Source organism: Eumetopias jubatus, unplaced genomic scaffold (genome assembly GCF_037043125.1).
Source record: "Eumetopias jubatus isolate StellerSeaLion01/CBP00866 unplaced genomic scaffold, mEumJub1_p1.0 scaffold_11, whole genome shotgun sequence".
NCBI classification, from domain to species: Eukaryota; Metazoa; Chordata; class Mammalia; order Carnivora; family Otariidae; genus Eumetopias; species Eumetopias jubatus.
In genome coordinates this window covers 86178930-86323108 of record NW_028274817.1, presented here as the reverse complement: position 1 = coordinate 86323108, position 144179 = coordinate 86178930, and the positions used below count along the sequence as shown (strand labels likewise).

The window sequence follows — 144179 nt, the reverse complement described above, 5'->3', positions numbered from 1 at the left end:
GTCTCTGCTCCTATGCTTAAGGGGCAGAGGAATGCAATGGCACCTGTTGGCTCTTTTGTCCCCTGAGAGGCCAATGCCACTTCTCCCAAATGCACTCCAAGAAGGGGGAACCGTCTTTCTCAGTGTGTTCTTGGGAATCCTTAGATCTCGCATCCACTCCTAGGCCTCTGCCCAGGAACACTGCAGCACCTGCCAGGTTCAATACCAGCTAAAGTGCAGACTTCTAAAAACTCTAGGCGTTGAGCTCTGCTGGTTGTAAAAACTCAAGATAATCAGCCCCTCTTGTTTTCCTAGTCAATGGCTTGGGGAAGTGCTTTCCTTTGTGCGATCCCCTGTGTGATCCTCTCTGTCTCTCCCTTTGTCTCTTTCTCTCTGCTTTGCCTCTCTCCATGAGCCGGGCTCCTTCCCTTCTGCAGCACCTGCAATCATCTCCTCCCCCAAATCGTACACCTCCTACCTTCCATGATGTGGCCTCTTCTCTCTCTCTAGTTGTGCAGTTTGTTTTGTCAGCCCTCAGATCAATTTCTTGGGTGTTCAGAATGATTTGATATTTATGTAGCTGTTCAAGACTGAGGGAAGCATAGGGTCCTCCTACTACTCCACCATTTTAATTCCAATCTCATTACACAAAAATTACTTTCAGCTTCAGCACTAAGCTGCAACTCCACTCATTGGTCAATGATATGAGCGATTTCTTTGATGAATTAGGTAATAGCCATAGACAATATGTAACAAATGTGCATAGCTGTGTTTCTTTTTTTTTAAAGATTTTATTTACTTATTTATTTGACAGAGAGAGACACAGTGAGAGAGGGAACATGAGCAGGGGGAGTGGGAAAGGGAGAAGCAGGCTTCCCACAGAGCAGGAAGCCCATTGTGGAGCTCAATCCCAGGACCCTGGGATCATGACCTTAGCCAAAGGCAGACACTTAACAACTGAGCCATCCAGGCATCCCATATAGCTGTATTTCAATAAAACTTTACTTAAGAAGCAGGTAGTAGGTCAAATTGGCCTGTGAGCTATAGTTTTGACCCATGGTTTAAACAATCAACACTAGAATAAATAGGCTCTGATTTATAGTATTTGCTGATTTCCATTGTGTAAATATTGCCACCGTGCCTGATTTCAAAGCTGCCAACATGACTCCATTAAACACAGAGTTGGGGAGAAATGCACAATAATAGCACTCCATTATATAGTATTTCCACTATACACATGCAATACATGTAAGTAATCTGGAGATGAAAATAACAGTAAGGTGTACAAAAATAATTAGGAATGATGAATTCTGAGTATGTATAACCTTTAAAAAAAAAAACAAAAAACGATTTGGTGCCCAGATCTGTTTCCCAGTAACATTTTCCACCAACTAGAGCTCCCTGGAGAAATGGCTTATCACCGGGCTGAGACAGGGAAAATATAATATGAAACTGGAACATCTTGTGATGCCAAAAAGTAAGGAGATGCTAAGAAAAATGATGGGAACTGTGGCGGCCTAGAGGACCCTAACGGGATATGATAATTAAATGTAATGTGATACAAACTGAGGGTTGCTGGAGAGGAAAGGGGTGGAGGGATGGGGTGGGTGGGGTGGGGTGGGTGATGGGCATTGGGAAGGTATGTGTTACAGTGAGCACTGTGTGTGGTGTAAGACTGATGAATCACAGACCTTTACCCCTGAAACAAATAATACATTATATGTTAATAATAAAATAAATAAGTAATAAAAATAAATAAATGTAATGTGATATCATAAAACATGAAAAGAATGTTAGGTAAAAACTAAAGAAAGAAAAGGGAAATTTTTTCATTTTTTTTGAATTGAATACAACACTGATATCAACTTTACCAAAAGGAGAAAAAACATCGGATGGTAACTACAGCCATATTTCAGTTATGTCTATCAATACATAAATCATATATGAAAAACTGTGAAACACACTACCCCCCAAAAAATAATACAGCATGAACAAGTGGGTTTTTTTTTTTCCTGGGAATGCCAGGAGGGTCAGATGGAAGGAAATCTATTACTATAAATCATATTATATTGATTGATGTTAGGAGAAAACCTGGATTATCTCCCAGATGTCAAAAACATATGTGATAAAAACCATTGATCATTCCGAATAAAAACAATATACTAGGAACAGTTGGATATTTCTTTAATGTGATAAAATATTTTTATCTCAAACCAATAACCAGCATCATATTAACTATGGAACCACAAAAGCCATTGTATTCAAGTCAGGAAAAAGATGAGATTGGTCCCTGTCAGGACTCGACATGTTCTAGAAGAACTAACCAATGTTAGTTAAGAAATTAGAGATAGGGGCGCCTGGGTGGCTCAGATGGTTAAGCGTCTGCCTTCAGCTCAGGTCATGATCCCGGGGTCATGGGATTGAGCCCCACGTCCGGCTCCTGGCTCAGCGAGGAGCCTGCTTCTCCCTCTGCCTCTCTCCCTGCTCATGCTTTCTCTCTCTGTATCTCTGTGTCTCAAATGAATAAATAAAATCTTTAAAAAAGAAAAGAAATTAGAGACAGAGGGGCACCTGGGTGGCTCAGTTGGTTAAGTGTCTGCCTTCAACTCAGGTCATGATCCCAGGGTCCTGGGATCAAACCCTACATTGGGATCTCTGCTCACCAGGGAGTCTGCTTCTTTCTCCCTCTCACTCTCCCTCTGTGCTTTCTCTCTCTCAAATAAATAAATAAATAAAATCTTAAAAAAAGAAATTAGAGACAGAAAGTAGAGGAGCAAATATTGGACAGACAAAAATTAATATAACTTTTTCAAAAAGATAAGTGTTCCGGCACATACCAAAACACAGAATAAACTGCAGCTGCTATAAAGATGGAAAATGTGAAAAGCAATAAATGTCAAACATTAAAAGAAAATTTAGAATGTTAGTTATATAAATTTGAGGGCAGGCCTTCTTGCCACGCCATTCTCTATAAAAGGAAAGACAGCTGTATCTCAACTAGAAGTACTTTGTAATGTAATATGGTAAAGGAAGCCAAGGAAATAATAAAACTTCATAATTAAATTGACAGACATCCAATCATTCATTCCACAGACCTCTCATCACTCACCCCACAGACTCTTTACTCCTGACTCCACAGATCTTCATAACTTGTCTTACCCACCCCTGCCCCCTGGTCACTCACCAAAGTCACCATTCCTGACAAAAACCAGTGTATAGATGAGTTGTTGTAACAAAGACCCCTTCTGCTTTTTTATCTGTTCCCTTTTCTCGATCCTTGCCTATTTGTCACCAATATGCATCCTTGTTAGCAGCTGTGAAGTGACAGTTTGCCCAGGCCACCTGTCCTCCGGGATTGTGCTCCTGGGTTTGGTTCTTCAGGGGTTGTGGTCCTAGTGCTCTGGGATGGGGGGCAGGAAAGGGACCAGACTTTAGGGGTTTAGGAACTACACCCCAAAGTGTAAATTTGAGGAAATCTCTCTTCTTGCTTATATAGGTAAATATATACATCTAATATATTAAAAATATATCTAAATCATATATATACTTATTTTATATATTATAAATATATACTATATATTGTATAAATATGTATAAATATATATTATATAAATAATATAATTATATATGAAGTATGTATTATATATAAAAACAAAACTACACAGATTAATCACACAGATATAAAGATGTTAAATTTTTAAATGTGAAGATGTTATGTCTATGTGATTTATTTAGGATTTAAAAATGATTTTGTGGGGGGTGCTTCAGTTGGTTGAGCATGGGACTCTTTTTTTTTTTTTTAAAGATTTTATTTATTTATTTGACAGAGAGAGAGAGTACAAGCAGGGGGAGCCGCAGGCAGAGGGAGAGAGAGAAGCAGGCTCACCAAGCAGGGGGCCTGATATGGGACTCGATCGCAGGACCCTGGGATCATGACCTGAGCTAAAGGCAGATGCTTAACGACTGAGCCACCTAGGCGCCCCGAGCATGGGACTCTTGATTTCAGCTCAGGTCATGATCTCGAGGTCCTGGGATCAAGCCCCACGTTGGGTTCTGCACTTGGTGGGGAGTCGGCTTCTCTCTCTCTCTCTCTCTCTCTCTCCCTCTTGCCCTCTCCTTACTAGCACACTCTCTCTAAAATAGATGAATAAATCTAGGGGTGCCTGGGTGGCTCAGTCGTTAAGCATCCGCCTTCGGCTCAGGTCATGATCCCAGGGTCCTGGGATCGAGCCCCGCATCGGGCTCCCTGCTCGGCGGGAAGCCTGCTTCTCCCTCTCCCACTCCCCCTGCTTGTGTTCCCTCTCTCGCTGTGTCTCTCTCTGTGTCAAATAAATAAAATATTTTAAAAAATCTTTAAATAAAAAAATAAAATAGATGAATAAATCTTTAAAAAGAAAAGATTTTCGGAGGCATCTGGGTGGCTCAGTCAATTAAGTGTTTGACTCTTGATTTCAGCTCAGGAGATGATCTCAGAGTTGTGAGATTGAGCCCGGCATCTGGCTCCATGCCTAGGATTCTCTCTCTCTGTCTGCCCCTCCTCTCTCTCCCTCTTAAATAAATAAATGAATAAATAAATAAATTTCATGAAAATTGTTGAAACTTTTGATGGTTAAGGGTACCTGGCTGGCTCAGTGTGTGACTCTTGGTCTCGGAGTTGTGAGTTAAACCCCATGTTGGGGGGTGCCTGGGTGGCTCAGATGGTTAAGCATCTGCCTTCGGCTCAGGTCATGATCCCGGGGTCCTGGGATCAAGCCCCACGTCGGGCTCCTGGCACAGCGAGGAGCCTGCTTCTCCCTCTGCCTCTCTCCCTGCTCATGCTTTCTCTCTCTCTCTCTGTATCTCTGTGTCTCAAATGAATAAATAAAATCTTTTTTTAATAAGTTTTTTTTTAAGATTTTATTTATTTATTTGAGAGAGAGAGAATGAGAGATAGAGAGCACGAGAGGGAAGAGGGTCAGAGGGAGAAGCGGACTCCCTGCTGAGCAGGGAGCCCGATGTGGGACTCGATCCCGGGACTCCAGGATCATGACCTGAGCCAAAGGCAGTCACTTAACCAACTGAGCCACCCAGGCGCCCTGAATAAATAAAATCTTAAAAAAAAAAACCCATGTTGGGTGCAGAGATAACTTAAAATCTTAAAGAAAGAAAGAAAGAAAGAAACTTGTGATGGTTATATGCCAGGTCATTATACTTTTTTTATCCTTTGTCCATGTGCTTAAGTTTCCATAATAAAAACATTTAAAGGGGCTCCTGGGGGGTGCCTGAGGGGCTCCTGGGGCACGCCTGTGTGACTTAGTCAGTTAAGCATATACCTTTGGGGCGCCTGGGTAGCTCAGTTGGTTAAGCGACTGCCTTCAGCTCAGGTCATGATCCTGGAGTCCCGGAATCGAGTCCCACATCGGGCTCCCTGCTCAGCAGGGAGTCTGCTTCTCCCTCTGACCCTCTTCCCTCTCGTGCTCTCTATCTCTCAAATAAATAAATAAAATCTTTAAAAAAAAAAAAGCATATACCTTTGGCTCAGGTCATGATCCCAGGGTCCTGGGATCAGAGTCCCACATCGGGCTCCTTGCTCAGTGCGGAGCCTGCTTCTCCCTCTCTCTCTGCTGCTCCCCCTGCTCATGCTCTCTCTTGCCGTCTCTCTCAAATAAAATCTTAAAAAAAAAAAATTAAAACATTTTAAAAATCATGATTTTGAAAACTGTAATGATAATAAACATGCTTCTTCTTACTTTTTAAATTTTATTTTTTATGTGTATTTTTCCCTTTACCTCTTCACCTTTACTTCATCTCCAGGCACACACCTTAAAGCATCATGTCCATTATGTCTAGAGATGTACAGAAGTGTATGTATCTCCAGCAGTTAATATTTGTATGAATCAGCCACTATATTTCACCGTTATGCAGCTAATGACCACTAAATGTCTTCATTTTAAGATTTAAAAAGATGTCCATATATCTAAATATAAAATACTGGTTCTATATATTTTGATACGTGCATATACATATCTATTTAATTTATAACAAATATATTTATGTTACACATACACATATAGTTATAAACATCATCATGGTAGACAACACAAGGTTTACAATGAACTGTGTGATATCCACAATCCATGTGTATGAACACCATGAAAAAAAACAAAGAGCAGTGTGTAGACCCATTCTATGATTACTGTGAAGACTGACCAGAGTCCCAGAGGAACTTGGTGTCACTCCTGGATAGCTGGTCTTATGAAACTCTGGTAGATTTTGATAACCATCTGGATAACATTTGGAATGACTGGACACATCCAGAAATCAATAAACCTGTTCTGTACCTGTGTTAGGGAGGGATTTCTGTTACCAGTTTCTGGGCATTTCTACTACACTGAAGAAGAAAAGCTATTTTGAAGTGTAAATAAAATATCTCATAGCCTGTGTAAAAAGTTGACAATTTTCAGAAGCGGCGGGTGCCTGGGTGGCTCAGCTGGTTGGGCGACTGCCTTCGGCTTGGGTCGTGATCCTGGAGTCCCGGGATCGAGTCCCACGTCGGGCTCCCTGCTCGGCGGGGAGTCTGCTTCTCCCTCTGACCCAACCCCCTCTCATGCGCGCTCGCTCTCTCTCTCTCTCTCTCTCTCTCTCTCTCTCATTCTTTCTCTCAAATAAATAAATAAAATCTTTAAAAAAAAGAAAAAAAATTTTCAGAAGCGGCATGTGTCATGAAAGGGGACAGAATGTACCATCAGTTGTCTTTTTAATGCAGTCTCTGGAAGAGGTACAAACTGTGTAATCGGACTCTCCTTGAGGAGTCCCTCCCAGTTCTATGTTGTGATAATCCTCCAAAGCAAAGTTATCTCTCTTTGTGCAAGATTGTTCCTATTAATCAGTTTTAACCAAACTTTTATAATCTGGTGACAATACTTTTTGAGGCTTATGAATGAGCTATCTTTTTTTAAAGCCCACATCTTATTAAAAAATCATATTACATATATATTCTCTGGGATAAATGCCCAAGAATGCAATTTTTGTAGTGTGTTTAGTTTTATGAGAAACTGCCAAGCTATTTTCCAGAGTGGCTGTGCCATTCTACATTACCACCAGGGTATATGAATGAACAATTTCTTTGTATCCTACTAGCATTGGTGTTGTCAGTATATTTTACTTCAACCATTCTGGTATGTGCATCCTGATTTCTCATTGTGGCCTACATTTGTATTTCCCTGATGGCTCAAGATGTCAAACATCATTCCATGTACTTATTTACCATTTGTACATCCTCTTTGGTGAAATGTCTGTTCATGTCTTTTTCCTATTTTGTAACTGGATTGTTTGTTTTATACTCTTGAGTTTTGAAACTTCTTTATATGTTCTAGAAGCTACTCTTCTGTTGGATATGCAGTATGCCAAAATTTCCTCCCAGTCTCTAACTTGTCTTTTTATCTTCCATTTTCACAAATGATTTTGCAGAAAAAAGGTTTTTAGTTTTGATGAGGTGCAATTGATAAATTTTTTCCTTTTATGAATCATGCTTTTGGTGTCCAGTTTTCGAGCTCTTTGCCTATCCTTAGATCCTAAAGATTTTCTCCTATGCTTTTTTCTAAAAGTTTTACATTTCACATTTTGCATTAATTTTTATGTAAGGTCTGAGGCTTAATTTTTTAATTTATGATGTCCTCTTCCTCCAGCACCATTTGTTGAAAAGCCTATCCTTCTCCATTGAATTGCTTTTGCAACTTGGTCAAAAATAAATTGGCCAGGGGCGCCTGGGTGGCTCAGTCGTTAAGCATCTGCCTTCCGCTCGGGTCATGATCCCAGGGTCCTGGGATCGAGCCCCACATCGGGCTCCCTGCTCAGCGGGGAGCATGCTTCTCCCTCTCCCACTCCCCCTGCTTCTGTTCCCTCTCTCGCTGTGTCTCTCTGTGTCAAATAAATAAATAAAATCTTAAAAAAAAAATAAATTGGCCATGCTTGTGTGGGGCTTGTTTCTGGGTTCTCTACTCTGTTCTACTCATTTATGTGTCTACGCTTCCTCCAATACCACACTCTTATTAATGTAGCTATATAATTAATTTGGAGTAGCATGATTCCTCCCACTTTCTTATTCTTTCTCAAAATTGTTTTAGCTATTCTAGTTCCTTTGTCTTTCCATAGAAATTTCAGAAACTGTCTACAAAAACTTTGTTGGGATTTTGATGGGAATTATATGAGACCTATATTTTGACATGGGGCAAATTGACATCTTTACTGTGTTGAGCCTCCGTATCCATGAACACAGTGTGCCTCTTCGTTTAATTAAGTCTTCTCTTATTTCATCAGCATTTTGTAATCTCTAGATCGTGCAGATCTTTTACATGTTGTGTTAAGTGTATACCCAAGTATTTCATTTTCTTAGGACCGTTTGTAAATCATACTCTATTTAAAATTACAGTTTCCAGAGCGCCTGGGTGGCTCAGTCATTGGGCGTCTCCCTTTGGCTTGGGCCCTGATCCCAGAGTCCTGGGATTAAGCCCCGCATCAGGCTCCCTGCTCCTTGGGAAGCCTGCTTCTCCCTCTCCCACTCTCCCTGCTTGTGTTCCTTCTCTCGCTGTGTCTCCCTCTGTCAAAATAAAATAAAATCTTTAAAAAAAAATTTCAGTTTCTGGACATCCAAATGGCCAAAAAACACATGAAAAAGTGTTCAACATCACTCAGCATCAGGGAACTACAAATCAAGACCTCAATGAGATACATACCACCTCACACCAGTCAGAATGACTAAAATTAACAAGTCAGGAAACAACATATGTTGGCGAGGATGCGGAGAAAGGGGAACCCTCCTACACTGTTGGTGGGAATGCAAGCTCGTGCAGCCACTCTGGAAAACAGTATGGAGGTTCCTCATAAGGGTTGAAAATAGAGCTACCGTATGACCCAGCAATTGCCCTACTGGGTATTTACCCCAAAGATACAAATGTAGTGATCTGAAGGGGCACATGCACTGCAATGTTTATAGCAGCAATGTCCACAAAGCCAAACTATGGAAAGAGCCTTGATGTCCAACAACAGATGAATGGATAAAGAAGATGTGGTATATATACACAGTGGAATATTATGCAACCATCAAAAAATGAAATCTTGCCATTTGCAACAACGTGGATGGAACTAGAAGGTATTACGCTAAGCGAAATAAGTCAACCAGAGAAAGACAAGTATCATATGATCTCACTGATATGAGGAATTTGAGAAACAAGACAGAAGATCATAGGGGAAGGGAGGGGAAAATGAAACAAGATGAAACCAGGGAGGGAGACAAACCATAAGAGACTCTTTTATTTTTTTAAGATTTTATTCATTTATTTGACAGAGAGAGACACAGCGAGAGAGGGAACACAAGCAGGGGGAGTGGGAGAGGAAGAAGCAGGCTTCCCGCAGAGCGGGGAGCCCAAAGCGGGACTCGATCCCAGGACCCTGGGATCAAGACCTGAGCCGAAGGCAGATGCTTAATGACTGAGCCACCCAGGCACCCCACCATAAGAGACTCTTAATCTCAGGAAACAAACTGAGGGTTGCTCTAGTGGAGTGGGGTGGGAGGGATGGGGTGGCTGGGTGATGGACATTGGGGAGGGTATGTGCTATGGTGAGCACTGTGAATTGTGTAAGACTCACGAATCACAGACCTGTACCCCTGAAACAAATAATACATTATATGTTAATTTAAAAAAATAAGAAAAAAAAGAAAATTTCAGTTTCTGTGTGTTCATTGTTAGTGTATAGAAATGTGATTGATTTGCATGTTGATCTTTTATTTAGCAAACTTGCTGAATTCCCTGATTAATTCTAGAAGGTTTGGGGCGTAAATTTCTTTTTTTTTTTTAAGATTTTATTTATTTATTTGAGAGAAAGAATGAGTGGGGGTAGAAGCAGAAGGAGAGGGAGAGAGAATCTGAAGCAGACTCTACCCTGAGCACAGAACCCAACACAGGCCTCGATCTCATGACCATGAGATCATGACCTGAGCTGAAACCAGATGCTTAACTGACTAAACCACCCAGGCACCCCTAGGGGTAGATTTCCTGGGATATTTTACATAGGCAATCATGTCACTTGCAAATAAGGACAGTTTTTGCTTTCTTTTTTATAATCTGGAGGCTTGTATTCTTTCTCTTGTGTTATTGGAGTGATTAGAACTTTTCATACTATGTTGAATAAGAATGGTAAGATCAGTTATTCTTGCCCTGTTCCCTATTTTATTTTATTTATTTTTTTCCTCAGACCATGCTGTCCCCTCCGGGGTGCCTTGTTCCATATTTTAGGGGGAAATGATTCAGCCCTTCACCAATAATATGATGTTAGCTGTAGGATTTTTGTAGATGCTCTTTATCAAGTTGAGCTAATTCTCCTCTATTCCTAGCTCGCTGAGAGTTTTTTTTTTTTAATCAAAAGTGGGTGTTGGATCTTGTCAAATACTTTTTCTGCATCGATCAATATGATTGTGTGATTTGTCTTCTTTAGGTTGTATGGTATAATATATATATTTGGTCGTTGTCCCTGTTTTCTGGCATAGAGTTCCTAAAATCCTTGGGATTTCCTGAGCTACAGGAATGTCTTTTGTTGTTCATAATGCATACCATGATGCAAACCAACCAATCCAGAGCCCACACCCTTAACCACTGCCTCTATCAAGTTGTCACAGTCCAGGCCATTATCCACCTGCCCTGCTCACCCCAAGGCCAGGTACCAGACAACTAGGGACAGCCCCTTGTATCCAGAGCCCTCTGAAAGTATTCAAACTAAACAATCTTAAACCTGCTTACCCTGCCTTGCATGTTTCTTTCTGTGGCCACAATAAATCTCTTACCAATGTATGATTCTACTAGAGTCACCATAACAAAATACAATGGACTGGGTGCCTTAAACTAGAGAAATGTATTTTATCACAGGTCTGGAAACTAGAAGTCTAAAATCAAGATGCCAAGGGCGCCTGGGTGGCTCAGTTGGTTAAGCAACTGCCTTCGGCTCAGGTCATGATCCTGGAGTCCCGGGATCGAGTCCCACATCGGGCTCCCTGCTCAGCAGTGAGTCTGCTTCTCCCTCGGACCCTCCCCCTTCTCATGCTCTCTCTCTCTATCTCATTCTCTCTCTCAAATAAACAAATAAAAATTAAAAAAAAAAAAAAAAAGATGCCAGCAGGGTTGCTGTCTGGTGAGGGCCCTCCTCTGGGGCTGCAGATGGCTGCTTTCTCCCTGTACTCATGCATGTGACCTCATCTTTTTGTATAAACATGGAGAGAGAGAGAGAGAGAGAACATGAGAACTCTGGTGTCTGTTTATTTAATATGGAAAAATATATGCTCTTTTTTTTTTAAAGATTTTATTTATTTATTTATTTAAGAGAGAGAATGAGAGAGAGAGAGCACATGAGAGGGGGGAGGGTCAGAGGGAGAAGCAGACTCCCTGCTGAGCAGGGAGCCCGATGTGGGACTCCATCCCCGGACTCCAGGATCATGACCTGAGCCGAAGGCAGTCGCTTAACCAACTGAGCCACCCAGGCGCCCATTAGGTTTTTATATAACATATTCTGCGTATAGCAGTCTATATTTAGTTGACGGTTGCTTAAGTTTGAGCTCTATATTTTGAAACCAGTTTAGTAAGTCCTTTACTAAGGAGCCCCTGAAGGGCTGCCCTGGCCTGGGAACCTCGAATCTTCAATCTCTCAGGGACATCAGCTGGGGTTATAAGCTTGTAGTTGGGAACTTTCTTACGGAGTTTGTCATATGTTGTTTTGTCAAACAAGATTAGGTTACTGAGCTTGCTCCGAACTTTGCCTTTGGACCACTTTTTTGGGCCCAGATTTGTTCACTGGGTCTTTGTCTTTCTTGGCCTACTTTCTGACATTAAGATCATTTTATGTCCTTCAGTCATAGAGATTGCTTCAATTAATAATGTCCAATAGCAGGGTATTAAGTATCATTCCGGTGGAAATTCTCTAGTTCAAGGTCCTAGTAGTAGTCACTGGGTTTTTGCCATAAGGCCCAATCTAAGTTCCATGTGGGCTATTGCTTAATTTGTCCCTCTCAGCACTTGTCAAATAAAGAATTCACTGAAAATTTAAACAAACAGGCATTTATTTGAGCAATTAGAATTGTAATTTGGGAGACACAGGTTCAGGTAGAAATCTAAATTATGTTCTGAGGAAAACAAAGAGAGGGCAGATTTATATAAGCAAAAGCCTACAGTGTAGTTTTCTTTCAAGTCCTCTAGGCAAAACAGGGACTGAAACTAGGTTAACTGGGATTCTTTGGGTTCATATGCACATGAGGGATTGAAACTTGTTGAATTACATTGGCTCCTTTCAAAGGGAAGTTGGGGATGATTGGGGTGTACATGGTGAGGAGAAGTTAAGTCCAGGCTGAGGGCTTGCAGCTGGCTGAAAAGTTCAAACAAAGTTCATGGTTTCTTCAATGAGTATGTGCATAAATTCCTCCTCCCCATGGCCTCCTGACCCGATTTTTTAAAAGAGAGTCTTATCTAGGCTGGCTTGCTCTGTTTTAGGAATCTTTTACACGCTCCAGCAACTGTTCTGCACTGTGGGCTCAGGCAATCTTACTGATTCTCGTTGAGCATGTCCAATTAACATTGCTTTGAAGGGCAGACTTAAGATGCCTTCTGGGTTACAGTGTTGGGCAGGGGAAACATTCCCCAGTCAGATACAGTGTCCATCCCCATAATACAATTAGATAAAAAAAGATGCAACCACTTCACATAAAGCCTCTTCAAACATACCAATTCCCCTACAAACTTTGACCTTAATTCTATCAACCCTTAGGTAGGGGTGGAAAAGCTTTCCCTTCTTCCCTTCTAGCTTCTTTGGCTGGTCTAATAAATAAATCAATAGAAGACCAATCAAGAGGAGAAAAACATGAGTTTAATCACATGTATACCTCCCTTCTACATGGAAAAGACACCGGAAAACTGAGTAACTCCCCCCAAAAGGTCAAAGCCATCCCCTTAAATAACTACCTTCAGCTAAAGACAAAAGAAGCAAAGCACAGTATACCAGGGTAGGGTTCTTATGCAGATTTAAGTCATACCATCTTCACTGATAAGAGTTTCTAGGGATTGAGTCATACCCTCCCGGTATAGCAAAGGAAGACGCTTTTGCATATGGAGATTTCCCTTATACATGCAAATGTGTCTCACCAAATGTAACTTATATTCAATTTTCAGAGCTTCACCTGTGTCTGCTGTTTCTTGAAAATAAGCAGCTTAAAATAATCCCCATGCCAAAGAAGCACATTTTGGGGCGGCAAAGTGTGCTCCCTTTCACTTACATTTCTAGCTGTAGCCTGCATTAGGACTTCATCAACAGGTTTTGGTATTACAGTTCATGGGGCTTCTGTATCAAGGAGTCCTGGAAACTTCTCCACCCCCTGACCATTTTATCTACTCTGGTGCAAAGACTTTTGGCTCCTCGGAGAGGGATCGAGCCAAGGGACTCTGGCCCTTTTGTCAACTTTTTTTTTTAAGATGTTATTTTTAAGTAATCTCTATGCCCACCGTGGGGTTTGAACCCCAGATCAAGAGTCGCCGGCTCCAATGACTGAGCCAGCCAGACATTTCCCCCTGGCCCCCAGGGCTTTTGTCAACTTTTAACTTGATTAATCTGCCTAACCATTGATCCGTGGGATTGCTGGTCAGGTTTCTTATAGTAATCTCTACCTCCTGACTTTTAAAATTGCTTCCAACTGGGGTAAATAAAGCAGAATTGTTTGGGGCCCTTTAATATCGGGGCACCTGAAGGGGGGGGTCCCTTCGACCCACCTAACCTTTGGTAGTGCTGTATTAAAACCTTTGTTTTAACCCCCTCAATGTCTGTTTTATTCATCCCATTTCTTAATAACCATCTAAAGATATCCACCCTGCTGGGTCAAGTCCCGTGACTCTCCCCTGTTTTGCTCCTAAATTATTTGCTTTATTCACCTTACTTGTAAACAACTGTTAAAAAATTTTCCACCTGGTCGGGGAAGAGTCCTTCGATTTTGCCCTCAGAATCTCCCCATTCACTTGTTAATGAACCTAATGTTTGCATTAGCATCCGTAAGACCCAGGAGGGGAAGCTGAGACTGCAAATTCAATAAGGCTTCCGGAGGTGTTTTTCAGTTTTGCAACAATAAGGTAGGTTGTCTGGGGTGCCCTGTGAAAGGGGGCCCCTTAATCACAGCATTTATCTTGACCTGGGTAGTGAGCCACGAATCCTGTATCAACCCAAACATGCTCTTCCACTCAGCAACCCTCACAAACCACGGACACAGCTCCTAATTAAATTAATTCTCCTAATCCATTTTGGTAAAGGCTTTTCAGGAAACTGATGAGACGGTCTACAAAATGAAACAACCCCCTCCCCCCAGTTTCAATTGTTTCCTGGCTTTGCCCTTCCCCCACCCTTGACTTTTACCTTGGGGGGTGCTTTGAGGCCAGTGGCTGAAGCTTAGACTCTGAAATCTGAGCTTGGACTAGCATCAAAGTCCGACCTGGCGTTCTCTTTTACTTTTTGTTTAGCTATTACAGATTACAATAACCAAAGGATTGAGTATTTTGCCTTTTTAAATTCGCTTTCTTAGTTTCTCATTCTTTCCTTAATGCATTCAGTGAACCAACTGCCCAGGAGTTGGATGCATTTCTAAATTTCATTGGTAATTTTTATCTTTAGTAACTGAGCGCCACAGAGGGGCTGCTCCAAACGTTAGGTGACCACGTGGCCACCCAGGAATCAAAGGTTCCTTGTCCCCTGCCCTTTTATCCTTCCCTTTCCAAAGGGAGCCAAGGGCCATTCTTAGCAAATCTCACTTATCTGACATCAACTATGTTGGGTTCCTGGACCCAGGTCCAATGTGTGTGCGGGGAGGGGGGGGCTTCTGACACAACAACAAGCAATTCTGATTCTATTTACCCAGAGACGGGCCCCAGACTCTACTGATTAAGGGTTCAGTCCTACAAGATTCCACCCCCCTACACCCCCCCCCCCCACCTCACACACACTTCAGAAGGCAGTCACAAGCTCAGATTACCTGTACTTATGACCACCTGGCTATAAACCAGAGATTCCCACGACCCCTCCTTAGGCTCCATTAATTTGCTAGAGCAGGTCACATAACTCAGAGGAACATTTTCCTTACTACCGGTGTTAAGAAAACCACCAGCCCAAAATTGTATCCCATACGGTTAAGGCCCCAAGTCAGTAAACCAGGACTTAATACCTAACCTAACTGCAGTTTCAACCCCCTAGTAATGTAACCTTTAACCAGTCAACATGGGAATTTCCTGGTCAGTAATAGGAAATTTACTGATAGACCCCTTCCATTCCCCTAAGGAGGGTGACCTTGCTTAAAACAATGGATTCCTTGCTACTAATTTCCTTCTTCCCACTCCCTCTCTACCTTTAAAGACTTTTCCCCTTTCTGTAGCCCCTTGGAGATCCCCTCTACTTGCTAGATCAGATGCTGCCCAATTCATGAACGAACACATAAAGCCAATCAGATCTTTAAAATGTACTCGGTTGAAATTTTTTTTATTTTTGTTATGTTTTTTAAAGATTTTATTTATTTGAGAGAGAGAACGAGCTGGGAGAGGGTAGAGGGAGAGGGAGAAGCAGGCTCCCCGCTGGGCAGGTGATCTCAGGACCCTGGGATCATGACCTGAGCTGAAGGCAGACGCTTAAACCACGGAGCCACCCAGGCGTCCCCATGCTGTCATTTTTTACTGAACGTTGTTTTTTTTTTTCATTTAAAATATTGGGATATAGTTGACATATAACACTGTATAAGTTTAAGGTGTATAATGTGTTGACTTGATACATTTATATATTACAGTGTGATTACCACCATAGCATTAGCTAATACCTCCATCCTGTCACACAGTTACCATTTCTTTTTTGTGGTGAGAACATTTAAGATTTACTCTCTTAGCAGTATTTGAGGATATTGATGTGGGGAACAAAGGCAAAAGGAAAAAAAATAAATTTCCTTACTACTTACAGCCCACTGACAAGTCCTTAAGACAGGTAGAGTGACCTTCCTCTAGGAACTCGGCTGCCTCCATGTTAATACTTTAATGAGGGCAAAAGCAGCCTTAGCTTAACATTATCCCGACCCCCCAGGATCCTGTAAGTCTCCTTTAACATAAAAATTCCTTTGGAAACTTCCTTTATCTCTACCCCTTAAGATCTATGTTAGCAATCATCCTCCAAGCAGATGGCCCACTGATATACATCTGAAGGGTCTCATGACTAAGGTTTTACTAGACAGTAGCAAATGACCTTTTCCTAACAACAGCTAGCCCCTCAAGGTCCCGGTAACCTTGCTTCCAAATTCCTTGGAGACTTATGCTCTCCCTAATGCCCTCCCAACCTGAAAGTATATAATCAGCCACTCCTCACAACCCCAGTGCTGTTCTTTCTGCCCACGGGTCCCTGTGCTTTAATAAAACCACCTTTTTGCACCGAAGACATTTCAAGAATTCTTTCTTGACCATTCACTCCTGAACCCGCAAATTTTCACATCAGATACGAGACAGTATCCTTAGCTATATTCATCATGCTGTGCATTAGATCTCCAGAACTTATTTATCTACTAGTTGCAAGTTTGTACCCTTAAACAAAATTTCCCCAATTTCCTCACCCAATCTGCTGTCATTTGAATTGGTGTTCCCCTAGAGGTAATGCTTTGTTTCTCTCTGGTTGCTTTCAAGGTATTTTCATTGTCTTTAGTTTTCAAAAGCTTAATTATGATATATCTTGATGTGCATTTTGGGGGGTTTATCCTGTTGGGATTACCTCAGCTGCTTGGGAACACAAGCAGGGGGAGTGGGAGAGGGAGAAGCAGGCTTCCTGCCGAGCAGGGAGCCCGCTGCGGGGCTCGATCCCAGGACTCTGGGATCATTACCTGAGCCAAAGGCCGACACTTAATGACTGAGCCAAGCAGGCTCCCGGTCAGTTCAATATTCAATCCGTTTTCCTTTTGTTGTTCAGATTGGGTTAATGCTATTGATCGGTTTTCAGATTTATTGATTCTATCTTCTGTCATCTCCACTCTACTATTGAGCCTATGGAGGGGGGAAGACAACAGGCCCCAAAATGGAGTCATTTGTCCTAACCTCATATCACCAAATAGAGACTTAATACCTAACCTAATTGCAGTTTCAGTCTCTCCCAGGAACATAATATAGACCGGTCAGTCTGGAATTTCCTGGTCAGCACTAATGAGGTAATTACTTGTAGACCTCCACCACCCCGCAAAGGAAGGTGACCTTGCCTGAAACAATTCACTCGTTGCTAGTAACTTCCTTGTCCTGCCTCCACGTACCTATAAAAATCTTCTGTTTTGTACAGCTTCTTGGAGCTGCTTTGTATTTGGTAGATGGGATACTGCTAGATTCGTTAATGATTGAATAAAGCCAATTAGAGCTTTAAATGTACTCAGTTGAATTTTGTTTTTAAAAAGCCCATCCAGTGAGGTTTTTATTTCCTTTATTGTATTTTTGAGTTCTATAATTTCCATTGGGTTTAAAACAATAGCTTCTATTTCTTTGCTGAGATTTTTCTTGTTTTTCATTTGTTCCACGAGAATTTGCAGAATTTATAACTGTTGAAACATTTTGATGATGGCCGCTTTAAAATCCTCGTGAGATAATTTGAACATTTGAGTCATCTCCGTGTTGGCATCAGGTTTTCTTTTCTCCTTCAAGTTGTGATTTTCTTGAGTCTTGGAATGATGGATAATTTTCTATTGTATCCCAGGCATTTGTCTATGATGTTAGGAGACTCGGGGTCCTATTAAAATCTTTTATTTCAGTGGCCCATTACCCTGTTTAGGTTTAGCATGTGGGCTTTGACCTAGTTTTTGTGCTGTAGTTCCAATGGAAGGTTTTTTTTTTTAAGGTTTTTATTTATTTATTTGTCAAAGAGAGAGAGAGAGAGAGCACAACCAGGGCGAGGGGCATGCAGAGGTAGAGGGAGAAGCAGGCTTCCCGCTGAGCACGGAGCCTGATGCGAGGCTCGATCCCAGGACCCTGGGATCATGACCTGAGCGGAAGGCAGACGCTTAACTACTGAGCCACCCAGGTGCCCCCCAATGGAAGTTTAATTTTCAGAAACCTTGCGGTGTTATTTTCATCTGCTTGGTCTATCTGGTGTCTCTGGGGCTCCCCTTTGTCTCTGCTGGTTCTGCCTGAGGGGGTGGAAAAGATTTCTACAAGGCAGACCTCTGGGTGTCCCTCAGTGGTAGAGGGATGTGATGGGGCTCCCCTGACCAGTGCCTCATGGCGGCCCAGGTGTCTCTGTGCAGGGAAGGGGAATCTTAGGCCTGCAAGTTCAAAGTGGCATCCTGGGGGCATGATGCTTGTTGTGGCTGAGCCCCTTTTGCTGCTTCTGCCTGCCTGCCCCAGTACCTCTGGTCACGTGAAAGGGTTTTCCAAGTCTGGGGGCCTGGTTGGGTTCTTCCTGCTGATTTCACCCACTCGCCTTGTGCCTCCTGTTGGGAGAAGGGAATCTCAGGTCTTGGGGGCTTTCAAGGGAAGGGAAGTTTTCCAGGCCCGGTCTCTTGCTGTGGCTGCATCCCTCTTACAGGTTCCCCCCTGCCTGGGGCAGTGCTGGTGGGGGAGGGCGGGATCAGGCCCAATGGAGGAAGGGAGAACTTGCCATGGCCACTTATTGCAAGCAGGCTCCCAATCCATCCCCTTGTGGTTATTGGGCTTGCATCATGTTGTCAGAGGGACTTCCATTTGATCCAGGGGAGAAATGAACCTATTTAAGCTGCCTCATGTTCCTAGGTTGGGTGTCAGGAAATGCTGGGCCTGAGTTGCCTTCTGTTGGGTTGGGGGGGGTAGGCAGAATATAAGATGTCCTGCAGTTGCACTGTTCCTCCAGTCCTGGGATCCTAAATGAATTCACCTTCTTGGGACGCCTGGGTGGCTCAGTCGGTTAAGTGTCTGCCTTCAGCTCAGGTCATGATCCCAGGGTCCTGGGATGGAGCCCGCATCGGACTTCCTGCTCAGTGGGGAGCCTGCTTCTCCCTCTGCCTCTCTCTCTCTCTGACAAATAAATAAAATTTTTTTAAAAAATGAATCCACCTTCTTTTTACCACCCTTCATAGTTTTCTCTTGATGCTCTCTTGTTTTATTTCTAGGGTTGATAGTTGTGCTTAGCAGGAGGGAACAGGGAGAATTGTTGGGACTCGAAAACTCTGTTTTATTTTATTTTTTTTTTAAGATTTTATTTATTTATTTGAGAGAGAGAATGAGAGAGAGCACGAGAGGGAAGAGGGTCAGAGGGAGAAGCAGACTCCCCGCTGAGCAGGGAGCCCGATGCAGGACTCGATCCCGGGACTCCAGGATCATGACCTGAGCCGAAGGCAGTTGCTTAACCAACTGAGCCACCCAGGCGCCCTTTATTTATTTTTTTAAAGAATTTTTTTTTAATTTATTCATTTGAGACAGAGATACAGAGTGAGAGAGAGAGCAGGAGCAGTGGGGAGAGTCAGAGGAAGAGAGAGAAGCAGATTCCCTGCTGAGCAGGGAGCCTGATATGGGACTCGATCCCAGGACCCTGGGATCATGACCTGAGCCGAAGGCAGATGCTTAACCATCTGAGTCATCCAAGCGCTCCTCTGGTGGACATTTAGTATTCAAACCCAGACATATTGTAAGTGTAAAATACACAACTGATTTCGCAGACTTTTATATAACAAAAAGAATGCCAAATATCTCATTGGTAATTTAAAAACTGATTATAAGTCGAAATGATAATGTTTTGGATACGTAGTTTAAACAAAATACATTATGACATTTGTTTCTTTTTTTCTTCCGAATGTGTCACCTGTCTGCAGCCCCTCATGCTAAGTTTCCTCCTCTTCTTCCACTTGAGTTGGACATAGAAGCTGCTATTTTGCATCAAAGTGATTTAGATTCTCCAGGCAACAGTGAGAGGCTTCATTCTTATCGCTATAATTTGGAACAGCAAAGTTTTTTCTGCATAGTAACAGGGATGTTCACATTTCATTGGCCATGGAAACTAAAGCCTGCCTCCCACTCGGAGCCATTGGCCAGTTGCATCCTCCGTCCAAAGCAACCTCAGGCCTTGCCCCCACCCACTTCCACTTCCCTCACACAGCATCCGGTACCGATACCCCCTCCGATGATGCCCTACCCCCTTCCCTGCATTGGACAATAGGGACTTCTGCTGGTTTACAGACCTAGCAGCCTTATTTGAGTGGGGAGGCCAGAGCCTGATTCTTATGCTCAGCCATTCGATAACTGCACTTTCTGTCTACAGCTTCTCAGGTGCCACTTTGGCGGGCTCATTTCACATGGCATTGGGGGTTACTACATAGTAACGGTTCACCATAAGCTGAAGAGGCTAAAGTCCAACTGCTCCTGCAGTCATTGGCTAACTATTTGTCTGTAGCTACGCAGGTTAGACCCTGCCTCTCCTACTCAGCACAGAGCAACGGGGGTTTCGCCTTAGTAACAGGCTGCTGCCTCATCTCATTGGCCACCAGGAACTAGACCCCACCTCTCTTACATAGCCATTGGCCCGCTGTACCATTTATCTACAACCCACAGACTTGGTCTAGACTCAAATTGCTGGCTTCTGTTAACTCTTCCACCACCAGTGCTCATCGAACTGGCCCTTGAACTTGGTCATTTGTTATCCAATCCACCATCAATGACTCTCTTGTCAAAATCTAAACTCCGGGCCCCTTTTAACATTTCCACCACCTCTGGACCAATCTAACCCCGTCGAATATTGTTCTAGTCGCTTAGAGCTCTGATCACTCTTCTACCAACAGTGTGCTTTTCTGGCATGGTTTAGTATTCAACCTTCAATTAATTATTCCTCCATCAATGCCCCTTTGATCTGGAGCTTCAACCCAGGTCTGTTAAATTTTCCACCATCAGTGTATATTAGAACTGATCCCAAACGTGACCTCTGTGAACCCTTCCAACATTAATGACCTTGATAAAGTCTACCTGATAAAGACCACCAGGGTCACATCCATAGTCTGACATTAATGGGCTTATTAACTTGCTGCAGCAAGGGAGACCATACACCATGACTGTGGGGGATCTCACCTAGGGTGGTCAACTTCCTCAAGTCTGTCTGTGACTTTCCTGGTTTCAGCAATGATTGTCCCTTGTCCCAGTAAATCCCTCAGTCTTGGGCAAGCAGGGAAGGTCGATCACCTCAGTCTTGGCAAACAAAGGAGGAAATGGGATTACTATAGGGTTTGGGGGAAGAGTTGAGTTTAGTTAAATTTAAATGAGGGCAGGGCACCTGGGTGGCTCAGTCAGTTAAGCGACTGCTTTTGGCTCAGGTCATTATCCCAGGGTTCTGGTATGCCCTGCGTCAGGTTCCCTGCTGGGCCGGGGTCTTGCTTCTCCCTCTCCCTCTGCCACTCCCACTGCTTGCGCTCTCCTGCTCTCTGTCAAATAAATAAATAAAATCTTTTAGGGCGCCTGGGTGGCTCAGTTGGTTAAGCGACTGCCTTCGGCTCAGGTCATGATCCTGGAGTCCGGGATCGAGTCCCGCATCAGGCTCCCTGCTCGGCGAGGAGCCTGCTTCTCCCTCTGATCCTCTCCCCTCTCATGTACTCTCTCTCTCTCATTCTCGCTCTCTCAAAAAAATAAATCTTAAAAAAAAAATAAATAAAATATTTTAAAAAGAAAAGAAATTTAAATGAGGGACACCTGGGTGCCTCAGTCGGTCAAGTATCTGCCTTCGGCTCAGGTCATGATCCCACGGTCCTGGGACCAAGCCCCACGTCAGGCTCTCTGCTCAGCAGGGAGCCTGCTTCTCCTTCTGCCGCCACTCCCCCTGCTTGTGCGCGTGCGCTCTCTCTCTCTCTCTCTCTCTCTCACTGACAAATAAATAAATAAAACCTTAAAAAAATAAAATTTAAATGAAGCAGGATTTTGATTAGCCCAAAGCAAAGCAAGTTGGTATATAAAAGAGTCAATGTTAAGTCTGGACTGTAAAGTGGATTCAGGGGCCTTTTTATTTAGAAACACTAAAGTAAAAATGGTTGGGATACGTTCACTCCAGATGCCCCTTATCTGAGCCTCTGAACCTGGGCTGGAAATTGAGGCTGCTCCTCTATGTCAAAGTGACTTGGATCCTCCAGGCAGAGTAAGATGTTTTATTCTATTGATATAATTTCGAATAGCAAAGTTTCTGATAGTCTATGATTTTAGAGAAGAAGTTTTCTTAGCAGGGCTGGGACTAGGGTGAGGCACTCGAAGTGTAAAATTTAAGGGGGCACCAAAAACACTCAGTAATCAAGATAAATAATATTTAGTGTAATGTTTTCTTTTTGAAAACATTTTATTTTATTTTTAAAAACACTTTATTTATTTGACAGAAGAGAGAGAGAGAGAGCACACAAGCAGGGGGAGTGGCAGGCAGAGGGAGAGGAAGAAGCAGGTTCCCCTCTGAGTAGGACTCAATCCCAGACCCTGGGATCATGACCTGAGTCAAAGGCAGACACTTAAACCAACTGAGCCACCCAGGTGCCCCAGGGCAATGTTTTCAAAAGTCAAAATTAATGCAAAAATCCATGATGAACAAAATACCGAAACTTTAAATGCTTGTATTGTTATCTATTGCCGCACAACCGATTACTCTTTTTTTTTAAAGATTTTATTTATTTATTCATGAGCAACAGAGAGAAAGAGAGAGAGAGAGGCAGAGGGAGAAGCAGGCTCCCAAGGAGCAGGGAGCCCGATGCGGGACTCGATCCCAGGAGCCTGGGATCATGACCTGAGCCGAAGGCAGACGCTTAAACCATCGGACCCACCCAGGCGCCCTCAACCAATTACTCTTAAACGTAAAGGTTAAAACAACAAACATTTATTATCTCACAGTGTCTGTGGAGTTAAGGACTTGGGAGAGGCTTGGCTTAAAGATTCTGTTTCAGGGTCTCTAACTGATGCTATAGTTAAATTGTTGCCTGGGGCTGTTAGTCAGCTGAGGCTGGAGGTTGGCTCATTCATATGGCTACAGGCTAGAGGCCTCAGTTCCTCACTGGCTATTGGCCGGTGTGCTTGGCAGATGGGTCTCTCCAAAGGCTGCCTGCCTGAGTGTCATTATGACATAGCACCTGGCTTCTCCCAGAGTGAGTGATATGAGGGATGGAGAGAGAGAGAGAGAGAGAATAAGCTAGAAGCCTCTGTCTTTTTTTTTTTTTTTTTAAGATTTTATTTATTTATTTGACAGAGAGAGACACAGTGAGAGAGGGAACATAAGCAGGGGGAGTGAGAGGAGAAGCAGGCTTCCCGCAGAGCAGGGAGCCCGATGCGGGGCTCGATCCCAGGACCCCAGGATCATGACCTGAGCCGAAGGCAGACGCTTAACGACTGAGCCACCCAGGCGCCCCAAGCCCCTCTGTCTTTTATAAGCTGTTCTTTGAAGTGACAGACCATCACTTCTGACCTGGAACCCTGGGCCTCCATTAACTATTCCATGTCTATATCTTAAGAAAATATGAACTTTTCAACATCATCAATCTCCCTGGTTTGATCTAAAAACATCTGTTAATGATTTTGCCAGAAATCACCATCTTGTTTTACTGACCATAAGCCAAGCCTTGTGAGCAATCTTCTACCATGAATGAACTTGTACCTTTGATGGTCCTCAGGTCCAGTTCTTGAACTTGGGCCTCTGTTATTCTTCAGACATCATTTCCCCTCTGGTTTGAACTGGAACCCAGTCATCTGCAACATATGTCTGTTTTGGAAGTCTAATCCAAAGGACATTGATGGTAGAAAAGTTAACCATGGTCCAATAGCTGAGATCTAGACCAGAGAGGCATTGATAGTGGAAAATCAACAAATGCTTACTCTCTCAGTCTATAAAAAAAAGGGTACATATGGTAAAAGAGTTAGCAGCATCTTGGATTCATGGTTAAAATACAGAGGCACTGATGATGAAATCATTAATAGAGCACATGAATTCAGATCAGAAGAGTGCAACAAGGGCGCCTGGGTGGCTCAGTTGGTTAAGCCACTGCCTTCGGCTCAGGTCATGATCCCAGGATCCTGGGATCGAGTCCCGCATCGGGCTCCCTGCTCAGCGGGGAGCCTGCTTCTCCCTCTGCCTCTGCCTGCCACTTCCCCCTGCTTGTGCTCTTTCTGTCAAATAAAGAAATAAAATCTTAAAAAAAAAAAAAGAAGAGTGCAACAAAGTGTTGGTAGAGTTAAGAAAGACCCAGGTTTGAGATCAGCCTAGGAAGCACTGATGGTAGAAGTTAGCACAGTCCAGGATTTGAGATGTTGCCCAAAAGTCATGACAAGAATGTTTTGGAAATTTCTGTAGAAGTGTGTGTGCTACACTAGTGTTCTCACATTTGCCACTCTTTCTTCCACTCAATTCACAAATACTGAGATGTTGACACTCTAACTCTCCAGACTGTTGTGCTGAGACCCAGAGAGAGGGTCTGAATGTTCTTAGGGGACACAGCAATCTATGCCCAAGCTTAGCTAGGGTCTACCTGTTGTGTTTGAAATGCCTTCAGCAGGGAAAAAAGCCCTCTACCTCTTGTCAGAGAAGACCTGCAGGAGGGGTACATGTAGGAGTAGGTTTTGAAGAATGTTTAGGTTAGGGGTTCAGAGGTGAAGACCACCTAGAATTCTCTCTTCTCTCCCAAGAGTACGCAGTAGCTCCTAAATTCCCATAAAAGAGAGGTCAAGTGGCTGCAAACTGGTTGACAGGAAGAGTTAGGGGCGTGTCTCGGAGATGTATTTTCCGCGAAAGTATGTTTACAATGTTTTCTAAATATTTTTCTCTTGGCAGTTTGCTTAAAAATATTAGTTGTCCATATCAGGGGTTATTATTATTACTGTTTCTAGCCACTATCATTTTAGTGGGGTAATGGAGATTGAGGGGGTCTCAATTCCCCTCTCTACCAATTCCAGCACATCGAAACAATGTATCACTATGACTCCTCCCCACTCCTCTCTAGTGGTATCACCCAGGAGGGGATCAACAATAACCTGACTTTCCCCACCTCTTCCCAATGGTATCTCCAAAGAGGACTGTACCACACTGACTCCTTCCCCCTCTTGCCCAGTGGTATCGGCCAGGAGGAGACTGTACCATTCTAATTTCTCCTTTCCTCCGAGTGACATCTTCTCGAGGAAACTAATCCTGGTTTTTCTTCTTCTCCCCAGTGGTATCTCCTTTAAAGATCTGGACACATCTACCCTGCCCCCGGCACCTCTGATTCTGTAAACTTTGCACAGACCTATAGAACCCAGTTCCAAAGACCAACTTCTCCCGGAATGCTTGCTCTCAGGTTTCTACCCCTGAGCAACGTCCCCCGCCCCCCCCTTCGGTGGAACAGCCCACTGTACGGAACGGGCGCTAAGATGGCGGCCTCCATGGAGGAAAGCCTCGGCACAGCCATGCTCTTCGCCCAACAACGCCACTCCTGGACAAAATCTCTGCAGATCCATAACTGCACCTTGCTCAGAGTGAGTAGACCACAGCATCACAGCCCTTACGATGTGTGCGAGACCAACACCCCCCGAAGGGGCACTGTCGGGGTGAGGACAGGAAACGGAAGTGGTCCTCCCAGGACGTTTAAGTCTTGTTGGCGCGCGGCGCTAAAGCGAGTGCACGAGGTTTTGTGGCGTGACAGTCATCAGTGATTTTGAGGTGACGGCTTTGTTGGCTTTGGGGAATGACGAATTGTCAGTTTGTAAGGTCCATTGGTGGGGAGTTGAAGAATCTGGTGAATGGGAATCTGTGAAGGTCAGGGATGGGGGCTTCTGGGGTAGTCAGTTTTTAGATTCCTTGCTGCGTCTTGTTTTCAAATCTTAATAGAGTGTGTTTAGATTTTTTCCTTATCAGTCTCCCCAGGGGTATGCTAATCTTACTAGTCTTTCCGAAGAACCAACTTTTGGCCTTGTTGATCCTCTCTGATGTACCTTTGTTTTCTATTTCCTTGATTTCTGCTCTTACCTGTACCATTTTCTCTTTAACTTTTTAAATTGGATGTTAATTCATTAATGTTCAGCCTTTCTTCTTTGTTAAAAACCATTTAGAACATAAATTTCTCTTTAAGAATCTCTTCAGCTGCATTCCACAAAATTTTACATACACCATCTTATTATTATCGAGCTTTGTGTTTCTTATTATTTATATTACTATAATGTAATGCTTTTTGGGAGAGTTGACATTTTTAGCACATCTTATCCAAGGATATGGTATATCTGTGTGACTATTTTATATTTGTCAATTTTTTAAATTGTAGAAGTCCAACTCCTTAAATATATTTTATGTATTTCTTGCCATCATTAGTGATGGGTTTTTCCCCGTTTTCATATGATCATTGCTATTATAGAGGAAAAACTATCTGCTCTTATAATTTTATCTGGTATCCAGCCCCTTTCAAATTGCCCTATGAATGCTAGTAGTGTCTGTTTTTTCTATGTATAAAATCATATCATTGGCAAAGAAAGCCACATTGCCATTTCCTTGCAATATCCATTCTGATTGTTTCATCTTCCATAGTGTGAGCTAGAGCCAGCAAAACAATTTTGAGTTATATTAGACATCCCTATCTTGTTGGTAATTTTAATGGCAATAGCTTCATCGTTTTACTTTTTAGCATAGTAGTTCAGGGCTGTGTTTTGTGAATGATTTTTGTGATATTTAAGTGATTTACATCTTCCCTAATTTTAGTTGGAGTTGTATTCGTAATGTCTCCTGAATTGTGTCAAATGCTTTTCTGGTGTAAGTTAATAGCAGCATCCGCCCCCATTTGTTGATTAATAAATATTATTAATGTTGAACCATCTTCTGGAAAGAAGACGCTAAGAACTTCTTGTAGAAGAATTCAAGAGGGATTTTTCACCCTAAAATGGCAAAATAATTAAAGAGGGCAGAAGAGATACCTTTCGTTCAGATTACCAGGTTTCCAGGTTTCTTGCCTCCACAGTCACCCAGCAGGTCCCCATGGACAAGTCCTTCCTCTGTCCACCCCATAGGGCTTTAGCACCATTCGTTGCCCCAATTCTGCCCTCCCTGCAAACCGAGATCCACCTTGAACCTATAATTGAGGACTAGTCTGGCTAGGTAAGGTGTGAAGCTCCCTGTGGAGCCACCCTGGAGTAAAAGACTCTGAGGTCATTAATTTGACTTCAGATATCGTGATTGTTTCCATAATCCACCCTAACACTCAGAGTGGGGTTGCTGAACTTTGTGGTGTAAATGCGGAATGACGCTGATGACATGGATACTGTCCTTTTAGGATTTCTTGGTGTCTCTGTGGAGCTGTTGAGGTTTCTCCTTACTGGAGGCTGTGGGATCTTCCATTCATTCTGACCGCAGCCCACATACCGACTCCCCTCCAGCTTTGGAAGGTGGGCTGAGACCCAGGGTGAACATGCCAGCTAATAGGAAATCACCCCAGAGGTTCCCTGCCCTGGTTCCAGGACAGTCTGGCAGATCATTTGAGGTAAGAAAGGAGGACCCTACTTTAAAAGTTTTTTCTCTTATTTTTTTAAGATAAATTTTAATTTGGAGATAATTGTAGATTCAAATGCAATGTACCATTTACCCAGTTTCCTCCAACGGAACATGCAAAACCTTGGTACAGTATCACAACCAGGATATTGACATAGGGAGCATTTCCAACACGACAAGTACCCCTCATCTTGCCTTTTAATGTACGCAACCACTTCCCTCCTCCCCTGCTCCCTCCATAACTCCTGGCCATCACTAATCTATAATTTTGTCATTTCAAGCATGACATATAAACGGAATAATATGGTGTGTAACCTTTTGGGACTGGCTTTTTTTACGCAGCAGAATTCTCTGGAGATTCATGCAGATTGTTGAGTATATGACTAGCTTGTTCCTTTTTATTGCTGAACAGTATTCCGTGGTATCAATGTACCACAGTTTGCTTAACCCTCCTCTTGTTGAAGGACATCTTGGCTGTTTCCGGTTTTTGGCTATTATGAATAAAGATGCTATGATTGTGTAAGGATTTTGTATGAGATGAATGCACATGAATACAATTGCTGGTTTGTCTGTTAAGTGCATTTCAAACATTAATTGACTTAGTTTTTTTAGTACAGCTTTAGATTTATAGAATAATTGAGAAAAATGGTACATATAGTGCCATATACCACTCTAAACCCCCCCATAGTTTCCCCATGATTAATGTCTTGCATTAGTGTAGTACATTTGTTACAATTAACCAATATGGATACCCTATTATTAATTATAGTCTACAGTTTATAGTAAGATTCATTCTTTGTGTTGCACCTTCTTTAGGTTTTGACAAATGCCTAATGACATATATCCACCATTACGGTTTCATACAGAACAGTTTCATCTGTGCCTCAGCTATTCATCCTTTCTCTCCCTATGCTTGAACCTCTGGCAACCACTGTTTTTTTTTTTCAGTCATCTCTATAGTTTTACCTCTCTTAAGATGTCATATGGTTGGAATCATAGTCTGTAGCCTTTTCAGATTAGCTTCTTTCACTTAGCAATTTGCATTTTAGCTTCCTCCATGTCTTTTCATGGCTTTATAGCTCATCTATTTTTATCACTGAATAATATTCCATTGTATGGATGTACCACAATTTGCTTATCCATTCACCTATTGAAGGACATCTTAGTTGTTCCCAGTTTTTGGCAATTATGAATAAAGCTTCTATGAACATTTATATATAAGTTTTTGTGTGGGCATACGTTTTCAGTTCACATGGGTAGATAAGTAGGAGTGCAATTGTGGGTCATATGGTAAGACTGGCTTTGCAAGAAACTGCCAAACTGTCTTCCAGAGTTCTTCACCATTTTGCATTCAAACCAGCAATGAATGAGAACATCCTGTTGCTCCCTATCCTCGTCAGCATTTGGTATTGTCGGGTTTTTCGATTTTAACCAGTCTAATAGATGTATAATGGTATCTCGTTGTTGTTGTTGTTTTTTAAAGATTTTATTTATTTATTTGAGAGAGAGAGAGCATGAGAGATGGAGAGCACGAGAGGGAAGAGGGTCAGAGGGAGAAGCAGACTCCCTGCTGAGCAGGGAGCCTGATGTGGGACTCGATCCCGGGACTCCAGGATCATGACCTGAGCCGAAGGCAGTCGCTTAACCAACTGAGCCACCCAGGCGCCCTCTCATTGTTGTTTTGATTTATAATTCCCTAATGAAAAATGATGTTGAACATAGTTGTACATGTTCATTTGCTATCTGTATATTTTCTTTGGTCAGCTGTCTATTCAGATTTTTTGTCCTTTTTTTTAAGATTTATTTATTTATTTGAGAGGGGCGTCTGGGTGGCTTAATTGGTTGGGTGTCTGCCTTTGGCTCAGGTCATGATCTCAGGGTTCTGGGATCGTGCCCTGTGTCAGACTCCCTGCTCAGTGGGGAGTCTGCTTCTCCCTCTCCCTCTGCCCCTCCCCGCTGCTTATGTGCTCTCTCTCAAATAAATAAATAAATAAAATCTTAAAAAAATAAGATTTTTTTCTTTGAGAGAGAGTGCGCACACATGTACATACATACACGCAAGTGAGCAAGTGGCAAAGGGGAGGAGAGGAACAAGCAGACTCACACTGAGCATGGAGCCTGACTCGGGGCTTGATCTCACGACCCTGAGAATATGACCTGAGCTGAAAGCAAGAGTCAGGTGCTTAACCGACTGAGCTACCCAGGCGCCCGGGTGTATTTCCTTTCTGTTTGTTCCACTGATATATTTGTCTATTCTTTCACCAATACCATGCTTTTTTTTTTTTTTTTAAAGATTTTACTTATTTATTTGTCAGAGAGAGAGCACAAGCAGGGGGAGCCGCAGGCAGAGGGAGAAGCAGGCTCTCCACTGAGCAGGGAGCCCGGTGCGGGGCTCGATCCCAGGACCCTGGGATCATGACCTGAGCCGAAAGCAGTTAACCAACTGAGCCACCCAGGCATCCCTACCGTGCTCTGTTTTTTATTGAGGTCTCATTGACTTACAACATTATATTAATTTCATATGTACAACATAATCATTTGGTATTTGCATGTATTGCAAAATGATCACCACAATAAGGCTAGTTAGCATCCATCACTGTACATAGTTGTAGAATTTTTTCTTGTGATGAGAACTTTTCAGATTTACTCTCATAGCAACTTTTAAATAGGCAGTACAATTAACTATAGTTGCCATGTTGTACATTACCTACCCATGACTTACTTTATTTGTTTTTCTTTAAGATTTTATTTATTTATTGGACAGAGAGAGACACAGCGAGAGCAGGGAACACCAGCAGGGGGAGTGGGAGAGGGAGAAGCAGGCTTCCCGCGGAGCAGGGAGCCGGACGCGGGGCTCGATCCCAGGACCCGGGATCATGACCTGAGCTGAAGGCAGATGCTTAACCGACTGAGCCACCCAGGCGCCCCTCCATGACTTACTTTATTTTATTTTATTTTTTTTTAAAGATTTTATTTATTTATTTGAGAGAGAGAATGAGATAGAGAGAGAGCATGAGAGGGGAAAGGGTCAGAGGGAGAAGCAGACTCCCTGCTGAGCAGGGAGCCCGATGTGGGACTCGATCCCGGGACTCCAGGATCATGACCTGAGCCGAAGGGCAGTCGCTTAACCGACTGAGCCACCCAGGTGCCCCATGACTTACTTTATAACTGGAAGTTTGTATCTTTTGACTCCCTTCACCCATTTTGCCTAACTCTTACCCCCACATCTGGCAACCACCAGTCTATTCTCTGTACTGTGAGCTTGGGTTTTTTTTGTTGTTGTTGTTGTTTTTAGATCCCACATAGAAGTGAGATCATATAGTATTTGTCTTTCTCTGACTTATTTCCCTTAGCATAATGCCTTCAAGGTCCATCCATATTCTTGCAAATAGCAAGATTTCCCCTTTCTTTTATGGTTGAATAATATTCTATTGTGTGTGTACACACACACACACACACACACACACACACACACACACAACACACACCATATTTTCTTTATCCATTCATCTGTTGATGGACGCTTAGGTTGTTTTCACATCTTGGCTATTGTAAATAATGTGGCGATGAACATGGGGTGCATATATATTTCTTTGTTAGTGTTTTTTTTCCTTTGGATAAATACTCAGAAGTGGAATTGCTGGATGATATGATAGTTCTATGCTTAATTTTTTGAGGAACCTTCATACTGTTTTCCATAGTGGCTGTACCAGTTGCTATTCCCATCAGCAGTGCACAAGGGTTCCCTTTTCTTTACATCCTCACTAATTTGTCTTTTTGATACTAGCCATTCTAACAGGTGTGGGGTGATACATTACTGTGGTTTTGATTTGCATTTCTCCAATGATTAGGTTACTGATTTTTTTTTTTTAAGTAGGCTCCATGCTCAATGTGGGGCTTGAACTCACAGCCCTGAGATCAGGAGTTGCATGCTCTACCGACTGAGCCAGCCAGGTGCCCCTAAATTAGTGATGCTGAGCATCTTTCCATGTACCTGTTGGCCATCTGCATGTCTTCTTTGAAAAACTGTCTATTCAGATCCTCTGCCCATTTTTTTAAAAAGATTTTTTTAATTTATTTGAGAGAGCGAGAGAGAGAGCATGAATGGTGGGGAAGGGCAGAGGGAGAGGAAGAAGCAGGCTCCCTACTGAGCAGGGAGCCCAACATGGAACTCGATCCCAGGACCCTGGGGTCATGACCTGAGCCAAAGGCAGACGCTTAACCGACTAAGCCACCCAGATTGTTTTTTGCTATTGAGTTATATGGATTTTTTAAATATATTTTGGATATTAGCCTCTTATCAGATACATGATTTACAAATATTTTCTACCCTTCTGTAGGTTGTCTTTTCATTGATGGTTGATGGTTTCCTTTGCTGTGCAGAAGCTTTTTAGTTTGATGTAGTTCTACTTGTATATTTTTGCTTTTGTTGCCTTTGCTTTTGTTTTTTATTTTTTGTTTTTTTTTAAATTCATTAGAGAGAGTGCAAGCATGAGCAGGGGGGAGGAGCAGAGGGAGAGGAGAGAAGCAGACTCCCTGCCGAGCAGGAAGCCCGATGTGGGGCTCGATCCCCGGACCCCGGGATCATGACCTGAGCCGAAGGCAGACGCTTAACCGACTGAGCCACCCAGATGCCCGCCTTTGCTTCTGGTGTCAAATGCAAAAAATCATCACCAAGACTAATGTCAGAGAGCTTACTGCCTATATTTTCTTGGAGTTTTATGGTTTCAGGTCTTAGGTTCAAGTCTTTAATCCATTTTGAGTTGATTTTCGTGTATGGTGTAAGATAGTGGTCCCCAGTTTCATTTTTCTGCATGTGGCTGTCCAATTTTTGCAACACCATTTATTGAAGAGACTGTCCTTTCTCCATTGAATATTCTTGCGTCCTTTGTCATGAATTAATTGGCCATATATGCATGGGTTTATTTCTGGGCTCTCTGTTTTGTTCCATTGATCCATGTGTCTGTTTTTATGCCAATACCATACTGTTTTGATTACTACAGCTTTGTATGATAGTTTAAAATCAGAGAGCATGATGCCTCCAGCATTGTTCTTTTTTCTCAAGATTGCTAGTGTGTTGTAGTTATTAATTTACAAGTTTTGTACATGTTTTGTTAGATTTATACTTAAGTATTTCATATTTCCGAGTGATTATGAATGATTTTATATTTTTTATTTTGGAGTCCACATTTTAATTGCTAACATAGAAATACAGTGGGTTTTTGTATTGGATCTTGTTTGCCATGACTTTCAATTATTAGTTCTAGGAGGTTTTTCTTCTTTTGGATATTTTTTTGTGATTTTCTCCATAGACAATCAGGTCATCTATAAATAGGGACATTTTTATTTTTTCTTCCCTATTCTGTATACCTTTCATTTCCATTTCTTTCCTTATTGCACATTATTAGAACTTCTGGCACTGTGTTGAATAAGGATTGTGAGAATGGACATTCTTGCCTTGCTGTTAATCTTATCATTCACCATTAAGTATAATGTCAGCTGTAGTTTTGGTTTAGACGTTCTTTATCAAATTGAAGAAGTTCCTGTCTATTCCTATTTCTATTCATATTTTTTGCAGAATGAGTGTTGAATTTTGTCAAATTTTTTTTTACATTGGTTGATATGATCATGTGATTTTTAAAATCCTTTTAATGTGGTGAATCACATGGATTGATTTTTTTTCTCTTGAAATACAGAATTTTATTGAGAAACTGTTTAAAGTAGAAAAAAACCCTGTCAAGAAAGACCAAGTGGAAAATGGGTTCCCAATAAAATGGAATTTTAGGGCAACAAAAGTCTAAAAGGCCACAAAAGAGAAATAGCACCACTGTTATTTGAACAATGGCTAGTTACTTGCATTTTTTGGCATTGTTAATTACTGAATCTGGGTTTTCCTCTGAATTCCACACAGAGCATGCACTACACAACAATTTTATCATAAAATATCTGCTTTCTACACACATTTTAGGACAAGCTACCGCCAGGGACAAATCAATACAGGTACATCAGGGGCTGAACAATCTCAGTAGCGGTTGACACACATTTTGCAGAATTCTGCCAAACAAAGGAACTGAATAGGCTAAGGGCAAAGCAAATGAGGAAGAGTTAAGGAATGAAATATTTCAAATATTAATAATTAATTCAGACACGGTACTGTATCTTCTGCAAAAGAAAATTAACATTTAGGAACATGCTAACGAATTTTATCTCCAAAGAGATTAGTGCACTGGCAAAGTATTCTAATAACAGTGGAGGGCGGTGGACAGCAGGTACCGAGAACACCCAGCCTTGCAGATCCCAAGGTAGCGATGGCCTTCACTGGTCACTCCCTCTGCCAGAAGTCCAGAAAGAACTTGCAGGCGTGACCACCTGCCTGCTGAACTTACACTCTAAGCAGCAAACTTTAAGGAGCCAAAGAGGAGTCCCCAGTGGGCGAGGGGAGCAGAGAAGAGAAACATGTTCAATGTAAACTTAAAAGACAGTAAAATGGGACACGACCCCCATTCAAATCCCAGAGATGTGGGCAAGTCCCCCAAAGTACTTGTTAGATTTAAAAACTGGGCATACCTCATTTCCCAAGAAACACAATACATAGAAATTTCAGGGATAACAGGAAAATCGTCAGAGAAATGTTCAATGAAATTCAAGCTCTTCAACTCAAACATCCCAGGGCTGAAACACACCCTCTATTCATCCAGGCAACAATGCCTCTTACTTCTTAGAGCAGGGATACTATTGGTCAAGGACACCAAATGGCTTTACAGAGCAACTTTTTAAACTTTCCTTTTGGGCCAAGGTCTAGGTCTTTGAGGATTCAAGCAGCCCTGCAAGGCCTGTGAACAGCAGATTCCAAAGGTCTAGAGGTCTGGCCCTTCTTCCTTCCCAGATACAATGTCAAACATGTAAAATCTCCTGTCATGTTACATTTTATATTTTGAAATATGGAAGCATATTTTAAATACTCTTCAGGCATTTATTTATTAAAACGTTCTCTGCCAAGATTTCACATTAGATTAAAATTCAAATCAGTCTTTACATTTCTCTACTGAGGTTTCCACCTCAGTGTATCACATAAAAACACCTTCTCCAGCAATCAGTGTTACCAGCGTCCACACGGTGAGCCCCATGGTCAGCCTCTTTGTTCCCTAGGTGACCCAACTAGATGTTAATACTGCTCTGCTACAGGGTAAAAGCTCCTAACTCAAACTCATTGGAAAAGGGGTGAAACTTCTGCAAAGTGCACTTTAAGAAGAGGTACTGTTTGCTCATGAAAAGAAACCAGTGAGTCCTCTAAGCATAATAAAAGGGGGTATTTTACAGTTAAGCACATGATTTGGAGTGAAGAATTCGGATGTTGCTCTGCTGGTCCAGGCCGTTAATACTCTTGTTCCTCCTGTGGGCCCCCTTCATCAGGTATCACAAAGCCTTCATCTGTGGCATACAGAATGTCCACCATCCTCTGCAATACTGGATTGTTTTCCCCCTCATTCTCCTGGCAAATCAATTCAATGTTCCTTAGCTTTCCAAAGTAGAAGTCTCTTTCTTTCTCCTAGTCTTCGATGGTAAGTTTCAATACGTTGACCTGCTGCATCAATTCAGCTGCTTGATCATCCCCGCTGCCCACACCAGGATTCTTTTGCCACCCGCCCCCCCTCCCCCGGGCCAGCCTGAGGGGTTGCAGTAGTTCTATGTGTTGCAATGGGCCTCTGTGGAGCTGCGCTGCTAGAGCTGAGAGGTTTCTTCGGTTTTTTTCAGAGCTGGAGCAAGAAGGGAGGGAGCCACTGCAGTTTCTTGACCTTGTCTGGCAGCTATGGGGTCATAGCCTTTTCCATCATAGTTTGCATCAAAAAACTTCTTGAACCACTGAACAAATTCAAAATTGTCCTGAAACTTTCCTTTTACTAATATGTCCACAGGAATTATTTTGTCAACACCCATTCTCTTAAAACCTGCTTGTAGTATTTTGAAGTTCTGGATGTATTCATGTTCTAGCTTAGCCTGGAATTTCACTTTCTTCAAGGCAATGGAGCCAGGGAACAACATGTCCATAAACTGACAGTAGGCAGCCCCTGAGCACAACTGTTGGATCTTCGTCAGATTCAACTGCAGAGACTCATTGATCCAGGCCAGCATGTCGTGTCGACTTAGGTTATCACTGGTGACTGATGTTGAATATACATTCACTGTCATCTTCGGCTCTCGGCGGGACCGCGTCCACGGCCTGTGCCTGGCTTCGGTTCCATCTGCGTCTCGTTCAAACTGCCCACGCGATGACCTCACACGCACCCCCCCCCCCCCGTTACGCGCCCACGTACAGCTGGATTGATTTTTTTTTTTTTAAAGATTTTATTTATTTATTTGACAGAGAGATAGCGAGAGCAGGAACACAGCAGGGAGAGTGGGAGAGGGAGAAGCAGGCTCCCCGCGGAGCAGGGAGCCTGATGTGGGACTCGATCCCAGGACCCTGGGATCATGACCTGAGCCGAAGGCAGACGCTTAACGACTGAGCCACCCAGGCGCCCTGGATTGATTTTTTTTTTAAATGTTATTATATCATCTATTTATTTGAGAGAGAGAATGAGAGAGAGAGCGAGCATGAGAGGGGGAAGGGTCCGAGGGAGAAGCAGACTCCCCGCTGAGCAGGGAGCCCGATGCGGGACTCGATCCCGGGACTCCAGGATCATGACCTGAGCCGAAGGCAGTCGCTTAACCAACTGAGCCACCCAGGCGCCCTGGATTGATTTTTTAATATAGAACCTGTCTTGCATTCCTGGAATAAACCCCAGTTGGTCATGGTGCATAATTCTTTTAATATCTTGCTGAATTATATTTGCTAATATTTTGTCAAGGATTTTTGCCTATATATTCATGAGTGATATTGGTGTGTAGTTTTCTTTTTTATACTGTATTTGTCTGATTTTGTAATCGGGGAATGCATTAGTTTCATGTGGTAGCGGCAACAAATTACCACAAACTTGGTGTCTTAAAACAACAGAAATTTATTCTCTCATAGTTCTGGAGGCCTGAAGTCCAAAAAGAAGTATCACTGGACCAAAATCAAGGTTTCGGTAGGGCTGTACTCCCTCCAGAGCCTTCAGGGGAGAATCTATTCCTTACCTCTTCTAGCTCCTGGGGGGCTGCAGCTATTCCTTGGCTTCATCATTCCATTCTTATGGCGAGCATCTTCAAATCTGTTCTGTCTTCACGTCACTGCCTTCTGAGTGTGTGTGTGTCAAATTTTCTTTTACCTGCCTCTTACTGGGATACATGTGATTGCATTGAGGACCTACCTGGATAATTCAGGATACTCCTCTCATCTCAGGATCCTTAATCCCATCTGCAAAGACCCTTTTGTTCTTGCCATATAAAGGAGATATTCACAGGTTGCCAAGATTAGGATGTGGATATCTTTGGGGGGGCCCTTTTTAGCCTATCACAGGCAAATACTAGCTTTATAGAATGAATTAGAGTTACCTCCTCTTCTTTTTCCTGTAAGAGGTTTTGTAATTGGTGTTAATTCTTTAAAAGAATTTTGTAAAATTCTGGGGCGCCTGGGTGGCTCAGTCATTAAGCGGCTGCCTTCGGCTCAGGTCATGATCCCGGGGTCCTGGGATCGAGCCCCGCATCAGGCTCCCTGCTCCGCGGGAAGCCTGCTTCTCCCTCTCCCACTCCCCCTGCTTGTGTTCCTGCTCTCGCTGTGTCTCTCTCTGTCAAATAAATAAATAAAATCTTAAAAAAAAAAAGGATTTGGTAAAATTCTCCAGGAAAACCATCTGGGCCAGAGCTTGATTGATTGATTGATTTCTTTTTTGGTGAGTTTTAAATTATGGATTCAGTTTCCTTAGTAGTTCTAGGGCTATTCAAATTATCTATTTCATATCAGGCAATTTGTGGTAGTTGGTTTTTTTTTTAAGAATTAGTCTAGGGCGCCTGGGTGGCTCAGTTGGTTGAGCGACTGCCTTTGGCTCAGGTCATGATCCTGGAGTCCCTGGGATGGGGTCCGCATTGGGCTCCCTGCTCAGCGGGGAGTCTGCTTCTCCCTCTGACCTCCCCTCTCTCATGCTCGCTCTCTCTCATTCTCTCTCTCAAATAAATAAATAAAATCTTAACAAAAAAAGAAGTAGTCCAGTTCATGGGGCGCCTAGGTTAAGCATCTGCCTTCGCTTGGGTCATGATCCCAGGGTCCTGGGATCGAGCCCTGAGTCGGGCTCCCTGCTCAGCGGGGAGTCTGCTTCTCCCTCTCCCTCTGCCCCTCCCCCTGTGCTTGTGCTCTCTCACTCTCTCCTAAATAAATAATTAAATAAAATCTTAAAAAAAATTAGTCCATTTCATCTAAGTTTAATCAGATGGATATATGAAGAATTGTTTATATTTGCTTTAGTATCCTTTTGGTGTCTGCAGGGGCTGTAGTGATATCCTTTGTTTCATTCTTGATACTCGTAATTTGTGTGTTCTCTTTTTTCAGTCTTGCCAAAAGTTTGTCAATTTTATTGATCTTTTCAAAGAACCACCTCTTTGTTTCTTTGATTTTTATCTATTATTTTTCTGTTTTCAACTTCATTGATTTCTGCTCCTTTCTGTTTCCTTCCTTCTGCTTGCTCTGGGTTTATTTTGGTCCTTTTAAAAAATTAAAATATAGGGGCCCCTGGGTGGCTCAGTCGGTTAAGCATCTGCCTTCCGCTCAGGTCGTGATCCTAGGGTCCCCGGGATCGAGCTCCACATCCGGCTCCTTGCTCAGCGGGGAGTCTGCTTCTCCCTCTCCCTCTGCCCGTCCTCCTCATGCTCGCTCTCTCTCGTTCTCTCTCTCTGTCAAATAAATAAATACATTCTTTAAAAATATTAAAGTATAATTGATATATAACATTGTACAAGTTTAAGGTGTACAACCTGTTGGTTTGATACATTTATATATTGCAATATGATTACCACTGTAGTGTTTGCTAACATTTCTATCACATCACATAATTATCATTTCTTTTTTGTGGTCGGAACAATTTACATCTAGTTTATTAACAGCTTTGAAGTCTATAATATTGTATCCGATAATCAACTTGCTGTGCATTAGCCCTCTGCCCTCCAGTACTTAGCTACTAGTTTGAAGTTTGTACCCTTAAACAACATATCTTCAGTATGGTCTTTTTTTCCCTAGGTTTTTGAGGTGGGACCTTAGATTTCTTATTTGAGACTTTCCTCTTCCAAACGTATGCATTTAGTGCTATATACTTTGCTCTCAGCACTGCTTTAGATGTGTTCCACATTGTAAATGTTGTATTTTCATTTTCATTCAGTTCATTGTATTTTTTTATTTCCTTTGAGACTTCCTCTTTGAACCATAGATTATTAGAAATGTGTTATTTAGTTTCCAAGTGTTTGGAGATTCTCTTGTTATCTTTCTGTTATTGATTTTTTTTTTAAGATTTTATTTATTTATTTGCCAAAGAGAGAGTGCAAGAGAGCACAAGCAGGGGGAGCGGCAGACAGAAGGAGAAGCAGACTCCCCACTGAGCAAGGAGTCTGATGTGGGACTCGATTCCAGGACCCTGGGATGATGAGCTGAACTGAAGGCAGATGCTTTACTGACTGAGCCACCCAGGCGCCCCTTGATTCATTTATTTATTTTAAAGCTTTTATTTATTTATTTGAGAGAGAGAGAGAGAGCACAAGCAGGGGGAGGGCAGGCAGAGGAAGAGAGAGAGAAGCAGGCTTCCTGCTGAGCAAGGAGCCTGATGCAGGCCTCGATCCCAGGACCCTGAGATCATGACCTAAGCTGAAGGCAGATGCTTAACGACTGAGCCACCCAGGCGCCCCCCCGCCTTGGTTTCTTTTTTTAATAAAGATTTTATTTATTTATTAGAAAGAGAGAGAGTACGAATGGGGAGAGGGGCAGAGAGGGAAAAGCAGACTCCCCGCTGAGTGCGGAGCCCAATGCAGCTCGATCCCAGAACCCTGAGATCATGACCTGAGCTGAAGTCAGACGGTTAATGGACTGAGCCACCCAGGCACCCCCCTGTTATTGATTTCTCGTTTCATTTCAGTGCGGTCAGGGAAAATTGCTCATTTTCTATTTAGTTGTTCTGTGAATTGAAAGAAGGGGCATTGAAGTTTCCAACTATAATTTGCCTTTTTTAAAAAAGATTTATTTAATTTTAGCCAGAGAAAGCATGTACATGCACCATTGGAGTGAGGGGCAGAGGGGGAGGGAGAGGGAGAGAAGCAGATTCCCTGCTGAGCACGGAGCCCACCAACAATGTGGGGCTTGATCTGTGGGGCTCAATCTCATAACCCTGTAATCATGACCTGAGCCAAAATCAAGAGTCGGTCCCTCAACTGACTGAGCCACCCATGGGCCCCTAATTTGTCTCCCCCCCTGCCCCAGTTTTATTAGCTTTTTCTTTTGTGTTTGCTGCATACATATTTAGGATTGATTTGTCTTTTTTTTTTATTGTTAGATGTCTTCTATCTCTGGTAATTTTTTTCTCTGAAGTCTACTTTATCTGATATTAATATAGCTACTTTTGCTTTCTTTTTTTCCAGCTTTCTTGAGGTATAATTAACAACATTTCTGCTTTCTTTTGATGAATGTTTGCATGATCTATCTTTTTTCATACTTTTACCTTCAACCTGCCTATATTGCTGTATTTGAAGTGACTTCCTTTTAGATACCATACACTTGGGTGATGTTTTTAATTTTTTCTACCAATTTCTGTCTTTAAAAAAAGATTTTATTTATTTATTTGACAGAAGGACGGCGAGAGCGGGAACACAAGCAGGGGGAGTGGGTGAGGGAGAAGCAGGCTCTTTGCTGAGCATGGAGCCCGATGTGGGGCTGGATCCCAGGACCCCGGGATCATGACCTGAGCCGAAGGCAGACACTTAATGACTGAGCCACCCAGGCGCCCCTACCAATTTCTGTCTTTTAATTGGTGCAGTTAGACCATTTACATTTATTTTACTTTTTATTTTGTTATTTTTTTAAAGATTTATTTCTCTGAGACAGAGAGAGAGCGTGTTCGAGCATGCATATGCACACGAGCAGGGGAGGGGCAGAGGGAGTGGGAGAGAATCTCAAGCAGACTCCCCACTGAGCACATAGCCTGATGCAGGGCTTGATCCCACCACCCTGAGATCATGACCTGAGCTGAAACCAAGAGTCAGAGGCTCAACCGACTGAGCCATATAGGCGCCCCAGACCATTTACATTTAATGTAATTAATGATATATTAGGCCCTATGTCTACATTTTATTTTTTCTTCTCTGTTTGTTCTCTCTTTCATTTTCTGTTTTATTTTTCCCTATCTTCCTGTCACTTGAACATTTTTTAGAATTACATTTTGATTTACCTATAGTGTTTATGAGTGTATCTCTTTGTATAGCTATTTATTTATTTATATTTTTTTATTAAGTAAGTCTACCCCCAATGTGGGGCTCAAACTCATGACCCTGAGATCAAGAGTCGTATGCTCCACTGACTGAGCCAGCCTGGTTACCCTGTATAGTTTTTCATATATTATTATTTTTTTTAATTTTATTTTTAAGTAATCTCCACACCCAACATGGGGCTCAAACTCACAACCCTGAGATCAAGAATCGTATGTTCCACTGACTGAGCCAGCCAGGTGCCCCCTGTAAAGCTTTTTAAATGGTTGCTCTAGATATTGCATCATATATATATAACTTGTATGTGTCTGTTACTGTCATCATTTTGCCACTTTGAGTGAAATGTAGAAACCTTGCCACTCTTTAATTCTCTTTGCTGTCCCCTGTTTATAATTGTCTTAAATATTTCTTTTATTTTTTAAAAAATATTTTATTTATTTATTTGTCAGAAAGAGTGTGCACACAAGCAGGGGGTACAGAGGGGACAGAGGCAGAGGGAGAAGCAGGCTCCCCGCCGAGCAGGGAGCCCGACGCGGGACTCAATCCCAGGACCCTGGGATCATGACCTGAGCTGAAGGCAGACGCTTAACCGACTGAGCCACCCAGGCGCCCCTTGTCTTAACTATTTCATCTACATATATTTAGAACCTCTTCAAATAGTGTTATCATTTTGCTTCAACAGTCAAACAATTTGGAAACCTCAAGAAGAGAAGAAAAGTCTATTGTATTTACCCATATTTTTGTTTCCCGTGTTCTTTCTTCCTTTGTGGTGTTCCAAGATTCCTTCTTTTAGCTTTCATTTTCTGTTTAGGGAACTTCCTTTAGCTATTCTTTAGGGTAGTTTTGCTGGGCACAAATTCTGTTAGTTTTTTTTTTTCATCTAAGAATGTCTTGATTTCTCCTTCATTCCTGAAGGATATTTTCATTGTTGACAGTTCTTTTCTTTCAACCGAAAAATGTTGTGCTACCCTCCTGTGGCCTCTGTGGTTTCTTTCTTTCTTTCTTTCTTTCTTTTTTTAAGATTTTATTTATTCATTTGAGACACAGAGAATACAGAGAGAGAGAGAGAGAGAGCATAAGCAGGGGGAGCGGCAGAGGGAGAGGGAGAAGCAGGCTCCCGCTGAGCCAGGAGCCCGATGTGGGGCGCGATCCCAGGACCCTGGGATCATGACCTGAGCCAAAGGCAGATGCTTAATCCATCTGAACCACCCAAGCGCCCCGGCCTCTATGATTTCTGATGTGAAATCTGCTTCACTCAAATTGTTTCTGTAGGTAAGGTGTCATTTCTCTCTCATGGCTTTCCATGTACATATTTTTAATCTTTAGTTTTCAAAAGCTTAACAATACGTCTTGGTGTGGATTTCTTTGGTTTTATCCTGTTTGTGGTTTGTTCTGCTTCTAAAGTCTGTAAATTTATTTTTATTTATTTATTATTATTTTTTAAGATTTCATTTTTAAGTAATTTCTACAACCAACATGGGGCTCGAACTCACAACCCTGAGATCAAGAGTTGCATGCTCTTCTGACTGAGCCAGCCAGGTGCCCCTGTAAATTTATGTTTTGCCAAATTGGGACATTTTTAGCCATTATTTCTTCATGTACTTTTTTTCCCCCTTTTTTAAAAAAAATTAAAGTTAGTTAACATATAGTGTATTATTAGGTTCAGGGTAAAATTAAGTAATTAATCAGTTCTGTATAATATCCAGTGCTCATTTCATCACTTGCCCTCCTTAATGCCTACTACCTAATTACCCCATCCCCCTAACCCATCTCTTCTCCAGCAACCCTCAGTTTGTTCCCTCTAGTTAAGAGTCTCTTATGATTTGTCTGTCTCTCTATTTTTATCTTCTTTTTCTTTTCCTTTCCTTATGTTCATCTGTTTTGTTTCTTAAATTCCACATATGAGTGAAATCATATGGTACTTGTCTTTCGCTGACTTATTTTGCTTAGCATAATACACTCTACCTCCATCCAGGTCATTGCAAATGGCAAGATTTCATTCTTTTTGATGCCTGAGTAATATTCTATTGTGTGTATGTGTATATGTATATATATACATATATATATACCACATTTTCCTTATCCATTCATCCATCAATGGACATTTGGGCTCTTTCCATATTTTGGCAGTTGTGGACATTGCTGCTATAAACATTGGGGTGCATGTGCCCCTTCAAATCACTATTTTTGTATCCTTTGGAAAAATACCTGGTAGTGCAATTGCTGGGTCATAGGATAGTTCTGTTTTTAACTTTTTGGTGAACCTCCATACTGTTTTCCAGAGTGGCTGCACCAGCTTGCATTCCCACCAACAGTGTAAGAGGGTTCCCCTTTCTCTACATCCTGGCCAACCATCTGTTGTTTCCTGAGTAGTTAATTTAAGGCCTGTCTTACTTCTTTTCTCCTTCCTGTTTTTTTGATGGCATGATATTGGTTCTTTTGTTGTAGATCCTTGAGGCATTCCCCCCTGCCCCCAGGTCAGTTTTGTCTCTGCTGTTTGGATTGATTAATTTGTGTTCCCTCTGTTCTGTTTTTGGAGCCATCCCTTGAGTTTTTTAATTTTAGTTATTGCATTTTTCAGGTCTAAAATTTCCATTTGGGTCCTCCTTATGTCTTCTGTTTTTTTCCTGAGACAGGGTCATTGAAGCATTTTTGTGATGGCTGATTCAAAGTTTTTGCTGGATAATTTTGTCATCTCAGTCTTGATACCAGTTGACTTTTTTCATTCAGTTTGAGATTTTTCTGGTTTTTGATATGAGTGATTATCTATTGAAACCTAGACATTTTTTGATACTATGTTAGGAGAATTTTGTTCTTATTTAAAGTGTTGTAGCTGGCTTCCTCTAATTTCAATACAGCTGGGGAAGAAAGGGTATCATCTCATTACTGCCATGTCAGGGAATAAGTCCAGGTTTTTCATTTGGCTTCCCTTGAGCTCAAGATGGAGAGCTTGTTACTTCTCTGGCCAGGGGTGGAATTCTAACTTTCCATTGTGTCTTCCCTGATACCTTCCTGGGTGGGAGAGTGTTCACCTCCTTAGCAGTGGTGAGAGTCCTGACTCTCCAGTAGACCTTCTCTGATACTACTCCAGCAGGATGGAGGAAGGATGCCTCATTACTGCTGAAGTCTAGCCTCCCCATGGTTTCTCCCCTGATAGCACTGAGTGAGGAGGCTCATTACTGTTCAAGAGAGATGAGCCTTAGCTCCCTACTTTGTCTTTTTTGATACCACCCCAGTGTTGTAGGGGATATAGCACTTTGTTAGAGCCAGACAGAAGTAGAGGTATATGCTCCCCACTTGGCTTTTGCTGATGGGATGGAGTTGAGACCCTCAGCTTTTTTTTTGTTTTGTTTTGTTTTGTTTTTTCATGATACTTGGCTGGAATAAGGTGGTTATCATTTTTAAGTTTTCTTGCTAGGTTGTCCCTTTTCTGGTCCTTTGACCAGTTAAAGCAGACTTTCTTAGAGCTGTTTTTGTCTGTACCCATTGGCATTTTTGGTTTGCTAGCTTCTCCAGCACCTAGTCTTGGATATATGAGGTAAAGAGAAAACTCAAGGGAATCACTGCTATGTATGTTTTTAAGTCCCCCGCTGATCTGCCTTATCTCCAAGTGGCACAGTCTTCTCTTCTTCATTTTACTTTATTTTTTAAATTAAATTTATTTTATTGTGACCCAGATATGGAGCATCACAGGTAGGAAAGAATATTGTTTTTGACTACTAAAATATATTTTATTTATTTAACTTTTTGACTATAGTTGCATACAATGTTACATAAGTTTTAGGTGTACAACATAGTAGTTTGACAAGCTTATACATTGTTACGTTCACCACAAGTGTAGCACCCATTATGCTGTGCCTTTTACTCCCATGACTTACTCATTTCATAACTGGAGGCCTGTATCTCCCACTCCCCTTCACCCATTTTGCCCATCCCCTACCCCCTCCCCTTGGCAACCATCAGTTTGTTTTCTGTATGTATAAGTGTGATTCTGCTCTTTTTTTTTTTATTCACTTGTTTTTGTTTGTTTTTTTAGATTCCACATATGAGTGAAATCATATGATATTTGTCTTTCTCAATCTGACTTATTTCACTTAGCCTAATACCTTCTAGGTCCATCCATGTCACAAATGGCACAATATCACCCTTTTTATGACTGTGTAATATTTCATTATGTATATGCCACATCTTCTTTATCCATTCATCTATCAGTGATCACTTGGGTTACTTCCATATCTTGGCTAGTGTAAATAATGCTGCAGTAAACATAAGGGTGCATGTATCTTTTCAAATTAGTGTTTTCATTTTCTTTGGGTAAATACCCAGTAGTGGAATTACTGGATCCTATGGCATTTCTATTTCAAAAAATTTTTTTCTAATTAGGCTCCATGCTCAATGTGGGGGTTGAACTCATGACCCTGAGGTCAGGAGTTACATGCTTGGGGCGCCTGGGTGGCTCAGTCGGTTAAGCGTCTTCCTTCAGCTCAGGCCCTGGGGTTCTGGGATCAAGTCCCTCATTGGGCTCCCTGCTCAGTGGGGAGCCTGCTTCTCCCTCTCCTGCTCCCCCTGCTTGTGCTCTCTCTCTCTGTCAAATAAATAAATAAAAAATCTTAAAAAAAGAGCTCATTTTCATTTCAGATTAAAATTACAGAACTTTTACTTCTTCGACATTTATTTATGTATCTGTTTTGGTGGAGGGGTCATAATGACTTTTTTTTTAAAGACTTTATTTATTTAATTGACAGAGAGAGAGAGACAGCGAGAGAGGGAACACAAGCAGGGGGAGTGGGAGAGGGAGAAGCAGGCTTCCCGCCAAGCAGGAAGCCTGATGCGGGGCTCGATCCCAGGACCCTGAGATCATGACCTGAGCTGAAGGCAGTCGCTTAACCAACTGAGCCACCCAGGCGCCCCGGGGTCATAATGACATTAACATAATTTATTGGTTTATCCTATAATACAGACAATAATGGGAGGATAAAGGAAAACTAATAAGAAAGGTTGCCTTTTCTAAAAAAAAAAAAAGAAAGAAACTTTGGGAGTGTTACATAAATATTTTCCCGCGTCCAGAGATAATTTTCTACATAATTTTAATGGTTACATAGCATTTCATCCTTTGAGTGTTTGCAGTGGCAGTAGGTTTTCATTAAAATTGACCCTTTGGTGGTGAAATTCTCAATTTATGGCTTTATGCACGTCCATGATTATTTGTTAAAGACATTTTTCTAGAAATTGAATTTTTGTGTCATAGGAGAAGGATCACTAAGTTGTAAGGAATTCATTGGATGTCAGTGAAATGTCTTCCTCTTGATACTCTACATGCTCATACTATTTGGAGGCTGATGATTTTGGGTCATTCATGGCAACTTTTTCCTTATTAGCTCTCCACCCCACCCCAACTCTTCCTTCTCAGATCTTCCAAAAAAGAGTTAGAAATGACCACATCCTCAGTCAGTTTTTATTTGTTCATTTATTTACTTGTTGCTTTTGTTTTCCTGTGGTTTTTTTTTAAGTTTATTTTTTTATTAAGATTTTATTTATTTATTTGAGAGAGAGAATGAGATAGAGAGAGAGCATGAGAGGGGGGAGGGTCAGAGGGAGAAGCAGACTCCCCACTGAGCAGGAAGCCCGACGCAGGACTCGATCCCAGGACTCCAGGATCATGACCTGAGCCGAAGGCAGTCGCTTAACCAACTGAGCCACCCAGGCGCCCCTTTTCCTGTGTTTTTTAAGAAGCTTCTAAGTATAAGTAGATAAGTATTAGGATAAAAAAGGGAGTAAAAAGAAGAAAATATCAACATAAGTTTTAGAATGTAGGCATGCTGGTAGACTGTACTACACAGCTAGATACTTTGAAGTCCAGATTGATCTCTGATATTTTGGGAAGACATAACAGAGTAAGAAGTGCAATGAGACACATGAATTACAATATCTCCATAAAGAAATCAATAACTCCTCTATGGTAAAGATTTCCTGATACTTGAGGGTCAAGATATCTTTTGATAGATCTTCATATGGATGATGGAAACGATACCTTCAATTACAACCTTGTCATAAATGCTACCACAGTTCTTCTGTAGCTGTTTTTCTTTTTGAAAAAAATTTTCATTCAGTGTTTATGATTAAAAACTACAAGATTTTGCTTGTAGTTGTTGAGTGATAAGAGAAAGGCTAAAACATAGATTATCCTCTGATCGGTTAATTAAAATGCATCTGATCCAGAGTCAGGTTACTCAGCAATATACCAGTTACTTTTTTTTTTTTAGAAGATTTTATTTATTTGACAGAGAGAGACACAGCAAGAGAGGGAACACAAACAGGTGGAGTGAGAGATGGAGAAGCAGGCTTCTTCTGGGGCGGGGAGCCTGACGCGGGGCTCAATCCCAGGATCATGACCCAAGCTGAAGGCAGACACCCAACGACTGAGCCACCCAAGCACCCCAATATACCAGTTACTTTGTGTGGGCTTAAGAGTTTTAGAAGAAAATACTTCTAAGCAAAACATGCCATCTAACAGCATACTGATACTGGGTATATGAAATACTACATAAGAAAGCTGATGGGGGGCACCTGAGTGGCTCAGTTGGTTAAGCATCTGCCTTCAGCTCAGGTCATGATCTCAGGGTCCTGGGATCGAGCTCCGCATTGGGCTCCCTGCTCAGCAGGGAGCCTGCTTCTTCCTTTCCCTCTGCAGCTCCCCTTGCTTGTGCTCTCTCACACACTCTTTCTCTCAAATAAATAAATAAAATGAAATGGAAAAAAAAAAAAAAGAAAGCTGATGGAAGGGGTGGCTCCTGGGTGGCTCAGTCGGTTAAGTGGCTGCCTTCGGCTCAGGTCATGATCCCAGGGTCCTAGGATAGGGCCCCCTCGTCGAACTCCCTGCTCAGTGGGGAGTCTGCTTCTCCCTTTCCCTCTGCCTCTCCTCCCGGCTTGTGCGCTCTTTCTCTCTCTCTCTCTGTCTTGCTCATTCACTCTCTCTTTCTCAAATAAATAGATAATCAAATCTTAAAAAAAAAGAAAGCTGATGGAAGTTACTTGTGCCAGACCTTTAGACTCTTTAGGCTTCTGACAGTTTGTTACCATAGGCAGGGACTTCCCAACCAGTTAGTTATTTATCTTTTGACTTTTCCAAGTTAGAACGTTCCCTCACCCCAGGTGAACATATAGATTATAGGTTATAGATTCTTTTTTTAAATTAAAGCATAATTAACATACAATGCTATATTATTTTCAGGTGTACAACATACTGATTCAGCAATGCTATATAGTACTCAGTGTTCACCACATAAGTGTAGTCACTACCTGTCACCATATGTTCTTACAGTATTATTAACTATATTCCCTATGCCGTACTTTCCTTTTTTTTTTTTAATATTTATTTATCTGAGAGAGAGTGAGTGTGCGTGCGAACAGGGGGAGGGGCAGAGGGAGAGGGACAGAAAGAATGTCAAGCAGACTCCCCGCTGAGTGCAGAGCCCGACACAGGGCTCTATCTCATGACCCTGAGATCATGACCTGAGCTGAAATCAAGAGTTGGACACTTAACCGACTGAGCCACCCAGGTGCCCCCCTATGCTATACTTCTCATTTGTGTGACTTATTTATTTTATAACTGGAAGTTTCTACCTCGTAACCCCCTTTATCTGTTTTGCTCATTCCCCCATCCACCTACACTCTGGCAACCACCAGTTTGTTCTCTGTGTTTATGAGTCTGTTTGTTTTGTTTTTTAGATTCCATGTATAAGTGAAATCATATGGCACTTGTCTTTCTCTGTCTGACTTATTTCACTTAGCATAGTACCTTCTAGGTCCATCTGTGTTGTCATAGATGGAAATATCTCATTTTTTTCTTACGGCCAAGCAATATTCCATTGTGTATATATATCTTCTTTATCCATTCGTCTGTGGATGGACACTTGGGTTGCTTCCATATATCTTGGCTAGTGTAAATAATGCTGCGATAAACATAAGTGTGCAGATATCTTTTCAAATTAGTGTTTTCATTTTCTTTGGGTAAATACCCAATAGTGGAATTACTAGATCATATGGTATTTCTATTTCTAATTTTTTATTTTATTTTTTTAAAAGGTTTTATTTATTTATCTGACAGAGAGAGACACAGTGAGAGAGGGAACACAAGCAGGGGGAGTGGGAGAGGGAGAAGCAGCCTTCCCGTGGGGCAGGGAGCCTGATGCGGGGCTCGATCCCAGGACCCTGGGATCATGACCTGAGCCGAAGGCAGGCGCTTAATGACTGAGCCACCCAGGCGCCCCTATTTCTAATTAAAGTATCTCCATACTGTTTTCCACAGTATGTGGTTGTACCAATTTACATTCCCATTAATGGTGCACTAGGCTTTCTTTTTCCGTATCCTTGCCAACACTTGTTATTTCTTTTCTTTTTGATACTAGTCATTCTGACTGTTATGAGGTGATATCTCAGTGTGGTTTTGATTTGCATTTCCCTGATGATGAGTGATGTTGAGCATCTTTTCATGTGTCTGTTGGCTATTTGTTTGTTTTCTTTGGAAAAATGTCTATTTAGGTTCTCTGCCCATTTTTTATTTTTATTTTTTTAAAGATTTATTTGAGGGGCGCCTGGGTGGCTCAGTTGGTTAGGCGACTGCCTTCGGCTCAGGTCATGATCCTGGAGTCCTGGGATCGAGTCCCGCATTGGGCTCCCTGCTCAGCAGGGAGTCTACTTCTCCCTCTGACCCTCCCCCCTCTCATGCTCTCTCTATCTCATTCTCTCTCTCAAATAAATAAATAAAATCTTTATTAAAAAAAAAGATTTATTTGAGAGAGAGAGAGAGAGCACAAGAAGGAGGGGCAGAGGGAGAAGCAGGCTCCCTGCTGAGCAAGGAACCTGATTGGGGCCTCGATCCCAGGACCCTGGGATCATGACCTGAGCCGAAGGCAGTTGCTTTAACCAACTGAGCCACCCAGGCACCCCATAACGTCCATATTTCTTCCAACAGTCTCTTCAGGGCAGTCTGGGTTTTTTCTGTCACTTGCCTCAAAATTCTTCTAGCTGCTACACATTAGCCCAAGCCAAAGCCACTTGCACATTTTAGGTATTTATTACAGCAGTATCCGACTTCCCAGTAAGAAAAATTTGTGTTAGTTTCCTTGTTCTGCCATAACTAATGACCATAAACTTGGTGGCTTAAACAACAAAAATTGCTTCTCTCACAGTTCTGGAGGCCAGAGGTCTGAAATCAAGGTGTTGGCAGAGCCATGCTCCCTCTGAAGGCTGTAAGGGAGGACCCTTCCTTGCTTCTTCCACCTTCTTATGGGTATAGGCATTCCTTGGTTTGTGGCTATATCACTATAATCTCTGCTTCCGTCTTTACATGACCCTCTCCTTTGTGTCTGCTTTCTCCTTCTCTGTGTCTTATAAGGATTAAAGGCCCAACTGGGTACTCTGTATCAGTCAGAGTTTTACCCAAGAAATAGAGCCAGTAGGGATATATATGTGCATGTACTTTATGAGATTTATTGCAAGGAATTGGATTAAGTGATTGTGTGAGTTGGCTAGACAAGTCCAAAATCCAGAGTAGACCAGCAGGAAACTGGCAGGAGCTGACATTGCCATCTACAGGTAGAATTTCTTCCTCAGGGAAACCACTTTTGCTCTTAAGGCCTTTCAACTGATTGGATAAAACCCACTCCAGATTATCAAGGATTAGTGTTTGATTGAGTAACTGGGGATGATAGCTAGCCCACTTGACACATAAAACTGACTATCACAGTCCACCCTTTGTCAACTTGGCACCCCCACTCATCACCTTAAATCATACTCAATCCCCAAATAAAGAGAGTAACAGGGTCGTCCTTCTGCCCAACGTGATACAACTATCGTGTATAATTGAAAACAGGCTAATAATTTCCTCAGAAGATGCAAAGTCATTGAGTGTAACTTAAATACTCTGATGTAAAGCTAGCCATTATTAATAGATTTTATGTTGGATGATAAGAGGATAAGAGAGGACACAAAGCAAAAATGATTATCTTACACACACATTTATAACAAAACGAGGAAGAAATACTCATAAAAATCACAGTCCTCAGGGCGCCTGCATGGCTCAGTCGGTGAAGCGTCTGCCTTCGGTTCGGGTTGTGATCCCGGTGTCCCAGGATCAAGCCCCTGCATTGGGCTCCTTGCTCAGTGGGGAGTCTGCTTCTCCCTCTGCCCATCACCCAGCTAGTGCTCTCTCTCTCACTCTCTCTCTCAAATAAAAATTTTTTAAAGATTTAATTTATTTATTTGACAGAGAGAGCACTGGTGTTTATAAATACATTCTACCACCCATTGCATATTCCCTTTGCACTCAGCAAGCACCTCAGTTGGTCATAGTTCTTTACTTAGTGCAGTGACCCACACCTTCATTCCTGCAGGGTCCAGTTATTAATAGTCTTGCCTGAATGGGGTTGTATAGTTTTCCATTGACTTTAACAGAGCATGATAGTATGCCTTAAGGGAACCCCTCCTTTTTTTAAAAGTCAGCTCCAAGCCCAGCATGGAGGCCAACATGGGGCGTGAACTCACAACTGTGAGATCAAGACCTGAGCTGAGATCAAGGGTGTGACACTTAACCAACTGAGCCACCACCCAGGTCCCCAAGGGGCCTTCTGTACTTCAGGCATATACTTCCTTACCTCCATTATGTAGCAGCATCCCAATTTCTTTTTGGTAGTCAGAATCAGTCACCCTAGCCGACACTGCAACTTCCTTCCTTGCCTGTTGTTGATTCAGAGGCATGAGGAGCCCAGAGCTGCCGGGTGGCAGTCTTAGGTTCCAGTGAAAGAGAATCACTGTTGTGTCTCCTGGTGGAAGCATCCATCCCTTTGTAACTAAGAGCTCTATACCAGCAGAGCATAAGGTTACATGGATGAGAAGGGACATTTTTGCTAGTTGATCATTATGGGTAATAGTGGGTGGTGCCATTCCCATTTCCACCTCTTGAGTTCTGGATCCATGACTCCTGTCTATGGGAGAACAGTGCCATATATTAGAATGCTGATTCAGAGGCTGTATAGCCTCCTGGAGGACATTGCCTCAGCTCTTTGAGGTATTACCACCTAGTTGGCACTGCAACTGGGTCCTCAAAAGGCCATTCCACCCTTCTATCAGCCAGCTGCTTTGGGATGGTGGGGAACCTGGTAAGACAAGTGAATTCCGTGAGCACAGACCCATTGCTGCCCTTTGTTTGCTGTGAAGTAAATTTCTTCCTCAGAAACAATGTGGTGTTGAGTACCACAATAGTGCATAAGGCATCATGTAAGTCTATAGATGGTAGTTTTGGCAGAAGCATGGTGTGCAGGAAAGGCAAATCCATATCCAGAGTAACTGTCTGTTCCAATAACAAGAATGTGCTCCCCTTTCCATGATAGAAGTGGTCCAGTGTAATCAACCTGCCACCAGGTAGCTGGCTGATAACCCCAGAGAATGGTGTGGTGCCATAACAGAGACTCAGTGTTGGTCTCTGTTGCTGGCACCTTGGGCATGCTGCTGTGGTTGTAGCCAGATCAGCCTTGGTGAGTGGAAGTCCATGTTGCTGGGTCCGTACATAACCTCCATCCCTGTCACCATGATCATTTTGCTCATGAGCCTATTGGGCTCCTGTCTTTATTAGTACAAGTTGCAGACAGTTCCAAAATTGTATTTGAGTGTGGATCATAATGGCTAAAGGCATCAAGAGAGCTACATCTTTCACAAAGATGGCACCGCAGGCGAGTAAGGAAGCCCCTGCCCCCTCCAAAGCTGAAGCCAAAGTGAAGGTTTTGAAGGCCAAGAAAGTAGGGCTGAAAGGCATCCAGTAACAAAAAAAAAAAAAAAAAAAAAAAGATCTGCCTGTCACCTACCTTCCGATGGCCCAAGACACTGCATCTCTGAAGGCGGCCTAAATATCCTCAGAAGAGCACCCCCAGGAGAAACAAGCTTGACCACTATGCCATCATCAAGTTCCCCCTGACCACCAAGTCAGCCATGAAGAAAACGGAAGACAACAACACACGTGTGTTCATTGTGGATATCAAGGCCAGTAAGCACCAGATCACACAGGCTGTGAAGAAGCTCTATGACATTTATGTGGCCAAGATCAACATTCTGATCAGGCCCAATGCAGAGAAGAAGGCATATGTTTGACTGGCTCCTGACTATGATGCTTTGGATGTTGCCAACAAAAACGGGATCATCTAAACTGAGTCCAGCTGGCTAAATCTAAATATAAGTTTTTTCACCATAAAAAAAAAAAAGAGAGAGAGAGCTACTGCTTTTTGCAATTGAGACAGCTTACTTTTTTTCAGGATCTTATTCAAATATGACCATCTTTGGGTAATTTTATAGATAGGACCTAGCAATATCCACAGATGTGAAACATGCATCCTGCAAAAATCCAAGTAAACTGATCAGGTGCTGTGTTTTTTGCTTAGTACCAGCGGTAGGCAACAATAGTCTGTTTTTGTTTTTGTTTTTTAGATGTTCACTTACTTTAGTAATGCTACATTTACCGCGTTATCACCATGGAATGTAAATTTAGGTTAGACAAGAGAATTTCACAGGTGTAATAACGTATTCTGGAGTATACCAAAGTTTGTGTATAGTGTCTGACCAAACCAGCTTGCTCATAAGTTATTAATCATTTCCATTATAGATAATTTGTTAACATTTATGATTCTTACGGGAAAAATAAACATACTTCATACATTTAAAAAGTTTTTCATTTACCTTTGCATTAGCACTTAAAATATGTATTTCTTTTTTTTTATTATGTTCAGTTAGCCACCGTACATCATTAGTTTTTGATGTAGTGTTCAGTGATTCATTAGTCACGTATAACACCCAGTGCACATCACAACCTGTGCCCTCCTTAATAGCCATCACCCTGTTACCCCCTCCCCTCTGAAACCCTCAGTTTGTTTCCCGGGGTCCATAGTCTCTCATGATTCATCTCCCTCTCTGATTTCTCCCTCTTCAGATTTCCCTCCCTTCCCCTATGGTCCTCCGTGGTATTGCTTATGTCCCACGAATGAGTGAAACCATATGACAATTATCTTTCTCTGCTTGACTTACTTCACTTAGCGTCATCCCCTCCAGTTCCATCCATGTCGATGCAAATGGTGGGTATTCATCCTTTCTGATGGTTGAATAATATTCCATTGTCTATATGGACCACATCTTCTTTATCCATTCATCTGTTGAAGGGCATCCTGGCTCCTTCCACAGTTTGGCTATTGTGGACATTGCTGCTACGAACATTGGGGTGCATGTGCCCCTTCTTTTCGCTACATCTGTATCTTTAGGGTAAATACCTAGTGCAATTGCTGGGTCGTAGAGTAGCTCCATTTTTTAACTTTTTGAGGAACCTCCATACTGTTTTCCAGAGTGGCTGCACCAGCTTGCATTCCCACCAACAGTGTAAGAGGGTTCCCTTTTCTCCACATCCTCGCCAACATTCGTTGTTTCCTGTTTTGTTAATTTTTGCCATTCTTATTGGTGTAAGGTGGTATCTCATTGTGGTTTTGATTTGTATTTCCCTGATGGCTATTTCTATCTCAAGGTGACATTTAAAAATTATTCTAATATAAGAGCAGCATAAATATAATTCTGCAGGGACACCTGGTGGCTCAGTCAGTTAAGCATCTGCCTTTGGCTCGGGTCATGATCCTGGGGTCCTGGGATTGAGCCCCGCATCAGGCTCCCTGCTCAGCGGGGAGCCTGCTTCTCCCTCTTCTCCCTGCCTGTGCACTCTCTCACTGTCTCTGTTTCTCTCTCTCAAATAAATAGATAAAAAATCTTATATATATGTGTGTGTGTATCTATATATATGTATATATATAGATACACACACACACACGTAATTCTGCAGTTAACAAAAGAGCTAGACTGGGAACCATAACTGAGTTATTCTCATGTTTGCAGGTATGATCCTGAAATAAATACTACTACTTCTAAGCAGTTTTTTTTATCAGCTTTTTAGGCTTGGTTTAAACATACACACACACATTTTCAATTGTGGGGAGGCGGCTTATAATGTTATATTCCATGCAGTGTTCTGAAAGGATTCTTCAGTAGCTAACCAGCCCTAAAAAGTGAAGTACTCAATCAGTCCACAAAGCAGGCAGAAAAAAGTTAAATTAACTGGAGTAAATAGGATTCCTACATAGCATCAAATGCGTGTGATTTTCTGCAGTGACTGGAAGTACGTCAGGACTGGAACGTTGTCCCCTTTACAGCTCATTTCATCAGAAGAGTTTAAGAAGGTAAACATTTTACCACTATCAAGTGCATTTAAAAGTGACGTTTTGGGGTGCTAATTTGACTCCCCTGAATGACCTGGTTAGTGAACTCGTCACTAGTAATTTGGTCACCAGGCAGATGAAGCCTGCAAGAAAGGAAGCCAGTATTCAAATCACCGTGTTATTGTCTGACCCACTCTAATGATTTATCTTCAACGTGAACATATGACGTCAGAATGAGATGTCTAGCTAAAGCAACTACCACCAACAAGACCAAGACAGCATCTCTTCTAAGGTTTAGGCTTTGCCCAGAATTCCTTTACACAGGATAGCCCATAGCAAGAGTCATTGCTCCCACGGCAAAGCCTTGGGCTGCCACACACATGTGGATCAGGTAAACAGACAACATTTTAGTATTTGCCCTGCTCTTCAATTTATATAATCCACACACAATGATTGCCGCAAACCCCGCCATCCCAATGGGAACACATGGTGCCTCTCTAGCTTTTCAGGTAAGTTTAGATTCCTGATCTTCACCAGATGAAGGGAAATATCTGTGCTGGTTGACATGGTGACCGCAGAATCCTCCTTTCAGGAAGAAGTGTAAATTCCATCACTCATGCTTTATACAGGACCTGAGGCCCTCTTACGTTCTGAGAATGACAGGACCTCTCAAGCTTCAGCCAGTTCCTGGCTCTCGCCCATGGTCGCGGTCCAACAGGAGTTCATTTTTTGTTGCCTGTGCAATGTCATGGATAGCTCCTGCCCAGGGTATTCTGATGAATTTCACCATGTGAGGAGGCCCTTGGATTTTCTTTGGATTTTTCAACTCACTCTGTTCATCATGTGTCACTATTGCATGTCAGTCAGTCCCTGGCTGATTTTTAGTTTCTGATCTTATGATATCATCAATGTAGTGTATTGTTAGCCTTGGGACCTGCATCAAGTCCAAATCCTTTCTAACCAAATTATGATAGTTGATTTACAACAGCTGGTGAATTCAGAGAATACCATGGTAGTACCGTACATGTAAATTAGGATCCTTCCCATGTGAAAGCAAAGTGCCGTTTACTCTTTTTTTTTTTTAATTTTTTATTAATTTGACAGAGAGAGACACAGCGAGAGAGGGAACACAAACAGGGGGAGTGGGAGAGGGAGAAGCAGGCTCCCCACCGAGCAGGGAGCCCGATGCGGGGCTCGATCCCAGGACCCCGGAACCATGACCTGAGCCAAAGGCAGACGCTTAACGACTGAGCCACCCAGGCGCCCCAAGTGCTGTTTACTCTTTTCCTATATTGAGATAGAGAAAAAAGCATTTGCAGGATCAGTCACTGAGAACCAATCTCTTCAGCTTTCTTTATTTTTCCACCGTTGAAACCATATCAGGAGCTACTGGTGCTATAAGGCTTTACTAATTTATTTAAGCCTTGATAGTCTGCTGTTAGTCTTCCTGTGCCATCCACCTTTTTCACAGGTCACACAGGGCTGTTCTAGGAGAATTTGTTGGACCAGCACTCCAGCTTATAACATGCCATTAATTAAAACAGTAATCTCTTTTTGTCCACCATGTATTCTATACTGCTTCAGAATAACAACTTATATAGGCTTGGGCAATTCTGAAGATTCTCATTTATCATGTACAATTAATACTGCCCAAAGGGTGAACTTTCATTCCTTCTGTGTTACCATACTAGACTGAAGAAGTATTCCCTAGTCAGACATAATGTCCATCTCAGGAATACATTTAGACAGAGATGCAACCACTTCACATAAAGTCCAAACATTCCCATTTTCATCCAACCTTCCACCTTAATTCCATCAACTCTTGTATCCCTATATCCTCCTAATCTAACTATTGCCCCTGTTCGGACTTCACCAGCAGATTTTGGAATCACAGTTCATTATTCTTCCATGACAGAGTCCGAGAGAAGTTTCTTCTCTGCCCTCCTGGCCATTTTACCCACACATGTGCCTATGGCCTTGGGTGCCCAGCTAGATGTTCAGTCTGGTTGGAGACCAAGATAAACTGTGAGTCCATACTGGTAATAAATGAATGAACAAGGGAAAGGGAAAGTTCTTCAGTAATGTCTAACGCCAATTAATAATGTAGAAAGAATGAGAGTTAGAAAAATAACCCTTTTGGGGCACCTGGGTGGCTCAGATGGTTAAGTGTCTGCCTTTGGCTCAGGTCATGATCCCAGGGTCGTGGGATCGAGCCCCACATCGGGCTCCTGGCTCAGCGAGGAGCCTGCTTCTCCCTCTGCCTCTCTCCCTGCTCATGCTTTCTCTCTCTGTATCTCTGTGTCTCAAATGAATAAATAAAAATCTTAAAAAAAAAAGAAAAATAACCCTTTTGAAACCATTGAAGTGATAACTGAGCCAAGCAAGAATCACTGATGGATGCCAAAGCTATTGGATGAAAGTTGAATGAGGAACAAAATATTTGCATAGTCTCAAGTTATATCCCCACAGATTACTCATTAATTACATAGGGAAAATTGGTAACTTTATAATGGAGAAACCTGATAGACACCACCTTAACTAAATGACCAGAAATATAAAAATTTTAATTTGAAAAATCCTCATAATCTCACCTTCTGGAGATAACCAGTCTTAACATTTGAGTAAGATCCTTCAGGAACTCTGAAGTTTTTTGGATATGACTATCCAGTTGTTCCAGAGCCATTTGTTGAGAAGAGTATTCTTTCTCCACTGAATATCCTTGACACCTTAGTTAGACATCAATTGACCATTCATGTGTGGGTCTATTTCTAAATCTTATTTTATCTCATGTATATCTTTACAAAAATACCATACTGTCTTGAGAACTGTAGCTTTATAAGTCTTAAAATGAAGTAATGTAAGCCCTTTAACTTTTTCCTTCTTTTTCAAAATTGCTTTGGCTATCTAGGTCCTTTCTTTTTTTAAATATGAATTTTAGAATCAGCTTGTCAGTTTCAAACTATTAAATTTCATTACTGATTGTAGTTGGTGTTTGTAATATTGCTATTTTAAGGAACCTACTGAGATTATCTTCTTTGTGCCCTACTATATGGTCAATTTTTGTGAATATCCTATGTGTGCTTGAGAAAGAGTATATTTTGTATGATCTGGGTGTAATGTTCAATATATATAGATCCAAAAGTTTCACCTTATTGATTATGTTGCTTGGGTCCTTTGTATCATTGCCTATTTTTTGTCCTAGTAGCTGTCTCATTTTGTGAGTGGTATATCAAAGTCTCCCATCAGAGAATGCTTCTATTTCTTGTATTCCTATAGTTTTTTGGTTTATATAGGCTTTTGCTGTGTAACTTTGTGCATAGGTATTTTCACATATCTTTGTTGTTAAATCTTCATTTTGGACAGGGCTTTTAACGTTACAAAGTATCCTTCTTTGGCTCATATAATTGCTTTTGGAATTCTACTTTGGCATCAGGATTTCTATGCCTGCTTTTATATTGTTTTCATTTGGTAAATCTTTGTCCATCTCTTTAATTTTAGCCTTTTTGAATGACTGTTTTAAACATGTCTCTTGTGCATGGCGTTGTTGGGCTTTGTTTTATGAGGCAATGTGAAAACCTTTTTTGGTTAATAGGTGAGGTAAGCCCATTTACAATTATTTGTGTTACTGTTTGATGATATAAACAATACAAATATGTTTGGTCTCAATTCTTTCATTTTATCTTCTGATGTAATTACTGTGTGTATATGTTATATTCACTGTGTTTCTTTTTTTTTAAGATTTTATTTATTTATTTTAGAGAGCAAGAATGAGAGATGGAGAGAGAGCACATGAGAGGGGGGAGGGTCAGAGGGAGAAGCAGACGCCCTGCTGAGCAGCGAGCCTGATGCGGGACTCGATCCCGGGACTCCAGGATCATGACCTGAGCCAAAGGCAGTCACTTAACCAACTGAGCCACCCAGGCGCCCCCTGTGTTTCTTTCTTTATTGAGTGTTTCCTCTAAATTTTTTTGGTAATTAAGAAGGTTGTATTTTTATGCTGGTAATTCCCTTTGTGTTAATACTTCCTTTTTTTTTCTTTTAGAGAGGGAGCAAGTGCAAGCGGGGGGGGAGGGGCCAAGGGAGAGAATCTTTTTAAAAAAGATTATTTATTTATTTATTTTAGAAAGAGACCGTAGGATATTTAGAAAGAGAGTGGGGGGAGGAGCAGAGGGGGAGAGAGAGGTAAGGGTAAAAAAATCTCAAGACTCTTTACACTGAGTGCAGAGCCCAAGGTGGAGCTCAGTCTCATGACCCTGAGATCATGACCCGATCCAAAACCAAGAGTAGGATGCTTACCCCGGCACCCCATGGGAGAGAGAGAATCTTAAGCAGGCTCCAGGCTCACTGTGGAGCCCGTCGCAGGGCTGGATCTCACGACCCTGAGATCATGACCTAAGCCCAAATCAAGAGCCAAAGCTTAACTGACTGAACCACCCAGACACCCATTTGTGTTAATACTTCTTATAGTACCCTTAGTCAACCCTTCTTTCTTTCTGTTTACTTATTTATTCATAAAAGTTGTATATGTTTAAGGTATACAGCATGATGATTTGATATACATATATATATTGAAATGATTACTACAGTTAAGCTAATTAACATATTATCTCCTTACATAGTTACCATTTTTTTAAAAAGCTGTATTTATTTAAGTAATCTCTACACCCCACATGGGGCTTGAACTCAACAACCCCGAGATCAAGAGTCTCACACTCCTCCAACTGAGCCAGCCAGGCGCCCCCATAGTTACTGTTTTTCATGTGTGGTGGGTACACCTGTAATTTACTTTCTTAGCATTTTCCATCACTCAATATAGGATTATTAAGTATAGTCTTCATCAGCCTATACATTAGATCTCTAGACTTTTGTTTTAAAGATTTTATTTTTAAGTAATCTCCATACACAACATGGGGCTTGAACTCACGGCCCTGAGATCAAGAATCCCATGTGCCACTGACTAAGCCAGCCAGGTGCCCCATAGATCTCTAGACTTTGTTCATCTACATAACTGACTTTGTGTTCTTTGACCAACATCTCCTCATTTCCCCCATACCCCTGGTAACGTTCTAGTCTACTTCTATTGAGTTTGACCTTTTTAAAAAAGATTTCACATATAAGTGAAATCATACAGTATTTGTCTTTCTCTGATTCATTTCTTTTTTTTTTAAAGACTTTATTTATTGGGGCACCTGGGTGGCTCAGTTGGTTAAGCGACTGCCTTCGGCTCAGATCATGATCCTGGGCTGGAGTCCCAAGATCGAGTCCCGCATTGGGCTCCCTGCTCAGTGGGGAGTCTGCTTCTCCCTCTGCCCTTTCCCCCCTCTCATGTGCTCTCTGTCTCTCATTCTCTCTCTCAAATAAATAAATAAAATCTTAAAAAAAAAGACTTTTATTTATTTATTTGTCAGAGAGGGGCGCCTGGGTGGCTCAGTTGGTTAAGCAACTGCCTTCGGCTCAGGTCGTGATCCCAGGGCCCTGGGATCGAGCCCCACATCGGGCTCCTTGCTCAGTGGGGAGCCTGCTTTCTCCCTCTGCCTGCCGCTCCCCCTCTTGTGCTCTCTCTCTGTGTCAAGTAAATAAAAAAAAATAAAATAAAATATTTATTTGTCAGAGAGAGAGAGCATAAGCAGGGGGAATGGCAGGCAGAGGGAGAAGCAGGCTCCCCACTGAGGAAGGAGCCCCATGAGGGACTTGATCCCAGGACCTTGGGATCATGACCTGAGCCAAAGGTGGATGCTTAACTGACTGAGCCACCCAGGCATCCCTCATTTTTTCTTCTTCTTTTTTTTTAAAATTTATTTATTTATTTATTTATTTGAGATAGAGTGAACGAGTGTGAGCACAGAGGGAGAGGGAGAAGCAGACTCTCTGCCGAGAAGGGAGCCCAATATGGAGCTCAATCCCAGGACCCTGAGATAAGGACCTGAGCCGAAGGCAGATGCTAACCGACTGAACCACCCAGGTGCCCCTGTCTGATTCATTTCACTTAGCATTATGTCCTCCAGTTTCATCCAAGTTGTTGCAGATGGTAGGATTTCCTTCTTTCTCATGACTGAATAATATTCAGTTCTATATATATATATATACACCACATCTTTATCCATTCATCCATCGATGGACACTAAGGTTGTTTTTCATATCCTGGTTATTGTGAATAATGCTGCAATGAACATGGGAGTGCAGATATCTCTTTGGGATAGTTATTTCATTTCCTTCAGATATATACCCAGAAGTGGGACTGCTGGATCATACAGTTCTATTTTTAATTTTTTAGTTTTTTTTTGTTGTTTGTTTTTTAAAGATTTTATTTATTTGAGAGAGAGAGAGAGAGGGAGAGGGAGAAGCAGGCTCCCCACTGAGCAGGGAGCCCGATGTAGGGCCCGATCCCAGGAGCCTGGGATCATGACCTGAGCCGAAGGCAGTTGCTTAACAAGTTGAGCCACCCAGACGCTCCTATTTTTAACTTTTTGAACAACCTCCATACTGTTTTCCATAATGGCTGTACCAATTTACCTTTTTTTTTTTAAGATTTTCTTTGTGAGTAATCTGTACACCCAAGGTGAGGCTCGAACTTACAACCCCTAGATCAAGAGTCACACACTCCACTGACCAAGCCAACCGGGTGCCCCTACCTTTTTTTCTTTATTAATCTTTTATAACATCTAATTTGTCTCTCACCTTTACCTATATAGCAGTCAATGATCTTACTCATCTTTTCTCTTTTTCTTTCTATTCTCCTTCCATTTTTAGTTGTTTTTCTACTTTGTCAGAACAACTTGATGTTTATACATTATCCTTCAACCCATGACCTCAGCCTTTAGTTTTAGCTTTACAATAAGTATATGAAATGCTCACTGTTAGGCTTTTGCCAAAATTTTCCTATTCATTGGTTTTGGTTGGATGAAGCTCATCATTTGGTATAGTGCTGGCCAATAGAATTTCCTACAGTGATGAGCATGTTCTGTATCTCTGCTGTCTAGGACTGTAACTAGCCACATGTGGCTATTGAACACTGGAAATATGCCTGATGTGACTGAGAAACTGAATTTTCTGTGTTATTCCATTTTAATTAATCAAAACTTAAATTTAAATAGCCACATGTGTCGAGTGGCTACCAGATTGGACGGTACAGCTCTATTAAATTCCTTAGGAAGGGCACAAGTGTTTTGGCACACTCCGCTGTTCTTCTAATAGCCTTGATACTTGAAGAGTTATCAAGTATAAAGCATAGAATTTCCTTTGTTTGTACTTTTTTCCCATAACTTTCTTGAAAATACTGTATTACTATTGCTTTGTTTTTGAGAAATTGATGCCAGTTTAATTCTGTCTTGGAAATTATTTCATCTTTTTGCTTAGAGGCCCTGATGAAAATTTTCTTTGTCTTTAAATTCTAATTGTTTTATTAAGATATATCTCAGAGTTGGTTGTTCCAGGTCAATTTTCCTTGGTACCCAATGGGCCTTTGATTATGTTGAGGTTTGTTTTATGATGCCGGGTATGTACTGGCATGGTGAATGTTCCATGTGTACTTGAAGAAACTTAATTTCTATATTTTTGAGTGGAATGCTCTGCAAAGTGAATTGGTTGGTTGGTGGTGTTCAGTTTTTCTATATTCCTGTTGATTTTCTGTCTACTAGTTACTTTTACTAGTAATAGAAGTGTTGAAAGTCAGCAGCCATAAGTGTGGATTTGCCCATTTCTCCTTTTCGTTCTTTCAGTTTTGTTCATGTATTCTTTTTTTTTTTTAAGATTTTATTTATTTATTTGACAGAGACAGAGACAGAGAGAGCAGGAACACGAGCAGGGGGAGTGGGAGAGGGAGAGGCGGGCTTCCCCCCGAGGAGGGAGCCCGATGCAGGGCTCAATCCCAGGGCCGTGGGATCATGACCTGAGCCGAAGGCAGATGCTTAATGACTGAGCCACCCACGTGCCCGAGTTTTGTTCATGTATTCTGAGGCTATTTTATTAGGGCAGTCTCCCCCACAGTCCTGATCCCTCATGATCCCCTCCATGGTCTTTTGGCTGGACAGTTAGGGCTTTAGTCTCTCCACTTTGGCACTCACTTTCTATAACTGCATTTGCCCTTGGGGCCAAGTGGTGGGAGGTTAGAGAAAAGGCAGTGGGGATCCTTTCTACACGCTTCAGACAGCTATTCTCCCTGCCAAAGAAAAGGATTTCTCTTCCTTAGAGTGTGAGGTGTCTGCTGCTACAAGGTTGCAGCTTTGGCTCTGGGGCTCACTTTGGGGCAGGGGTGCATGAAAAAAAAACCAACAGGATTTCACCCATTTTCTCTGTCCCACAGTACCCTCCTCCTTCAAGCTTCATGTAATTCTGGTGTTCCTGCTGACTCAGTACTTACTTGGTGCTTCTCTCAAGCTCTTTGTTTTTTCTTAGCCATCCAGTTTATTCTGGTAGCTTCAGCTAGTACTGAAGTGTTATTGCCCCCCATTCCTTGGCCTCTCCTAGCCTTCCCTTCTGAGCTTCAGAATCATATATCCACCTGCCAGCTGGATGTCTATCAGTATGTGTCATAAACACTCCAGCTGAGGTCCAAGATCTATTTTAATTTCCCCTTCTGCCAACCTAGTATCTCTCTTGTTTTGCTGATCTCAAATCTATGGCACCAGCCTCAACCCATCTGCTCATGCCATTTTTTGGGGAGTTAATAGTCTGTGCTTTCCCCCCACTTGACAGTACTTCTGTATAATTTGTGAATATAAGTATATTGTGGGAAGGTCAGAAAATATTCTGATGGTATAAGGGAGTCAAGTGTCTTAGAGACTGATCATCTGGAGAAAAAAAGAGTCGAAAATCCCTCCAGTCTCTGGCCCCTGAATGTCTCTACAGCCCTTTATTTCCTCATAGCCTGAAGTGCTATTTTTCTGTCATACTCTCATATGTGGTTCTATAACTCACCATGTGTATTTCATGTTTTCCTGCCTTTTCTTATGCTATTGCCCCATATTTTTTGAGGGCAATTATATTCTTGTTTAAGGATTCAAAGCTCTGTCTCCCCAAGTGAAGTTGAACCTGATAACACAAAGTGGAGTCCCATTCCATCCCTTGTGAAAGCCCATTGCACCGTGCACACATGTCTAGCACAGCTCCCGTAACACCTCATTGCAAGAATGTGTTTATATACAGGTCTCTTTATTGGGGCATGAGCTCTTTGAGAATAGGCACTCTTTTTTTTTTTTTTTTTTAAGATTTTATTTGTCAGAGAGAGAGCCAGCACAAGCAGGGGGAGTGGCAGACAGAGGGAGAAGCAGGCTCCCCACTGAGCAAGGAGCCCGATGTGGGACTTGATCCCAGGACCCTGGGATCATGACCTGAGCCGAAGGCAGATGCTTAACGACTGAGCCACCCAGGCGTCCCCAGGCACTCCATGTTACTCCTTTTTGTTTTCTTGTTTTGTTTTTTTTTTTGTTTTTTAAGATTTTATTTATTTATTTGAGAGAGAGAGAGAGCACGAGCTGCGGGAGGGGCAGAGGGAGAGGGAGAAGCAGGCTCTCTGCTGAGCAGGGAGCCCAACATGGGGCTCGATCCCAGGACCCCGGGACCATGGCCCAAGCTGAAGGCAGACACCCAAAGGACAGAGCCACCCAGGTGCCTCTTACTCCTTTTTGTTTAACCAACATCTGAGACAGGTTCAGGCACATAGTGTTAACTCAGTAGTCAATAGTCTTTTCTTCATGGATTGATAAATTAACGCAAAGCAGGGCTGTTTTGGATTTTCCCCCCAACAAAGTATAATATCAAGAAAGACACAGAGTCGGGTCACCAGTGTAGCTCCTGGTTAACTCTTAATAGTGCTCTGTGGAGGAAATTAGTTTCCACACATCTTCTCCGTGTGTCCCATTCTGATCATTGCAGATTGTTGTTGCAGGGATCTGTGTCATTTGAGGACGTGGCTGTGGATTTTACCCGACAGGAATGGCACAGACTGGACCCTGCTCAGAGGACCATGCACAAGGATGTGATGTTGGAGAACTACAGCAACCTGGCATCTGTGGGTGAGGATTATTGTCCATGTAACTCCTGGTAGCATGTGTTTCCTTTCTTGGTTACTGTAATGTGTGCAGCCTTTGTAGACTTTAATGGTACTTTAGTTCTAGATTCAAGGGTCACAGGTGATTGATCAGTTTGGGGCACCAGGAAGAGTGTGTGTGTTGTCACTTCCCCCAATGAAAGGTTTAAATGGGCCCCCTTCCTTGTGCAGCTCATGAAGATGCACCTTCCTCCTCCATCAGAGGCCCTAAGCTCAGACAACTTGGCCCATGTCCTGTGCCATTTCCCATTAACAGGCCTCTGCGTGGCCAAACCAGAGATGATCTTCAAGTTGGAGCGAGGAGAAGAGCTGTGGATATTAGAGGAGGAATCCTCAGGCCATGGTTACCCAGGTGAGTGTGCAATAACCAGACATACAGAAACGGGAAATAAGAGCCCAGAAATTCAGGTCAAAAGACTTTGGGCAGTGTTCTTCAGTAATCTCTTTATAGAGGCCCTTGCTCTTTGAAAATGACTGGAGGTTACATAAGGTCTACACACTTCATACGTAAATCACACATGCCATTATTTTGCTCACACTTAAGTACTCTGTCCTATTTTATTTTGATTTCTGTAGTTATCTACCACTCTTACCTATCCCTGCCTGCCTCATCTAAGACATTCTTAGCTGGTCTGCCTCTCTTTAGTATTCTAAATTGCCTTCCTTTCCTCCATTGCCTTGGATGCCTTCTGTTGTCAGGCATTCACTCATTCATTCATTTAGTGTTCGACCAAATCTTAAATGAGTATCAGCTCTAGCCTACGGCCATACCACCCCGAACGTGCCCGATCTCGTCTGATCTCGGAAGCTAAGCAGGGTCGGGCCTAGTTAGTACTGGGATGGGAGTATCAGCTCTAATCTGGTCATATTCGAGGCGTAGGGGTCCAGCAGTGAATAAACTAGTATCTCTGTTCTCCTGGAGCTTGCAGTCTGATGAGGGAAAGAGACCAGAAACAAATACATGATGTTTGAAAATCAGTGCAAGATAAGTTAGATAACGATGGTTGTGTGCTTGTAGAGAATGTGCTCAGGGAAGACTATTTGGTGAGGTTAACATTAGTGCTCCAACATTAGTGATGTGAGAGACAGAACCATGTAGATTTTGAATATTCTGGGTAGAGAGAATAGTACGTGTCAGGCCTGGCCTGAGTGATATATCCTAAAAATAGCAAAGAGGCCAGTGTAGCTTAATGTGGGTGGTGAGAGTGGTAAGAGGCAATATCAAGAGAGTTAGCTAGGGGCCAAATTATGTAGAGTTTTTTAGGCTATGTTAAGTGCTTTTTAATAGACTATGTTTTTTTTTTTAATTTTTTAAGTAAAAAATTTTTTTATTGTTATGTTAATCACCATACATTACATCATTAGTTTTTGATGTAGTGTTCCATGATTCATTGTTTGTGCATAACACCCAGTGCTCCACGCAGAATGTGCCCTCTTTAATGCCCATCACCAGGCTAACCCATCCCCTCTAGAACCCTCAGTTTGTTTTTCAGAGTCCATCGTCTCTCATGGTTCGAATAGACTATGTTTTATAGGCTTTGTTAAGCACTTTAATTTGATACTGTAACAAGGGAAGCCATTGTTGAGTTTTCAGTGAAAGTGATCTGATTTGTTTTTAAAGGATCTCTCTCAATGCTGTGTGGCAACAGTTCTGTTGGGGGTAATGCCGTCAGGCATGATAATGACCTTCGGCATCAGAAGATTCAAACTTTGGATCAAGCTGTTGAATATAATGGATATGAGAAAGTCTTCTACAAGAAAACAGACTTTGTTGGACATAAAAGAACACACACAGGAGTAAAAAACTTTGGATGTCATGAATGTGGGAAAACTTACTGCAGGAAATCAAATCTTATTGAACATCTGAGAATACACACAGGGGAGAGACCTTATAAATGTGGTGAATGTGCAAAGACCTTTAGTGCAAGATCATACCTCATTGCTCATCAGAAAACTCACACAGGGGAGAAACCCTTTGAATGTAATGAATGTAGGAAATCTTTTGGCAGGAAGTCACAACTCATTCTACATCAGAGAACACACACAGGAGAGAGACCCTATGAATGTACTGAATGTGGGAAAACCTTTTCTGAGAAGGCAACCCTCATGATTCATCAGAGAACTCACACAGGAGAGAAGCCCTATGAATGTAGTGAATGTGGAAAAACATTTCGAGTTAAGATATCCCTTACCCAACACCAGAGAACTCACACAGGGGAGAAACCATATGAATGTGGTGACTGTGGGAAAAACTTCCGTGCAAAGAAATCCCTAAATCAGCATCAAAGAATTCACACAGGTGAGAAACCCTATAAATGTGATGAATGTGGGAAATTCTTCAGAATGAAAATGACTCTCAATAATCATCAGAGAACTCACACAGGTGAAAAACCCTATCAATGCAATGAATGTGGGAAATCTTTCAGGGTACACTCATCTCTTGGGATACATCAGCGAATTCACACAGGAGAGAAACCTTACGAATGTAATAAATGCGGTAATGCCTTTTATGTGAAAGCACGCCTGATAGAACATCAGAGAATGCATTCCGGAGAGAAACCCTATGAATGTAGTGAATGTGGAAAAATCTTCAGTATGAAGAAATCCCTTTGTCAACACCAGAGAACTCACACAGGAGAGAAACCCTATGAATGTAGTGAATGCGGAAACGCCTTCTATGTCAAAGTACGCCTCATTGAACATCAGCGAATTCACACAGGAGAGAGACCCTTTGAATGTCAAGAATGTGGGAAAGCCTTTTGCCGGAAAGCACACCTCACAGAACATCAGAGAACTCACATAGGCCGGCCCTTGCCTTGTACTATGGAGAAAGCTTCTTTGTGAAGACTTCCATCACCATCTGATCAAGCCCTTCGGGTCTGATCTGGTCACCACGCACCCTTCGTGGTGATCTGGTCACCACGCACACAGAGTACACCTGTAACAATTTGGCTCCTACACTGGTGTGAAAATACATCCTGATTCCCGTTAGGGGATAAGCTCATTGTTGTTTTCATTTCGTTTGGATTTCCCTCATTAATGGTGAGGTGGAGTAGCTTCTTACCTGTTGATTGGCCATTTGGGTTTTTTCTTCTCTTCGCTGACTGTTCTATATCCTTTGCTCATTGTTTATAATGGGCTGCTTATTTTTTACTTCTTGGTTTAAGTGTCATGTTTGTTTTTTAATATATGAGAATATAAAAGTCTTTTTCAGTCATGTGTGTTACAGATATCTCCTCATGGACTGTGCCTGGTTATTTAACTTTGTTAAGTCTTCTGCTGAGGTTTTATGTTCGAATATTATCAGGTTCAAGGTGATAATGTTCTCCTATTCTTTCCTGTAAAGTTAAGGTTTTCCTTTCAACATTGAGAATTTTTCATCTATCCTGAAAGTTTTTGTGTGTATAGTGTGAATTGTACAGTATATAATACTCTTTTGCTTTTAAAAACTTTACATAAATGGTATTAAATGGCGTTGAAAGTTCTGCAGCTTGCTCTTTTCATGCAGTGTTACCTTTCCATGGTCTATCCATGTTGACAAATGTAGGTCTGGTTCATTCGTTTCTCTCTCCATTCCCCTGGTGCAAGACATTTGTATCGTGTCTGTGTTTGGTGTCTAAATCTAAAAGTGGAACTGATGGGTCATAGAGTGTAGGCAGTGTTTAAGTTGTTGAGCTCTTGTACCCTAGCTCCAATGTGCCCCTTCTACACTGTGCTTTGTGTTGCTCGGGCTGTGACTCTACAAAACATGTTTCTGTCTTGCCATCTGCTTCCTGTTGGGCCTTGCCAATAAGAAATACTAAATATAAACTTTGGGGGTGAGGAAGGAAGAAGGGACCTGTTCCTTTTTTTCCCTTCCTGTTAGCTCCCTGTTCATCTGAGTGTCAGCCCGGTGTTGCTTCTTCCCTTGGCCAGCAGCACTTCCTCGGGGTGGTAGTAGTTTAATCCAGGTTATGGATTTCCAGCACTCACAGAACATCCTATGGTACCCCACCCACCCCCTCAGAGACACTAGCAGCGGCTGGCAGTGCCACCTCCTTAGAGGTATGAGTCCCACCCACATGACACTACTCCTCCACCTTTTCAATGTTTAATAATTCCAGTTTCTTCCCTGGTTAACCTTAGCCCAGCTGCTTCTTGCAGTTGCTACCTCCATGATAATTTTATTGTTCTCTTTCTGTCTTTTCAGTTACATGGTTAATAATTTTGTGACTAGTTAAAAATTCTTTATAATAAGTTCTTTTCACTACTATAACCAGTAATGTGTCTGTCCGCTAGCTGGGTTCTTCAGATTGATACAGAAGTTTTTCAGCTTTGTTAAATAATTGGATTTCTTCCCTCTAGGTTGTACTAATTTATACTCTCATGAGCAGTTTGAGATGAAGTTTACATTTTCCCATGTATTCACCAGGACTTATTAGCAGTCTTTCAAATTGTTGCCAGTCTGAAAAGTGTAAAATGGCTTTAAGCCATTGTATCCATGAATATGGTTTGTCTGTATTTTATCTTTTAACTCACCATTTTGACCTTCAATAGTATTTTGTGGTTTTCTCCAAAAAATTGTTTTTTAAAGCTAATTTTTAATAGAAACTTTGCTCATATACCTGTATGTACATATATATTTCAAAATATAATAATGTATTGTGGGGTTTATATAAATATTTATATGTTATATATATATGTACATATATACACACACACAGATACACACTTATATATCCCCTGAAAACATTTTTGTTTTATATGTTCATTTCATTTTACACACATGTTTACCACCTTGGTTGCTCTTCATTCCTTTCTGCATTCCATCCAGGATCATTTTCTTCTTTGCCTGAAAAATACCCTTTAGTTTAGTGACAAACCTCTCAACTTTGAGAATGTTTTATTTTTAAAGCTCATCTTTTTATTTTTTTTATTTTTTAAGTAAGCTCTAGACCCACCATGGGGCTTGAACTCATGACCCCAAGGTCAAGAGTCACATGCTGTACTGACTGAACCAGCCAGGCACCCTGAGAATGTTTTCTAATGCACCATTTTGATCCACAAAAGTGAATCCTTTACTGTTAGTATTTGGTAGCACCATGCTATAGTAAATTGATGCTAAATTAAATACATGTTTTTGTTCTGTTTTCTGGATGTTTCATAATAAATAGAAGACCCAGGATATTTGAATTAATCATCAGATGCCCCCAAATACAGCATACACTTAAATGTATATCTTACACTTTATGCATTTTTTAAACAGCATGCCCTCACCCTCATTTACTGAGTATTAATTACATTTATCAAGATGTTATCTTATTCTTTTAATCTTCAGCTCATCTATTTAAAAATTTTCAATTTTATGTTTTAAAGTTATTATTATTATGGAAAATGTCAAACATAAAAAGAAGTAATCTGTAGTGACAGAAAGCAGATTGGTGGTTGTTAATCAATGGGGATTAACTCCTAAGGGTAGCAGGGAACTTCCTGGGGTGATAGAATGATTCTGTATCTTGATTGAAATGCATATTAAGTTATCAAATGAGTAAATTTCAGATTTGTGTACTTTATTGATATAAATTATATCTCAATTAAAATTTAAAAACAACAATAAAAGAGTTACCTGTTCCCACACCAGGAGCCAGATGTGGGCTTCCAGGGAGAAAACCAGGAATCTTGACCACTAGATCAGATAAAAGACACTGGCAATGGGAGACTTAGTCCTCCCAAGGCTTTAGAAATGGCCTTGCTGCATGAAGATGACCTTCACTGAGGCCCCGTGATGGGTTGTGCTCACCCTCAGTTAGTAACCATTACTTGTGTAGTGATCCCTCACTGCCAACACTACTGTGTGTATTTGACTCCTAATAACTTTAGCACAATCCCTCTTGATCTTCCATTAGCCACCACCACAGTAGTTTTTACTCCCAGGATATGTCAGCATGGTGTCTACTAATACCCCATTAACTTAGAGCACTTCTTTTCACTTCTATTAGCCTAGAGCACAGTGTCTGTACGATGACCTACCATCAGCTCACAATATCTTGTCTTATCAAAACCTTTTGCTCCAGCAAAATCTGCTGACTCCGCATTAGCTCATAGCATCGTGTCTCACCACCCCTTTTAGCTGCCATTACAATTTTTGCTGACCCGTTTGCTCACAGCAGGGTGTCTTTTCATCCCTTTAGCCTCTAGCTTCATCACTGATGATCTTCCATTAACTCAATATCATGGGGTTTTTTTTTGCCTTCCTTTAGATTCAGCATGGTGACTGCTGACCTCCCATTAATTCACAGTAATGTGTCTTGTCACCTTCCTTTAGACCTAATGTAGTGTCTGTTGACCTTGGCTACCATATGATATATTCAACCCAATGTGTTCTAATCACAGTGTCTGCTAATCCTACATTGGATGCTATCATTATGGTGATGTTTATTACCACCAATAGTCAGTGTCTGACCCCCCATGAACCCATAGCATAGCGCAATTGCACTAGTATCCATCTGCTGTTCCCCAGTTATCCACCAGTGTGGTGAATTTGATCCTTCTGAGCCCCAGTAGAATATCTGCAGAACTCAGATGACCTTGTCACTCTGTCTTTCAATCCCCTGTTTACCAAGCTTCAAGATTTTTAACCTTGAGACCCAGTGGTGTCTGCTTAAAATAGCCCCCATCACTGTGTCTTCTGACCCTACACTATAGCCTACTGCTGACCATACACCAGTGTCTTTTGATTGATTGATTGATTTTTTAAAAAGGTTTTATTTATTTGACAAAGAGAGCACACAAGCAGGGGGAACGGCAGGCAGGAGAGGGAGAAGCAGGCTCCCTGCTGAGCAAAGAGCCAGACATGGGGCTCTATCCCAGGGTCCGGGGATCATGACCCGAGCTGAAGACAGATGCCTAAACAACTGAGCCACCGAGGGGTCCCTTATTGATTGATTTTTAAAGATTTATTTATTTATTAGAGAGGGAGAGAGAGTGTGAGCACAGTGGGGAGAGGGAGAGGAAGAGAGAATCTTAAGCAGACTCTGTGCTGAGCATGGAGCCTGACACGGGGCTCAATCTCATGACCCTAAGATCACTAGCTGAGCCAAAACTGAGTCAGAAGTTTAACCAACTGTGCCACCCAGGCACCCCAAAGTGTTTTTCGATTTATTAGCCATTGGCAGAGTATGAACTCCTTGAGGATGCATCACCATGTTTTTCGTCTTTACGTAGTCAAATCATTGTTTTCGTCTTTACGTAGTCAAATCATTGTTTCTGCTAAATCTCCTCCCTTTAACCACTAATATTGTGTCTTTGACCAGTTGAAGCCTCAGTAAAGTCTGCTGACTCCACATTAGCCCCTATTGTGGTGTCTGTTGATCCTCCATTAGCCAATAGTAGTTTCTTTGACACCCATGAGGCCCCAGCAATGTATTTGCAGATCCTACTTAGCTACCATCCCGCTGTCTGCTGATCCCCAATTAGCCACAAGAGCTGAGACTAACTTCCATGAACTTCCAGTACAGTATCTGCTGTTTCCACATTAGCCCCACTTTGCTGATCACCCTTTAGCCATAACTACAGTGTCTTTGACCCTCCTGAGTTCCAATCAGGGTGCTTGTGACTGCATGAACCCCCATCACTGTTCCTGCTGATCCCTCATTAGCCACTAATACAGCGTCAGAATGCGATGATGCCCTGGCAGAATGTGTGTTGACCATACATTAGAGTTCATCACTGTGCATGCTAACATCATATTAGCCTCAACACTGACTGTTCATTAGTTTAATCTTTGCCTCATGCTTCTCAGTCATGGCATCTGTTGTTGACCCTGTATTAGTGTCATCACTCTCTACCAATATCGGTCACAAATACAGTGTTTTTGATCATTAAAAAATCAGCCCTTGGCCCTTAGTCACTCTGCTGATTAGCCATTAACCACCACTAAAGTGGTTTTGTCTCTACCTCAGCATCAGTTCATTTACTACCCCTATCCCTGTGGATGCTGGTCCTCATTATTCCCTGGTACTGTGTATTGGTATGAACCTCATCATAATGCTTGGAACTCATTAGAGCCTATGCTACATTAGAGCCCTTCATGGTTCAGATGGTCCTGTATTAGCCACCGATACAGTGTCTTTGACTCCCAGTCGTCCCCCCTAGCTATGCCTGCTGGCACTGTATTAGCTCCCATGACTGTCTGTTGAATTCCCACTAGTCATAAGTATAGTGTCTTTGCTCTCTGGGATTACTCCCCAGTTTCTGATGACCGTATATCAGGACCAGCCATTGTTCCCTGAGCTCCATATGTTGGTTTGTTGGCTATTGTTTCAGTCCTTGCAATTTTTCCTTTGGCTCTGGTGGTTCCCCAGTCCCTCAGACTGCTATTTTATTTTCCTGTTCCTTGTACTTCAGAGCTTATTCCTTGGTCTTTTTTTTTTTTTCTTTGCTGTGGTCTGATCCTTAGGGTCTATCCTCTGTTGCCCTGGCTGTTCTGCAGTCCTTCTGATTATCTTCCAAATACAAGGACTGTTTTGTGGTCTCTCCAGATGTTTGATGATTCTGCTGTTGCTCAGGTCCAGATATTGTCCCTTTGTCCCTCCAGCTGTTTCCTTGTTTCTCTGGCTATTCCTTCAGCCTGAGACTGTTCCCTTATCTCTCTGGCTGTCTCCTAGGTATTTCTGGCTATTGCATAACATTTAGGAATGACTTCCATTTGGCCGTTCTAGAGTTTCTATGGCTATCCTCTAACTATAAGGACTGTTCTGTCCCTCTGGCTGTTTGATAGTCTCTGACTGTTTCACATCACTGCAGTGACTGTTTCCTGTCCCTATAGCTGTTTTCTAGTGTCCTGGAATATTTCCTCAGCCCTGGCTATTGTCTGGAACCACAGACTGTTCCTGCTGCTTCTGGTTTTTCCCCAGTGCCTAGAATAATTTACCTTACTCTCCCAGTTGTTAACCTCAGCCCTAGGTATGTTCACACCTGCTCATTTTCTGGTTTATCCAGCTGTTTCTCAACACCAAGGACTGTTGTATACATTGGATGTGGCTGGGGGTATTAAACAGCAAGGAATTTCAGACTGCAGAGGGAGCACCTTCCTTCCAGGTAGTTCCCTTTAGTTGTGCTGCCTGGAGAAGCATACCTTAAGGAGAGGCTTCCTACTTCAGAGTCCTTGTGTGGCTCCTGGCAGGCTATCTGTAGTCCTGGGTTCACTACATTTCCTCCCGTTACCCTTCTAGAAAATCCACTAAAGTGAGTAAAGTGAGTTACCCTCCACCCCAGCATTCCATGTGTCTGTGTGTGAATCTCTGCTTGGGAGAGACTGATGGCTGAGAGGAAGCAGGTGGGGGGTGACAGCCCTGTGAAGTGTACAGCAAGGGGGGGTCCAGTTCAATGGGTGGCCTCGGGGCCGGCCCTTCCCTCCACTGAGTCCCAATACTTCTCCCTAAAAAAATGGGCCTCGCAGTCCCTACCCAGAATCCTTCTGAAGTTTGTGCTCGGGTTGGAGGATGATTGATGGATATATTTTTTCAGGTCAAAACACAAAACACAGTGCTCACTTCGGCAGCATATATACTAAAATTAGAATGATACAGAGAAGATTAGCATGGCCCCTGCACAAGGATGACACGCAAATTCATGAAGCGTTCCATATTTTTCATGTACTACACGGAATACTGGGTGTTATACGCAAACAATGAATCATGGAACACTACATCAAAAACTAATGATGTAATGTATGGTGATTAACATAACAATAAAAACCACAAAACACATAATAATAACTTCATGTGTAATATTAGTAACAGTGATTTAATTTCTAGACAGGTAATGTAGTGTAATGGAGAACACAAATGCTGGAGCCAAATCTGTATTCAAATCCTGTCCCTTCATGGTTTCTTAGATACAACATCAAAAGCACACACTATAAAACAAACAGATAAATTGGATTTCATCAAAATTAACAACTTTTGTTCTACAAATAATACTGTCAAGAAAGTAAAAAGTTAACCCAGAGTGGGAGAAAGCATTTCCAAATCACATATCCTTTATCCAGAATATATAAAGAACTCTTATGACTCAATAATAAAAACATAAATAACCCAACTTAAAAATGGGCAAAGGATCTGAATAGACATTTCTCCAAATGAGATATAGAAATGGCCTAAGCACATGAAAAACTGTTCAACATCATTAGGCATCAGGGAAATGGAGATCAAAACCACAATGAAAAAAAATACCACAATGAGATAGCACTTCACACGTACTAGTATGGCTAGGAAAAAAAAGTACAGACAACAACAAATGTTGGTGAGGATGTGGAAAAATTGAACCCACTTTACATTGCTGGTGGAACATAATATGGTGCAGCCATTTTGGAAAACAGTTTGAAAGTTTCTCAAAAATGTTAAACAGAGTTACCATATGATTCAGGAATTTCAATCCTGGGTATCCACGCAGAGAAATGAAAACCTGTCCATATAAAAACTTTTGCACAAATGTTCACAGCAACATTATTCATAATCACCCCAAAGTGGAAACAACATAAATGTCCTTTGACGGATGAATGGATAATCAAAATATGGTATATCCATACAATGGAATATTCTTCATTAATCAAACTGAATGATGTACTGATACTGCTACAACATGCATGAAGTTTGAAAATATTACTTGAAAGAAGTCCGTCACAAAAGACCATGACTCCATTTATATGAAATGTCCAGAATAGGCAAAACTGTGGAGACAGAAAGTAGATTAGTGGTTGTCTATGGCTGGGGTGGGAGGAGGTGGGAGCAATGGAGAGTAGACTGCTAATGGGTACAGGGTATCTTCTTTGGGATGATGAAGATATTCTAAAATTCTATTGTGATGGTTGTGCAACTTTGTGAAAATACTAAAATTAATTTAATTGTCACATTAAATAGATAAATTTTTTAAAAAAATATTTTATTTATTTATTTGACAGAGACAGAGATAGTGAGAGCAGGAACACAAGCAGCGGGAGTGGGAGAGGGAGAGGGAGAAGCAGGCCTCCCCCCAAGGAGGGAGCCTGATGTGGGGCTCGATCCCAGTACCCTGGGATCATGACCTGAGCTGAAGGCAGATGCCTAACGACTGAGCCACCCAGGTGCCCCTAAATGGATAAATTTTATTGTATGTGAATTACACCTCAATAATGTTTTAAAAGAAAAAATATTACAAAAATAAAAAAGATTTTAACTAGGTCAGTATTTTAAAATTTCAGTCCTTGTAATTTTTTTTTAAAAGAAAAACATTTTAATTAGTGTCTGCTTACAATTTTGACTAAAAAATCCTACCTTTTCCTTGTCCTAGCTGTGTGTCCTTGGGGAAATCCAATTATCTCTCTATGCCTTAGTTTTTACATCTGTAAAATGGGGATTAAAAATAATGCCTAACTCATAGGAACAGTGTGAATATTAAATGAAGTCATATATATAAAGTGCTTAAAACAATGCCAGGCACCTAGTCAGCTCTCTGTATCACTTATTATTTTTTTTAAAAGGTTTTATTTATTTATTTGACAGAGAAAGACACAGTGAGAGCAGGAACACAAGCAGGGGGAGTGGGAGAGGGAGAAGCAGGCTTCGCGCTGAGCAGGGAGCCTGATGCGGGGCTCGATCCCAGGACCCCGGGATCATGACCTGAGCCGAAGGCAGACACCCAACCACTGAGCCACCCAGGTGCCCCAAGTATTACTTATTATTATGAGTAGTAACAGTAAACATAATTTATAACTTAGTAGTGATAAATCCTAGTAAATTACTTATAGTATTGCAAATAATGTTTTATTAGGAATGATAATTTATAATATTAGAAATAATGTATAATACTAGGAATAATAATTTCATGCACGCTGGCACTTTTAATTTAACTCATGATTTGGATGGTCTCTCCCCAAAACATTACAAATATTAAAATGCTCATTTGTAATGTCTTTTTTCTGATAATGATGCTCATACACTAATTTCTAGTGTGTAAATACCCACACTGGCAAATACCAGTGTTTTCAAAGACTTCTGAGGACAACCATCCCCCCAAGTCATAATGTTCCTGTTAACTATTTCCAAGTAAGGTCACATTCTAAGGTACTGGGGAGTTAGGGCTTCACTGTACCTTTTTGGAGGACACAATTCAACCCATAACAGTTAGTTCCCCTTTTGCAGTCCCCATTGTAGACAAATCCTCATGTTTATAAATCTCAACTGTTGACAAGATTGCAGATGACAAATCCCCAAGCCGTTGGCAAATAATTGCCTTGAAAATTCCCCTCTCTTTATGGCATATCCCCTATTTCATAAATACCCAACTGGCAAATACTTTATTAGTTTCCTATTGCTGTGTAACAAATTTCCACAAACTTAGCAGCAAAACAACATCCAGGTATTATCTCACAGTTCTGTAGGTCCAAAGTTCAAGAGAGCTTGGCTGAATTCTCTGTTTAATGGTCTCACAAAACCAAAATTGACCACACTGAACTCTTATCTGGAGGCTCACAGGAAAAATCCATTTCCAACCTTACTCAGGTTATTGGCAGAATTCAGGTTCTTGCAGTTGTAATACTGAGGTTCCCATTTCTTTGCTCAGCCAGGGGTTGTTCCCGGCTTTTAGAGGCCAGGTGCATGCCTCACCACATGGGCCTCTTTGTCTTCAAAGCCAATTAGGACGTGCCAAATGTTTCTCATGCTTTCAGTTTCTCTGATGTCCTCTTATGCCACCAGCAGGAGAAAATTGCATTTTTGAAGGGTGCCTGTGCTTAATTAGATTAGGCTCATCTGGATAATCTCCTTATTTTATGGTCAGCTGATTAACCTTAATTTCATTTGCAAGATCCCTTTTGCTACTTAATGTAATACAATCATGGAGTTACATGTCTTCATATTCACAGGTTCCACCCACATTCAAGGGGAGGAGTTTATGTAAGGGTGATAGGAATATTGGGGGTCATTCTCAGAATTCTGCCTACTGCAGCCACTTTTGTGCTAGCTACTTATTCATGAGTATCCCACTGGCATATCTCCATTTTATGATTCCCATTGGTAAATCCCCCCTTTCATAAATACCTACCCAATGGCAAATCTTTCATCCATTAACCTCTTGGGAAAAAAAACACTCCATTCAAAAATACCTGTTAAAATACCTCTATTTACAACCCCTCTTGACACATCTCCCCACTGAGAAGTAAAAACCATTGACATATCACCATAGGTGTCTGACATTAAGAAATCTTATTCATAAACAGCCATTGGCATATTTCTTTTTCTTTCTTTCTTTTTTTTTTTTTTAGAGAGAAAGAGAGAAGGGGAGGAGGGGCAGAGGGAGAGGGAGAGAGAATCTAAAGCAGGCTCCATGCCCAGTGCAGAGCCCGGCAAGGGAGCTCAATCTCCCAAACCCGAAATCATGACCTGAGCTGAAATCAAGAGTTGGATGCTTAACCACTGAGCCACCCAGGAGCCCACTTTTTTTTTTTTTAAGTTTTATTTTTATTTAAGTAATCTCTATACCCAACATGGGGCTCAAACTCATGACCCTGAGATGAAGAGTCCCATGCTCTTCCCACCGAGCCAGCCAGCCACCCCCATTGGAGTATTTCTTATTATAACCCCTATTTATTTATTTATTTATTTTTGAAACACATAGGTTTTATTTTTTTGATTTGTTAGTACATTTATTAAAATTGGAATTATAAAAAAACTAAAGAATAGCACAAACGCTAATGATATTTTGCACATAACAAACTAGTAAAATAAATCTATATATAACCCCTGTTTAAAAATCTCTATTGGGGCGTCTGGGTGGCTCAGTTGGTTATGGATCTGACTCCTGATTTCAGCTCAGGTCATGATCTCGGGGTCATGGGACCGAGCCCCATGTTGGGCTCTGCCTGGACATGGAGCCTGCTTAAGATTCTCTCTCTTCCTCTCCCTCTGCCCCTCTCCTCCCCTTGCACACATGCACTCTCTCAAAAAAATCTCTCTTTATTGATAACCCTCACAATACATACTCCATTGTTGCTTGCCTTTGGAAAAAAATCTATATTCTTAAATATCCACCTGATTGTATAACTCGTTTATGATCTTTAATGACAAATTGCCTTATTTTTTAAACACCTGCCTATTGGCATATGCTGTATTGCTCAACTGGTTTTACAACGATCACAATACTCCTGTTGATAGAAACTACATTCGCCTATACAATACCTATTGTTGGTATTAACCGGCAGCCGGTTAAGTGTCTGCCCTTGGCTCTGGTCATGATCCCAGGATCCTGGGATCAAGCCCCGCATCAGGCTCCTTGCTTAGTGGGGAGTCTGCTTCTCCCTCTGCCCCTCCCCCTGCTTGTGCGCTCCTGTGCTCTCTCTCTCCGTCTGTCAAATAAATAAATAGAAATCTTTAAAAACAAACAAACAAAAAAACAATAACTATTGTATATCTCCCCATTCATGTACACCTATCCATGTACCCCTGATTGGTAGCTCCACATTTATCAGGATCAATATTCATAAATACTGCCCCCCAACCCATATAACTCCATTGATGATGACTGGTGAAAAATCTCTTTGTTCTTAAATACTCATCAAACATATCTCTCATTGACAACCCAATTTACAGATCTGATTTGTAAATGCCTGCCCACTGGATTTTTTTACATTGAAAATCTCAGTTGAACACACTCATAAATTTTCACATACTGGAGGATATTTCTTATTGACAGCCTACATTAACATATCTCCTCTTTCTTAAATACTTCCCAATATACCCCACACTGATGAACACTTAATAGATATAAGTTCCCCATTCATTGATATAGGTTCATTGACATACTTGTCTCAAACCCAGGTTACAGTATTCCCTATTGATAACAATCACACTGACTCAAGTATATCTCATATTGGTGACCTCTACTGACAAATCTTCACATTTATGGATTTTCTTCTGTGACTCATTCCAGCCAAGATGGAGTCACAGGGACCAGATTTCCCTTAGGCCTGGAACAAACAAAGAAAAAAAACAGACAAAATACATTTAAAAAAACCCCCACAGTTTTCAAGGCACTGGATATCTGGCAATGAACAACAGTGATCCCTGAGGAAAGGGAAACAAATGAGGTGAACCTTGTGATTGGTCTAGCATACTTCCTTGAGGGACTTGCCAGGGCATTGCACAGAGAAGGGGAACGGAGGAAAAGGCTGGTGAACTCGCTGACTTGAGAAGGAACTGAGAGTCTAAGGAGAAGTAGGCAGCTAGAATTCATAGGACAAACCACCAGAATGGAGAAAACTGCACAGAGAGAAAATCCAAGTGATCTCTCTAGGGCCCTCCTTGAGTGTTCAATAGAGTACTGATCAGCACATGTGTGTGAGGAAACTGAGGTCAGTGAGAACCATCCATGGGGTCTGATGCTCATACATGGCTGGTAATAGTGCCTGTGATCACCAACCAGACTGGAAAAATAAGGCATTGCATAAAAAATTCCAGAAGCTATTGCACCAATAGTGGGGAATAATTAGCCCTAGGTTGAGGGCTGCTCCAGATACACCTAAAAATTATATAAGGAAGACCTGACCTGTAAGGGTAAAACTTTCCAAGGAACTTACGTGTGTCCCAGAACAAAACTCAAAATAATTTATAAAAATGTGTAAATATCCAGTATCCAACAAAGTAAAATCCACAATGACATTCAATCAAATATCAATAGGTATGCAAAGAGGTAGGGAAACAGCACACATAATGAGAATAATCAAGCAATCAACTAACCCAGAACTGACACACATGTTAAAATTAGCAAATAAGGATATTAAAAAAGTTATTATAAATTTATTTCACAGTGGCTTCTATCCCCACCTCTTTGGTCTTGGCCACCTAAATGAGATGATGGAGGGGACTTCATCATTTGGAAAGCATTGTAATAAGGTGCACACATTGTTCTGCACTATGGCTCTAAGGCCTACCACCTTCAGAAGTTGATCTGTGGCAAATGCGGCTATCCTGCCAAGTGGAAGAGAAAGTATAACTGGAGTGCCAAGGCTAAAAGATGAAATACCACTGGGACCGGTCAGTCAAATGAGGCACCTAAAAATTGTATGCTGCAGATTCAGGCATGGATTTCATGACAGAACAATGTGTAAACCCAAGAGGGCAGCTGTGCAGCAACCAGTTCATCTTAGGGATTTCAATGATCAGTCACATGGTAAATGTTCTGGTTTATTTAATAAATGAATAAATGAACGAATGAACAAAGGTATTGCACATCCTCAGAAAGCTAGTAGAGACATGGAAGAAATATATATAAAGACCCAATACAGGATTTCCACTTTTGGAAAAATGGAGTAGATGCCCTTTTCCCTATCTCTCCCACTGAGTACAAAACAAACAAACAAACAAACAAACAAAAAAAACCCTTGGAAATAATATTTATAAAACCAAACATAAGATGATTCTGAAAGGTGGAGTGAAGAATGCAGACTGGCTAGGGACCTCAGAACCCAAAAAAGAGCACACTAGTGAGTTCCATGGATTTTTTTTCTTCATGTATTTGAGACTGTGCTGGAGAACCTGGCAACCTAGAAATGCCAATGGACCCAAACAAGACAAATGATCTTACCAAAGACCACTTTCTTTTGTCAAAGAACCAGGAAATGGGCAGCCTTAATGAGATAGTAAACTTTCAGAAATAGTAACTTTACTGAATCAAAACAGTGTAGAAAAAAATGTGGCCTAATTCTCACTCACACCAACAGATGCCAAGCGAGGAGCTTATAGTTTTACCCTCTACAGGCTGTAAAATTCATGCCAAACCCCTGCCAAGGTGGTCTCAGAAAAGATTGATTATAGAACTAGGACTTCTGTCTTGACTGGGTTGTAACAAGCCTTCCCCTATGTGGTGTCAGTGGAGACCATGTGGGGAGGCTGGACTTGCTCTTTTACTTGGCAGTATCAAGGCACCCCTCCCTTTACCACCAGGGTCGTATCATTGGAGGCTATATAGAGAGCAGAAAGGAGGCCTTCCACCCAGGGAAATATAGGTGGAGCCCTACTTGTGAGCAGAACTCCAAGCCCTACCCAACAGTAGCAAGGAGCCTCCCCTCTCTGTTATCAAGAGGCCAAGTGGGGAAACTAGACTTCTCCCCATACATGGCATTAGCAAACTGGCACCCTCCACTCATTTTCCCCACTGGAATGGTATCAGAAAAAGCCAGTTAAAAAAAAAAAGGCTTAAATAAGAACCAGAGTTTCATAACATACCTAAAATGTTCAGCTTTCAATTGGAAATCACTTGTCATACCAAGAACCAGGACTATATCAAACTGAATGAAAAAAGACAATCAATACATGTGAACACCAAGATGACAAATTATCTGACTTTATCTTTCAAAGATTTAAAGCAGCTGTAATAAAAATGCTTCCTCTTCCTTGGTGCTGCCTGCAGAGATGGCAGCCATCTACTACTTGGTATCATGGTTGCCCTCAGACCTCTGGTGAAGCCCAAGATCATTAAGAAGTTCATCTGGCACCAGTCAGACTGATAGGTCAAAATTAAGCACAACTAGCGGAAACCCAGAGGCATCGACAATAGGGTGTGCAGAAGAATCAAGGGCCAGATTTTGATGCCCAACATGGGTTATGGAAGCAACAAGAAAACAAAGCACATGCTGCCCAGTGGCTTCTGTAAGTTCCTAGTCTATCTCAAGTGCTGCTGATGTGCAACAAATCTTACTGTGCAGAGACTGCTCATAATGTCTCCTCCAAGAACTACAAAGCCATGGTGGAAAGAGCAGCCCAGCTGGCCATCAATGTCACCAATCCCAATGCCAGGCTGTGCAGTGAAGAAAATAAATAAACAGACAGCTTATGTGCATGTCGTATTTATGTTAATAAAACCATAAAACTAAAATAAAACCATAAAACTAAAACTAAAAAAAATGCTTCAGTGAGCAATTAAGAAGATTTGAAACAAATGACAAAATAGACTCTCAGCAAAAAAATAAAAGTCTTATCAAAGATACAGAAGTGTATATAAAAACCACATGGAAATTTAGAACTGAAAAATACAATAATCAGGATAAAAACCTCAAAAGACGAGCTCAGTGGAGGAACAAATGAAGGAATCAGCGAGTTGGAAGATAGAACAGAAATTACCCCATCTGAGCAACAGAGAGGAAATAAAATTTAAAAAATGAACAGATCCTCAGGGACTAAAGAGACTATAACACAGTATTTAATAATCATGTCATCAGAGTCCTGGAGGAGAGGAGAACTAGGGCATGACTAAAGAACTACTCAAATAAATAATTGCCAAAAAATTCCTAAATTTGGTAAAATGCAAATTTACAGATCCACGAATCTGAGTGTTAATGTGAGAATGTGTTTATTCTTCCTTCATTTTTATTTTTTATTATTTATTTTTTAAAAAGGTTTTTTTATTTTTAAGTAATCTCTACACCCAACATGAAGCTCAAACTCACAACCCCAAGACCAAGAGTCTCATGCTCTACTGACTAAGCCAGCCGGGCACCTCTCTTCCTTCATTTTTTGAAAATTTATTTTTACTTTTTAATATTTTTTTAGAGAGGGGGAGGGACAGAGTGGAGGGAGGGCCAGAGGGAGAGGGAGAGAGAGAATCTTAAGCAGGCTCCATGCTGGGCATGGAGCCCAACATGGGACTGGATCTTACAACCCTGAGATCATGACCTGAGCCAAAATCAAGAGTTGGATGCTTAACTGACTGAGCCACCCAGTTGCCTGCCCCCCCACCTTCATTTTTAAAAAGATAGTTTTGCTGGATATAAAATTCTTTGTTGATGGGTTTTTTTCCGGTAATTTGGATGTCATCCCATTGCCTTCTGGCTTCTATTGTTTCTGAAGAGATGTCAGTTGTGAATGTTATTGGGGTTCTCTTCTATATGCTGAACCATTTTCCCCTTGCTTCAGGATTTTCTTTTTGTATTTGCCTTTCAGCATTTTACTGTGATGTGTCTGAGTGTGGATCTCTTTGAATTTATCCTACTTTAAGTTTGTTGAGCTTCTTGGATGTTTAGATTAATGTTTTTCAGCAAATTTGGAGAGGGTACAAATGGGTCCTGACAGGAATAGACACTCTGAACTGAGTCATGCATACCTGATGATAGATGCAAATGTTCAGAGTACTATAAGGTACTACAAAGGACCAGAATGGAAGATATTGTACCATTTTGGACCATCGAATTACATTTCTTCAGACCATGGAATACACTTTACAATTGTATTAGTTTGCTTGGACTGCCATAACCAAATACCACAGACTAGGTGACTTAAACAACAGAAAATTATTTCCTCACAGTTCTGGAGGCTGGAAGTCCAAGATCAAGCTGAGAGCAGGGTTGGTTTCTGGTGAGAACTCTCTTCCCAGCTTAGAGGTGACCACTTTCTCATTGTGTCCTCACATGGCATTTTCTCTGTGTACACACAGCACTGGTGTCTCTTCTTCCCCCCACCTTTTTTTTTTTTAACATTTCCTTTTCATTTAAAAATTTTATTTATTTATTTATTTATTTATTTATTATGTAGACTCTATGCCTAATGTGGGGCTTGAACTCATGACCCTGAGATTAAGAGTCACATGCTGTACTGACTGAGCCAGTCAGGTGCCCCTCTCTTCCTCTTTCTATAAGGCCACCAGTCCTATTGGATTATGGCTCTACTTTTATGAACTCATTTAACTTTATCTCCACAAAGGACCTATCTTTAAATATAATCACATTGAGAGTTAGGCCTTCAACAAAAAAATTTTGGGGGGATACACTTCAGTCCATAAGAACAACCCATAATGTCCAACAATGGGCAAAGAGATATCCTTGGAGTAGTGGTTTTATTTATTTATTTTTATTATGTTCAGTTAGCCACCATAGAGTACATCATTAGTTTTTGATGTAGTGTTCAATGATTCATTAGTTGTGTATAACAGCCAGTGTGCATCACCACACTTGCCCTCCTTAATCCCCATCACCCGGTTACCCCATGCCCCCACCTACCTCCCTTCTGTAACCCTCAGTTTATTTCCCGGAGTCCAGAGTCTCTTATGGTTTGTCTCCCTTTCTGATTTCTTCCCATTCAGTTTTCTCTCCCTTCCCCTATGGTCCTCTGCACTATTCCTTATGTTCCACATATGAGTGAAAACATATGATAATTGTCTTTATCTGCTTGACTTATTTCACTTAGCATAATCCCCTCCAGTTCCATCCATGTCGATGCAAATGGTGGGCATTCATCCTTTCTGATGGCTGAGTAATATTCCGTTGTATATATGGACCACATCTTCTTTATCCATTCATCCATTGAAGGGCATCACAGCTCCTTCCACAGTTTAGCTATAGTGGACATTGCTGCTATGAACATTGGGGTGCATGTGCCCCTTCTTTTCACAACATCTGTATCAGAGTAGTGGCTTGAGAAATGAAACAGGCAACTGAAACATTTGTTGTCTGAAACTAGGGGAAATAAATGCAGGAGAGGCTGGCTTACAGACCTTTGCAAGTGTGCTCACACTCAATATGGGGTGGGGGCAAAGGAGGGTCTCCAACAGATAGATTCCTTCACTTCTCAGAAGGATCTGGGGAAAAAGGGGTGGGACAGAATGATAGGATTATAGTTGCCTCTGACACCACCTCAACTTTTTTTTTTCCTCCTACCTGATTCAGTGGTCCCAGGACCAGGGCTGCAACTGTAGGTGCTAGAAGAGTGATGATCCCTGAGCAAGAAATTTTAACTGTACTTTTAAATGTTTATTTTTTTAAAAGATTTTATTTATTATTTGAGAGAGAGACACCCAGCAAGAGAGGGAACACAAGCAGGGGGAGTGGGAGAGGGAGAAGCAGGCTTCCCGCTGAACAGGGAGCCTGATGTGGGGCTTGATCTTGGGGCCCTGGGATCATGACCTGAGCCCAAGGTAGATGCTTAATGACTGAGCCACCCAGGCGCCCCATGTACTTTTAAATGTTTATGTCAGAACTCCTAAGGGCCTAATGTGATAGATTCTGCCTTCACCCCATCTGGCAAAATTGGGGTTGACAAAATATAGCTGTATTACTTAGTGGTTGAGATACTCCAGTAGTTCCGAACCTATGTAATGATGATACTCTATATGAATGGGAGTAGACTGAAGGGAAAGCATTTGCTAGACTGGCATTGCTGTTGACAATCTGGACTAGGACAGTGGCCAAACCTGCTGTTTCTTTTAAGGGTGAAAATTTTTGGATTAAATTCAATGATAAATGGAGAGGAAGAATAGTAGCTGAGAGTAAAAGAATGAATAAATAGGTTATGCAACGAGGGAAAACCATTAAATTGGTACCTTGAAAGGTTCAGAGCAAGAGATAATATAGTCTCTTTACTCAGTTATATCAGATGCCTGAAAGAATAAGCCATATGTTGCCAAGACTACTACTACTTTTGGAACCTGACAAGGTGGAATGGGAGCCTGCAAACTGAGTGGTGTTGCTTTGGGAGATGAGCTGGACCAATTGTTGATGACTGAGTGGGACTCTAGTAATGTGCCAGTATCTTTTGAGTATTTTATTTTATTTTGGAAAGAAGACAGGAGATACGCAAAATTTTAAATGTACAATACCTTATTGTTGACTATAGGTATAGTGTTGTATGCAGGTTACATCTACTACCATACTATGATATGGTGTAACACTGGCATTGTTGCTAAGATTATATTTATATTGATGGTCAAATATATTGAGTATTTGAGCTAAAGGCTTTTCAGGATATAATACTGATGGAAAATGGCTTGAAGAACTGGATTTAAGTAACCATTAGCTAATTTCTATGATAAATAGTTCATCGCAAGTTCATAATAAGGTACAAATAGAAAGGGGAAGAGTAATCAAATAAGCATAAAAACATGAAAATGTATATAATGGCCTTATAGGATGGATTTGTTTTTTACTATTGCTGTTGTCATATAAATGCTATACTAAAAGGAAATGCCCAGGTAAGTATATTTTGCTGTGAAATAACATTGGCCAAAGGTCAGGGGGTGGCCTGTATAGTAAATAATTTAACCTTACTCAAAGAGAAGTCTTGCCTTTGCCCTCAGCTTCTGGAAATAATCTCTAGGCCCTTGGAATGTCATGTCGGATAGGAATGTCTTTGTTTACCTGGGGGTCTTATGCCTTCCAGATAGTAACTATGTAATTTAGGGTGAGGGTCAGAGCCATATGTACAACAAAATGAAGTGTGGGGGCTTTGGTTCATGAAGCTTGGCCTCCTGAGGGTTCGAAACTGAAATCAGCCATGTGAGCAGTCAACCATGCCTACATGATGGAGCCCATTGAAGGCTCTGGACACCAATGCTTGAGTGAGTTTCCCTGGTTGGCAGTACTCCATGCTATTGTCACATATCTATGCCAGGAGAATAATGTCTTGATTCCATGGGGACAAGACAACTGGAAGCTCTTCCTTCCAACTGGAAGCTTACCTTCCAGGACTCTGTTCCATTCCCTTCTTCCCTTGACTGATTTTAATGTCTATCCTCTAGCTGTGATAAAATGTAACCATGAGTATTAACAGCTTTCAGTGAGTTCTGAGAGTCCAACTAGTGAATTATTGAAACTGAGGATGGTCTTGGAGACCCTTGAACTTGCTGTTGCTGTCATAAGTGAGGGCAATCTTGTGTGGGGACTGTTTCTTCTATCTTCTGCACAAGATAACATATAAACATCAATTGACATTCTATATACTAGTAATTAACAATAAGAAGTTTAAATTAAAGGGGCATCTGGCTGGCTCAGTCAGTGGAGCATGCGGCTCTTGATCTCAGGGATGTGAGTTCAAGCCCCATGTTAGGTGTAGAGATTACTTTAAAAAATGAAATTTAAATAAAAAACCAGTATCGCACAATAAAGTATAAACAAGACGACACCAAGTAAAAAAGCATGAAAAATAAGAAAAACTTAGGGAATAATTTGTCAGAAGATGTGAAAGACCTGTATGCCTTCGGCTCATGTCATCATCCCAGGGTCCTGGGATCGAGTCCTTACTCAGCGGGGAGCCTGCTTCTACCTGCCGCTCCCCCTGCTTGTTGTGCTCTCTCTCTTTGACAAATAAATGAATAAAATCTTTGAAATCAAAACAAAATAAAAAACCAAAAACTACAAATGTAATAAAATGTAACAACATTAAAGAATACTTAAAGAAATTGAGAGATATACCTATTTATGAGTCAGAAAACAATATTGTTAAGATTTCAATTATCCCCAAATTGATCTATAGATTCAAATTAATCCAAATAAAAAACACAGCAGCTTTTTTGTTGTTGAAATGGACAAACTTATTCTACAACTCATATGGAAATGTAAAGGACTTAGAATAGGCAAAACAAACTCTGAAAAAGAAACAACTTTATTGAGGTATAATTTACATTCCATATTTAAATTGTACAGTTCAAGGACTTTTTTTTAAACAAAAGTTTATTCTTAAATGTACAACAGGCTCCAAGACAACAGTTCATTCTAGCTATAGGTGGCAACAGATGTTATGGCAGGGAATCCAGATGTTTAAAAAGGAATGGAATTAAGGATCACCTCAATGACCTTTATTAAATTTACCTAGTTGTGAAACCATCACCACAATCAAGTTCTAGAACATTTATATCACCCCGATAAGATTCCTGTACTAATTTACAGTTAATGACCATTCCCATTTTCACCCCCAGGCAACCACTAATCTACAGATCTTTATAGATTTTTCTGGAAATTTCATATAAATACAATATACAAATACAATCCTTGATCTTTTGTGTCTTGCTTCTTTCACTTAGTGTAGTATTTTTTTTTTAAAGATTTTATTTGTTTGACAGAGAGAGACACAGCCAGAGAAGGAACACAAGCAGGGGGAGTGGGAGAGGGAGAAGCAGGCTTCCCGTGGAGCAGGGAGCCCGATGCAGGACTCGATCGCAGAACCCTGGGATCATGACCTGAGCCGGAGGCAAGTGCCCAATGACTGAGCCACCCAGGTGTCTCTTAGTGTAGTATTTTTGAGGTTCCTTCATGTTGGAGTATTTATTAGTGTTTGTTCCTTTGTATTGTTGAATGCACCACGTTTTGTGTATCCTTTTACCAGTTGATGGACATTTGGATCGTCTCTACTTTTTGCCTTGTATAAATAATGCTGCTATAAATAGGTGCAAGTGTTTGTGTGAATGCGTTACCTATCTTTTGGTTGGATACCAGGAGTGACGTCGCTGGGTCTTATGATAAATTTATGATGAACTTTTAAGGAAACTGCCACTTTTCCAAAGTGGCTATACCACTTTAATGCATTTACACCCGAAATATATGAAAGTTCCTAATTCTCCATGTATTTGCCAACATTTGTTATGATTATCTTTTTTTATTATAGCCATTTTAGTGGCATGTAAAGTGGTATTTCATTGTGGTTTTCATTAGAATCTCCCTAATGACTAATAATGTTGGCATCTCTTTATGTGCTTACTTGCATTATTCTCTTCTTTGGTGAAATGTCTCTTCAAGTCTTTTGTCCATTTTTAAAATGGGTTGTTTGTCTTCTTTTTATTGAGTTGTAAGTGTTGTTTATATATCCTGCATACAGGTCCTTTATCAGATATAGGATTTACAAATGTTTTCTCCCGGGCTGTTGTTTTTTTTTTTAAAGATTTTATTTATTTATTTGGACAGAGAGAGAGAGAGACAGCGGGAGAGGGAGCACAAGCAGGGAGAGTGGGAGAGGGAGAAGCAGGCTTCCCACTGAGCAGGGAGCCCGATGCGGGGCTTGATCCCAGGACCCGGGGATCATGACCTGAGCTGAAGGCAGACGCGTAACGACTGAGCCACCCAGGTGCCCCCTTTCCCAGTCTGTTTTGTCTTTTCATTTTCTCAGTGGTGTCTTTTGAAGCACAAACCTTTTTGGTTTTTGGTTTGCTGAAGTCCAGTTTATTATTTTTTTCCTTATGGATCATGCTCTTGGTGTCCTATTTAAGAATTTCTTGCCTAAAACAAGGTCACCGAGTTTCTCCTGTTTTCTGCTAAAACTTTTATAGTTTTAGCTTTTATATTTATGTCTATGATCCATTTTGAGTTGTTAGAATGGTGTGAAGCAAGATTTAAATTTATCTTTTTGCATGTGAATATCCAATTATCCCTCCACCAAATGTTGAAAGGCTTTTTCTTTCCCCATTGAATTGCCTTCACACTTTTGTGGGGAAAAAAATGTTTACCATAAGTATGAGTGTTTATTACTGGACTCTTTTCTGTTCTGTTGATCTATGTATCTAGTCCCACGCCAGTACCATACTAGCTCAATTACTGTAGCTTTATAATAATTTTGAAATTGGTAGGCAAATGTCCTTCCTCTTTGTTCTTTGGCAGATTCCTTTTTGCTATTCTTTTTTTTTTAAGATTTTATTTATTTATTTGACAGAGAGAGAGAGAGATCACAAGTAGGCAGACAGGCAGGCAGACAGGCAGACAGAGGGAGAGGGAGAAGCAGGCTCCCTGCTGAGCACGGAGCCGAGATGTGGGGCTCATTCCCAAGACGCTGGGATCATGACCTGAGCCAAAGGCAGATGCTCAACTGACTGAGCCACCCAGGTGCCCCCTTTTTGCTATTCTTGATCCTTTCCACCTCTCTCTATATTTTGAAGGTCAGTTTATCAGTTTGGGGGGAAGAAAGCCTGCTGGAAGTTTGATAAAATTGTATTGAATCTGTAGATCATGTGACTTTTCTTCTTCAGCTTATTAATATGATTACATTGACTGATTTTTGAATGTTGAAGCAGCCTTGCATCATGGAATAAATCTCACTTGGTCATGATGTATAATTCTTTTATATGTTGTTAGGTTCAATTTGCTAATATTTTGTTGAGGATTTTTACCTCTATATTCATGAGGAATACTGGTCTGTAGTTTTTTGTTGTTGTTATGTGTTGGTATGGCTTAAGTATCAGGGTAATACTGGTTTCACAGACTTGGAGAGTGTTCCTTCTTCCTCTATTTTTGAAAGATTGTATGGAGTTTCAATATTATTTCTCCTATAAATGTTTAATGCAATTAACCAGTTAAACCATCTGGCTTTAGGCTTTTTTGTGGGGGAAGATTTAAAGTTACTATTTGCTTACTACTGTTGGTGAAATATAAATGGTGCAGGCATGTGAGGACCATGCCTGGGTCTCAGATCTCAGGTATCAGTTAACTGTCTTGGGGAGCTACTATGGTAGAATTGGAAGACAAGAAATAAAAATTAAAATCACACCGAGATATCACTATATACTAACCATTATGGATATACCTATATAGGTATATATACATGAGCTAAAGTAAAAAAAGATGGAAAATACCAAGTATTGGCAAGAATCTGGAGCAACTAGAACCCATACACTGTGCTGGTGGGAGTGTATATTGGTACAGCCACTTTGGAAAACTAGTTTTATAAACTAAAGCTGAGCATATCGATACTGTGTGACTTGGCAGTTCAAATCCTAGAAATATGCCTAACAGAAATTCATAAATATGTTCATTAATAAATAGGTACTAAAATATTTATAGCTATTCCTAATAGCCTGAAGCTGCAGACAACCCAAATGTCCATCAACGGTGGGATAAACATATTGTAGTATATTCACACGGTGGAATATAACATGACCATGAGAATGAATTATCTACAACTGTATTCAACAAAATGGATGAACCTCACATTTACAATATGAATGAAAGATAGACACTAAAGAGTATATTCTAAAATATGAAATATAACTGTTTGACTCAATTTATATAAAATACCAAACAGACAAAACTAATCTATGCTGTTAGAAGTCAGGATAGTGTTTATCTTGGGGGTTGAGGGGACAAGGCCTGGAAGGGAGCACAGGGAATGCTTCTGGAGTGTTTGGTATATTGTGTTTCTTGATCTGAGTATGTTCAGTTTGAAAGAGTTCATTGAGCTGTTTGCTTATGATACCTGCATTTTCTGGATGCATTATACATTAATAAAAAGGTTTAAAAATAAGGTAAAATTGCATGCTAGAAAGCCCCTTTTCTTATGAGTATCTTAAAAAACATTAAAGGGAAGATGAGAAACTGTCTATATATCAGTGCTTTAAAAAAAAAAAAAGCAGTGCTCTTTCTAGAGAAGTCTTCCAGTTATTCAACTATAATCCTATCTTAGACTAAGCAAATACAGTGCAACATGATTTTATCCCATAGCAACTGACACAATACTACTCTTAATGTGCGTGTAGAAAATGAATGTATCTTAGCAAATTGAAAGAAAAACAAAATCAAAATGTTATGTATTGAAACCCAATTTATCAACCACTCCTTTTCAAACAGGAATCCCAAAGAAAGCAGAAGCTTCAGCAGATGAGACCGGAAGTCCAGTGTGTTGTGGCTCAGTTCCATTGTTTTAGGGGGATGAGAAGTCTATGGTCTGCAGCTTACATAAATGATAGCTTTTGGGGTACAGGTTAGAAAGTATGCATACCTTTTTTGGATGTGAATCACCAGCTGTCACAGCACGGAAGTAATGAGAGAACAGTTGCCACCTTTAGATGTCTGTAGGGTTTAATAACTATATTCCTGTTAACATTGGCTAGAGCTATGCCTAATTTGCCAACGCATAAAGTCATTTTAAACCTAAAGTGACACTTGGAGTTTAAAAATTCTATTTCGTTTTTTAAAAATATACTCTGGTGAAGGGAAGAGAAAGAAAAATTCCCCGTGGCAATTTTTCCTGTGCCTTAAATGTCCACGATCACAAAAACTTCTGGCTTCTACTCACAGATCTGCCTTCCCAAATAGGTTTTTGCCTTGACTTTGGTGCTCTGCAGGTGTCTGGACAATGAAAACCCTTCTCCCCACCCTAGAAATTTGAAAAAAAAAAAAAAAGGTGGCCAATATTAAGTACTTCTACATTCCCAGGGTATGAAGAACTAATCAGTGCTGAATTTATAAAGTCCTTCATCCAAAAAGTGAAACATAAGAGATTACAAGTCATCTCCTGGGGCCTTTCTACCATCTCCTGGGGTCTGTCTCTCTACCCATTTGTAAGAGCTTGAAGGTCTCTGTGTGAATCATGCAACCAAACAGGACTATTGCTCAAATGCCTTATCAAAGTGTCTCCCTATGCATATAACTGCATGTCAACTGTGGTGGTGCAGGTACTTGTATTTCCAGTTGACTGAAGGATACTTGGCTCTGTCTGCCTTCTGTTTACCTAAGCTGTGGGCTGTCATGCCCACCTCCCCCTGTACCCCAGTCGCAGCATCTGGCACTCCTCTTCCCCACTATGAGACATCTGATGCATCCCCAGTTGTGAGTTCCAGCTGAAGGCTTTTTCAGTCAATGGCTTTATACTTTTTCTCCACTATGTGTTTTCTGGTGTTTAATGAGATTTGATCTGTCAGTGAAGGCCTTCTGACATTCTGTACAAGCATAGGGTTTCTTTCCGGTATGAATAATCTGATGCATACTTAATGTTGCTTTCTGGATGAAGGCTTTCCCACATTTACTGCATTCATAGTGTCTTTCTCCAGTATGAGATTTCTGATGGATAGTGAGGCGAGACTTCCAGGTGAAGGTTTTTCCACAGTCACTGCATTTATAGGGTCTCTCTCTAGTATGGATTTTTTGGTGTGTTATAAGATTTGACCTGTCAGTGAAGGCCTTTCCACATTCAGCACATATATTGGGTTTCTCTCCTGTGTGAATCTTCTGATGCACACGGAGTTGTGACTTCTTAGTAAAGCATTTCCCACAGTCACTGCATTCATAAGGCTTCTCTCCAGTATGAATTCTATGATGTGCAATGAAGTGTGACTTCTGGATGAAGGCCTTCCCACATTCAGGACAAACATAGGGTTTCTCTCCTGTGTGGATCCTCTGATGCACACTTAGTGTCGATTTCTGGATAAAGGCTTTCCCACATTCATTGCATTCATAGTGTCTCTCTCCAATATGAGATTTCTGATGTATTTTGAGGCGTGACTTCCATATGAAGGCTTTTCCACAGCCATTGCACTTATAGGGCTTCTCTCCAGTGTGAGTTTTCTGGTGTTTAATGAGATTTGACTGGTCACTGAAAGCCTTGCCACATTCAGCACACATATAGGGTTTCTCTCCAGTATGAGTTTTCTGATGTGTAGTGAGGTTTGTCCTATGAGTAAAGACCTTTCCACATTCTGTACATATATAGGGTTTTTCTCCAGTGTGAATTCTTTGATGTACATGGAGTTGTGACTTCTTAGTGAATGATTTTCCACACTCACTGCATTCATAAGGCTTTTCGCCAGTATGGATTCTCTGATGTGTATTGAAATGTGATTTCTGGATGAAGGCCTTCCCGCATTCAGTGCATACATAGGGTTTCTCTCCTGTGTGGATTCTCTGATGCATTCTGAGTGCTGATTTTCTTGTGAAGGCTTTCCCACATTCGCTGCATGCATAGTGTTTTTCTCCAGTATGAGTTTTCTGATGTATGGTAAGGTCTGAATTCTGGGAGAAGCCTCTTCCACATTCACTGCATTCATATGGTTTTTCTCCTGTATGAATTCTCATATGTCTAAAGAGATATGATCTGTGGAAAAAGGCTTTTCCACATTCACTGCATTTATACGGTTTCTGCCCGGTATGAATTTTCTGATGTGTAATGAGGTTTGACTTGAGAGTAAAGGCCTTCCCACATTGAGTACATATATAGGGTTTATCTCCTGCACAAACACTTTGAGGTCCATTAATCTGTGGCTTCAGAATGAGGGCTTTGTCACTTTTATGGCATTCATGGGATTTTTCCTCAGCATGAATTCTCTGATGCTCAAAGAGATGTGACTTCTGGGGGAAGCTCTTTACACACTCAGTACATACATAAAGTTGCTCCCCAGTCTGAATATTCTGATGGTGGATGAGAACTTGTTCGTTGCCAAGATGTTTTTCACATCGATTAACCTCACAGGAATTTGCTCCTGTATTCGCATTCTCAGTAGAGGAAGAGCTATGGGCAAAATTAGTATCATTTCCAAAAATCTTACCAAGCTTCTTTGTTGCATTGCTTTTATTATGATTGTGTAAGTTTAAAGTATGCTTCAAACTCTTTCCAAAGGTGTCATAGTTATGGAGTCTTTTAATGGAAGGAACAAGCTTGGTACTCACGTGAATTATTTTTTCAGTATTTTTAAATTCATAGCCCCTTTCCTTAATCAGTACTTTCACATGACTTAAAGGGTTATTTTGGCTTTCTTGATATCTCTCTAGCTGGCTATTATTTTGCCACAATTCTTCTAAAATGGAACACAATGGATCTTTTCCTATGGGCTGACCAAATTTCTCACAGTGGAATGAAACTTTCCCAGAAATTCTCTGTTGTTGCATTTCCCCAGTAGCCTCGTCTAAAAAGAAGAAGAAAAAAGTAAAAATGACTCAAAGGACAATTAGCAGAGGGTAGGGGGCACCTGTAGTTCAGACAAGATGAATGCGGAAATGGAAGCATCCATATGACAATAATGAAAATAGTAATAATGTAGTAATACAAAATTCTTCTAAAGCACTTACTAGATGCAAAATAATTATATACCATTTACGATGCGCCAGGCACCGTTCCAAGTGCTCTACACATAATAGCTCGTTGGATCCTCACCAAACCCTAAGCAGCAGCCATCATTACCAATCATGTTTCACAGATGAGAAAACAGAAGCACAGAGGTTATGTAACGTGCTGAAGATCAAATTGCTAAATAAGTGAGAGAGATAGGGTTTGAACCCTGGGGATTCATATCCACTATGTAGGAGGTGTGGAGAGTGAGTCTAACCAGAAGAAGAAACCGAAGTCTGTTAAGGGGAAATCCTAGCATGGCAGAAATAGTTCAGATTATATGTCTTTATTACTTATTAGCTCTAAACCCTTCTAATCTCTTTGCTTTCTCTCACTTTTCCCTCTGAACCATATGAGCACCAACATAAAATTTATGTGCCTCAAAGACCCATTCCTCTACATCTATAGGAAACACTGTGGTAACATCGGCCATCCAAATAGTAGATATCTGTGCTCCCACTCTATAGCCAGCTGCAAGTTTTCCTTGGTCCCAGGGACCAAGGACCTGGGGACCACGTGCTTTCAACAAGTGTTAAGTAGGCAAGGTAAAGCCGCCTATGGCAGAAACTGCAAGCCATCCACCAAAAACAATTTGCATTTGCCTCTTCTTTTATACTACTAGGATGTAGCTGGGCATTACATTTAGCAGCCTCACTTTGTCCTCACCAGTGGAGTATGAGTACAAGTGGTATGTGCAGCTGCCAGGCTGGGCCTTAAGACAGTGGGCAAAACTCTCCCCCTCTCTCCTTCCCACTGGACTCAATGATGACCCAACATTAACCACGCAGCTGACAACGATGCCCTAGGAAATGGCAGAGCGATGACTTGGAACATGGTCCCTGAATGACCCATTGGGATCAGAGTTGATTTGTTGAATGAATCCATTCATTTCAGAATTCTTATATAAAAGAGGATATACATTGATACTAAGCTTGTTTTGCTCCTCTGCATATTCAAAATGTATTGTCCTTGGTATTAGCTCTAATTTCAGTACACTTCTAGGGAGGTTATATGTGGTATGAATTTACAAGTCGGACGTGGTACCACTCATATCGATACTTAATTTGGCCCAGTTTTCTTTGGGAACACAAGACCTGCAACTGTCAACATTTCATGCAGCTGTCTCCTCTTTCCAAATATAATCTATGGTCCTTTGAATTCCTCTGAGCAGACACTTGAAAAATCCTTCCGAAAGAGAGCAAAATGTCCTCCCCTGCCTATCTCCCCAAATTCAATAAATTTAAATTTACCAAATATTTTCCATGCTTTGCTTCAGAAAATGGAAAAATAAATATGCCGGGTATCAACTTATTGCCTCTCAACTCTGAATTCACTCCTTTGCCTGCTCTACAAAAAAATGGATCTGAGTCTCTTTAAATATCTGTCCCACTGTTGAGCCTTTTCAGCACAGGGTGATGGCGAAACACTGCAGGAGGAGGGGATTTTGCTTCCTGGCTCTGGTGGGCTCACTCAGCGGGCTCCTCCAGCAAGGGCTGCTTGTCTGGCACCAGGGTCCCACGGTGCAGGTGGCTTCGCCAACACTGGGTTCCTGATGCACACGCGGCTTCCCAGGCACCCAGGTCTTGCAGTGTGGGTGGCTTCTCTGGACCTCAGCTTCTGCAGTGCGGATGACTTTTCTAGCACCCACCTCCTGCAGCACTAGTAGCTTCTCCAGCTCCAGGCTCCTGCAGTGTGCTGCAGCCGGCAGCACACAGCACCCAGCAGTTGACCCTGGCACCCCTCGCAGATGATGTGTAGGGGGCTACCTCCAATGAGAAGCTTCCCCATGATCAGCTTTCTCTGGAACCCCCGAGGGCAGCTTGCCAGCAAGTTCCACCAGCGTGGCACCACAGGAACTCTTCTTCCATGCTCTGGGCCCTGGCTGGGTCCCTCAACAAGGTCTGGATTCATCGCTGGGAAGCAGGGGAGGCTCTTCCTTGGGTGCTCCATCACAGCCCAAGAGGCACCGGCTGTTCCTTTTATCTGCTATTCCTTTATTCTTTAGCTTTCTCTTTACTTTTGCTAGCTAATCTCTTGTCACTTCCATCTCGCCAGAGCTAATAATTCTTTATGCTTTCCCTGTTCAAATTTGTATGTAGTTTCTCTCTCCTGATCAGCCACTGAATTATACAATAAGAAACAGGCTTTTAATTCTGGGAACTTTCTAAAAACATAGAGGTAAAGGCCTTAGTTACCACACAGTCTAAAATCTGTGCTTTTTTTCCTGAGTTCCTGTGGGAAGAAAGGTGAGGAAAAGGAAAGAGCCACATGTGCTGGAGTAAGTGAGCCATCTCACGGAACATCAAAATCTGACCACCAGGTGAAAATGTATCATCTAAACAGAGCACAGAATAAAGAGTCAGATTCATGGAACACTAACAAATGTGGTAGACATCAAGAAAATGTTAAAAATGCACAGCAAAAGAAACAATCAACAAAATGAAAAAGCAACCTACATAAGGGGAGAAGATATTTGCAAGTCATGCATCTGAAGGAGTTAATATCTAAATTATATAAAGAACTCATACAACTCATTGGCACAAAATAAGCAAACCAATTAAAAAAATGGGTAGAGGAACTGAATAGACAGTTTTCCAAAGAAGACGTCCAAATGTTCACTGAAAGTGAACTAATAAAAAGAATGGAATCAGCAAATTCAATCAGGAATAAAATCATCGTAATCCAGGCATAAGAAAATATGGAGCTGGTTTTAGGTGATATTACTGGGAACTGGGAAGATGAACTGAGAACTGAAAATGATATTTGCAAAAATGGAAAAGCACTAGGAACTGTAGGGTGACTAATTAAAAAAAAAACGGCTGAAAGATTTAAGAAGCACTGACAGAATGTGACAGAATTTGGAAGGTGGGAAGGTGATATGTGAGATGATGATTCCAATTTCTGACGTACTGAGGGTCAAGAGAAACATCTCATGGGAACTTTCTGGGTAGCTAAATCTAGTACTAAAGTACCAGTGAAAACCAGACCAGAGGTATCAAAAGCAGTCATCAGAATTCAGTATGGATGAATCTTTGCATGTATATGAAGAAAAGATTGGTGAACAGCAGGGTCCCTAGGGCAACCTCATGTATGGGGGTAAGGAAGAGAAGGCTGGAAGAAAGGGCGAGTAATAAATTGGATGCAAATCAATAAGAAACAGGAAACTCAAGTGAAACAAGACAAGGTCACTCATAAAGGAAAACTCAAGGAGACCACAACAGATCAATAATGAAAGGCTGAAACTAGGTACTGGAGAAATGCAGAATAAAAAAATGAGACACCACTTTATACCCATTGTTGGCCCAAAAATGAGAAACTCTGGCTCCATTAATTGTTGGCAGAAACTCTAGGAAAGCAAGAACCTTTGTGCACCATGGTTAGTATAGATTCGTGCAGCCAATCTGAGAGTAATATGGTGGTGCTTGGTCAAATTCAGGATAAAAATATGCAATGATTAGGCAGATCCCCTCTTCTATAAACATTCCCAAGAAATTCTCACCCTCCAAAAGGGAACATTTTTGTAGAAATTTATCATAAAGTTGTTTGTATTAGCTGGGAATTTGTATTAGCAACAACCCTAGGTTCCACCACTGAGTGAATGGTTAAGTAAGATGTGGTACCAGCACACTGTAGAATACTATGCAGCCATTTGAAGGAATGAAGCCAGATGAACACACTGCAAAATGGACGATCTCATGGATGAGTGAAAAAAAAGGAACAGAATTAAGACATGTGGTGCAACATAATTTACATATACTAAAAATACATACTCAGAAACCAATATTTCAGGCTTTTAAAGAATACCACACAAATTCACAGATAAAACACAGTAGCTCAGTTGCCCCTGGGAGGAGGTATAAGGAATGAACACGTGGAATTGGAATAAAAGGGAAGAAATGTTAAAATACCTGAATGTACAAGGAAAGAATCTAAGATAAAGGGGGTGGGAGTGGAGTAGGAAGAATGAAAAGATCTTAGATAAGATAGGGTAGTATGCTATGTGATCCAGGGTACAGAGACTAGAGACAGCTCTCTTGTCAAAAAGCCAAGCAATGAAGACAATGGTTATTTGCAAGGGTCAAACTTGGAGAAACTGCTTAGGTATCAAAGGAGCTTCTGTGAACTATCGCCAATAAACTACAGAAGTTTAGAACTTTCAGGGTGCCTGGGTGGCTCAGTCAGTTAAGTATCTGCTTTTGGCTCAGGACATGATCCCGGGGTCCTGGGATCGAGGCCCGCACTGGGCTCCTTGCTCAGTGGGGAGCCTGCTTCTCCCTCTCCCTCTGCCTGCCGCTCCCCCTGCTTGTGTGCTCTCTCTCTCTCTCTCTCTCTCTCTCAGTCAAATAAATAAATAAAATCTTTAAAAAAAAAGAAGTTTAGAACTTTCAAGGCAGGTTGTCTTCACAGCCTTTCAAAGGTATCAGCCGCTTCTAGAAAAAGTGAGATTTACTTCCATGTCCGCCATCTGCCTGAGTCAAACTCACTCACCTGAACAGCCCTGATGTGGGGTTTCCCCCTCCAATGTCCATGGCCCCTCTCCTTGCTCCAACTTGAAGATGACCTCTGGTTTGGGAACCTGGTACCCTGTTAACAGGAGATGGTACAGGATTGGGTCCAGCTGATTGGATTTCAGAGGACTTTCAATGACATTTCCATTTGCTCTTCTGAAAAGTAATCACATTTCACTGGGAACAGAGTAATAATCATAGTGCTGAAAAGGGACTGAAGAATCTTGGACAAATCAAGGATGACACCATCACACACTTAAGATGTTCCAGAACATCCAGCAGCTGAGAATGGAAATAGCCACACTCAGGCGCCTGGCAGACACACAGGGCAGCTGGCTTACCCACTGAGCGCAAGTGGCTGTAATTCTCCAGCGTCACATCCCGGTACAGGCGTCTCTGAGCAGGGTCCAAGTGCTGCCACTCCTCCCTGCTGAAGTCCACAGTCACATCCTCGAATGACACGGAGACCTGTAACAACACAGTTCTGTTCAAGGTGACATGGTCAGCACTGGGGGTTGGAAGGAAGACAAATAGGAAGTTGTTTTTAATGATGTTTTACCATATCACACAGGGTTTTCACTCAGTACCTGGTTTTGTATTTCATTTTGTGAGAGAAAAAAACTTACTGAAGTATCTTGACATCCACTGTGTATGTAATACGTTCATTTGTTTATTCAGTCATTCTTTTGCAAAAATGAGGATTAAAATAGGCTTTCTTTAAGTCCTTTAGTTCATGTAACTACATATATTTACTGACTGATTATGTGCCAGGCCATGGCAATATAGAATTGAATAAAATAGAAATTGAATAAAAAGAAACACATAGGGGAAAAGGCGAAGTAATAGAGCCTTTAAAAACAATACGGGAAATTCATTCCTGGGTTTTGGCACCAAAAAAAAAAAAAAAAAACCCATAGAAAAAAGATAATATAGATAAATATCTTCATGATCTCAGATTAGGAAAATAATTCTTAAACAAGATGCAAAAAAACATTAACCATAAAGAAAAAGGTTGATGTCTGGCTACAGTAAATTTTAAAACTTCTATTCATTTAAAAGACAGTATTATAAGAGAAGAAAAGGAAAGACCCAGAATAGGAAAAGATACCTGCAACACATGTTACTGTCAAAGGGTTCATATCAAGAGGATGTAAAGAACTCTTACAAACCAATAAGAAGAAAGGAGACCACCGAGTAGAAAAGTGGGCAAAGCAATTGAACAGGCATTTTACAAAAGGGGAAATCCAAGGTTTCAATAAACAACAGAAAGGGTTTAACCTTAGTAACCAGGGAATGCAAATTTAAACCACAGTGAGGGGCACCTGGGTGGCTCAGTTGGTTGGGCGTCTGCCTTTGGCTCAGGTCATGATCCCAGGGTCCTAGGATCAAGCCCCGCATCAGGCTCCCTGCTCGGCAGGGAGCCTGCTTGCCCCCTCCCACTCCCCCTGCTTGTACACACATACTCTCTCTCACTGTGTCAAATAAATAAAACAAAATAAAATAAAATAAACCACAGTGAGATACCACTATACAACCCCCAGAATGTCCTCAATGAAAAAGACTGATAGTACGTGTTGAGGAGAATATGGTGCAATGAGAACTCTCATATTGCTGATGGTGATCTAAATTGGTGCAACTATGTTGGAAAGCATTTTGTCTTTATTGGGTAATGTTAAAGCATGCATACACAGTGATTCCATTCATGGAAATATGCCCAACTAGAATATGTGTACATGTGCAATAGGAGGCATGGCCAAGAATATTTATAGCAGCCTTATTCAAAATGTGTGTAATATTTCATGATAAAAAGTTAAAAATTAATAGTAATTAAAAAATCAGTGTTCAACATAATAGTAACAGGATCTACTCTCTTTGCAAAAAATTTAAGAATATTTTCTGGGGTGCCTGGGTGGCTCAGTCGGTTTAATGACCGACTCTTGATTTTGGCTCAGGTCATGATCTTGGGGTGGTGAGGTCAAGCCCTGTGTCAGGCTCTGCACTCAGTTCAGTCTGCTTGAGATTCTCTCCCTCTCTCTCTGCCCTCCCCCCCACTCATGCTCTAAATAAATAAATACATAAATAAATAAATAAAATCTTTTTTAAAAAAGAATATTTTCTTAGTTGCTTTTATTTGCATAATCCCTAAGCCTATACCCCACCTACCCACCCACGAACTAACCAAGACTGGTTTTCTGGTTAGGGAGATCTGGGGAGTTGAGGGAGAGAACCATGTGAATGTATTACATATTCAGAAATTAAGCTAAAAATTACCAATGGGACCAAAATGGAATAGGCATAATTTTCTCTATTTCTCCTGCTAAGTACAGCTAAAACCCCTAGACATTATATATAAAACAAAGATAAGAACACTCTGCCAGTTGGAGAGAGGGAGGCAAACTTGCCATGATCCTCAGAACCTGAGGAATGCCACAGTGGTGATTTCCCCAAGTTTTCATTTTGCCCCACATATCTTGGACTAGGTGCTAGAGAAACTGGCAACCTAGAATGCCAACTGGCACAGATGGAAACAGCCCCAGGAAAGCCTGCTTTCATTAGTTAAAGTACCAGGAAAAAGGCAACGTAGCAAGAGAGAAAAATTTAAGGGCACCTGGGTGGCTCAGTCAGTTAGGCGTCTGCCTTCGGCTCAGGTCATGATCCCAGGGTCCTGGGATGGGGTCCCGCATCGGGCTCCTTGCTCTGCAGGGAGCCCGCCTCTCTCTCTCTGCTCCCCGCTTGTACTCTCCTACTGTCTTTCCTTCTCTCTCTCAAATAAATAAATAAAATCTTAAAAAGAGAGAGAGAGAAAAACTTAAATAATACTGCCCTGTTCCAGGCAAGCATCACAGAAAACAAAACAAAACAAAACAAAAAACTGTGCTCCTACTCCCATTCCCATCAGCAAAGGATGAATGGGGAGCCTAGAATTTCATCCCAGCCTGGGATGATGGTAATGAGACCCCTTGCCCACAGTGTCAATTTAGGCTGTGTGGGGATCTTGGACTTCCACCCCCACTCGATAAAAAGGTGTCCTCTGCCTTCCCACGAGGGTGGTGTCAGAGGTGGTGTGGTGGAAAGCCTGAAATTCTACCCCTGCCCAGTAGCAACAGGTGCTTGTCCCCTTCTGGGGTGTCAAAGGAGGTCAACTGGGGAACCTGAACTTTACCTCCACCTGGCAATAAGGAGCATTTTTCAGAATCCTCTTCAGAAAAAGAAGATTCTCATTTTCTAGCAGAACAGTGTCAGAGGAGGCCTGTTAAACACAAGATTTAAATAATACCTAGAGTCTCATAGTTCCCAAAATATCCAGGACATACTTGAAAATCAGGCTTCATGAGAAGAAGCAGAAAAATCTCAACTGGCATGAGAAAAGACAATCAAGAGACACCAACATTGAGATAACACAGATGTTAGAATTATGTGACAAGAATTTTAAAGCAGCTATCATAAAAATGTTTCAGTATACTTAAAAGAAATTTGAAAATAGCCTTAGCAAAGAAAGAAAAGATATGAAGACAAACTGAATGGAAATTTTAGAACTGACAAATACAATGACTGAAAATTTAAAACTCCACTGTGGGCTCAACAGCAGAATAGAGAAGACAGAGGAAGGAATCAGAGAACTTGACAATGGAACCATGGAAATGATCTAATATGAACAGAAAGGAAAATTGGCTGGAAAAAAAATGAGCAGAGCCTCAGGGACCTGTGAGACTATAATAGAAGATCTGGCATTTGTGTCATCAGAATCCCAGAAGGAGAGGAGAAAACGTGTGGGGCTGAAAAAGTATTTGAAGAAATTGGCTGAAAATTTCTCTAATCTGGCAAAAATATCAACTTAGAGTTTCAAGAAGCTGAGCAAACCCCAAAAGGAAAAATAAAAAAAAATCTACACCAAGACACATTATAATCAAACTTCAGAAAAACTAAAGACAAAGAAAAAAAAATCTTAAAATCAGCAAGAGAGAAACCACAACTTACCTATGGGGGGAAAACAATTAAAGTGACGGGAGGTTTCTTATCAGAAACCATGGAGAAGAGATGGAAGTGGCACAACATTTTTCTTTTTTATTCAAAGATTTATTTATTTATTTTAGAGGGGGGACGGGCAGAGGGAGAGGGCGAGAGAGAATCCTCAAGCAGACTCCCCATTGAATGCAGAGCCTGATGCAGGGCTCCATCCCAGGACCCTGAGATCATGACCTGAGCCAAAATCAAGAGTTGGCTGCTTAACCAACTGAGCCACTGAGGTGCCCTGGCACAACATTTTCAAGTGCTCGAAGAAAAGAACTGTCAACCCTGAATTCCATATCTGGCAAAACTATCTTTAAGAAATGAAGTGGTAACGGGCGCCTGGGTGGCTCAGTTGGTTAAGTGTCTGACTCTTGATTTCGGCTCAGGTCATGATCTGAGGGTCATGAGATCGAGTCCTGCATTGGGCTCCATGCTGGGCATAGAGCCTGCTTAAAATTCTCTCTTTCCCTCTGCTCCACCCCCCACCCCCCAAAAAAGAAACGAAGTGGTAATGGTCAATAAATACATGAAAAGGTGCTTGGCATCATTAACGATCAGGGAAATAAAAGTCAAAACTACAATGAGATACTACCTCATACCCACTAGGATGGCTAGAATCAAAAAGTCAGAAAACAGCAAGTGTTGGTGAGGATGTGGAGAAATTGGAACCTTCATATGTTGCCAGGGGAGTGTAAAATGGTGCAGCTGCTTTGGGAAACAATCTGGCGGTTCCTCAAATGATTAAACATAGTTATCATTTGACCCAGCAATTCCATTCCTAGGTACATGCATCCGCAAGAGAAATGAAAATATATGGCCACATAAAAACATGTACACATATGTTGATAGCAGCATTACTCATACTAGCTAAAAGGTGGAAACCACCCCAGTGTACATCAGCTGATAAATGGATAAACAAAATGTGACACATCTATATAATGGAATATTATTCAGCCATAAAAAGGAATTAAATAACTGACACATGCTACAACATGTACATGTACAACGTGCTACACTTTTTCCCTAGCTGTATCTACGTACAATTCTACCCACCTATATGGACTGGCAACTTCCTACTTTATTCATCAGGTTATACATAAGCTATTACTATCATTATTTACTTTGCTACTCAAATTGTCCCAGATTTTCCCAGAGGGAGTTCCTTGAAACATTATGTTGCATGAAAGAAACCAGACACAAAGATCACAGATTATATGAGTCCATTCATGTGAACTCTCCAAAATAGTGAAGCCTATAGAGACAGAAAGTATATTAGTGGTTGCTTAGGTTTGGGGGAGGCAGGGAACAGAGGTGCGGTGGGGAGGAGTGATGGCTAAAGGAAATGGGGCTTCTTTTTGAGGTGATGAAAATGTTGTCAAATTGATTGTGGTGATGGTTGCTCATATCCATAAATATAAAAACCAGTGAATTGAACACTTTAAATGGGTAAATTGTATGGTATGTAAATTGTATCTCAGTAGAGCTGTTATTAAGAAAGAAGAAATGAAAAGGAAATCAAGATATCCTCAGATGAAGGAAAACTAAGAAAATCTGTGGCCAGCAGATGTACCCTAAGTGAATGGCTAATGGAAGTTCTGTAAACAGAAAGGAGATAATGAGAGAAGGAATCTTGGAACATCAGGAAGGAAGAAAAAATGGAAAAAGCAAAAATATGAGTAAACACAAATTCCTTCTCTCGGGTTTTCTAAATTACGTTCGAAGGTCAAAGCAAAAAGTATTACATTGTCTGTTGTGGATCTCCATGTGTGTAGGGGAAATATTTAAGACAACTGTATTATAATATAACCCGGTGAGGGTAAAGGGATTTAAAGGCAGCTAAGTTTTCTCTACTTCATTCTAACTGGTAAAATGTCAACACAAGTGTGACTTATTTGGTGATGGAATAGCTCTGTATCTGTATTATTGCACAATAATCGATACATGAATGGCAGAGAACTACCCACACACTATAGCAATGTCAGTTTCCTGTTTGTGATACCGTACTCTTAAGTGACGCAGGATGTAACCACTGGCAGAAACTGCGTAAACGGTTACGTGAGACCTTTCTGTACCATCTTTGCAACTTCCAGTAAATCTATAATTATTTCAAAAATAGAAAGTTTTAACAAGCTACCAATATTATCCTCAGAAGGACTGGAGTAGTGGGCACACCAGAAAAGATCAGAATGCTATCAAAAAGAAGCATTCCTTTCTTCCCTCTCTGCCTACCTACAAACCTCTCCACCTATTATATGGACTGGTGATTTCCTACTTTATTCAGTGGGTTATCATCTATTGCTATCATTATTTATTTATTTTGCTACTCAAATTGTCCCAAGTTTGGCCAGAGGGAGTTCCTTCCAGGTGGCTCCTGTGTCCTTTCAACATGTCCCCATCTTTTGAGCACTTTATTACTTCTCAGTACAATGAGTTCTTCCAGGATCATTTTGTACTCTCTCTGCTCTAACCCTGGAATCAGTGATTTCTCCAAGAAGCTCTGGTTCCTATTAGTGAGTAATGGCAAATCAAGGTGTGCTCATTGTGCCTGGCATGTAATTGTACTTTCATCAGTCAGAGCGAGGGGTGTTTTTCCTTACCGGAGAATGCCAACTAATCAATGTGGAAGGAATTATGGGATTAGAAAATGTCATTAGGAAAACAGCACAGTAATTAATTCTTACAGGCAAGAATCATCACTGGATGCTAAAATCGGTGACCAGGAGCATGAGAAATAGGATATTTACATAGCCTCAAAGTATCTCCCCCCAAAATAGTTATTAATTACACAGGGAAAGATAGTCACATTACAGAACTTGACAGATAACCATCTTAGTCATGGTAATCAAAGTTAATATTATCAATAAAGGCTAAATTGATATTGAATGCCTGCTGACATGAAGCACTGAGAAGAACACAACATTGTTTCTGTGATACTCCTGAGAAAAAAAGGAATAACCTATATCTAATTACGAGGAAGCAAGAAGCAAACCAAGTTGAGGGACATTCTTCCAAACGGTCCGTGTCATGAAAGTCAAGGAAAGGCTGAGGCACTGTTCCAGATTAAAGGCTAAAGGGACATGACAAGTCAACACGATACATGAACCTGGGCTGGATCCTGGATCAGGGGAAAGGACCTTCTTGAGACAACTGGGGAAACTGTATATTATACAGTATATATTAGATAATAAGATAATACATGGTATGTTAGTACCTTATCAATGTGAAATTTCCTCATTCTGAAAACTTTACTGTGGTTACAGAAGAGAATGTCCTTGTTCTTAAGAGATATGCATTGAAGTATTTAGGGGTAAATACTAAAAATAGTTGTCTGCAAATTACTCTCAAATGGTTCAGAAAACAAGGTTTTAAATATAGTTGTGTGTATGCCCATATACATGTACTTACAAACACACATGCAAACATCGAGGACAGAATGAAAGCAAACGTGGCAAAATGTTAATGGTTTATTTCGGATGAAGGGGGTACATAGTTCTTTGTGCAGTTTCTGTAACTTCTCTTTAATTTTAAAATTATTTCAAAAGGATCAAAAGTTTAAAAAAAAAAAAAAAACAAAGCTTTGAAACGCCTAGTTGAAAATTTAGGTGAATATTTGTTTAGGCCTTGGGGTGGTTGAGGATTTCCTAAACCAGAGAGAAAATGCGCTGCGTATCAGAGAAAAGACCTAATGATTTGACTATGAGGAAATGAGGAAGCTTTATTCACCGAAAGCCCCTTTGGCCTCTGGGAGGCCTGGTCTCCCTCCCCTTGTTAGTGAATGTTCGGGGGCACCAAGCGTGCAGGGAACTCATAGTACCTTCTCCACCACCAGCAGCTCCTGGAGGCAGCTCCACAAGCACTGGGCCATGCCCAGCACTTCGCCACCCACCAGCTCTCCTGAGCACAGCCCCGAGGGTTGCTGAGAGGAGGACCTCCACTTGAACCCCTAGCAACACACCTGACCTGTGCCTCCTTCATCCCCCAAGGGCAGTCAACCCGGGGGAGGCCTGGGGTCAGGCTGGAGGGAAGCTCTCATTCTGCCTGCCCAACCTCCCAAGCAGCTTGCCAGCCACCCCAGGAGACACCGGCAGGTGTGTGGGTAACACAGCGGGGAGGAGCCTCAGGGGGCAGGGCAGGAGTAGCTATTTCAACCAGTGTGAAAGAATGAAAACATTCTACCACTTGACATTGTTAAACGTTTTAACAACTCCAGTGGCCCAAGCTGGTGGACAAAAGACCACTGTCAATCAGTCTCTCCCTCCCTGGGAGTCACTAAGGCCCCATTTCCAGGGAAAGTGTACACAGCCCATGACAGGCATTCTCAGCATGAACAGACACACAAGATGAATATTTACAAAGTACACTGCCCACAGATGCCCCTCTTTGATCCCTTTCCCCGAAAAAATAGAAGCTTTGGGAGGGGGATTTTGGTGCTAGAAATCTGGGTAGAAAGTTGCTAACATAGACTCCCCCAGATTCCAGCCTCACCTGCTACACAGGAAAAGGTTTGATTTCCTATCCCTTTTCTACCACGAAGGATGGCATATGTGCCTACCACCACCAGGACCCCTACAAGGACTTCCTCATCCTAGGTGAGGATCCCCACTCCAGCTCCTCATGGCTCTCCAGCGACCCACATGGCTCTCCTGTCTCCCTCCCTTCAGGATCCTCTGAGCCAGCACACTACGTGCTCTCATCCCCGGGACCGTGCTGGGCTACCAGAATTGACCACTCACTGGCCCTCTGCTCTGGCCCATCCTGCAGCTGGCTCTGGGCTCAGTCCCCCCACTTCTGGGCTTGCCTCACTGTGATACGACCTTGCCCTTCTACACCCTGTCCCAGCCTCGCAGAAGGGCTTCAGTGGTGCTTACGAGGCTGTCTGCAAGTGTGCAGCGAGTTCTTGGCTCCCTGTGCCCTCACCAGAGGCCAGATACCTAGCCTCTCTCTATGCTTGCCCTTGGCTGGGGCTGCTCTGGTCTTTCCTGCTCCCTCTGGCTGTTCCCTCTCACTGTTCTCCATTCCGTACCCCTCCGCAGCTGCCTCTGGCTTTTCCCTGCTTCCCCTGCCCACTCCCAGCTCATACTTCTCTCTGCTGCTCCCTCTGCTGGTCCTTATTCCCTCTGCGTAGTCCCCATCGGACCCTTCCCTGGTCCCTCTTGTTTACTCTTCCCTCTAAATGTTGCTTGCTCCTTTTGAGTACCCCTGGTCTCTTTCCGGATTGTCCCTGGCTTCCTCTAACTGTTCCAAGCCTCCCGTTTCTTCTTCCCTTTGACTGCTCAGATGGAGCCCTGGTGCCTCTGACTGTCCTGTATTTCCTTCGACAGTTTCCCCTCTAGCTGATCCTTAGTCTGCGGCACCATTCTTCTGATTGGGCACTAGTCCATTTGGCTGTTCCCTGGTCCTGATGAGCTTTTCTTATTCTTTCTAGTGGACACAGACTGACTGCCCTTTGAGTCCCCTGACTGCTCTCTAGTCCCAATTCTTTCCTGTGCCTTGGGCAAACCTGGAATGCCTTTCTAGTACACCCTCACTTGACACACCTGCATCTGGTTTCCAGGGGGTGGGGAGCAGCACACTTTGTGGAGAGCTGGTCGACCCAGGTCCTAGTCTAGGCTCTTGACCACCAAAGTCTACCAGTTCTGGGCACTCCACCATGATGCTTGATTTTGTACTTTCACCTTCTCCATCACTTACATCATGTCTGACTATCTGCTGGTTCCTCTGGTTGTTTCCTGGGTAGGGTGACCAACTGTCTCGTTTGCCAGGACTTTCCCTATTTTAGCACTGAAGTCCCACATCCCAGGAAACCCCTGTCACCCTATTCCAGGGAACTCTGGTTGTTCCTCAGCCTCTCCTTGGCTTCTGCAACTGCCCCCCCCCCCCGCTTTTAAAGATTTTATTTATTTATTTGAGAGAGAGAGAGAGAGAGTTAGCAAGAGCAGGAACACAAGCAGGGGAAGTGGGAGAGGGAGAAGCATGCTTCCCGCTGAGCAGGGAGCCCAATGCGGGGCTCGATCCCAGGACCCTGGGATCATGACCTGGGCCGAAGGCAGATGCTTAACGACTGAGCCACCCAGGCGCCCCTGCAACTGGCCCTTAACCCCAGTGCCTGCTACATGGGGCCCTCTGGCTGCTAACTAGCTTCAGGAATGGATACTATGCCTTCCAGCTGTTCTCTAGTCCCTCTAGCTGTTCTCTGGTCAGTCAGGCTGCTCTCCAACACCAGATAAACTTTTAATGCCCACTTTGTGCTTCCCTAGTCCTCTGGTTAGCCCTTGGGACCTTTGGTTAGCACTCTGTGCCCAGTACAGTTTTGTTCTTCCCTCTGCTGTTCCCCAACCTCAGAGACTATTCCTTGTTCTGTGTGGCTCCTGATGTCCTCAGCTACTCCTCAGCCTGGGAGGCCTTTCTCCGTCTTTCCAACTATCCCTGGGTCTGTCCCCTCCCCACCCCCCCACCTGTTTATAGCCTCAGCAGCTGGTCCCTGCTTCCTCTGGCTGCTATCCACTCCCTTCCCATTCTTTCTTATTTTTTTGTTCCCTGGTACCTCTACCTTTCCCCATCTTCTCAGACTCCCCTAAACCCTGGTGCCTTGTGAAGTTGCTTGTCCCACAGGTTCTTGCCCAGAACACCAAACCTATCTGCTCTTTCCATTTTGGCCAAATCTTCTGTTTTCTCATCCCTCCGGATGGTCCCTGCTCCCTCTGGCTGCTATCTGGTCCCTCTACCTTCTGGTCCCTCCTCCTATTTTGGGATCCCTCTTATTGTTCTTGGACCCACTGGCTTTTCCCTCTCTCCACCTCTCTAGCCCCTGATGACTACGTCTTGGTCTCTCTGCTGCCCCTGGCTTCTGGGCTTCTGTTTCCCATTTCCTCTGTTCCACTGCACTCTCATTCTGCGCCCTGGGCCCCTTGGCTATCCTCCATCTCCAGTAAGTGCACCGTGGTCCCATCAGCTGTTCCTCATCCCTCTTTCTCTTACTGACCCTTCTGCCTATTTTTCAGCCTCAGCCACTATTTCCTGGTCCCGCCAGCTGTTCCCTACCGCTGTGGACACTTTTTTTTTTTTTTTTTTGGTTCTTCGGTATCTCTGCCCATTCTCTGCTCCCTGACATCTAATGAAAAAGCCAAAAACCTGACAAATAAATAAGTGAATAAATAACACTCAACAGGGTCTTGGTCATTTCCATCTCTTCTTGCAAAGGGTCAGAGGTCTGTGGTTGGGAAAGAAGAGATGAGTGGAGAAATGTGCCCTGTAGAGCCCAGAATCTTTTGTCTAGAAATTTCCACACACTGGCTGGGCAAGGAGCCACCTGCAGAAAGACTGGGGAGTACCATGTTGTTGTGGCCTCAAACTGTGGGTCTGTGATTGATATGATGGAGCAGAGCCTAAACACTTCCATAGGTGGAAGGGCACTATGGTTAGGCAGCAATTCGTTTACCATTCAATGCCTTTATACCTTTGACCCAAACATAATTTCAGTGACTTGGACAAAAAGACTTAAGTGCAGGAATTTTACCACAGCAGTGTTAATCCCAACAGAAAACCTGAAACACCCTAAATGCACATACAGTGGATTGGTTAAATTAATTCAAGTTTATCCAAAGGACATAATGCTGTGCATTATGTGTATATGAAGAAAAAATATTTAATGCCTAGAAAATCATGTTAAGCTGTCAAATTAAAACGGAGGCAACCAAATACTGTGATTCCATTTTTAAACTTGAGCTATAGAATGTATATGTGTATGGTATGTATGCACACCCACAGCCCCACACATATACCCACATATATGCACACTTGTGCATACAAAGGAAAAATCAACTGAAAGGAAATATACCTAAATGTTAACAATGGTTAACTTTGGGTAATGCTGGAATTACAAGTAATGTTTTATTCTCTTCTGTTTGTTTACCTGCATTCTCTAACATTTTATTGTGAAATAATGAAATTATGAAATAATAAAAATCAAAATAATTTTTTAAAGTTTAATATTATCCTAATGACCATGTGACCCTGAGCCCCTGTGACAAGAAGCCTGCCCCAGAGGTGACAGCATTCACAGGAGGGTTTGAAGAAGGGAGCTGTCAGGCAGGGTCTGGCTCTCTCATCATCTTCCCCTATTTACAGATTCTCAAGGGGAATTTTTATTTATTTTTCTTTTTATTTTTTAAGGATTTTATTTATTTATTTGAAAGAGAGAGAGAAGGAACACCAGCCGGGGAGGGGGGCAGAGGGAGAGGGAGAAGCAGGTTCAGGGCTCTATCCAAGGACCTGGAGATCATGACTTGAGCTGAAGGCAGACACCCAATAGACTGAGCCATGCAGGTGCTCAAAGGGAACTTTTAGGGGGCAACTTGGTCTTGGCTGTGGTGTGGTGAGGGTGGAGGACACATTCAGGAGACCTGGTTCCAGTCCAACACTGTTACTCACAATCCAAGAGGCCTGGGCAAGTCATGTCCCTTCTCAGGGCATTTTATCACCTTTGAAAGGAGGAGGAAGGACCAGAAGGACCCTGGAGACTGTTGTTGCCCTATTACCCTGCCATCCTCTCAGTTCCAGAGAAAAGGGATTTTTCTGCCCTAGATCAGGATAGAGGAGGAAGCAGCAAATCCCCAGAGACAAGGGGGAAAGGAGGCTGGGGGCAGGGGGTGATCCGCTGAGCAACTGCAAAGAGCCAATGGAGAGTGCAGGGCCTATGCTGGGGGTCGGGGGTAGCGTCTCCCTGGCTAGGACCCCAGATGTGGGGTGACCCTCCCATCCCACCTTTCCTCCATCACATGTCCACTGAAACACACAGGGCTCTGGATGTGGGACATCAGCCACGTGGTACTCACACAGCAGGAGGATGGTGACCTGGGAGCCTGGAATCTGCCACTTCTGTGACCCACCTGCCCCTCCCCTGAGGCCCTGGTGACAGGTCAGGGCTGTCTCCTCACTGAGCGAATTCCTGCCCCTGGAGTCCTCTCCCTCCTCACCTCACACAAGTTGACACATCCCTCTGCAGCCAGGACCGAGGACCACTGGGGAGAACTCCGGTTAGCTGGCATGTTCCCGCTGGGCCTCAGCTCAAGGGCTCTCTTGCTGATGACTCTGCTCTTCCCAGGAGCTCGAAGCCAGCCGGGCAGCCGGGGACTCAATCAGGGCTGCTGGGGCCAGGAGGTAGGTCCTACAGACTCTGCTTCGGGGTCTGGCCCAGGGGCTCCACAGAGACTCCAAGAAACCCTGGAGAGCCAGTGTGCACGTGGTCAGTCACCATTCACCCCACAAAATGCTTCCTGGGGGCACCAAGGGAGCAGCTCCCTGTGCTGGATACTGTGAAAAAGAGAAGTTCAGTAAAACCAACACCAAATGTTAGCGTATAATGTGAAAAAAATACTCATAAAACTTGGTATAAAATGAATGAGGGTTTGAATTCCAGATCTTCTACTTTCTAGCTAGAGTCTGGGGGAAGTCACTTCAGTCTGAGTTTCTTCATCTTAAAACTGAGGATGAAAACACCTGTCTCAAAAAAAAAAAAAAAAAGAAAGAAAGAAAGAAAGAAAAGAAAAGAAAAAAGAAAAAAGAAAACACCTGTCTCATAGGGTTGTTAGAATTAAATGATACGATATGATGCCTCCAAAGCAATCATTCCTACTTGGCACCTGGAACATATTACATTGATATTAAATATTGCTATTATTATAAGGTGCAAGGCAGGTACCTCATTTAATTTTCAAACTCATCCTGTGAACTAGGTATTCTATTAGTATTATTCCCATTTATCATCAGATAGAGATGTTCAGAGATATTAAGAAATTTGCCCCAAGATCACTCAGATTAGGGGGAAGGACAGGGACTCAAACCCAGGTATGCCTGGCTCCAGGGTACATTTTCTTCACTACTATGCCATATGGTATTCTGTATATGGCAGGTCACAAAAAACATTATTTCCATTTCCTTGCTGCTCTTAAAGTGCTCTGGCTAGGGGTGCCACATGTGCATAAACTGAGCTTCTGTATAATTCAGTGTATGTTCTGGGCAACTTAGAGAGCTCGCCTTCTTCTGCCATAGATGAAAACATAAACTCATTGCCTCCCTCCCCCAACTCCCATCTGGGCACTGAAAACTAGCATGTCTGTACAGGCTCCTAAATCAGTAACCCACACTGCTTGACAAAACCGTGTCCCAGATGGTACCATCAACTGGCTTCCACAGGCTCCCCAAATAATCACCAACACCCTCAATACACCCTCAATAGAAAACCAACCACTGATCCACTCAATGCCCTTTGGGGGCCAAACCTGACCTCCTATAGGACCCCATAACTCACAGCCCATATATAGAACTAGTGACTCCCATAATACCTTCAATAATAGTCCATCACATACTAACTCACACAGCCCTGCATTTACCAATATCCACAAGTCTCAATCAATGACTCGCATAGGGCCACCAAAACTGACTCCCAAAAATTTATAATCCCAGGCTTGCAAGCAATCATTTGCCACCTCAGTGTTCCAATCAATAACTCTTGTGGGCTAATCAATGACTTCAGACACTGACATCCCCAACTCTTATAAAACCTCAAGAATTTCCCAAGACTGTACCTCACTGCCCCAATGTGAATCATAGCTATAGGCTTTAGATTATCTAATTCTATTGGACCCTACCTCATTGATTCTTCCCCATAGAAATCCCCCCAATCCTTGACTCCCAGAGGAACCAAATCAACCCCAAACCTGATGTGGCATTGAATTTAGAGGACAAAAAGGAAACCTACAACACTTCCAGGCAGAAACAACACGTTATTTAAAATGGAAAGGGCTCACAACGGCACTAGACTTTTTGTTTGCAGTGATAGGAATCATATTAGAAGAAAATATCTGCAAATTACTGAGAGAAAGGAGCTGAGATCCGAGAATTTTAAACCCATCCTAGCTTGATACTATTCTTCTGTCAGAGGAAAAGACAAGTTTAGCCATAAAAACATTTATAACATTAAATGCCACCATTCCTAGCTCAGGAGAATACTCAAGGGAATAGTCTAAGCAATTATAAATTGAATAGTAACAGAAACCTCAAAAATCAGAGGAAAGCAGTCTTCAGAAATGATTCTTGAAATATACAGTTATATCTGAATAAAGAAAAATAACATAACTAGGCATATGGAATAAATAAGATTACTACTAAGTGGAAAATTTAAAAGACCCTGGAAAATCTACTGAGTAAAATGAGGAGAAGGCAAATTATGCACCTCTATTCCTAGATCCAAATACGATTATAACATTATTGGATCTAGTAATAGAGAAAATATAGACAATTATATTTCTAAGGAAGGTGAAGGCAACTACTAGCAGAAATTGATAAATATAATCAAAATCCCAAACTATCAGAATTCCAAGATAATAAGAACCCAGAGGGGAATGAGAAATGTGACCAAACCAGCAAAAATAGGAAAAGGGAAAGAGTGGAAATATCAACCAAATAAAATAAATAGTAAACATAAAATAATAGAAGGCACAAAATTTAGTATGTTATAATTCAACTAAATTGAATGAGCTGAATCCTGCCATAAAAGATAAAGACAATGGGATTGGTTCACAAAAACAATACACAGGTGCCACATATCTAAAACAAAAAGACAAAGATGTGAAATGAAGCATTGGACAGAAACATGCCATGCTATTTATCATTCTTTCTGTAATGGTTGGCACTCGTTGTGTCTTAGTTAGGAAAACCTTGCCTACCTCAGGGTCATAAAGATGTTTAATGTTTTCTTCTAAATTTGTATTGTTCTATCTTTTATGTTTAGATTTATAACCTTCTTGGGAAGGATTGTGGTGTGTGGTAAGTGTTAGGGTCAAGATTCATTTCTTCCAGGGCGCCTGGGTGACTCAGTCAAGCATCTGCCTTTGGCTCAGGTCATGATCCTGGGGTCCTGGGATCAAGCCCCAGGCCAAGTTGAGCTCCCTGTTCAGTGGGGAGTCTAATTCTCCCTCTCCCCCTGCTCCTCCCCCTGCTTGTGCACGCTCTCTCTCTGTCAAATAAATAAATAAATAAATAAAATCTTTGTTTAAAAAAAGATTCATTTCTTCCATATGGATATCAAGGTGATCCAGCATGGCTTATTGAAAAGACTGTCCTTTCTCCACTGCTCTGCAGTGTTGCTTTGCAACCGTCTATGTGGAGGTTCATTCCTGGACTCTGGGTTTTGATTGGTCTATTTGTCTATTTGTGGACCACTACTATAGTGTCTTAATTAATGTGCTTCATATCAAGTTTTGATATCTGGTAGAATAAAAGGTTATTAAATTGGACCACACTAAAATTAAAGACCTTGGCTCATCAGAAGACAAAATTAAGAGTGAAAAGGCAAGGGACGCCTGGGTGGCTCAGCTGGTGAAGTGTCTGCCTTCGGCTCAGGTCATGATCCCAGGGTCCTGGGATCGAGTCCCACACCAGGCTCCTTGCTCAGCAGGGATCCTGCTTCTCCCTCTGCTGCTCCCCCTGCTTGTGCTTCCCCCCCCCCGATAAATAAATAAAATCTTTAAAAAAAAAAGAGTGAAAAGGCAAATCCCACGGTGGGAAAAGATGACTGTAATACTGGTATCTGACAAACAACTCATATCTCAAATATATCAAGAATTCTTAGAAATCAATAGGAGCAATAGGAAAAGAGAGAAGGGAACAGGCACTTCCCAAAGAAGATATGCCAAGTGGCAAATATGCATAGGAAAAGATGCTCAACTTCATTAGTTAGCAAGGAAATATAAATTAAACTACAATCAGATACTCCTTCATACCCACCAGAAATGGCTAAAAATGGAAAAGATGGAAAATAACCAAGAGAGTTGGTGAGGATATGAACAATGGAAACTCATAAATTGTTTTTGAGGAGCATACAATAGTACAAACACTTTGTAAAACTGTGTGGTGTTATCTATGAAAGCTGAACACATGCAATAGCCTGTGACCCAGCTCTTCTACTTCTAGGAATATACTCAGGAGAAATGTGAGCATATGTTGACTGAAAGACTAGTAAGATGATGTTCAGAGTGGCTTTATTCAAAACTGAAAATTATGCAGATGCCCATCAACTTCAGAATGGATAAACAAGTTGTCCTATATTCATACAAGGAAGTACTATACAGTAACAAGAATGAACAAATTACTATGCACAACAGGCATGAATCTCATCTCATGAATATTACATTGGCCAATGAAGCCAGACCCAAAAGAGCAATGAATCAATACTGTATGATTATGTTTATATTAATTTCAAAAACATGTCAAACTAATCTATGCTGTTAGAAGTCAGGCTGTTGGTACCCCTTGGGAGGAGGTTAGTGATTGGAAAGGAACACAAGGGGGTATTTCTTGGGTGCTAGCGATGTTCTATTTCTAAATCTAGGTGGTGGTTGTGCATGTTCACTCAGTCTGTTAAAAAATCATCAAGCTAAATGCATAATCTGTGCAGTTTCTTACATTATGTCATAATTAAATAAAGATTTTAAAAATATACAATATACCAGACAAATGTAAGAAATTGAAAGCAGATCTAGAAATAAATTATTGAGTGGAAATTAAGTCCAAAGTGCTCAATAGATTAACAAAGGGGTCCATTTTTAATAATAAAATATACAATAAAAAGTACATAAACCTTTGCATAAATCTTTAGGGCCATTCAATATATACAAATAAAACCAGCACAAATGCATGAAACCACATGAAATCTTCAAAATCATAATTATGGAGACTTCCTCTTCTGGAGATGGAGTAGATATTAGTTTACCTATTCTTTCTGCTAAATAAACAACTAAAAAGTGTGGACATTATATATAAAACATAGGAAGAGGGGCGCCTGGGTGGTTCAGTCAGTTAAGCACCTGCCTTCAGCTCAGGTCATGATCTCAGGATCCTGGGATCGAGCCCTGCATCAGGCTCCCTGCTCAGTGGGGAGTCTGCTTCTCCCTCTGCCTCTCCCCCTGCCTTGTGCTCTCTCTCTTGCTCACTCTCTCTCTCAGATAGGTAAATAAAATCTTAAAAAAAAAAAAACATAGGAAGATTCTGAAAGGTGGAGTGAAGAGGGCAGATTGGCTAGGGATCCTGAGACCCCAAAAATGACATGGCAGTGAGTTCTCTGTGTTTTCTTTTAGCCTCATATATCCTAGACTTGGTGCTGGAGAAACCAGCAACTTAGAAAGGCCAATGGTGCAGACAAAAACTGCCCCAATAAAAGCCTGTTCTCTCTAGTCAAAGGACCAGGCAAGAGGCAGTCTACCAAGACAGAAAACTTTCAGACAATGATGGCTCTACTCAGGCCAAACACCACAAAAACACTGGGGTCCTACCACCGTTACTAAGAGCAAAGGCCAGGTGGAGAGCCTAGACTTCCACCCTTGACAAACTATAAGAAGGCACCCTCAACCCCTCACCCTGCCCCTCACCCCCTGCCCCCTGCCCAGGTGGTATCAGAGAAAGTCCATTAGGGTGCTGGAGCTTTCTTCCTTGCTGGACAGTAACACCTGCCTCCTCCTCGCCCACCCTTTGGTGACAGTGGAGACAATGTGGGGAGTCTGGGCTTCCATCCTCACCCAGAGGTGTCCTTCCTCCTCTCCACTGAGTGATGTCGGAGGAGGGCTGTTGGCGCTCCTACTAGGGCTCAGCAGTAATAAGGGCACTTCTGCCAACAGTGTCAGTGGACATCAAATGGGAAGCAGTGACAAGGTACCCAGCTCCCTCCCAGTCAGGGTGGTATCAGCAGAGGCCTAGTGAAAAGCATGAACTCCTACCCCCACTAGGCAATAAAAAGGAGCCCACCCCGAGGCACCTGGGTAGCTCAACCGGTTAAGTATCTGACTCTTGATTTCAGCTCAGGTCATGATCTCAGGGTTGTGGGATCGAACCCCATGACAGGCTCCAAGATGGGTGTGGAGCCTGCTTAAGATTCTCTCTCTCCCTCTCCCTCAGCTCCTCCCCCTGCCATTAAAAAAGAAAAAAGGAGCCCCCCCCCCCCAAGAGGCCAAGTGGAGAACCTGGACTTCCATCCCTACCTAGCAGTCATGAATGAGGTGACATCTCCCTTTACCAAACGGAGCTCTGTCAAGGGAGGCCTGTTAAAACAGTAGAGTTAAATAAATTCCAGAGCCTCTTAATACCCAAATATCCTGAACATAATGAAAAATTAGATGTCATACCAAGAACCAGGAAAATCTCAACTCGAATGAGAAAAGACACTGAGCAGATCCCAACACTGAAATAACACAGATGCTGGAATTATCTGACAAGGATTTTATTTTTTTTAATATAATATAATTTTATTTTATTTTAAAGATTATTTATTTGAGGGGGGAGGGGCAGAGGGAGAGGGAGAGAGAATCCCAAGCAGACTCTCCGCCGAATGTGGAGTTCAATCACATGACCCTGAAATCATGACCCCAGCCAAAATCAAGAGTCTGACGCCCAACTGACTGAGCCACCCAGGTGCCCCATCTGGCAAGGATTTTAGAGCAGCCATCATAAACATGCTTCACTGGCCAATTATGAAAAATGCTTAACACAAATGAGACAACAGAAAATCTCAGCAAAGAAATATAGGCATACCTCATTTTACTGTGTGTCCCAGATAGTGAAGTTTTTACAAATTAAAGTTTCATGGCAACTCTGTCAAGTAAGTCTATCAGCGCCATTTTTCCAATAGCATCTGCTCACTTCATGTCTCTGTGTCACATTTTGGTAATCCTTGTAATATTTTAAACTTTTTCATTAATATTATATTTATTATGGTGACCTGTGGCCAGTGATCTTTGATGTTACTATTGTAATTGTTTTGGGATGCCACAAACCACATCCATATAACCAGCCACAACAATCCCTTAAACCAAAGCCTAATCCAGATCAAGACCCTAATTCTCTTTAGTTCTCTGAAGGCTGAGAGAGGTGAGGAAGCTACAGAAGAAAGGTTTGAAGCTAGCAGAGGTTGGTTCACAAATTTTTTAAAAAAGATTGTATTTATTCATTTGAGAGAGAGAGAGAGAGCATGAGCGGGGGAGGAGACAGAAGGAGAAGCAGACTCCCCACTGAGCAGGGAGTCCGATGCGGGGGCCCAATCCCAGGACCCTGAGATCATGACCTGAGCCAAAGGCAGACACTTAACTGACTGAGCACCCAGGCGCCCTGTTGGTTCATGAATTTTAAGGAAAGAAGCCATCTTTATAACATAAAAGTGTAAAGTGAAGCTGCAAGTGCTGGTATGGAAGCTGCAGCAAATTTTCCAGAAGATTCAGCTAAGATAATTAATGAAGGTGGTTACACTAACCATCAGAATTTCAATGTAGACAAAACAGCCTTCTATTGGAAGAAAATGCCACTATGACCAGAAGGACATAGCACAACATTTTTTAAGTGCTGAAAGAAAAGAACTGTTAGCCTAGAATCCTATACCCATAGAAAATATCCTTCAGGAATCAAAGAGCTGTCAAGACATTTTCAGATGAAGGAAACTAAGAATTTGTTACCAGAAGACCTACCATAAAAGAATGGCTACAGGAATTTCTCTAACCAGAAACGCAATGATAAAAGAAGGAATTTTGGAACATCAGTAAGGAAGAAAGAACATGGGAAAAGCAAAAATATAGGTAAATATAATATGCTTTCCTTCTCCTCAGTTTTCTAAATTATGTTTGACAGTTGAAGTGAAAATTATAACACCATCTAATGTGCTCAATGCATGTAAAGGAAATATTTAAGACAATTATATTATAAATAGGGGAGGATAAAGGGACATGAGGTAAGTAAGGTTTCCACACTTCCCTGCAAGTGGTAAAATGATGCCAGTGGACTCTGATAAGTTGTGTATATATTACATGATACATAGGATATCCGGTTTAAAAAAGCTATATAAAGAGATCCCCCTGAAAACACTAGATTATCAAACGGAATTCTTTAAAATGTCCAAATACCCCCAAAGAAGGGCAAGGAGAGAGAAAGAGAGAGAGACAGAGAGAGAGGGAGAGAAAGAGCAAGAGAAACAAAAACAGAGAGAATAGACAGCAAACACAAAATATGACAGACTTAAACCTTAACATTTAAATAATTACATAAAGTGCAAATGGTATAAATGCACCAACTGTAGACAGAAATTAGTAGGTTCTATTTCAAAAATCATGACCCAGCTATATACTGTCTACAAGAAATGTGTTTCAAATATAATGATATATGTAGGTCGAAAGTAAAAGGATGGAAAAGATATATCATGCAAACATTGATTAAAAGGAAGCAGAAATGGATTTATTAATATTGGATAGAGTAGACTTCAGAGTAAAGAAAATTACCAGGGACAGACAGGGACATTACATAATGATAAAAGGGTCAGTCCACCAAGAAAACATAGCAATTTTAAATGTGTATGCACCATGCAATAGAATTGCAAAATATATGAAGAAAGTCTTAATAAAACTGAAAGGAGAAATAGGCAAAATCACAATTATAGTTGGAGACTTCAATACCTTTCCTTCAACAACTGAAAGAACAATCAGACAGAAAATCAACAAGGTTATAAAAGAATTCATGAACATCATTAGCCAACAGGATCTATGCAACATTTATAGAACTTTCCATGCAACAGTAACAGAATACACATTCTTTTTTTTAAAAGATTATTTATTTATTTATTTGAGAGAGAGAGAATGAGAGATAGAGAGCACAAGAGGGAAGAGGGTCAGAGGGAGAAGCCGACTCCCCACCAAGCAGGGAGCCCGATGTGGGACTCGATCCTGGGACTCCGGGATCATGACCTGAGCCAAAGGCAGTCGCTTAACCAACTGAGCCACCCAGGCGCCCCAGAATACACATTCTTTTTAAGTGCCCACAGAAAATATGTCACATAGACCATATCCTAGATCATATAACAAATCTCAGCAAATGTAAAAGAATTAAAATCATACATAGTATGTTCTCTGACCACAATGGAATGAAACTAGTAATCAAAACAAAGAGGTAACAGGAAAATTCCCAAACACTTAGAAACTAAGCAACATACTTTTTTTTTTTTTTAAGATTTTATTTATTTATTTGACAGAGAGAGAGACAGTGAGAGAGGGAACACAAGATGGGGGAGAGGGAGAAGCAGGCTTCCTGCTGAGCAGGGAGCCTAATGCAGGGCTCGATCCCAGGGATCATGACCTGAGCTGAAGGCAGACACTTAACGACAGCCACCCAGGTGCCCCTAAGCAACATACTTCTTTTTTTTTTTTAATTTTTTTATTAATTTTATTTATTTTTGAGAGAGAGAGAATGACAGAGAGAGAGAATGAGAGGGGTGAGGGTCAGAGGGAGAAGCAGACTCCCTGCTAGGCAGGGAGCCCGATGTGAGACTAGATCCCAGGACTCCAGGATCATGACCTGAGCCGAAGGCAGTCGCTTAACCAACTGAGCCACCCAGGCACCCTAAGCAACATACTTCTAAATAATCCATAGCTCAAAGAGGAAGTCTCAAGGGAAATTAAAAAAATACACTGAACTGAATAAAAATTAAAATACAACATATCAAAATTTGTAGGATACAGTCAATCCTTTAGCCCCTCCTTGACCATATAAGAATGGACCTTGGGCCTGGAACACTTCCTTACCAAGAGACAAAGAGCCCACACAGCCTGTGCTGGGTTATTGCCTTGTGTAGGAATATCTTTCCCTATGTTGAACTCAGTGTGTGTTATTTTGTTCTGTAGAAGTTTGTACTTCAGTGGCTCTTAGGCATGCCCCTAGCTTTCAGTATTTCAGACTCCATGGGGGAGTGGGTGGGTCCTTCCACTGCAATATGAGAGGGGTGTGAATAGTATCTTAGTTCAGTTTAATTTATATTTCTTTGCTAACTAATGGAGTGAAGGATCTTTTCCTATGCTTACTTGCCATTTGACTGCCAGGGGACCCGCTAGCTATGAGGAAAGGATACATACTACTGATGCTGATCTTGCTCTGTCTCTTCTCTATGCAAGTAAAGCATTGTTCCATTCAGTGTTTCACTGTGTTGTGTTTTCGTTGGTGACTCTGATACCAAGATGCAGCAGGCAGAAGTGTTTGGAGTGGTCCCCTGGGATTTGATAACCAGTGCATAATACTTTGCTCCATAAACTAAAGCAGTGCTATAAGGAAAATTTATGGCACTAAATGTTTACAAGTGAAAGAGAAAAAGCCTCAAATCAATTATCTAAACTCTCGTCTCAAGAAATTAGAAAAGAAGGGACGCCTGGCTGGCTCAGTCAGTGGAGCATGTGACTCTTGATCTCAGGATTGTAAATCTGAGCCCCACGTTGGTTGTAGAGATTACTTAAAAATAAAATATAAAAAAAAAAGAAATTAGAAAAGAAGAACAAAATAAATCCAAAGCCAGCAGAAAAAAGGAAATAATAAAAGTAGGAGCAGAAATCAATGAAATTGGGGGCACCTGAGTGGCTCAGTCAGTTAAGCATCTGCCTTCAGCTCAGGTCATGATCCCGGGGTCCTGGGATCGAGCCCCGCGTTGGGCTCCCCACTCAGTGGGGAGCCTGCTTCTCCCTCTCCCTCTGCTCCTCCCCATGCTTGTGCTCTCTCTCTCTCTAATAAATAAATAAAATCTTTTTAAAAAAGAAATCAATGAAATTGAAAACAGAAAAACAGCAGAAAAAAACCAATGAAACAAAGGGCTGGTATTCCAAAAAGAGTAATAAAATAAACAAGCCTCTAGTAATATTGACAAAGAAAAAATCAAAGACACAAATAATTAATATCGGGAATGAAACAGGGGATATCACTATAGACCCTGCAGACATCAAAAGAATAATAAAGGAATACAATAATAAATTTGACAACTTAGATGAAATGGACCAATTCCTCAAAAAGTACAAACGACCAAAATTCTTCCAATATGAAATAGTTCATTTGAATAGTCTCATAACTATGGAGGAAATTCAATTTGCAATTTAAAAGACAACTCTTGAAATATAAATCTCTAGGCCAAATGGTTTCACTGGAGACTTCCACCAACTTCTCAAGAAGAATTAACACCAATCCCACACTATCTCTTCCAGAAAATGAAAAGGGAATTCTTGCTAACTCATTCCCTAAAGTCTGATACCAAAAGTAGACAAAGAGTACAAAAAATACATCATTGATGTGCTAATGTTTTCCCACGTTTATACACGGTTTGCATAGCAAATTTTGCATATTTTGTCGTCACCTGTATTTGAAAATAGTATGTTTCTTGATGAATTATTCTATTACCTAACCAAAACAAGTATAAAGGAACCTATAGACCAATATCCTTCATGAGCATAGATGCAAAAATTCTTAACAAAATATTAGCAAATATAATTCAACAATATACAAAGAGAATTACACACCATGACCAAGTGGGGCTTATTCCAGGAATGCAAGACTAGTTCAATATTTGAAAATAAATCACTGTAATCTACCATATTAACAGGCCACAGAACAAAAAAAATCGCATGATCATATCAATTGATGGAGAGAAAGGTTTTGACAAAATCCAACACCCATTCATGATTTTAAAAAAACCTCTTAGAAAACCTGGAATAAAGGTTAACTTTGTCAACTTGCTAAAAATAAGATCAACACAAAAACTATAACTAACATCATACTTAATAGTGAGAGACTGAATGTTTGCCCCCTAATATCAGGAACAACACAAGGATGTCGACTATCACCACTCTTATTCAATATAATAATGAAAATTCTAGCCAGTGCAGTGAGGCAATAAAAAAGAACAAAAGTCATAGAGATTGAAAGGGAAGAAATAAAACTGACCCTACTTGCAAATAACATGATGGTCCAGATAGAAAATCCCTAGGACCCTACACAAAAACTTCCAGAAGGAAAGGTGCCTGGATGGCTCAGTCGGTTAAGCGTCTGCCTTCAGCTCAGGTCATGATCCCAGGGTTCTGGGATCGAGCCCCACATCGGACTCTCAGCGGGAAGCCTGCTTCTCTCTCTCCCTCTACCTTTCCCCCAGCTTGTGCTCTCTCTCTCTTGCTCACTCTCTCTCTCAAATAAATAAATAAAATCTTAAAAAAAACCAAAAACTTCTAGAAGTAATAAGTGACTCCAGCAAGGTTACGGGACACAAGAACAATACACACCAAAAATCATTTTATATACTACAAATGAACATGACAAAACAAATTAAAAACATAATACTTTACATCACTCAGAAGTGAAATATTTAGGTGTAAATGTAACAAAACATGTACAAGCCTTGCGTACTGAAAACTAGAGACTGTTGATGAAAGAAGTCAAAAAGATCTAAATAAATGGAGATAGAGACTGTCTTTATGGTTGGGTAGCCTCAACATAGTAAAAATATCAATTCTTCACAAGTTGATATACAGAACTTAATATAATTCCTATTAAAATCTCAGCAAGAGATTTTTTGTAGATATAGGCAAAATTATTCCTAAATTTATGTGGAAGGACAAAGGATCTACAATAGCTAAAAACAATTCTGACAAAGAATGAAATGGGAGAAATCAATCTACCTGTTTTCAAGGCTTTTTATTTAACTACAGGAATCAAGACAATGTGGTACTGATGAAGGGATGGACACATAGATCAATGAAACAGAAGAGAGGGCCCAGAAATAGCCCCACACAAGTACAGCCAACTAATTTTTTTTACAAAGGTGCAAAAACTATTCAATGGATGAAGGAGAGTCTTTTCAAGAAATGGTGCTGGAGTAACTGTATCATTCATAAGGAAAAAACAAAATGAATCTCAATCTAAGTGTCACAGTTCATAAAAAATTAACCTAAAATGGATCTTAGATTCAAATGTAAAATGTAAAACTATAAAACCATTAGAAGACTACGTGAGAGAAAATCATCAGGACTTAGGGCTTAGTAAAAGTTCTTAGATATGACACCAGAAACATGATCAATAAAAGAAAAATACATATATTCGACTTCAACAGATTAAAAACTGTAGCTCTGTGAAAGATGCTGTCAGGAGGATGAAATGAAAAGCTACAGGCTGTGAGAAAGTATCTGACAAAGACTCATAAGTATAACATATAAAGAACTCTCAAAAATCAACATTGAAGAAACAAACAATCCAATTAGAAAATGGGCGAAAGACACGAAGAGACATTTCACCAAAGAGGACATATGGAGGGCAAATAAGTACATGACAATATATTCAACATCCATAGACAAGCATATTCTAGAATTTATATGGAAAGACACAGCTCTTAGAATAGCTAAAGCAGTCTTAACAAAGAAGAATAAAGTAGGAGTGAACAAAATAATTTAACTAAGCATTACATGCAGCTCTATGAGAATATAAAATCCCCAGCAAACATAAACTACCAAAATCAATCCCCCCGAATGTAGAAATCTGTTAAGACTACTAATCAGAGAGAAGAAAATAATTATAATTTACCATTTTAAAGATTTTTCTTTATTTGAGAGCAAGAGAGAGAGCATGAGCGGGGGTGGGAGGTGGGGGCGGGAGGCAAAGGGCAAGGGACAAGCGGACACCCTGCTGAGCGAGGAGCCTTGATGCAGGGCTTGATCCCATGACCCTGAGATCACGACCTAAGCCGAAATCAAGAGTCAGACGTTTAACTGACTGAGCCAGCTAGGGCTCCTACAGTCAACTGATTTTAGATAAGTGTGTCAATATAAGTCTGTGGGGAAAGAAAAGCTTATGACATCAAAAGCACAAGAAACAAAAGAAAAAAATAGATAAATTGGACTTTATCAAAATCACAAACCTTTGTGCTACAAAGTCAACCACCCAGAAAGTGAAAAGATACCCACAAAATGGGAGAAAATAAATGCAAATCACATATCTGACAAGGGACTGGTATCCAGAACATATCAAGAATACTTACAACTCAATAATAAAAAATCAAATCACTCAATTAATAATAGGCAAAGGATTTAAACTGATATCCCTCCAAAGAAGATACACAAATGGCCAATAAGCACATCGTCAGTGAGTTCGGGCTGCTATAACGAACTACCACAGACTGGGTGGCTTAAACAAAAAACATTTCTTTCTCACGGTGCTGGAGGCTGAGAAGTCCAAGATCAAAGCACCAGCAGATTTGGTGTCTGGGGAGAACCTGCTTCTTGGTTCATAGATGGCCATCTTCTTGCTGCATGGCAAAAAGGGGAAAAGGACTCTCTGGGGTTTCTTTTATAAGGGTACTAATCCCATTCATGAGGGCTCCACCTTCATGACCTCATCACCTCCCAGAGACCTCACCTCCTAATACTATCACATTGGGAATTAGGATTTCAACATAGGAATTTGGGGGAAACCTAAATATTCAGTCCATTGCATACATGAAAAGATATTTAATATCACTAGTCATTAGAGAAATAGAAATCAAAACCACAATGAGATACCACTTCCCACCCACTAGGATGGCTAGACTAAAAAAAGACAGTAACAAGTGTTGGTGGGGATGTGACTAATTGGAACCTACATACATTCCTGGTGGGATGTAAAATGGCACAGCCATTTCGAAAAACTGTTTGGCAGTTCTTCAAAGTGTTAAACATAGAGGTACCATATGATCTAGCAATTCCACTCCCAAGAGAAATGAAAATAGATGTCCACACAAAAACGTGGACACAAATGTTCATTGCAGCATTATTCATAGTAGTTAAAAGTGGAGAAAGCCCAAATGTCCCTCAACTGATGAATGGAAAAACAAAATGTGGTATATCCTTACAGAAGAATGTTAGTCAGTAATAAAAAAGGAATGAAGACTGATACATGCTATAGCATGCATGGATGAATCTTGAAAACATTATGGTAAGTGAGAGAAAAGAGTCACAAAAGACCACATATTGTATGATTCCATTTATATAAAAACCTGGAATTGTTAAATCTACAGAGACAGTAAGTGGTTGCCTACAGCAGGGGGATACAGAATAGGAATGAGGAATGAGTACCATGTTTCTTTCTGAGGTTATAGAATGTTCTAAAATTAGATCGTGGTGGTGGTTACACAACTCCATGAATATACTAAAAACTACTGAATTGTAAGCTTTGAATCGGTAGTTTACCATAAGTTTATGGTAGATGAATTATATCAATAAATCTGTTAGAAAAAAAAGATCATGTAGCTAGTAAGTGGTCATGCAGGATTTCAAACCCAGTCTTTTGGCAAGGGGAAGGTACTCAATAAATGTTTGTTGAATAAATGAATGAATGAACACATTTCACTTTCAAATTAGCAACAAAATAGGGATACCCTCTATCAAGTATCATTCAACATTGTTCCAAAAGTGCTAGCTAATGCAAGAGAAGATGAAGTAATCAGAATAAATATTTGGAAGGAAGAGAGAGTATCACTGTTAACTGGATGCAATATGATATTCTATCTAAGAAAAGTAAGAGACTAAAAAGCAACTAGAATTCACAAGAGAATCTGATCATTGCATTGGATAAGAAATACAAAATACAAAAAAGAAAATAAAAGTTGACAGATTTTTTTTTTCCTTTGGAAATAGAAAAAGTATGCTTTTCACCATGGTGACAAAAACAAATGTAAAATATCTAAGAATGCGATTTTTTTTTTTTATAAAAAAAGGTGCTGGGTCTATAGGAAGAAAACTATAGGGGCGCCTGGGTGGCTCAGTCAGTTGAGCCTCTGACTCTTGGTTTTGGGTCATGATCTCATGGGTGGTGAGATCAAGCCCTGAGTCAGGCTCTGAGCTCAGTGGGGAGTCTGCTTGAGATTCTCTCCCTCTGCCCCTCCCTCCACTCTCATGCACACTCTCTCAAATAAATAAATCTTTTAAAAAAGAAGAAAACTATAAAATACATAGTTTTAATGGTTGTTCTGAAATAAAATAAGATGGTTTTAACATTCATAGGGAAGAATAAATGCTAAAGAATATTAAAGAAAACAACCAAAAAAGAAAGGAAAAGAACAGTGAAGGGGCTAGCCCTATTTGTTATTAAAAGTATTTCTAAAAGTCAACATACTTTTTTGAAAGGGAGTAGATACATATATCAGAAGGAAAAATAGAGCTCAGAAATAGAGCAATACATTTGGAAATTTATGTGACAATAGTGGCATGCAGTTGAGTTAGAAAAGTGTATTCATTTGATTGGTACCAGCAAATTTTCTATCCAAACGGAAAATACAAACTTCGATCTCGTCTCACACCACACATCAGAGTAAATTCCAGTTGGACTGAAATTTAATTTTAAAAATTAAAACAATAAAAATGTTAAACTTAAGGCATATATTTGTTTAAGCATGAAGTGGGGAGAACTCACTAAGCAAGACAAGACTCAGAACCAAAGACAGATATCTCTAATCAGATAATTATTTTTTCTAATTATATGTGAAAACATCTTTCAAAAATCAAGATATAAAGAGAGATAAAAGGGGAAAAATCACAATAAGTGACAGAAGGTTAATATTCACAAATTAGAAAGACAAACCACCCAAAGGAAAAAAAGAGCAAAGGATATGAAAACTTTAAAAAACATATGCAAAGAGGGGCGCCTGGGTGGCTCAGTCGTTAAGCGTCTGCCTTCAGCTCAGGTCATGATCCCAGGGTCCTGGGATCGAGTCCCACATCGGGCTCCCTGCTCTGCGGGAAGCCTGCTTCTCCCTCTCCCACTCCCCCTGCTTGTGTTCCTGCTCTCGCTGTCTCTCTGTCAAATAAATAAATAATAAAAAAACTTTAAAAAAAAAAAACATATGCAAAGATACTCAACCACTAGTTGCCAGAAAAATGCATATCAGAGTAAAACAAGATACTAGATACCATTTACTTTACCAAAGTAAAAACAGATACCATTCTGTTTGGCCCTCGGAATAGGGAAAATTAAAAAAAGCAGCAATATTCAGTGTGGGAGAGAATGTTAGAGTGAGACTTTTTATTTATTTATTTTTCTATTTTTAAAGATTTTATTTATTCGACAGAGCACGAGAACAAGCTGGGGTGGAGGTGTGGGGGGAAGAGACAGAGGGAGAGGGAGAAGCAGACTCCCCCCTAGTGTGGAGCCCGAGTGGGGGATGTGACCCCAAGATCAAGACCCCAGCCCAAGTCAGATGTTAAACCAACTGAGCCACCCAGGCACCCCGGAGTGAGCCCTTTTATATGTTGCTGGTGGGAGTACCAATTTTACAAAAGTTTTGGAAAATAATTTACCTAAAGTTCAATATATACCATCCACTTTAAGGGACATCCATTTCTGCACCTAATAATCACTCAGATGACAGTCTCTGAGTGTAGTTTAGAAATCAATAACAAAAATTTCAACTTTTGGGGCACCTGGGTGGCTCAGTTGGTTAAGTGTCTGCCTTCAGCTCCGGTCTTGATCCCAGGGTCCCGGGATTGAGCCCTGCATCGGGCTGCCGGCTCAGTGGGGAAGCCTGCTTCTCCCCCTCCCTCTGCCTGCCCCTCCCTCTGCTTGTGCTCCCTCCCTCTCTCTCTCTCTCAAATAAATAAATAAAATCTTAAAAATTTTTTTCAACTTTTTAAAATAGATTTTTTATTTATTTGACACAGAGAGAGATGGCGAGAGAGGGAACACAAGCAGGGGGACTGGGAAAGGGAGAAGCAGGCTTTCTGCTGAGCGGGGAGCCAGATGCGGGACTCGATCCCAAGACCCTGGGACCGTGACCTGAGCTGAAGGCAGATGCCTAACGACTGAGCCACCCAGGTGCCCCTTCAACGTTTTGGAAAATTAGAATCTCATATCTACATAACTATGGGGTCAGAGAGAAAACCACAACAGAAATTAGAAAACATTTGAAGTAAACTGTAGTGAAAATGTTACATACCAAAATTTGTTACATGGAGCTAAAGTGTTCTTAGAGGAAAATTCATGAACTTAATGCTTATATTATAAAAGAAAAGTGACTGAATATTAATGAGATAAGCATTCAACTTAGGAATTTAAAAATAAGAATAAAAGAAAAAACCCAAAGAAGAGAAATAATGAAATCAAGGGGAGAAATTAATGACGCAGAAAACAAAAATACAGGAGGCCCAACAAAGTCAAAGTAGGGTTTTGAAACAATCCCATCTCGGTTTAAGACCACCCATCACTGACTCCGGGAGGCAGCATATCTGATTCCACTGGCCCATCCATCAACCAGTCCCAAATAAATGCGTGACTGACACCACAGAAACCTTGACCATCCACTCAATAAACCCCATCACGCACCTCATAGACCATGCAACAGTCACCCCACGGTCCGAATCATTCATTCATTGATTCTTCAATACCCCATAAACTCTCCACCATTCACTCCACAAACCACCCATTACTCCCCAAACACCCTCACCACTAACCCACTGAACTCCAATCATTCATCACTTACCTCACTAACCCATGATTCACCCCACAGACCTCCACCACTTACCCCACAGCTCCAATCACTTACTCGGCAGACCCCATCAGTGACCTCTGAGAATCCTCACCCCTCTCCCCGACAGACTCCTCATCGCTCACCCTAAAGACCCCCCAGCACCCTCATCACTCATCCCACAGACTACCCATTTTATTTTCCCCACTGACCCCATCACTCACCCCAAACCCCTGTCATTCACTCCACGCCCCTCCTACTTAGTGACCTCAGAGAAGCCTCCTCACTCACCCTACAGAGTAGCATCACTGAGTGCGAAATCCATGTCACCACACCCCCATAATCATGTCAGTGCTTTACTGGCCCAACTGTGCCGCCTCTGTTAAACCCAGTCCCGGAACCCTAAGTGTGGAAACTACCTCTGAGGGACTCTTCCGTGTCTGGACTTCACCGTGCACATGCTCAGTGTCAGCTTGGGAGCGGCCGGCCGCCCGCCACCCCACAGGGTGCCCTCGCGCTGTGTTAGCGCGTGTGCGTGGAGGTGGAGAGGCGGGCTTTCAAATGTTCTTTAGTGACTTTGTCAGGCAACTAACATGGCTGTCCCCTCGGGAGTGTCTCTACGGGAGTCGCCATCTTGGAAGGGTGGTCATTTCGGCCGCGGAGCCGGCAGTCCCCTGCCCCATCTGGCCCTGCGGGATTTCCCGGGAGCCGACGGGGCCGGGGCGCGGCCTGTGCCGCCGGCACTTCTCCCGCCCGCGCCGCATTCTGCGCAGTGGCCGCCCAGGCGCAGGCCGGCCGCTCGCCTTCCCGGCGCTCAGGGGCCCCGCCCTCGGGTCGCATCCCCCGGGGAGTCGCGGCTTGTTCACGCGCCGCTAGGCCTCTCCCCCCCCACCCGCCCCGCTTCCCGCCGCCCGGTCCCTGCTAGGAAGACTCCTCCAAGCAGCAGGCCCAGAAACGGGCCCGCCCCCGCCCCGGCCTCCGCCCCGGCCTCCGGCCCTGGCTCCCCGTCGAGAGCGAACGGAACGGCCCCTGACGGGCGCGGGTGGCGCGCGGCGGCGGGGCCCGGGGCGCCGCGACGCGCCCACCTGCCGGCGCCTCTGTCCCCGCGTCGGCTGAGGGCATCGCCGGGCTCCTCCGGGCTCCTCGACTGTCACCGACCCTGGGTGGTTGCCACGGGGTGGGGGGGGATAGTGCGTGTCAGATTTAGGCCAGGAAGCGGAAGTCGCCCGCAGCGAGAGTTTAACCACTCTCGGCGCGGGGAGCTGAGGTGATTTAGCGCCAGGGACCAAGTATCATGTGGAGCGACTAATTGGGGGGCCCGTGATATCAGTGGTGGGGCAGTTCGTCCAATTTTTAAAAATCGAGTGGTCAACCTTCCTGGTTTCCTTCTAAAAGCATTAAGGCTAAAGTTCTAAAGAGCCAAGTTTTGATTCATTTCCATTAGTGTTTGGTTTCAAATGCTAATTTGTAACTTTTTCCCCCTTTTAACCCGCGAATTATTTAGAAGTCCATTGTCCAACTTGCAGAACTTCTCCGAGACTCGCAGGGCAAAGGGAATGGGTACTTTTTTCAGGCTGCTGCAACAGGGACAACAGCCCAGCCCAGCGTTTCCTGGAGCTTGGGGAGTTTTATAGGGGAGAGGAGTTTTGTAGGGGAGGGAAACAAAAGCGGCTGAGCGCCGGCTGCACGTTTGGTGGGCTTTGGTCCACAGGTATTGAAAGGAGCTGTTTTTGATTTGACTCATCTCAGTTTGTCACATACTCCTCTCGGAATTAATGACACCAAGAAGGAATTTAGAGCGAGTGCAGAAAAGTCTTGACACCATGTTCCTTTCCCCAAATAAACACAAAGTTAATCTGATGTTAGTGTTTTCTCATGTAATTGCATTGTGGTCTGGGAATATTGTCTGAATGATGCTGAGTCTTTGAAATCTGTTGAAACTTGCCTTAAGGCTCAAGCACGGGCTCAGTTTTCAAAAACTTGTTTCATCTCCTGATTAAAAAGATTGTATTTTCCAGTTGTTGGGTTGAACATATGGGTTTATTGGCTCCAGCTTGTTAGTTGGGCCTTTAAAAAAATGTACTTCCTTCCTGAGGATTTTCTTCTGCTTGCCCCATGAGTTCCTGATAGAGGTGAGAGACTCTCCCATTGTATTGTTAGGTCAGGTTTTCATTGTGCTAGTCAATTTTTGCTTCCTATATTTTGAAGTTCATTATTAAATTCAGGTAAGGGTATTTTGTTGTCAAATGGATACAGCCAAATCTCTTTCCCAGAAGATTGTAACATGCCTACCCCCACCAGCAAAATAAGAGTTCACTGAGGCAAATCTTTTCAGCACTGGATGTTGATACTGTCTTTCATGTTTGTCAGTGTGAGGGCCAGTAGTAAATACTTGCTTTAATTTGCATTTTCCTGACTGCTTCTGCAACAGAGCATCTTTTTCTGTTTGTTGATTTCACTTGGATTTTCTCTTCTGCTGATTTTCATATCCTTTGTCCAGTTTACATTGGAGTGATTTGTCTTTTTCTTATAGATTTGTAGAAGCCCTTTGTGCATTAGGGATATCAACCCTTTGTGAGTTGCATTGCAGTATTTCCCCCTTAACTCTTTTTCTCCTTTGCATTTTATAGGTGCCCTTCAGTATGCGTTTCGAAAGATGTAGTCTCTTGAGCGCCTGGGTGGCTCAGTTGGTTAAGCGACTGCCTTCGGCTCAGGTCATGATCCTGGAGTCCCGGGATCGAGTCCCGGGATCGAGTCCCAGGATCGAGTCCCACATCGGGCTCCCCGCTCAGCGGGGAGTCTGCTTCTCCCTCTGACCCTCTTCCCTCTTGTGCTCTCTATCTCTCCTTCTCTCTCTCTCTCAAATAAATAAAAAAAAAAAAAAAGAAAGAAAGAAAGATGTAGTCTCTCATCAGAAATGTCTAAACTTTCTTTCCTGGCTTCTGTATTTCCTGTCTTGCTTGGTCCTCCTCCCCCATTCCACGTCTGCCCAAAAAGAGTCTTAACATTTATTTCATTTTTATTGCTTTAATCTTTTTCTACTTAAACCTTTAATCTAGTTGGAATTTACTGTGGCGTAGGGTATGAGGTCAAGGTCAAGTTTTGTTCTTGTTGTGTCAAATAGGGAGAAAGCTTCCATTTCAGAAATCTGCAATTATCTCATAATCAAACAGAAAAAGGCTTCTCTTTTATAGATAGGGTAAGGAGGAGGCAAGCCAAGATAAGCAGAATCTGTGGGAGGGGAGCTGCATTAGCAGAATGGCCAGTAGCACCTGACCTGACAGGAAAGTGCCCACTGTGGTCAGTCAATTCCCTCCCAGGGGAGGCTGCGAAGAGAGGGCACATTCCAGTTTTTTGTGCTTTCTCGGGCTTGGGGACAAGCCAAGTTCAGGAGGCTGTGGGAAAGAGAGATGCTCAACTGACATTTGGCTAACAAGCATTCTGTTCTGATTAAATCAATGCTTATGAGGCAAGGACTGGGAATTTGGAAGTTCTGTGTCTGTCCTTGTCATAGGTAAACAACAGGAGCATGCGTGAGTCCTGTCTAAGTCATGTAGGGAAGTGGAATTCCTGGCAGTATGCGGTTTTCCAGAACATGAAAGAATAAGGAGGTTTCTCAACCTTCACTGTTTACCAGGATCACAGGGCTCAGGTAAAATTCAACAATGTCAGCTGGCTGTTTATGGAACACACTGCCCTGTATCCACTGAATTAAATATCACTTTTGTCATACAAGGCCACACATACGTTTTGCTTGACCTGAACTCTTGATTGTGTCTCTGTAGTCTGATTTCAAAGGAGTTCTCTTCTTGTGAATTTATTTTTCTAAGAACTCCCTGAAGTTTATTTATTTATTTTTTTAAGATTTTATTTATTTATTTGAGAGAGAGAATGAGAGACAGAGAGAGCATGAGGGGGGGAGGGTCAGAGGGAGAAGCAGACTCCCTGCTGAGCAGGGAGCCCAATATGGGACTCGATCCCGGGACTCGAGGATCATGACCTGAGCCGAAGGCAGTCGCTTAACCAACTGAGCCACCCAGGCGCCCAAGAACTCCCTGAAGTTTAAAATGAAGTTTCAAAATGAATGCCACGCCCCTCCCCAAAACCCCAACAAAACAAAACTATTGGGATTCTAATTGGAACTGTATTACCCTAATATAATAGTTTGGGAAGATTCAATGCTTTTTGTTACAATAAGCCTTTGTATCTAGGGATTTCATGAGTCTCTTTTTATTCATGAGTCTCTATTTGATTATGTCTTATATACTGCAATGACATTTTGTCATCTTCTTAGAAGTCCATCATCTTTTTTGGTTAAATTTGTTCTCAGATATTCACAACATTTTTGTTGTCATTGTTAAGGCTTGTTTGCTGATCCTATCTGCTTACTGTTAGTATGGGAAGAAAATAACCTATTTTTATAATTTTATCTTGTATCCAGCCCCTTATCAAAATGATCTACCAATTCTGGCAGCTTCTTAGTATAGTCTCTCAAGTTTTCTAATTGTACAGCCTATCAGATATAGATAATATTTTCTCATTTATCCAGTATTTGGTGTGATTCTTTTTATTGTGTTAGCTGTTCAGTACAGTAGCCACTAAGCTCATGTGGCTATTTAAATTTAAATTTATTAAGAAACAGACTCTTTTTTAAATTAAATTTATTTTTTTAAAGATTTTATTTATTTATTTGACAAAGAGAGAGAGACAGTGAGGAAGGGAACACAAGCAGGGGGAGTGGGAGAAGGAGAAGCAGACTCTCTGCCAAGTGGGGAGCCGGAAGTGGGGCTCGATCCCAGGTTGGGATCGTGACCTGAGCCGAAAGCAGACGCTTAACGACTGAGCCACTCAGGCGCTCCGACCCTTTTTTTTTTTTTTTTTTAAGATTTTAGTACTTATTTGACAGAGAGAGAGAGAGCACAAGCAGGGGGAGCGGCAGGCAGAGGGAGACGCAGGCTCCCCGCTGAGCAAGGAGCCCGATGTGTGACTTGATCCCAGGACCCTGAGCCACCAGGTGCCCCAAGAAACAGACTCTTAATTATAGAGAACAAACTGATGGTTATCAGAGGGGAGGTGGGTGGGGGGATGGGTGAAATAGGTGTTGGGGATTGAGGAGGGCACTTGTGATGAGCACTGGGTGATGTATGGAAGTGTTGACTCACTATATTGTACACTTGAAACTAATACAACACTGTATGTTAACTCACTGAAACTGAAAAAAAAACTTAAAAAGCCTAAACAAATAAATTTAAATTTATTTAAGCCGAATAAATTAAAATTCAGTTTCTTAGTCACCTAGCCACATTTAAAATGTTCAACAGCTGTGGGGCGCCTGGGTGGCTCAGTCGTTGAGCGTCTGCCTTCGGCTCAGGTCATGATCCCGGGGTCCTGGGATCGAGCCCCGCATCGGGCTCCCTGCTCCGCTGGAAGCCTGCTTCTCCCTCTCCCACTCTCCCTGCTTGTGTTCTCTCTCTGTCGAATAAATAAATAAAATCTTAAAAAAAAATGTTCAATAGCTGCATATGGCTAGTGGTTACTCTACTGGATAGCATTAAATATGAAACATTTCTGGAAAGTTGTATTGGACAGTGCTGAAATACTGTCTCCAAAATAACGTTGAGTGATACATGTGATAGAGAGCATTCCTATCTTGTTACCAATTTTAATGGAAATGATTTAAACATTTTACCATTTAGTATAAAGTTTTCTGGCAATTTTTGGAAAATGGTTTTGTCAATTTTAAGTAGTTCCCTTCTATTGTTATTTTGAGTTTTTATTATTAATATAATGGCTACTGAATTGTATCATATACTTTTGAAATATCAATAGCATTATGTAGCTTTTCTAAAGTATTGGTATAATGAATTCTGTTGATTGACTTATAAATATTAAACCACACTGGCATTTCTAGAATCATCTTAATGGTTATGGTGTATTTTTTTCTTTTTCTTTTTTTAGAGAGAGAGAGAAAGAGCACATGCTGAGGGAAGGGAGCAGAGGGAGAGGGAGAGAGAGCCCCAGGGGTGGGGTTCCATCTCACAACCCTGAGATGACCTGAGCTGAAGTCAACAGTTGGATGCTTAACCAACTGATCCACCCAGGCACCCCTTTTTTCTTGAGACACATCTGGATTTGATATGTGGATACTTTATTTAGAAATTTTCATCCACATTTATGAAAGATTATCTCTAAGTAATCTTCTTTTTTGAGCAATATATTTCAGTTTGGGCATTAAGGTTATTCTTTCATAAAATAAATTGGAAAATTTCCATCTTTCTCTATGGGCTGGTAGAGTTTATGAAACATAGACCCCTTTCATCACCATTTATTTAGGAAAGGGCTTCTTAATTTCCAACTGGTTAAGATATTTTGGTAACATTTTAATTTATTTCTGTTTTTACTGGAGCTTATCCGAGGAAGTGATCTGTCAAAGCCTTACTTTTTAAAAATGTATCAATCATTTCTCTGAGGCCAGGTTAGACGATTGAATTTTTTTAATGTTGCAAGGACATAGGAATAAAGATTATATATTCTCCTTGTAAGATATAAAGTTCTTAGCCTACCTGGCTGGCAGAGTTGGTTGATTGTCTCACCCTTGGTTTCGGCTCAGGTCATGATCTCAGGGTCGTGGGAAACAAGGCTGTGCCAGGCTCCACTCTCAGCACAGAGTCTGCTTGAGATTCTCTCTCCCTCTCCCTCCTGCTTGCATGCGCTCTCTCTCAAATAAATAAATAAATAAATCATATGTATTTTACAAAAGATATAAAGTTCTCTTTATGTTTATTAAATATGGCTTATTGATTATAATTTTCGTATCTTTTTTGCCTTTGTTTTTGTTAACTTGATTCATCATATTCTGAAAGAGGTATAATCTCTCACTATAAATTATGATTTTAAGGTTTTGTTTCATCTCTATTATTTTTGTGGGTATTATTTGTGTTTTTGTAAAGGTTTATACATATTATATCTTCACCAAATGTAGACTTTATTATCATATAACATCTCTTTTTATCTGTTGAATGCTTTTGGCCATGGAATTTAACTTGATAATTATATCATCAGACCCGCTTTTATTCTGCTTGCATTTACCTGACATGTATCCTTTGCTATTGTTTAATTTTGCCTCTTTTAGTAAACAACACAGAACTCTTATTTTGTTTTGTTGTTTTTAAAAGATTTTTATCCATTTACGTGTCAGAGAGAGAGAGAGAGAGAGTGCACCCAGGCAGAGGGATTCGACGGGCAGAGGGAGAAGCAGGCTCCCCACTGAGCAAGGGAGCCCAATGTAGGGCTTGATCTCAGGACCCTGGGATCATGACCTGAGCCGAAGGCAGATGCTGAACCGACTGAGCCACCCAGGTGCCCCAAACAAAGATATTCTTAAAAGGCAGGATATTCCAAGGTCTTAGAAGTTGTCTCCTAGGAGCTGAGGAAGGGTCAACACTTTCTTAGGAATGTGCGAGGTTTGGATACTCCAGACCTGCTGAATTAATCCTTCACTGTACTGATCCACTGGGGGCTCTCTTCTAGGACAGGGATTATATGGTAGAGAAACTGCTGGGGTGAAATAAAAATTGAGCAGGTTAGGACAATAGAAAGTGAGTGCATTCATTTCGTATGGCTGCTGTAACAAATTATCTCAAACTTGGTGGCTTAAAACAACGAATTTATTCCCTCACAGTTCTGGAGGCAAGAACTCTGAATCCGCATCACTAGGCTAAAATCAAGGTGTCAGCGGAGCTTGGCTCCCTCCCAAGGCTTCGGGCATTCCTTGGCTTGTGGCTGCATCACTTCAATCTCTGCCTCTGTGGTCACATTGTCTTCTCTTCTTCTGTCCATGTCGTCTCTCTCTGCCTTATAAGAGCACTTGTGATGGCATTTAGGGCCCATCTGGATAATCCAAGGTACTCGCCCTATCTCAAGATCCATAACTTAACAGGTCTTGACGCCTTATCTTAGGACCCTCACATCTGCAAAGTCTTTTTTTTGGCCAAATAATCTAGCTTTCACAGTTCCAGGAGTTAACACATGGATATCTTTGGGGAGTTGTTATACAACCTACCACAGTGCACCCTCTGGTCCCCAAATATTGATGTCCATCCTGCACACAAAATACATTTATGCTACCTTCAAAAGGGCCAACACATTACAGCATCAACTCAAGTCCAAAATTTCATCTAAATATCATCAGCTCAGAAGTGTTAAATCTCATCATCTGAATCAAGTATGAGTGAGACTCTTAGTATGCCATCCTAGGGCAAAATTCCTCTCACTCTGTGGACTTGTGAAACAAGAAAACAAGTTAAAACCAGCTCCCAAAATACAATGGTGGGACAGGCATAAGATAACCGTTACTGACATTCCCATTCCCAAAGACAGAAAAATAGAAAGCCTTTGTCACAGCCATTTTGCCATCCAGGAGGGCAGATGTCATTAGACTTTAAGGCCTTAGAATAACACTTCATAGCTTAAGGACCTACCCTACTGGCACAAAACTCCACTCATTCATGCTTTTTCTTGAAGGGTAACGTGTGTTCAAAGCTGAGTCATTTTAGAACCCTGTTTCCTGTTTCAGGAGTCTGACAGCCTTTATTCATTTCATCCTGTCTTTGTCCCTTTCAGTCCACACTAGCAGTATTTCTGATGATATAACATTCTCAACAACCTTGTAGGTCTCCTCTCTATGCCACAGGGATTCATACCATCAGAGAGGAGGAGCCTCCACAGGTGTTTCCTCATTAGTCCCATCTCTACTCCTGGTTTCTGCTGTGAAGGTTGAGGGGACCCCTGAGTCACATGCTTAATCTCTTCGGTACCAGCAAATGGTTGTCTGGCCACAACACTTGGCGCCATCTCCAGAACATGCTTTCCTGACAGTGAATCTCCTAATTTTAGCACCTTCTGCAATCTGGATGGGCTGAGAATTTCCCAAATCATCAAGCGCTGGTTCCTTTTTGCTTATCAGTTCTTCCTTCAGTTTCCCTCTTTCCTCTCCCTTTTTACTATAAACAGCAAGGAGAAACCAGGCTGCACCTTCAACACTTTGCTTAAAAATTTCCTCAGCTAATAAAACTCAACATCCAAAAGACAAATAATCCACTTAAAAATGGGCAGAAGACATGAATAAATATTTTTCCGAAGAAAATATACAGATGGCTATTAGACACATGAAAAGATGCTTGACATCACTCATCATTAGGGAAATACAAATCAAAACTACAATGATATATCACCTCACACCTGTCAAATGTCCAAAAGTCCATTGGTGAATGAATGGATAAAGAAGATATCTATATCTATCTATATCTATATATATAAAAAATGGAATATTACTCAGCCATAAAAGGAATGAAATATGCCATTTGCAGTGATGTGGATGGAGCCAGAAACTATCATGCTAAGCAAAATAAGTCAGAGAAAGACAAATACCATATGATTTCATGCACATGTGGAATTGAAGAAATAAAAAAATGAACATGGGGGAAAAAAGAGAGGCAAACCAAGAAACAGACTCTTAACTATAGAGGACAAGCTGATGGTTACCAGAGGGGAGGAGGTGGGTGAGGGGTTGGGTGAAATAGGTGATGGGGATTAAGGAGTAAGTGTTGTGATGAGCACAACACTGTTGTATGTAAGTGATGAATCACTGAATTCTACACCTGAAACTAATATTTCACTGTATGTTAACTAGCTGGAGTTTAAATAAAAACTTGGAAAAAAAATCTCAGCTAAATATCCAAGCTCATTGCTTATAAGCTCTGCTTTCCATATAACTGTAGGACACAATTAAGCTACGCTCCCTGTTATGATATAATGAGGATCACTTTTCCTCCAGTTTCCAACATGTTCCACATTTCCTTCTGAACCTTCATGAGCAGCACTTTAATGCTCATATTTACGCCAACATTTTGTTGAATCTCTATCTATCTATCATCTATCTGATCTATCGTCTATCTTCTCTAAGACAATATAGGCTTTTCTACCATGTTCCTCACTTCTTCTGAGCCCTCACCAGCAGCACCTTCAGCATCTGTATTTCTATTTCTAGGCAATCTAGGCTTTTTTTCTGTCCTGTTCCTTAGCATTCTTCCAGCCTCCACCTATTACCCAATTACCCTAATCTGAAGTCAGTTTCACATTTTTAGATATTTCTTACGGTAACACCATTCTTCCAGTACCAAACCCTGTTTCCTATGGCAGCTGGGACAAATTACCACAAACTGTGTGGCTTAAAACAACAGATATTTATTCTCTCACAGTTCTGGAGGCCAGAAGTCCCAAATCGGTATTTCTGGGCTAAGATCAAGGTGCTGGCAGGATCATGCTCCCTCTCGGAGCTCTAAGGGAGAATTCATTCCTTGCTTTTTCCAGCTTCTGGTGGCTGCTGGCATTCCTTGGCTTGTAGCCCCATCACTCCAGTATCTGCCTACATAGTCACATTTCTTTCTCCTCTTCTATTCGTGTGATCTCCCTATGCCTCCCTTGGGCAAAGACACTTCCCATTGCAGTTAGGGGCCACCTGGGTAATTCAGGATAATCTCTTCACCTCAAATCCTTAATCACATCCGTAAAGTCCTTTTATGGTAACATTCACAGGTTTCAGGGATTAGGACATGGGTTTCTTTTAAGAAGACACAATTCAACCTACCTCAGTAAGGAAAGAGAATGTCCAGATAAAAGTAGGTGAAGAGAGCGAAGAAGTCTCAGAAACAAGTTGCCATAATTTTTAGCACTATGCAAAAACAACAGAAGAGGGAGCTCTGACATTTAAGAAGCTACCCTGAACCCCACCTCCCTCCAAAAGTTAAAGAAAACTAATTTTGTATGAAGAAAAGCAACAAAAATGTAGAAGGAAAATCCGATACAATGTCGCTATAAGAATAAAAGAATAAGGGGTAGAATACCATCCTTAGAGACAATGAAGCCATGCTAGAAACACATGCTTACAGGACAGATCAAAGCTATAGCAACTACTTTGAACAAGCTAAAAGACATTAAGAAAATAATGTAAGGGAGCACCTGGCTGGCTCAGTCAGTGGATCATGTGACTCTTCATCTCAGGGCTGTGGGTTTGAGCCCTGTGTTGGGTGTAGAAAATAAAATCTTTAAAAAAAAGAGAGAAAATAATGTAAGACAATGAAAGAGAACATAAAATAGGTACTGGAAAAATTCAGAAATGACTTGATAGTTCTCAGGAAATATTTGGGAATAAAAGGAAAAAAACCCATTTCAGAATAGAAGATTAAAGTACAAGAAACACAAACCAAATAAACACAGCACATGATGGCTTAAGAGAAATAAAAAGAAGGTGACAAGGAGGAACTTTAAAAAAAAAAAAGAAAAAGATTGGAGAACCAATGACAAATATCAAAGTTAGAAAGAGCAGATCTAATTTATACACCATCAGAGTCCCTGAAAAAGAAAACCAGATCAAGGGAACAAAACAAATACTAAAAACTATAATTCCATAAAACTTCCTGGAGTAGTAATAAAAATAATAATAATAATAAAACAACCCTACATACTGAGAGGGCATACCAGACTTTCTTCTGCTTCTCACCAAGATGGAGTAACAGGGACCAGATTTACCCTCCCACCTGAAAAAACTAAAATGATAAAATATGTGAAACAAAGGTCCTCAAGATGATGGACATCAGCCAACAAAGAATAGTGAGCCCTGCAAATGCCTCAACCTGGAGAGTTTCCCTGTCACAGCACTGAGAGGGGAATCCAGGCAGAGCCTGGTGCTCTCCATGAGCTAAGGACATGGAGCTGGGAGTCTGAGGAGACCAAGGCAGCTGGAGGTCAAGGTCAAGGTACTAGAGAGGAGAGAGCTGCAGAGGGTTGAAAAGAGCTCTATAGGGTCCCACTCGAGTCTTCAGCTAAGTACTCCTCAGCTCTTGCATGTGAGGAAATTACCCAAGGCTGGGTAAAGAACCACCAGAAAGGATTAGAGAGAATCACAGAGGGCTGGCAAGAATTCCTGATCTCACCGGATAGAGAGGAAAACATCATAATTTACAGAGGAATGAGTAGAGGACTTATGAGGCTAGCAGTGGGGACAAAAATAGCCCTAGACAAAATGCTGCTCTGTCCCTGCTCAATAAAGCTTAAAAGCAAGACCCAGAAGAATCAAACTGTTCTCAGATACATTGTTTTTAAAAGATTTTATTTATTTATTTGACAGAGAGAGAGAGAGAGAGAGACAGTGAGAGAGGGAACACAAGCTGCGGGAGTGGGAGAGGGAGAAGCAGGCCTCCCGCTGAGCAGGGAGTCTGATGCAGGGCTGGATCCCAGGACCCTGGGATCATGACCTGAGCCAAAGGCAGATGCTTAACGACTGAGCCACCCAGGCGTCCCTGTTCCCAGATACGTTAACTGTGTCCCAGAATAAAGCTTAACAATATTCATAGGAATACGAAAATATCCAGCCCTAAGCAAGGTAAAATTCACAATGTCTGCCACCCAGTAAAAAATGACCAGGCATGCAGTGAACCAGGAACACATGATACATAATTTGGAGAAAAATAAATCAATTTGAATCGACCCAGAAATCATAGAGATTTTGAATCAATAGTGAAGTACATTAGAACAGTCATTATAGGGGCACATGGGTGGCTCAGTTGTTAAGCGTCTGCCTTTGGC

The 144179-nt window shown here is 41.5% G+C and overlaps 2 protein-coding genes, 1 non-coding gene and 3 pseudogenes across 6 annotated transcripts; 3 read left to right on the top strand and 3 right to left on the bottom strand.

Moving 5' to 3' along the window:
- The first annotated feature begins 27264 nt into the window (after positions 1–27264).
- On the top strand, positions 27265–68268 carry ZNF157 (zinc finger protein 157). Of its 2 annotated transcripts, XM_028113479.2 has the most exons (4): positions 27265–27448; positions 64960–65086; positions 65378–65473; positions 66743–68268. In XM_028113479.2, the coding sequence occupies exons 1-4, from the start codon at positions 27377–27379 to the stop codon at positions 67963–67965; spliced, it is 1518 nt and encodes a 505-aa protein (XP_027969280.1). In that variant the 5' UTR covers positions 27265–27376; the 3' UTR covers positions 67966–68268. The 2 variants fall into 2 exon arrangements, with proteins under 2 accessions (XP_027969280.1, XP_027969281.1); XM_028113480.2 differs by lacking the exon at positions 27265–27448 and having other exon boundaries at positions 65010–65086; positions 65293–65473.
- On the bottom strand, positions 34832–35686 carry LOC114216806 (microtubule-associated protein RP/EB family member 1 pseudogene; annotated as a pseudogene).
- On the bottom strand, positions 55361–55640 carry LOC148163110 (HIG1 domain family member 1A, mitochondrial pseudogene; annotated as a pseudogene).
- A 6378-nt stretch (positions 68269–74646) lies between the features above and the next one.
- Positions 74647–74753, top strand: LOC114216879 (U6 spliceosomal RNA). Its single transcript, XR_003610853.1, has one exon. It is a non-coding gene; the product is annotated as a U6 spliceosomal RNA (small nuclear RNA).
- A 6234-nt stretch (positions 74754–80987) lies between these two features.
- On the top strand, positions 80988–82956 carry LOC148163109 (large ribosomal subunit protein eL37-like; annotated as a pseudogene).
- A 5528-nt stretch (positions 82957–88484) lies between these two features.
- ZNF41 (zinc finger protein 41) lies at positions 88485–132709 on the bottom strand. Of its 3 annotated transcripts, none has more exons than XM_028113467.2 (5): positions 132620–132709; positions 113194–113530; positions 100549–100675; positions 100188–100283; positions 88485–95496 (listed from the first exon to the last, which is right to left on the bottom strand). In XM_028113467.2, the coding sequence occupies exons 2-5, from the start codon at positions 113263–113265 to the stop codon at positions 93464–93466; spliced, it is 2328 nt and encodes a 775-aa protein (XP_027969268.1). In that variant the 5' UTR covers positions 113266–113530; positions 132620–132709; the 3' UTR covers positions 88485–93463. The 3 variants fall into 3 exon arrangements, with proteins under 3 accessions (XP_027969268.1, XP_027969270.1, XP_027969269.1); XM_028113469.2 differs by lacking the exon at positions 132620–132709 and adding an exon at positions 131954–132313; XM_028113468.2 differs by lacking the exon at positions 132620–132709 and adding an exon at positions 131826–131943.
- Positions 132710–144179: the final 11470 nt, after the last annotated feature.

What these genes read in the sequence shown, in the direction of transcription:
- ZNF41 (XM_028113467.2), bottom strand. Translation starts at nt 113,265, where the DNA reads ATGCCAGCTAACCGGAGTTCTCCCCAGTGGTCCTCGGTCCTGGCTGCA. An exon ending in GATGTGTCAACTTGTGTGAG is followed by an intron (nt 100,676 to 113,193) that starts GTGAGGAGGGAG and finishes GTGTTGTTACAG; the next exon opens with GTCTCCGTGTCATTCGAGGA. An exon ending in CCCACATCAGGGCTGTTCAG is followed by an intron (nt 95,497 to 100,187) that starts GTGAGTGAGTTT and finishes TCTTCTTTTTAG; the next exon opens with ACGAGGCTACTGGGGAAATG.
- ZNF157 (XM_028113479.2), top strand. Translation starts at nt 27,377, where the DNA reads ATGCCAGCTAATAGGAAATCACCCCAGAGGTTCCCTGCCCTGGTTCCA. An exon ending in AGTCTGGCAGATCATTTGAG is followed by an intron (nt 27,449 to 64,959) that starts GTAAGAAAGGAG and finishes TTGTTGTTGCAG; the next exon opens with GGATCTGTGTCATTTGAGGA. An exon ending in CTCAGGCCATGGTTACCCAG is followed by an intron (nt 65,474 to 66,742) that starts GTGAGTGTGCAA and finishes TTGTTTTTAAAG; the next exon opens with GATCTCTCTCAATGCTGTGT.